This window comes from Actinia tenebrosa, unplaced genomic scaffold, assembly GCF_029948245.1.
Source record: "Actinia tenebrosa isolate PJP-AT-01 unplaced genomic scaffold, QUT_ActTen_1.0 PGA_scaffold2__45_contigs__length_23673736, whole genome shotgun sequence".
Taxonomy (NCBI): Eukaryota; Metazoa; Cnidaria; class Anthozoa; order Actiniaria; family Actiniidae; genus Actinia; species Actinia tenebrosa.
In genome coordinates, this window is record NW_028292579.1 from 23355801 (window position 1) to 23464149 (window position 108349).

The following is a 108349-nucleotide window of genomic DNA, read 5'->3' on the forward strand; positions in this document are numbered from 1 at the left end:
TTCAAGAGAAGACATCACTAGAATAAGTTTTTAATTTTACAGTAACCTCGTGAGAATGTCATTCTTAAATTCTTTAGGGACAAACGCCACGCCATGTATTTTTACCAATCTTTGCAAAGCGACATTAGACTTATGATATATATATCTGCAACTTGTTACCTCCCCTCCCCTTAACCTATCACCTATCATTGTAGTTATACTTATTTACTTCGTAATTATTAATTTTCCATCAATCAGTGGAAAAAAAATTGAACTGGAACTGGAATACGATTTGAAACTAAAAATTTACAATCACAGTTTGGAATGTAAAAGCTTTCAGATAAATTGAAAACGAACTCCATTTAGTTAATTAGACAATATTACTGTCTTTTTCTAGATAACTCACCTAATTTAATGTACCTTGGGCACTAGAGAAAAACGTTTGCGCGTGCGTGCAATATATTCAGCACATTTTCTAAGAATTTTGAAGAGTTTGAGTGATAAAATAAATGTTTGTTTTCTCAAAGTATACAAAAAAGTTCGAGGAGTATACTTTTGTCAAATCAATATACAGTCTTAACAAAACAATATGAAAGAATTAGCCTTAATTTTCAAGCATGGACACATGTATACTGTATTAGACTTTTTATGTATAGGACATTTGTCTCATGTCTGGTTTTGACCCACTTAAGTCATCTATTGTTATGCATACACGCGCCGCAGTAGAACGATTTTACTGAATCCCCTGAACATTCATGCACAGAAAGTGAAAAGACAAACAAGCACGAAAGAAAACTATGGAATTAGTGTCTTCTGAAGGTTTATTTTCCCAAGCGACAAAAAATACCAATAATAAAAATATTATGGTTTTCTTGTGCACTTTCACGATTTTGTTGTTTAGCTGTTCGTATAGTTATTATGTTCTAATACATGTCATGATCAATTGCATTATGCTAAGGTTTCTCAGTTTAAAGTTCCAAGGGATCAAGGCAGCTCCCGTTGGCGGATAAACGCTCCAGTTAGCAAATTATATCATGGATAATAAAATTATCATCGATGATAGTGTGCACGCACTAAACCCGTGAACAATAAATAGTGCTAATTAGTACTAATTCATACCGAATATTTTGTTTTCTTTTGTTTAAACATAGTTTTATATTGTTTAAAGTTAGTATTTGTTTCACGGGTTTAGTGCGTGAACTCTAATGTTAGAAATAAATAGTGAGGAAAATAGGAACACTTAAAATGACATTACGCCAGGCTAACAAAGAGAACAGAAAAACTTTATTGTGAACAATAACACGTCAATATATAGTGTCATCCAACTCGCTAATCAGAGTCAGAGAGCGACAACCCTTGCCACTTTGAAACGGCTTTTTCATGTGCCTTTGCCGCCTTGGTTACAGCCTCCGTCATTGTAGGCATCATTGCCATAAGCTCATCTAGTTGATCTTTCTTCTTTTTCTTCTTTTCCTTCTTCTCTGTTCCCTTTCCAGCTGTAAGAATAGGGACAAGAATACACCACGTTTAAATGAATAACACCGCGTGCGATGAATGCGGGTTGGGTCGTTGTATTGGGGCTACAAATTAAATATTGGATATGCTCGTAAAAAGCTTCAAAACTCTACTACTCAGGAAATCTACTCAGCACATAGAAAATGATTTCGGGAGAATGTTAACCCATAGGAAATACAAACATAAAAATTGCAAAATGGCTGTTAAATTGTGCGTTTGATGATGAGTCAGTTATAGCGGCTAAACTAATTTTAAAGTGCAAAAAAGGGATATCGATAAGAGTCTTACTTCGATACCCTAAAAGATACCAGGAAACGCCGAAAAACTCCAGTTTGTACACCCGAAAAGATACCCGACGAGTGTTACGTGCGAACTAGCCATTACCCGAAATTATTATAACCCCGAAGTTTCAACTTGTCAACTATGGTATGGATCCAAAATTTATAATTCAGCCTTAAATCTTTTCACTCAGCCTTAGATGATGTAGGCAAGAATATATAAAAAATAACTTTAGTAGGTCTGACCCACAACCCCAACCCGAAAATTACTCAAAAGAGCCGTACTCCCTCGTGCTTATGCTGAAGCCTTACGTAAGAACATAATATCGATGACGGCAATGAAACTGATGGATAGCATCTCACCTTTTTCCTCCTCTGCAATCAATTCATCCTCTTCAAATTCACTAAGAAATCTTGAACGTTCCGTTTTGGTTGTGGTCTCCGTGAACTTTCTGGCATCAGAGGCTTTACTTTTTTCATCTTCCCCAACAAGATAAAGGCCGTCCCTTCCATAGTCTGCTTTTCTTTTCGAGGTACACTTTGCATCGTTTTTGATGTCCATCGGCGAAGATTCTTCGCTACAACTACTCTCGTATACATCCTCCGGGTCTTTTACTGATGGTTTGTCGTTGCTAAAAAAGTAAGGAAAAACCAAGTTCATTAGCTACATTAATATTAAAAGTAATAAGAATTTATAGTCAGAATGATCAATTGGTATATCAAGAAATTACCCCGAGACTTGCCATTCTTTTATTTTTCTTCCTATTCGCCTAAGTGCCGTCTGTTTAGTTGGCCCTGTTCCCTTGCCAATGGTTGTATAGTAGGCCTTTTCGACAGGACCGAGCTGGTCGGCCATAAGCTCAACGTAACTAAGTACTCGTTTGGGAAGACATCCAACTTTGCTCACTGCTTCCCTTACCAGCTGTAGCTCGAGGTTTCTGTTTTTGGATTTTATTTCAGATTTGCTAGACTTGCCTTTATCGCGGTCTGCTTTTCGCTTTTGCCTGGTTTTTGGCGTAAAGAAAATCCTTTCCAGCCTTTCCAACTCTTTGTCTCCTTGGTCTTCTGGATTCACTACAGGCTCTCCCGCAAAAGCAGCTTCGAGAAATATGTTTCTTCCCTCCATGGAGCCAAGAAACTTCAACCACACACATGAACTCCAGGCTGTATTTATACAGAATTAAGTGTGAACATACCTTTGAGCCTCTCAGACTTACACTTGAAAAAAAATGTGTAGTTTCTTTCATATATTGCACAAAACAGAGAAATGCAAAGACAAATCTGCTCAATCATATCCTAAAAGCTGTGTAAACAATTACACCCCCTATTATGGTGTCATTACAAAATATGAACCTCCTTTGACAAAGTCTTACCTGTGTCAGCATCAGATCTTTTTCGCACTATTTCTCGTCCCTTCTTGTGTCATGCATTAAAGCGAGCTTCATGCACGAGGTGACAACTTGTTCAAAAACTACATTATAACCTTTGAACAATATAATGTGCTAATTATTTTTTGCCAAGGTTAAATATCCGAAGCCGAGAAATTACTCGATTGTAGATTCACGCTATTGTCATCAAGCATGATACAATGCTCTTACCTATGCATTTTTGGCACACACGATAGCAGAATTGCATATAATCTCGTGAATACTACGCTGTATCTTCTGAAAAGCTAATTCTCAACAACCGCTCTAAACAAGATGCCGCCTCCGGTTTTGCCAACGTTCTTCATTCTTGCTTACTTTGTTCTCCTCCAATTTTTGAAGCTTCGAGATGCCGGGAATGACTTCCCAGCTTTCCCGTTACATCTTTTCAGTCAAATCTTCTTCGTCTTGATATGTATTATTCGCGTTTTGGACATGTGTAAAACAAATGATGTCATTGATCGACTTGGCCTTACAGGAATCGCAGAACCTAATGGAGGCCGTGACTATTACCATTACATTGCTAGCTTTCCCATTAAATTCTGGTATCTAACTGGCGAGACACTTCAGACATTAGGTGAGGTCGTTGTGGACATGCGAATGTCAATAATATTGCACGACAGGACATGCCGTCGCAACAGAGTCCGTCGCAGGATACGAGTTCAAAGATTGAATATTACAAACAGACTCTTCCTAGTGTTTATTTGGCTGAGAAGATATCTTAGAATGCAAACCCTGGCCATGATATTCAAAGTGGACATTACATATGTAAGCAAAACAATACAAGAAATAGTTTCTCTTCTACTTGAGAAATATTCGCGACAAGTCGTTTGGCCAGCTTTAGCAGAGTGGAGAGGTTGGCTGGGGCACTGGAAAAAATTTCCGTCCTGTGTTGGGATAATTGATGCAACGACTCATCCAATATGGCGACCATCTCAACGACAGGCAATGTTTTATAGAGGCGACAAAAAGAAACACTTCATGTCAAGCCACATCCTCGTTACTCCAGATGGGATGATAGTTCATTGTTCGGCTGCGTAAGTACTTACTACTGTTTTATTTTGGTAAACTTGGAAATGATATTTATTGCTGAAATATCATAAAAGTGAACGATTAAAAATTCGTCCGGTGGGTGTGAAGCCAGCCTATGCGTCCAGGTTTTGCTTTAGATTTATTACTGAGTTTTATATTCCCTACATTTTTAGATTCCCCGGACATCTCAACGACACTAATGGATTTAACATGATGCCAAGGATTGGTCCGCAGTGTGCTCTAGATCTACCTGCTGGCTGCCATATTATTTCTGACAACGGCTATCCTCCCCATCCTGCTCTGATTAAACCTAAAAGAAGAGCCCAAGTCAATGGAAACCCAAGACTACAGGAGATAAACAGGGAGCTCACTAGCTGTCGGATTAAAGTGGAACACGCCATAGGATTCTTTAAAACGTATCGCTGCATTTCTGAACGTTGGAGGCACCCTCGTGCTTTTCTCCCTATCGTTATACATTGCTGCGCTTCTTTGAGTAATCGGAGATTGCGTTTCTTACAAAATACGTATTAAACAACAGCTTCAATATATTGAAATACCGGTTTCAGTCATAAGTTGTAGTGGGTGAATTTTTGTTTTTTTTTTCTGATTCTCTCACACTGAAACCCTCATTCACAAAGGGAACAATGTTTATGAGTTTGCCACGATAAAAAAGTCAGTTCTGTTTTGCAAATGACCTTCATCATTAATACGCACTAAATATTTTGTAGTTTACGCTGTCTTGTTCTTGAAATAAAGGTTAAAAAAATCCATGAGTCGTCTCCTTTATATGACATAGAGGATATTACATGGGCGCGCGGAGATACAAATTTTATCTTCGAGTGTTGATGGTATCTCTCACGAGTGAGCGCAGCGAACGACTGAGAGATATTCAACACGAGAAGATAAAATTTGTATCTCCAAGTGGTCATGTAATATTCTGTTTATTATATAGATATCGATGAGCGAAATATGAGGACTTATCCGGTGTCCTAAACTTTCGTACATTCTACACAGTGAAGATATCATATCCGTCACATGTGAAGATATCATATCCGTCACATGAGAAGATATCATATCCGTCACATGAGAAGATATCATATCCGTCACATGTGAAGATATCATATCCGTCACATGTGAAGATATCATATCCGTCACATGTGAAGATATCATATCCGTCACATGTGAAGATATCATATCCGTCACATGTGAAGATATCATATCCGTCACATGTGAAGGTATCATATCCGTCACATGTGAAGATGTCATATCCGTCACATGAGAAGATATCATATCCGTCACATGAGAAGATATCATATCCGTCACATGTGAAGATATCATATCCGTCACATGTGAAGATATCATATCCGTCACATGTGAAGATATCATATCCGTCACATGTGAAGATATCATATCCGTCACATGTGAAGATATCATATCCGTCACATGTGAAGATATCATATCCGTCACATGTGAAGATATCATATCCGTCACATGAGAAGATATCATATCCGTCACATGTGAAGATATCATATCCGTCACATGTGAAGATATCATATCCGTCACATGTGAAGATATCATATCCGTCACATGAGAAGATATCATATCCGTCACATGTGAAGATATCATATCCGTCACATGTGAAGATATCATATCCGTCACATGTGAAGATATCATATCCGTCACATGTGAAGATATCATATCCGTCACATGTGAAGATATCATATCCGTCACATGTGAAGATATCATATCCGTCACATGTGAAGATATCATATCCGTCACATGTGAAGATATCATATCCGTCACATGTGAAGATATCATATCCGTCACATGTGAAGGTATCATATCCGTCACATGTGAAGATGTCATATCCGTCACATGTGAAGATATCATATCCGTCACATGTGAAGATATCATATCCGTCACATGTGAAGATATCATATCCGTCACATGTGAAGATATCATATCCGTCACATGTGAAGGTATCATATCCGTCACATGTGAAGATGTCATATCCGTCACATGAGAAGATATCATATCCGTCACATGTGAAGATGTCATATCCGTCACATGAGAAGATATCATATCCGTCACATGTGAAGATATCATATCCGTCACATGTGAAGATATCATATCCGTCACATGTGAAGATATCATATCCGTCACATGTGAAGATATCATATCCGTCACATGTGAAGATATCATATCCGTCACATGTGAAGATATCATATCCGTCACATGTGAAGATATCATATCCGTCACATGTGAAGATATCATATCCGTCACATGTGAAGATATCATATCCGTCACATGTGAAGATATCATATCCGTCACATGAGAAGATATCATATCCGTCACATGTGAAGATGTCATATCCGTCACATGTGAAGATATCATATCCGTCACATGTGAAGATATCATATCCGTCACATGTGAAGATATCATATCCGTCACATGTGAAGATATCATATCCGTCACATGTGAAGATATCATATCCGTCACATGTGAAGATATCATATCCGTCACATGTGAAGATATCATATCCGTCACATGTGAAGATATCATATCCGTCACATGTGAAGATATCATATCCGTCACATGAGAAGATATCATATCCGTCACATGTGAAGATATCATATCCGTCACATGTGAAGATATCATATCCGTCACATGATGAAGATATCATATCCGTCACATGTGAAGATATCATATCCGTCACATGTGAAGATATCATATCCGTCACATGTGAAGATATCATATCCGTCACATGTGAAGATATCATATCCGTCACATGTGAAGATATCATATCCGTCACATGTGAAGATATCATATCCGTCACATGAGAAGATATCATATCCGTCACATGTGAAGATATCATATCCGTCACATGTGAAGATATCATATCCGTCACATGTGAAGATATCATATCCGTCACATGTGAAGATATCATATCCGTCACATGTGAAGATATCATATCCGTCACATGTGAAGATATCATATCCGTCACATGTGAAGATATCATATCCGTCACATGTGAAGATATCATATCCGTCACATGTGAAGATATCATATCCGTCATCACATGTGAAGATATCATATCCGTCACATGAGAAGATATCATATCCGTCACATGTGAAGATATCATATCCGTCACATGTGAAGATATCATATCCGTCACATGAGAAGATATCATATCCGTCACATGTAGAAGATATCATATCCGTCACATGTGAAGATATCATATCCGTCACATGTGAAGATATCATATCCGTCACATGTGAAGATATCATATCCGTCACATGTGAAGATATCATATCCGTCACATGTGAAGATATCATATCCGTCACATGTGAAGATATCATATCCGTCACATGTGAAGATATCATATCCGTCACATGTGAAGATATCATATCCGTCACATGTGAAGATATCATATCCGTCACATGTGAAGATATCATATCCGTCACATGTGAAGATATCATATCCGTCACATGTGAAGATATCATATCCGTCACATGTGAAGATATCATATCCGTCACATGTGAAGATATCATATCCGTCACATGTGAAGATATCATATCCGTCACATGTGAAGATATCATATCCGTCACATGTGAAGATATCATATCCGTCACATGTGAAGATATCATATCCGTCACATGTGAAGATATCATATCCGTCACATGTGAAGATGTCATATCCGTCACATGTGAAGATATCATATCCGTCACATGTGAAGATATCATATCCGTCACATGTGAAGATATCATATCCGTCACATGTGAAGATATCATATCCGTCACATGTGAAGATATCATATCCGTCACATGTGAAGATATCATATCCGTCACATGTGAAGATATCATATCCGTCACATGTGAAGATATCATATCCGTCACATGTGAAGATATCATATCCGTCACATGAGAAGATATCATATCCGTCACATGTGAAGATATCATATCCGTCACATGAGAAGATATCATATCCGTCACATGTGAAGATATCATATCCGTCACATGAGAAGATATCATATCCGTCACATGTGAAGATATCATATCCGTCACATGTGAAGATATCATATCCGTCACATGTGAAGATATCATATCCGTCACATGTGAAGATATCATATCCGTCACATGTGAAGATATCATATCCGTCACATGTGAAGATATCATATCCGTCACATGTGAAGATATATCCGTCACATGTGAATATCATATCCGTCACATGTGAAGATATCATATCCGTCACATGTGAAGATATCATATCCGTCACATGTGAAGATATCATATCCGTCACATGTGAAGATATCATATCCGTCACATGTGAAGATATCATATCCGTCACATGTGAAGATATCATATCCGTCACATGTGAAGATATCATATCCGTCACATGTGAAGATATCATATCCGTCACATGTGAAGATATCATATCCGTCACATGTGAAGATATCATATCCGTCACATGTGAAGATATCATATCCGTCACATGTGAAGATATCATATCCGTCACATGTGAAGATATCATATCCGTCACATGTGAAGATATCATATCCGTCACATGTGAAGATATCATATCCGTCACATGTGAAGATATCATATCCGTCACATGTGAAGATATCATATCCGTCACATGTGAAGGTATCATATCCGTCACATGAGAAGATATCATATCCGTCACATGTGAAGATATCATATCCGTCACATGTGAAGATATCATATCCGTCACACGTGAAGATATCACATCCGTCACATGTGAAGATATCATATCCGTCACATGTGAAGATATCATATCCGTCACATGTGAAGATATCATATCCGTCACATGTGAAGATATCATATCCGTCACATGTGAAGATATCATATCCGTCACATGTGAAGATGTCATATCCGTCACATGAGAAGATATCATATCCGTCACATGTGAAGATATCATATCCGTCACATGTGAAGATATCATATCCGTCACATGTGAAGATATCATATCCGTCACATGTGAAGATATCATATCCGTCACATGTGAAGATATCATATCCGTCACATGTGAAGATATCACTGTTGTCATGACTACCTTCATATTTCATCGATATCTATATAATATATCCTTTGTCTCACTCGGGTAGGCGATAAGAGATAAAGACGTTGATATACCATTATTTAATTTACTCGCCAAACAATGGCTTTTGTTTCCTGAGCTCATTAAATTCTATCACGAACTTCACAAAGTGGGTCAAAACCAGACATGAGACATATGTCTTATACATAAAAGGTCTATTCTCATCGTTTTGGCATTTTTTGAAGTCCAATTTATCAGTCATGTTTGAAGTCAAATTTACTTAAGTTTAATTTGCATACGGATTCAGAGTATGCGCAGACGTTCATATAAGTATGCACTGGGCTCTATGACCAACTGCACAAACTCTACCCTCACGAACCATTTTGGTCTGCCGCTTGTTGCTGCTTCTTCTGCTGCTCCTACTTAACCGCCATTATCAACATCATCATCACTTATTCTTTTGTGACGGCACTATATTTCAAATGCCGCGACAGCGCGAGTTCGTTGAGTTAACGCAAAGGAATGAGAACGGAGAGTAACTTTACAAAACAATTTATTGAATCGCACGACTGAATAATTTTAACTAATACAACTTGAAATCGTAAATATCACACGCTAGGAAAATAAATATCACTAAGTAACCAATACCAATCACACATACTAAGCGATTAAATATAGGATATCACACTTCTAAATTAACTCACTGTTTTGGTTACACTCCACACTCGGTAACAAGAGAAGAGGTGCACTCATACCTTAAAAAGTTGTTGGAAGCGTACCAAGTTGTTGTAGCATTCGGGTTCCCGACTAACACACCAAACTAGCGTGGTAACTCTCCTTTTATAGTCCAAGGATCTTGAAGGACAGCTGCCAGTCTAGCTCAGTTTTATCTTAACAACCAGTATGTCGTGCACCCCCCTTACTTAGCCTAGTTGGTAACTATGCAGTGAGAAATCTTAGTTTTCTTACCCCTTCGTAATGAAGTACATAAAAACGTACATACTCCTAAAAAGACTAACTCTTTGTTTACCATCTTATGAAAAGAAATCAAACTTTAACTCAATTTGGTACGGGAATAACTTGGTTAGAATTTCCGAAATGGTAAACAGAAAATATCGTAAACAAGTCATAAACTAAGCTAAAATATTAAAATGATATTTAAGGACAACCCAGATTTAAGCGTCTGTGGCAACCGCGTATCCAACAAAACTAAACTAATTTCTAAAGAGATCGTAGGTTAATGAAGATTTAGCGCTAATGAGCACATGGTTAAACAATACGCGAACTAACCCGAATATTCCCGTGAGATCGTTACAATCGGAACCGATTTGTTAGCGCATTGTTTCAGCCATGCACAATCTATTGCTGCGGATTAACTCGTTATTCTTTGTAGTAAGAAAAGACTTCCTAAAGTTACTATAACTTTTATCCTGCTATTATGACCAACTGGGCTTGAATTTGACTTATTGACTAAATTGAATTAAATATTGAACGGTTGAGCTAATCATTAACTCGGCTAAAATTCTCTGTCGTCACACTTTCAATCCCTCTTTATTTCAGAGTTCGACTTGTTAAACAGGACTGTGAATAAGAGATGAATTGACCTTTTAAGTGAGGTTAATTAGAATTAAATAACAAAATCTTGAACATTATAGCGATCATACATATTGGGACGTTAAACATACGGTACATTCTGGAACAGGGACATTATAGTAGAGGTACAGATACCTTCAAAACCGAGTCTCCTGTGAATTCGTTTTATTGTTACTCCATGAAACAAGGTATTCGTGACGCCTAGTGGGTGAAACACATTAGTGCAAAGATTAACATTTAGTGCTTACCATGCATTATCGCTAATAGTTAAATAATATCGCTAATAGTTAGTCTTTAAAACGAAACAAAAAACACCTAAACTTATCACAACGAAAAACTAAGGCACAAAACATAATAAAATGCAATACAATATAACACAGAACGACACAAGACACAACATAGCACAACACAACACAAAGGTACAGCACAACAGCACAATGCAATACGGCATATCCGCACAGAACGACACAGGATACAACATAACACAATACAATACAAAAGCACAGCACAACACAACACGACACGGCACGACACAACACGACACAACATGACACGACACGACACAACACAACACGACACGACACGACACGACACGACACAACACAACACAACACGACACAAAGCAATGCAATACAAAATTTGTTAAATTTAAAGCACCCTAACGTTACCATAGGAGTAAAATGCAGTAAAAGTCCCTTAATTACCTTCGAAGTTTGTAGATAATGAACACAACTATTATAATCAAAATGACCAGTACAATGCCCATGATGATGATGACTGACATCGCTTCGGCTGGCATTGAAATGGATTTCTCTGGAAAAAGAAATGCTAGTTTAGTAATGAAAATGTACAACCATGGTTCTGTATCGACGGAATGACATAATCCACTGTCATTAATGATTTAATAGTTAACGATTTATCATCAATAAGGCGCCCTGTGATCTGAAAATGTCGTGTTTCGGTGCGATGAATAAATGTCATTAAAAAACTGAATGAGAGCACATCTTAATCATTTGTTCAAATACATCAAATAAAAGATGGGGGTCACCAATATAAGACTGAAGAGGTTTGCTCGAGTATCTTTCTAATCAAAACATTGGAATGATAATATCCTCATCAGGATAAGGTTGGGCGACCTAAATTCATACGTAGAAAGTATGCGCGCGAACGATTCCCACAAACGCCCTTACAGCCATTCTCGATCACACGCGCCCTCTAGCGATTGTTTCTATCGCGACGAAAAAGCTTTTGGTGGACGTCAATCAAGGCGTTTCCATGACATTCTATAGGCACGTGCCCTTATAGCTTTGTGTTTCCGAAATGTTATGGAAACGCCTTGTGATTGACGTCCACCAAACCTTAACCTTCTTCGTCGCGACAGAAACAATTCTAGAGGGTGCGTGTGATTGAGAATGGCTGTAACTGTTATTCATATTTAGTGACCTTCCCTTACAAACATAATTATTCTGCTAATCAGCTCACCTTTTGCGGGCGTGTCTGTTTTAGTTGCGGTTTCTACTGATATTCGTACTGTAGTCGTTCCACTAAGGGGGGGTTCACCTCTATCCGTTGCCGTCACAACCATCGTGTAGTTACACCCTCTTTTTAGCTCTTGCTTGTTGTGAATGCTTCCATTGGAATCGATTCTGAAGGCGATTCCTTCACACCCCTCAGTGCTGTTCAACAACTCTACAGTGTAATCAAAAAGCGAATTGTTTCCGATATCTTTATCTGTAGCCATTACTGTCACCAACGTCTGATCCTCGTCCACCGACGACGGAAACGGAGGGGGATTATAATCCGATTTTTCGAATATTGGTGGGTTGTCATTAACATCTGTTACTATGACAACGACGTCGACATAAGACGCGAGAGGAGGGGACCCACCGTCTTTGGCTACAATTACTAACCGGAGGGATTCCTCACTAAGAATGTCACGATCAATTTGGTTGGTTAACGTGACCACACCACTAGTCTTATTGATGTCAAACGTCTGGTTAACTAGAGGTGACGAACACGTATAATCAAGTGCGTAGGTTATCTGCGCGTTGGATCCGCTATCTCGATCAGAGGCATGTACTTGAAGCATGTTGTAACCGCTTCGTGTGTTCTCTGGAATACTGGCTTGGTAGCTGGTCTTATTGAATTGTGGGGGGTGGTCGTTGTCGTCTTCTACATTGATGACCACAGAACACACTGCACGAGGCATAAGAGACGGAGAATCTCTATCGTATGCCTCGACTGATAGGTTATATTGAGACACATTCTCTCGGTCTAAGGGCTTTACTAACCTAATAATTCCTGCGTTACTAATAGAGAACACTTCTTTATCACCACTAGTGATATTATAAACTACATTGCTGTGGACTTCTGAGTCTTTATCCTCAGTACGGACAAACAGAATGTCAGTTCCCACTAGAGTTGACTCGGTGATATCAACGCTGTAACTTTTAGAAATAAATACTGGAGGATTGTCATTGCCATCCAGTATCGATACCAATACTAAAGCAGCACCAAAACGAGGCGGTGATCCTTGGTCTGTTGCTAGGACAACGAAACTGAAAGTCTTATTGACTTCGTAGTCAGGACTTTGGAGAAGAATGATTTCACCGGTGGTCTTGTCGACTGAAAAGATCTGTCGCATTTGGACGTCTTGAATGGAATAGATGATTCTTCCATTGTTACCTTCTTCGCTATCACTGGCGTTTACCCGACCCACTGAGGTATTGACCGGTGAATTTTCAGCAATCGCGAAGGAGTAGGTGGAGCGCGAAAATACTGGGTCTATATCGTTAGTATCCGCGACAATAATGGTGACGTAGGTTGAAGTATTTAAAGATGGATTTCCCATATCACGTGCCGATATGGTTAGATCGTAGCGCTTGCGGTGTTCATAATCTAGAGACTTGTTTACAATTATTAAACCTTGTGAATTTATGGCAAATTCACCTCCATTATTACCACTCTCTATGGCGTACTGAATGTTTCCATTGCTACCGCTGTCCTTGTCGCTTGCAGTCACATATACTACTGCTGCTCCAATCCAGGCCCCCTCAGGAACGCTAGTCGAGTAGTTTTGGGAAGTAAAGACTGGATAATTGTCATTGAGATCGAGAATACGAACAGTTACAAGAACAACACTAAACTGGCGAGTGTTAGTATTCGTAGCCATTAAGCTTAGCACGTAGGTATGTCTTAGCTCATAGTCCAAGGGGGAGGTGAAGAAGAGAGTTGTGACGTTAGTGGAGACAGAAGGACTGATCTTGAAGGTATTATTGACGTTTCCTGAAGAAGAGAAAAATAATGAGGTTGTATTTGAAATCAGGGAGCAATCCTAGAAGGACGAATCGAGGGGAGAGGTGCAGGGGGATGAGCTAAATGAGCTGATATATTCTGCATTATTGGGGTTTGAGTTTGTAAGCAAAGGTTGCAAACCCCCCCCGAACGAAAATCCTACATGGTGCACCCCCCCCCCCGTCCTGGGAAAATCCTGGAACCCCCCCCCCCCCCCCCCCTGCCGTAGGAAGCGATGTTTACTTTACCTGCGATGATCGTGAATGATACGTTAGCTCGATCATTGTTAGTGGTCATAGCAGTGGCGTGTAAATCAAGAAGTCTCTGATTCGAAATAATGGTTTCGTTGACTGACACATTAAAATGACTCTGTGAGAAGACGGGACTTGACGCTGTAAAGAAATGGGTTAGAAATGTCAGAGCAAAAGCAGTGTTTTGTTGGTTTCGTCTAATGATTAATAAGTGAGCGCGATTTCAGGGTTGAAAATTTGGCCATACTATTTGGGCTGAACTGGTTCTATCTTCCTTATATCAAGTTTGACAAGTTGACCAAGACCAGCCGGTTGGAACCTACAATCTTCGCATTGTGATTATCACAGTGCTATTGTTATCAATCAGCTGGATGAATCTCATTACAAGCCTTCAGTGAAGAGAAAACACTGCCTTTCATGTGCTATCAACCAGAAAGTGTTCTATTGCTTGGTATAAATCATCTGAATGAATCACATAAATGTAATTACCACCCTGCAGTGAAGGGCAAACACTGCCTGTCATGTGCTATCAACCAGAGAGTATTCTATTGCTTTGTACCAGCTGAATGAATCTCATAAATGTAATTACCAGCCTGCAGTGGAGGGCAAACACTGCCCGTCATGTGCTATCATCCAGAGAGTATTCTATTGCTTTGTACCAGCTGAATGAATCTCATAAATGTAATTACCAGACTGCAGTGGAGGGCAAACACTGCCCGTCATGTGCTATCAACCAGAGAGTATTCTATTGCTTAGTATCAGCTGAATGAATCTCATAAATCTAATTACCAGCCTGCAGTGAAGTGCAAGCACTGCCCGTCATGTGCTATCAACCAGAGAGTATTCTATTGCTTAGTATCAGCTGAATGAATCTCATAAATGTAATTACCAGCCTGCAGTGAAGTGCAAGCACTGCCCGTCATGTGCTATCAACCAGAGAGTATTCTATTGCTTAGTATCAGCTGAATGAATCTCATAAATCTAATTACCAGCCTGCAGTGAAGTGCAAACACTGCCCGTCATGTGCTATCAACCAGAGAGTATTCTATTGCTTAGTATCAGCTAAATGAATCTCATAAATCTAATTACCAGCCTGCAGTGAAGTGCAAACACTGCCAACCCTCACTGTTCAATCATTGAAGCACATCTCTTGCCATTCAGCTCTTAAAACATCCACATGAGACCGGAGAATCACATTTGTTTTATAGTAACCTATAGAGGTTTTGCACCATCACGTGACGGCAGCCATGTTAGATGACAGGAACAATACAATCGTTTCACATGAGAAAGAATTCAATTCCCAAGAGCTAAGGGATTTTATTTTATTTTATTTTTGTTCTGCCATCCAACCACAGGCAGCCCAAGCTGTAGTATGAGCGTTGGCAGGTGATGGTGCAAAACCTCTATTCTTGAAAATATTATTTATAAAAATGGATCATAGCGCGTACCAAACACCTCTACAGTGGAGTATGATGAGGTTAAGCTGATGTAACTCGACTTGGCCACACACACATAACGACCAGCATCGGACAGACGCGCGTTGGAGATAATAACATTTTGGACTGCCTCGTAAAACTGCAAAGAATAACGTGTCAACAAAAATTATATCGAGTGGGGGTGGGGTGGGGGAATTATTGTCGTGCATCTCGTCACAAATTAGATTAATCAATCCAACTATAGATTATGATAGAAAGAGTAGTAATGATGATTTGAAGAGTGTAGAATGACGTACGGGGGTAGTGCCTACCTCAGCTCCTCAAGAGCAATATCTTCGATTCCATCAAATGATAATGACTTTTTCCAATATACCTCTTTAGCTTGAGCGTAATGCTCAATAACCACGTGTCATTCTCTTGAGAATAGGATTCTTTGTTTGAGTTGTATCCATATTCATGTGTCTTCTCATGGGCCACCGTCAAACAAAGAAATTACACTCTAGGGAATGACACGTGGTCTAAAATGCGGTAGACTGCGTCACATCCGGAATGTTCTTCGTAAATACCGTATTTACGAAGAAAATTCCGGATGTGACGCAGGCTAAAATGCGGAACAAACGAAAAAAATCCTAGTCGTATTAATAAAAAAAAAATCAATGGATTCTGGTAGTTGGGCATTAGGTGTAACACGCTAACATGCTCAAAAATAAAGGGGTTAACTAAGAGAGAACCCTGTCCTTTAATATACGAATTGAAACCATCGCTAATGAATAGGATAATGATAATGTAGTGTACCTGACCATTTTTGAGCCACTCATATTGAATGGGTAAATCAGATTGAGCCTCACACAACAAGGTGATAGACTGACAAGCATCGGCGGCGACTCGAACATAAGATACTGGATGAACAGTGATGTAAGGTGCTAGGCTATCATTGAGCTGGGGGTAGTAGCGCTCCTTATCTAAACGAAAGAAAAATCCTTTCAAAAAAAGACTACATCTCCATTGAACGAATATTCAGAAAAAAAGACTTACCAATAAGTGCCACGTAGAAGATGCTATCAGGTAGAATATTCACATTGTCAACAGGCACACCAGTACGTATCATAGGGAAGACCGCTTGCCACTTGTACAGACGGACCGAAGATGCTATGCTAAGAGTAACGGTACGTCTTTCATCTTGGCCTTGAATGACTTGTAATGTTTTAAGGCTGCTGCCGTTGACCAGGCCTCCAATGGAGATTACCATCTCTATGGTACTAAGAAACATTGACCGAAGCGGCAAACAAGCGAACAATCAAACAATCAAACCAGTATGTCAACCACTTAAAAGGGGACAAAAACCTTTTAAGTATGAATTAGGTTTGTAGATAGTTAATTTGATTTTAGAATTTCTAGCTGTAATATTTTAAATTATATATAAATGTAGTTTAGACACACAATGTTAGAAAAACCATCATGATCAATAGACCTATCCTGAATTCGCTTGACTGACCACAAAACAACGGTTTGAAGTCGAGATTGAACTTGATTCTTTTATTCATCAAATTCAACCTCGACTTCAAACCATTGTTTCGTGACCAGTCAAGTGAATTCGGATAGGTCTACTGATTTTTCTTTTACTTGATTATTCTTAATTATACCCCGTATTGTAAATACGTTCTTGCTTTCCCAAGGCCCATGGATAGGACTCGGTAATCTAAGAATTTTGTAATCAAAATTGAAGCAAGTTGTAAATAGTAATAGTAATAATAATAACAATAATAATGATGATGATGATGATGATGATGAAGATAATAAGTATATGTAATAGGACTCCATGCTGTCCAATTAAGAAATAATTGGACAAGGAAAATTCCGAGGACTGACAAAATTGGATGAGGCCGTAGGCAGAGTCCAATTTGGCAGTCAGAGGAATTTTTCGAGTCTAATTATTTCTTGATTGGGGAGCATGAAATCCCATTACCTATTAATTATATAGCTGCGTAATTAATCCCATATCAACAAGACCTGTCCAATTAAGAAAATAATTGGACAGTTGCCTATATGGGTTAATGAGAACCTGTATAATTAATAACTTTATTGACAATGATGATGAAGATAATAATAATAATTATTATAATGCTATAAATAGTGATATTGATAATGATAATAATAGCGATAGTGATAATAATCATAATTATAATAATAATAATAAATAATAATAATAATAATTAAAAATAATCTATAATCTATAATCTGCAATCTATAATCTATAATCTATAATTTATAATATATATATATAAATACTCTTTACCATTTTTTTCCTGCTGGGACCTTAACTGCAACAGACAACGTAACCAGTACAACGTAAATCCCATTTTCATCAACAATGTATCGACCTGAACGTGTCAAGGACAAAGGCGAATCCAATCTTATGTCCTGTTCAATCCAATCTCCCATGTGCCACCAGGTTGGATTCAACGACAAGAAGCTACCAAAAGGTCTCTTGACAGCGAATCCTGGATGAGTTGCGTTTAATGTTAGTAAAGCTAACGAAAGGGTTGCATTGCCTTCAGTCTTCCAAGATGAACTGGAATCTAGAACAAAACAAACAACAGAGATCACAGTAGATATCAATGCTTGCCATATTCATATATATGGAAGATGGTTGGAAGACTGGTGCTGATAAACACCAAAACGAGGCTAGTTATCCTTTTCTGAGCTGCGCATGCAATACATTTGTATTTATCTTTTAGTCGCGCAAAATTCATGCACTGAGAGATACAGGTAAACGAAGTAATCCATACTCAAGAGAATGTCACGTGGTCCGAAATGGAAAAACATTACATCCAAACTCAATCAACTCTTACCTGAATGCACCGTAATATCTAATGAGTTCTTGGCTGATAAACGAATAAGACTCGTCAATCCAAATGATATTGGCTGATTAGCTTGAGCCCACGATACTCCATGGAGACCTTGTACGACTTTAGATACCCCTTCCGCATCTAAGTTAACAGAAACCTTAAGAACAGCATCCGTATTAGAACGAAGCACGATATTGATTGCAATTATGTACAGCCCTTGTGCGACGTCTAAGTTCTTAACACTAAGACCAGTGTCTGATAACCAACTGCTTAACGTTTTTAACCCACTCGAAGTGAACTCAACCGAAGAATGTCTGAAAAATAGCGAGGTGTTTGCGGTGGCTTGAGGGAGAAGCTGTGCAGACCGGGTGACCGCTAGAGATTTGTGTCTGACGCAGGTGTAGATACTTTGTTGTGACGTTAATCTAACAGCACCAGACAAGGACAGCCCTCCTTGATGTATAGATGACTCCAGATAGCATTGACTGCATAGTTGTTCTCCAATACACATAGATACTGGAGCAGAAGGAATGTCAGTTATTGACAAGGACGAAGTGAACAAATAGGTTCCCTGTGAAGCAATCACGCTTTCTTGCGCATACGGGTTTACTATATTTGATCTGTACAACGAACTTTCAGCCCTTGTCTTCCAATCAGAGACGACAGTCCAGCCACTTGATGATACGTCTGCTACAGATGCTACGCCAGTCTGGTGTAAACCAGGGTTCATGTCACGTGGTACAATCTTAACAATTGAGAATCCAGAATGAAATTTTTTCATTTTGTATAATAGGTCTCCCTGATGACACACATAGATATTCCTACCTTTCGTCAAATAAACCACGGCAAAGGCAGTAAAACCAAACTTGCTACGTTCTGTCGGCCCTTCGTTACTCTTGGTAGCTAACATAGTGAACGGTACCATGGTATTATCGCCAACTAAATAGCACAGAGCGATTCTATACTCGGGGTCACCAGAAGCGAGATCATGCAGTTCAAACGTCACTGCCAAACCAACATAGTACAAACCTGAGTCAAGAACAGTAATGTATATTACAGAGTATGAACCTGTCGCTGACAGATCGATAAGATTTATTTTTTCGTTATATCGGCTGCCGTAGTCATAGGTATCGTATGGATATGTCAAGGACCTGAACGTTTTTACGTTCCTGTCATCAATTTTGATAACAGAATTGTATCCAGCGCGATGAGGGTTGGATATTGGAGAAATTAGTCCAATAGAAATACTGCTGTTGCCCAACACACTCCAAGAACCACCCCTTGTGGACTTCACAAACACCGATACATAATGCAAAGGCGAAAGCTTGACCGAGCAGGAGGCGGTGAAGCTGAACTTAAAATTAGTACTCGAAGCACTGTAGTAGTTTTGGCAGCTAGAAAACTGGTCGTTTTTACCATCTCCTGCTACCATGACATGGAAGCTGCTTACGATGGAGTAAGAGATGATGAGGTTGACTGAAATGTAGTAGAGACCTTCTTCAACGGGAGTGTATCTACTCTTTACTGCGTCCCATCTGTCCTGTGATTGATGGGTGATGTCACGTGATTCCCAACCCATTATTTCTTCCCATGTATCGACTGTCGTGTAGTCTGCCTTCTGGGGTTTAACTGGAATAAATTTTAAAAACTGGTCTTCACTTGCAATGCAATACAATCAAGGGTGGTGTAGCAGAAGTGCAATTGCTCTTCACCTCGCCTGGGGTCTCAAATTCATTTACTGACTCAGAATCGCTAGACTTTTTTTTAAATCCGAACCTAAGCGTGGTTAACCGTGGCGAACTTATATTCATTTTCAGTTGACAGGATGAGAAAGACGTTTCTGCACCTGAATAAAGCTTGAAGGGAAAGGGGCTGCTGAGCGAAAGAATTTCCATCTCAAATTGCTTTGACGCCGATAATTTAGAAAATAAAAAGTCTCGGAGCCGTTTCAAACTTGAGAATGATAACAAAGCAGTGCGACATTCCGTGAGGCATTGATGCGACGTCTACAACCAATCAGAAGAGGCGTAAAAACGAGAGGAAGCAGTATCCATTCAGTAGCTGAGAATGCAGCCCGCAGAGGGTCCAAAATAATAAATTCTGTTGCCTGTAGTTATGCATTTCGCAGACGGACTTAACCAGGGTTTAGTTCGGATGCCACGCATGCGAAGAATCATATGCGAGTAGAGTTTTTTAGGTCTCTTCATTGCTTCGAGGGTTTTGCATCTGGTTCTACATCCGATTTTTCACCCTCCGCAAAAACCTAACAAGCAAATTAAAATGCTATGCCCTGACTTAGATTAGCTAAAAGGTTGTGTCAGTGTATGTTCTGTGAGCTAGCCATGCCTTGACTTAGTAGATCAGCCAAGAGGTTGTTTCAGGTTTTGATCTGTGAGTTAGCCATGCCCTGACTTTGATCAGCTAGAGCCGGTTGTTTCAGGGTTTGATTTGTGAGTTAGCCATGCCCTGACTTTGACCAGCGCAGAGATTTCTGGATATCGATAAAAATAAAGGTGATTGAAGGTTTCACTTAGTACTTATTTACCTCCAATAAATCCATGTTCATCTGGTTTTCCCGCCCCATTCAAAGCAACAGAAAAAAAACTAGTTTCATTTACTGTCCACGTGGTACCAGAGTCAATACTGATAAACACAGAAAGGTGTTGCCCTGGTGACAGCCGTATTAACCCCGAAGTGCTGAGCGTGATATAATCTTTGAAGGGCTTTTGATATGCGTACAGTCCAGTTGTTGTGTCAACCTTTCCGTCCACTGCAATCATCATTTCCAGCGGAGACCTAGCAGTACCGTACAGTATAACAGTACTGGATACAATGTAAGTCCCTTCTATTGGAGTCATGTATCGTCCAGTTGTAGTATCAAAGGCACAGTCAAAAGAAAAAGGTCCCTCCGTTAAGTCACCGATCTTCCAATTTTCGATTTTATTCCAACCCGCGTTCGTGATGATTTGATTATTTTTTAAGGTAGCTGATACACCTGGCCAGTCTTTGGGAACCATAGTAACCGAGAAAAGGGTATTCGTCGTTAAGGATACTGAGCTATCACCATCCTTGTAGACGCAGAGTGTTATCGTTTGTCCTTTCTTTAGATAAAGAATTCCAGTTAAGGCTAACGAGTTAACAGAAGATATGGTTTCCTTAGTAACGATAGATGCCGCTGACTGCACGGAAGACGACTTATAATTCACAATAACCAACAGTTGAAGATTTTCTGCTCGACTCCATGACGAGGCCCTTGTGTTGACTTGGGCGTTTATTAAATACTGTCCTTCGATCTGTACTTGGTACGTCGTACCATTTACGAGTACTACTGAAGTTGATTCAAAGAAAGGACTAGGGTTCGCAGACCATGGGCCTATAGTATATAGACCAGCGGAGGTCATTACTGGGACAGGCGCACTGAGCTTATAAGATGCAGCGTGTAAGAGCTTTGCGCATGCGTCAGTAGCAAGGAACAAAGCCGAGAAGCCACTGCGTTCTTGTATTTTGTACGTCCCTTGTAGAGAGCGAGCTTTAAGGGCAAGGCAATCTCCTTTCTTCAGTTTAAAAATGCCGCCCGGACTTGTCGTCGCGTATTTCTCATCAAACAAATAGTTTTGAGTCAGTAGGTTTTGGTCGTTCAAGAACAGTGCCACAGAACCGTTTATTGGCTGTACAAGATCAAGTAAAATGTTCCCATGTACTTGATAGATGCCGTCAAAACTCGTGCAGTAAGTCCCTAACGCCTGAGAAAATCCCAAAAGAAACTGGAAGTTACTTGATGACAGAGCATTCCAATTGTCAAGACGACGCCAGGTTGAGGTCGAAATGGTAATATCACGTGACAAACTAGCTTGAAAAGCTGGGTGATTTGTCATTGAGCGAACCAGTTGAACAAAAAAGGTACTTCTAGATAACACCGTCCAGTGAGATCCATTCTCACACTCGACATACACCGACACTGTATCGCCAATAAAAAGTTGCACAAGACCCGAGACTGTTACACTCTTATTGTGAGACTGAAAACCGGTTAAACCTGTTTTGTACTTAAGATTATGGTTAACAACTAACGTTATTTTGAATGGTGTGTTTTCACGTCGTTCGATCAAAAGTATGGTAGATACATAGTAGATTCCTCGCAAAGGCGCCGTAAAATTGCTATCAAAAGTAGCTCCTTTGTTTACAGCGTTATGAGAGCCTAGTCCTTTACTCCCTGTGTCCTTCCAGCCTGATATTTCTGTTGAGTGGTTAAAAGACTGTGTCGTTTCGAGCCTACTATACACACCCACCTCAATAAATCCTGCAAAAGAGAAAATAAGAGATAAGGTCAATACAATGGGCATCTTACGCCATCTCTTGGAGTGATATCCTGGATTTTATCCTCAAATATCTCCAAAAAGACCAAACGTCAAATGGCAGTACTAAGGGACTATTTATTGTATTGTGCTAAAGGACCATTCATCGTATCGTACTAAGGGACTATTTATTGTATTGTGCTAAAGGACCATTCATTGTATCGTACTAAGGGACTATTTATTGTATTGTGCTAAAGGACCATTCATTGTATCGTACTAAGGGACTATTTATTGTATTGTGCTAAAGGACCATTCATTGTATCGTACTAAGGGACTATTTATTGTATTGTGCTAAAGGACCATTCATTGTATCGTACTAAGGGACTATTTATTGTATTGTGCTAAAGGACCATTCATTGTATCGTACTAAGGGACTATTTATTGTATTGTGCTAAGGGACCATTCATTGTATTGTACTAAAGGACCATTCATTGTACTGTACTAAGGGACCACTCATTGTACTTTACTAAGGGACCATTCATTGTACTGTACTAAGGGTCCAATCATTGTACTGTTCTAAGGGGCCATTTACTGTACTGTACTAAGGGACCATTCATTGTACTGTACTAAGGGACCATTCCTCATACTGTACTAAGAGACCATTCCTCATACTGTACTAAGGGACCATTCATTGTACTGTACTAAGGGTCCATTCATTGTACTGTTCTAAGGGACCATTTATTGTACTGTACTAAGGGACCATTCATTGTACTGTACTAAGGGACCATTCATTGTACTGTACTAAGGGACCATTCATTGTACTGTATTAATTAAGGGACCATTCATTGTACTGTACTAAGGGACCATTCCTCATACCGTACTAAGAGACCATTCCTCATACTGTACTAAGGGACCATTTATTGTACTGTACTAAGGGACCATTTATTGTACCGTACTAAGGGACCATTCCTCATACTGTACTAAGGGACCATTTATTGTACTGTACTAAGGGACCATTTATTGTACTGTACTAAGGGACCATTCCTCATACTGTACCAAGGGACCATTTATTGTACTGTACTAAGGGACCATTCCTCATACTGTACTAAGGGACCATTTATTGTACTGTTCTAAGGGACTATTCCTCATACTGTACTAAGGGACTGGTTAGAAATTGGCAGGGGGAGACTGGGGGAGGAGATTTGAAATTGACCATCAAAAATGATGTGACTCTCCCTGTAATAGCAATAGGAATGAAATTTCCTGAACCTCCCCTTGGGCTTGTCTAAAAATATCATGACCCCCCCCCCCCCCCCCCAGACATACCTCTCAAACAAAAATATCCAGAAACCCTAAATATTTATAAACCTAGGAAATGATATATAAGTGTATGAAAAAGCATCTTTCTTTGATATCAAGCAACATCTGCCTTTAACCATGAATGAGAATGGCGACAGTGATGATCTCAATAGCAGTGTTACTGTGATGCCGCTAAAAGCCAGAGCATCCAGGGAGGTTTGGGATGCTCCCCTGAGAAATTTTGAAATCAAGCCTCTTAGAAATGTGCTTTCCAGTGTTTTGAGGGGCATCTGCAAGAACATAAATTTATGTGACCCTCCATTTTTTTGCTGCCTGTTTTTTCATGACCCTCCCTTTTTCAGGGGCTCAAAAAGTTATGACCCTCCCCCTTTTTCCACCCCTTCTACCCCCTGCTAATTTCTGACCAGCCACTAAGGGACCATTCATTGTACTTTACTAAGGGACCATTCATTGTACTGCACTAAGGGACCATTCATTGTACTGTACTAAGGGACCATTCATTGTACTGTACTAAGGGACCATTCATTGTACTGTATTAATTAAGGGACCATTCATTGCCAGTACTGTATTGAGTATTAAGGAACCATTCATTGTACTATACTAAGTAAGGGACCATTCACTGTACTGAACTAATTAAGGGGCAATTCATTTTACTGAACTAATTAAGATACCATTCATTGTATTTTACTAAGAACATTCAACTGAGAGAAAGAGGGGTGCTTTATTTAAGGAACATAAAACAAGCGTGTTTTCTCCGTACTATGATATAAACAAGCTGGAAGCTGTAGAGCACGAGACAAACACGCTTAGGAACACAAGGCATAGCCAAGTCGTTCTCTTGCTTTTGAAGTGCTCTGTAGCTCCTAAAGTTTTTACATCACAATACAGAGACATTAGCAGCCGTTTTATATTTGTTTTTATGAAATATTTTTCAACAACTTTGGGCAAGCATGTCTCTGTCCTCTGATACAAACTGGGTAGTCAGGCAATCAGAGCATGCTTTATATCTCAAGTATTTTATAATTTATTAATAAATTAATTTTTAATGTTAATTAATTTTTTAAAAAACACATTATCACGTCTCCTATCCAAAACAAAAAGTTATAGACCCCTGTATTATATTACATAGGTAATGAATGGTCCCATCAAATATACCTTTTTTAACACCTTGTGTTCATTTAGGGAATGTTCATAAAGTAAAGGGAGGATAAAAAAGGGGGTGGGTCACAAAATTTTGAACTTCTTAAAAGGGGTGGGGTCACTCGTCTATAAAACTGTACATTAGAGAGGGTTGGCCACACTTTTTTTAGACATGTATATGTATGTACACATGCAATCACCTGTATATTTCATTATTCATTACTGCAATTTTCATAAACATGTGAACTCTGTGTCTCTGAGTTGCACACTGAAATTTGGTTTTCGCTGTCGCTGCCAGTCAAAAATATGAAAGGTACTGACTGATTAGGTTTGATTGATGGCAGCGAAAAACCAAATTTCAGTGTGCAGGTAGCAGACACAGAGTTCGCATGTTTATGAAAATTGCAGTAAATTGATGCCTAGGATGATGGAAATTGCATTTCTGAGAAATGAGGTTGATGAAATGCTGCAATAAATTGCTGTTTTAGAAATGGGGTGTTATAACCTTACATGTAAAAATTTTGAAATCAATCATTTATTGTACTTCATACAATGTAGCTAGCAGCTCAAACTAGTTTATTTGATAGTTTTGTTTAAATTGTATTTGATCTATTTTTATAGTTTGATCTCAATATGGAATGAATAGATATTTTCTCTATTTATGAGACTAAACTTATGGATTAAAGTGCCTCCCACTACAATGAAATTTAAATGTCTCAATTTTTTACTATTTAAACACATGTTAAAATACTTTACAAAAGAAGAAAATTGGTGTTTTTCATTTCTTGTTAGCATTTTTGGGTCAAGAGATATTCAACTTTTAAGTTATGCTAAGTAGGAGGATGATGACATAAACTCAACTCAAATTTTCCTTCAACATAGACCTTAGATTTCAGTAAATCTCTGAGTGTTTGATGAATGCCATTCAAACTTTGCAATATACTTGTATTCAAAATATGAAACATGAAAATGCACAAACTGTGGTTGCTATGGCAACTCACTGGTTTCCAGGTGCCTAAAAGCGGTTTTAGCCTTTCAGCGAATGCTTTGTTATTTTTCAACTTGAGCAAAAATTTGTTGACTTAATGTTGTGTCTATGACCATAACAGATATTTTAACCTTAGCCTTATTCGACATCATCTCTTGTAAAGGTAGAAATTTCAAAAACCTGAATTTTAGGTTGGGGTGGCCTGGAAATGAGGCTGTTGCTATGGCAACTTATTTTATATAGTTAATTTTGAAGAACCTAGAGATCATAGAAACAAGAATTATGCCATGATGTCACGTAAAAAATGCAAAATTCGTAATTCAGAAGTGTTTCAAGAATTCTTCATAAAATATATGAAAATAAGTTAAGGATTCCTTAAATAACTGTTTTTTGTACATAATTCTGGAAATAAATACACATATCTTTTGAAACGAATATCTTTTGAAACACATATCTTTTGAAGTGAAATTTCACTTCACTATCAAGGGTATTTCATGATCCAGACAAAAAAAAGCAAGTCAGAATTTTGATCGTAGTGGCACTTTAAATATAGAAGGAATGCGTTGTACCACTTATTTTAATACAGTGCATGTCCAAACATATTGACTTAGATTACATGATGTGGAAAAAATAGCTGAATTTCCTTGATATCCCAATTCGACCGAAGTCAGAGTAACAAACGTATATCTTTTACTGTTTATATGTTCTACAAGAAGGATTAAAGATACCGTATTACACTGTAACTTCAACCTTTCCAACGTCTATAAAACGATCAATGGTACAGATAAACAAATACATGAACAGTCATCTAGAACCACCGGGCCTAACGTCATATCCTCGAGTTTGGAGAGATTTAGTTTTGGGAAATAATAACGTCTTCTGAAGATTCACTTAGGGATATTTAATACGCTGAAACAATTCGAATGACTTCAGTTTCAGTTTTGTTAAAGCTTGGCCTAAAAAAGTGACAGTGAATGTCAATAACCTCAGAAGTAGTAGAACTTTTAAAATAGCGACACACTAACTTTCAGTTTAATCACTGCATTCTTCTCGTGCCGAAGCCCATGGATTATTTGTTGAATACTTTTAAGTGAGTTAGCCTTGGCTTTATACTTTTACTAACCTTGAACACGGAGAAACATCAGGGCCAAGCTAGAAACAAGAGACAAGGTAACAAGAACAGTCATTGTAACAATTCCAAAGATAGAACCAGGGTTAGAGGTTATTGTTTGAATTTTTCGAAGTCACGTGTCATTGACCGGCATATCGAATTCACGGAATCAACGGAATCAACGGAATCAACGGAATCTCTTTGAAACATATGGAAGTCAAACATCATTAAAATAAAGACAAATCAAATTAAAAGAAAAAGTTAAGAACTTCGTGCTCGGTCGTCCTCTAAGAAAAAAATTATATAAAACAACTCGATCGGAAACCCTATTATTAATATTATTATGATTTATCTACATAGAATGATTACCCAGGAAACAATGACATGTCAAAAACATAACTTTAGTCCAAATCATAGCTAACCTTGAAAGAATCTGTTCATGGATCCAGCAAAACATTGCACATTTTTCCATCGTTTTATGACAAGTTGGACGCCATTTTGTAAGCACAGGTAGCCCAATTTTCAAACACAGGAAGCCCATAGACATAAAGAAGAAGAGATAGGAATGCAGAAGTAAAGAAATATGTTGGAAATGAATTAGGGAAATTAACTAAATTTAATAATGATATCGTTTATTGTTTACGTTTTGCATAATGCAAGGTTAGCTATGATTTGGACTAAAGTTATGTTTTTGACATGTCATTGTTTCCTGGGTGATCATTCTATGTAGATAAATCATAATAATATTAATAATAGGGTTTCCGATCGAGTTGTTTTATATAATTTTTTTCTTAGAGGACGACCGAGCACGAAGTTCTTAACTTTTTCTTTTAATTTGATTTGTCTTTATTTTAATGATGTTTGACTTCCATATGTTTCAAAGAGATTCCGTTGATTCCGTTGATTCCGTTGATTCCGTGAATTCGATGTGCCGTACCTAGGCAACCCAGGTCAATCGTCAAAGACCACGAGGAAGACTCAAAGAAAAGAAATGTATATAACCACTTCAGTGAACTTTGTAAACGAGTGCAGTCTCTCAAAACTTTGGCCAAATGGAAATTAAACGTTCTGGAAGACAGATTAGACTGAAAAAGATCAAAGAATCTTTGTTACTTCCAGAACTCGAAATAGTAATCGACGACAGCCTTGGGTTTACTATAAGTGTATATGGTTTTTACCTACCTGACGATCACGAACTTTATATGAAATACCTGAGGTCTTTCATCAATATCACCGTGTCAGATCTAGTCAAGGACATAGAAACTCATGTAATTTGTCGAGGAGTAAATCCTGCAATCACAGCAGATGTGGTACATCATCTTATCCCAAAATCAGTAGATCACTTGAGAAATGAAGGCACAGTTCATTCATTCCCACACGAAGAATATTGGCGTGTTAAAGAATGTGAAATTCTGTGTAATGACTACCAGCAGTGTTTGTCTTGCAGTAAATTTGTGCAGGCAGAGGATAAAAAAACAATGGTAAAGAAGAAAAGGCTACAGGAACCTGCTCATATCAATTCTCCAGTTTCTCAAACACCACCAGAGAGACTGAAACTGACACTTCAAATGCAACGAATAAAGTGCAGTGAGCTTGAACAACAGCTGAAATTAATGAAAGAGGAAATCAATAAATCCAGTGTTGAGATTGATCATGAACTAAGTAAAGACTTTATCAGCATTATTGGTAAAACTGAGCATGAAATAATGCCATTCATGAACTTGTTTTGGCAGCAGCAACAAAAAATGGTTGCAGGTAATTCAATGGGAGTGCGATATCACCCCATGATAATTCGCTACTGTTTATCACTGGCTGCTAAGTCACCCTCTTGCTATGAGGAAATGAGGAATAGCGGTATCCTCGTGCTGCCAAGTCAGAGAACCCTAAGAGACTACAGGAACCACATCAGACTCCAAAGAGGATTTCAGGAAAGCGTTATAGGAGAGCTAAAGAATATTACAGACATATACTTCGACGTACAAAGATATGTTGTACTACTTTTTGACGAGATGAAGATCCTGTCAAATCTCGTTTTTGACAAGGTCACAGGAGAACTGATCGGCTATGTTGACTTAGGTGACCCTGATATTAACTTTGCTACTCTTGATAAAGCTGATGAGATTGCAACTCATGCTTTAGTATTCCTAATCAGAGGTGTTTGCACTCAGTTAAAGTTCAGCCTGGCCTACTTCTCAACAAATGGAGTCACTTCAGTCCAGCTGATACCTATCTTTTGGGAAGCTGTCTGTATTCTCGAATCAAGCTGTAACCTGTGGGTCATTGCAGCCACGTCAGATGGAGCATCGCCTAATCGCAGTTTCTATAGAATGCACAAGGGCCTTGATGGAGATGCAGGAAAAGAAGTGTGCTACCGCACAATTAATCTCTATGCCCCACATAGATATATCTACTTCTTCTCAGATGCACCACATCTGATCAAGACCACACGAAATTGCCTATACCATTCTGGATCAGGATCATGTACCAGGTATGTTTGATTGAAATAAAAAGACAATAACCAGTAACATATTGATATTGATTTATCAACATATTGCTTTGTTCTTGCTATTATCCTGCTACTGTAAATCCATGACAGCCTCCAGATGTGAACTAAAAAAGTATTAATTATTATTATTCATTATTTATTTATTTATTCTTCATTTCTTTGTTTATTTATCTATTCATTTGCTAACATGTATCTAGATATTTATCATTCATTAATGCGATATATTTACACATTTCTATAATTTATGCATACATTGTAGGTTTTATGATTCTATTTCCAAGCTATTAATGGATGGATGGATGGATTGATTTTGTAATTCCTTTCAATTTTCACTATATAAGGAAATTATTATTATGAATTATCAGAGCTCCACTATTAGGTAATACCTAATTTTTATATTATTATTATCATTGTTACTAAAGGATCTTTAGTAATTATATTAATAGATGAAAAGTAATGATAGTTTTTCGTTTCTAGGTACATGTGGAATGATGGGCACTACTTGTTATGGCAGCACATAGTCCAGCTATACCATCAGGATGTGGAAAGTGGCCTGAAGCTTGTACCGAGAATCACATTTGAGCATATCCAACTCAATTCATACTCTACTAATACTCTATAGGTATTGAGTGCATCTGTGGCAGCTGTTCTGAAGTCATTTGGAACCCCTGATACAGCAGGAACTGCAAAGCTATGTGAAATGGTGGACTCATTTTTTGATTGCTTGAATGTACGGAGTACACATGAACATGAAAGGAAGAGGAAACCATTTGTAGCTCCTTTTACTTCTACTGAAGATCCAAGATTTACCTGGCTGGCTGGAGAATTTCTCACATACCTCAAGGAGTGGAAGCAGAGTACACTCAATAGACCTGGTAACTTCACCATGAATGCCAGAAATCGAATGTTTCTGTCATGGCAGACCTACGAGGGGTTTCAAATAACTACCCACTCAGTTATTGAAGCAACCAAGTTCCTGCTACATGAAGGTATGGAGTATGTATTAACAGAGAGATTCTGCCAAGATCCCATCGAGGAGTACTTTGGCAATCAAAGAAAAATTGGCAGAAGTGACAACCCAGATCTTAAGATGTTTGGCTATAATGACAACAACATTCGTATCCAAAGAAGTGTTTCATGTCAGTCTGGGAATACACGAGGAAGAAAAGACAAAAAGAAAGCATGGGTAGAAGTTACCGATGAACCATTACCAAAACAGAAAAAGAGGGAATAGAGACTACTGGTAGCACAATTGAAGGGAATCTTACAAAAATGGCTTAGCCTTCAATAATTTAATGTTGTAGTTAGTGGTTCTCAGAAACCTGTGAAACACAGTGTAATAACTAAGGTGTGAAAAGTGTGATACATTGAAAACACAAAAGAAAATGTAGACAGTAAAGTGTATTAAAAGGGTATTGTGCTAAGTGTATTACGCTAAAGTTTATTTTACAGGTTTTTGAAAACCACTCTATAATTAACTGTTCTGAAAGTGAAATTTATAGTGTGATGATGCTTGAGATGTCATAAAAGCTTTACTGAATTTCAATAAACAATATTTTATTAGAACTTAGAATAACAACATTCATATTATGAGACTAATGGTGGGGCCTATCTCAGATACTGGCCATGAGCCATATTCCAAAAGATAATATTATTTATTTGTTATGATTTGTTACCACTACATACATGGTAAATGAGAATGAAGCATGGTGGTTGAAATGTCTGAACTAGGTTCACAAATGTAAATATAACAACAGTAGAAAACGTTCTGTTAAAAAACTGCTAGTGAAGTACAATAAATAACATTAACATTTCAATAATTTTAGTATTCACTACAATCCATAATACAGTAGTAATTTGTTTTGTTGTGAAAAACGATCAAAGAAAAACCCTCCATATTATGAAATCAATAAAATTTTGGTAACATACTCCATTGCTATCAATTTTCTTTTTGCTTGATAGATGCAGGGAAAGAATCAAGATTCTAATTCTGTCTAGGCTCATAGTCTTTGGTTGCCCTGCTGATCTGTTTTCGAAGTGCCTTATCCTTCACTAGTTTTGTCTGCAATTTATACTTCTGAACAGCATCTTTAGCAAACAAAAAAGATCGAACTCTAATGTACAAGTGAATTATATTCTGTAGCACATCCTTGGCTATCGTATCATCTATTTTGAGTTCTGAGTTTGCCTTCATGCAGTTAAAAGCTGTTAGCACTTCACTATCACTAGATGATTTGGACCTTATTTCACTAATGTCAATCCTTGTTAAAGGATAGTCAGATGTATAAAGAATCTGAAGTATTTTTCAGTCCTAGTAAATATTGTTTGTGCTGGTTTTGTGATGCCCCACAGTCCTCCACGGTTAAGTGATGAGGTAAGCTTATGATTTTCTGTCATGATCTGCTGTTTCTCTTTGCCAGCTTTCAGTATAGCAATTGACTGCTGGCTAGCAATAGATTCACACAATTTTGATTTGCTGTGTTTGTCGTGTAGCTTGTGCAGGACATACCCTCCAACATACTGCAATCCAGCCATTTCTTTATCAGTTAGTTCAATCTTAAAGTTCTTGACAGTGGTAACAGATTTGTCTTTACTGTAGGCTAACATGACATCAGCTAATTTAGTAGATAGAAGTGTGGCAGCATTTCTAGACAATCCAGTGAAATATCTTGTTGAATTCAATGGCACTGTGGAATAGAACATTGTATAGAACTTCTCTTGGTTTTTATTTTTCATCAATTGTTGATTGTTGAATTCCGCCGACTCTTCTGCTATGATTGTGACCTTCCAAGCGCTAAGCTCATCTATAATACTCTTTGAGAAGACCTTGTTGTTGATTAAACGGTGTTTGACTTCGTCGACCATCTTTGCAAGTATTTCTGCAGTAAATTTGAATTGTTCGCCTTCATCAATCTTTGTTTCATTATCTTCTAGATCATCTTGATGCTTACAAGACATATGTCTTTTCAAACCACTCAAACTTTTGCATTTCTTTGAGCAGAATCTACACAAGATGTCTTCCTTTTGAACCTACACAACGAAATAGCTTCGTTAGTTATACTGATATCACAGCGTCAGCACCCCATTCCTTAAATATATTAAGAGTTCATAGAACACCAGTTTGTTTAGGTCGTTTACAATTTGCAACTGGTATATTTTTCACAACTTTGATTGGTAAAGGTAAACAAAAATTTGAGTTTTCCGCGGTACCTAGCTAGGTTGTAGCTAGTGCTCGTTGATCGATTCGACCACAAAACTCAGTAAACTTTGCTGGATAATACGAAGAATCGTGGATTCTTTTGACTCACCTCAGTCACGGCTTCATCGAAGTATTCATGAACATTGTCATCGGCCTCCAAAGCTTCAAGAATTGCTTCCAAATCATCTCCAAACAGAAAAAGATCGTTGTCTTGCGCCATATTGTTTTGGAATGCTCCTCGAGTGATTGCACGGTCATTGACACGTGACCGCCTGTCTCGAAAAAGCTAAACAATAACCTATCCCTTTGAAGTGTGCCGGCCTTCCTAACCATTCCCCTCTATTAACTATGCTTGAATCGCTAATAAAGGCCCTGATTATATATTCTGTCTTTTTTGAAACTTTAGAGCATTGTATTTACGGACTGTATAAGAAGACATCATTTAGAGAACATATATATGTCTTCCTTGAAAGACTTGACGTATTTACTCAGCACTGGTCACGCAAGATTTAAGGTTCTGTTAAGGCTCGTTTAAACTAACAAATTTGCAATCTCGCGCCTCCATGTTTACGAAACAGAGCAAACTTCCGCCCGAGTGGGGAGGAGAGAGAAGATTTTGGTACTTTCAGTGAAAAATTTGCCGCTATAATTTCGACCACGTTCGAATTCGCTGCGATTATCGCGCCAGAATCGCCGCCAGAATCGCCGCCAGAATCGCCGCCAGAATCGCCGCCAGAATCGCAGGCCGTTTACTGTCATTCCTGAGGTTAAATGGTCTTCTTGTGGTAAAAATGCGACTGGGATTCCTTTGCCCACAAAATTTACCCCTGAGACGCCCCTTCAAAAAAACCCTGGATCCGCCCTTGGATATCCTTATTTAGGGTGCTTAACTTTTTGGATGAATAAATTTGCATAAAAGATGGTCACGTGACCTTAAAAGAGGGAAAATGCTAAATTAAAAACTAGGTGATGGTTTTAGATTATTTGTGAGATTTCTTTAGCTTGTTTGAAAGTAGCAACAAAGATACAGATATTTACGTTTGGAATGGTCGACCAAAATGTTTACGAAAGGAGAAAAATGGGCATAAAGGATATTTTGACAGGTCACGTGACCTGTCTTGTAAAATATCTCCTTAACACAAAACTTTAGCCAACCATTCTCAACGTCAATTGAACGACTTCAGGAAAAGAAATAAATTGAGGTTGAAAACGTTCAGCAAAGACTTAAATTGAGCACCTACTATTAAAATGAATTTTTATGTACATTTTATGTAAATTTCGTGGTCACGTGACCTAAATTTTTCCCATTTATTGGAATCAATTTGTAAATAACCACGATCTAAGAAAGTTAGAGAAAGCTGGTTATACTTTAAGCAGAAACACCAGAGAAATGATTTTTTAATGGTTTGATAGAGAATTGGTTCATAACCCAGGCCTTAACATGCTTGAGAATCGCACTGCAAAATTTGCTAGTGTAAACGGGCCTTTACACGTTGGAAATTTTAGCGGAAACTCGCTTGCAACGCCGTTGCAAGCAAGTTTCAGCTAAAATTTTCAACGTGTAACAGGGCTTTTATGTAAAGAGACCCCACAAACAAAAGGGACTGGATGAGGATGGGGTGTGGGTCTAAATAGGTTTTTAAAAAATTGGCTGAACTCCCCCTTTTTTCCATTCCTTCGATTCTCAACAGAAAATACCTCATTATAGAATCGAATATTTCTTTACTAATCCCATCATAATTTTTAACATAATTTAACTGTGCATTCTGATAAGAAACATTTTAAAAAAGCTTATCATCATTGTCAAGCCTGTTGAGTATACCATAGTTAACTATTAACTATGAATAAACGTAACTAATTTTAATACTATCAAACGTTTTACTACATAAATCCTTTAAGACATTAACAACTCTAAGACTTACTCTATTAACAACTAAAAAATAAATTTAATTCTTACGAAACTCAAGTTTTCTCGCTAACCTACTACTCTTCCCAGTAGACCGAGGTAGTTGTGATTTTTTAATCGCCTTCGTAGCGTCTGTTATGTTATTCGCAAGTATATTTCAAATCGACCACGTGATGCCAATGTTGTACCACGAGGACAAGTTTTTTACACCACGTGATCAAAATTCAGTCAAGTTTCAACTACCTCGGTCTACTGGGAAGAGTAGTACAGTAAGTTGTTTCAAGTTCCGTTCTACACGATATTTTACATTTTTTTCATCAGTGCTAATAGTTGTATTAAATCTCAAATCGTTTGTTATACTTGTTTATTTTGTATTTTTACGCTAAACCAATGATGAAAGGGTCCTGAAAATTGAACTGATGAGAAATGGAATTTGGTTACAACCTCAATCATGTCCTTTTTGTAATCACTACCAAATCCTGCAATCTGATTAGTTCAAAGGAGTGCGATTAATTCCCAAATCGCATACTTGGGCGCAAAATAACAGCAAAACGAATTAAATCACGATAAAAAAAATGGTTATTTAGACGGCGAAAGATGATAACAGACAAATGTTGTACTAGATCCCGAACGAAAGAAAATTTCGCCTAAATTCCTATCATTCTTGCCCATGTAAACAAGCTGTGACGTCATAATGTTATAGGTCAATTGAACTCCGTGCATGTCGTGCAATTTTGGACCAAAATCCTACTTTTAATTTACAAATTGGACTCCCGCTATGCGGTCGTGCAATTTCGTAATCATTCATATGATTTTGGTTTAAATTGCACTCCACTCAGTTCAATTACCATCATTGAGCTAGAATTATTCAGCGTAGTGGGAATGAAAGTTTTACGTCATTCAAGAAATATAGGTCATGCCATAAATGATCCCAAAATAAGGCGAAAATACAAAAGAAATCACACCTTTTCTGAATGGCATTTTTGCCATTTCATTCGTATTTTCCTGTTACCCTCCAAAAACATTCTAAAGGGGTCTATGGATAGTGCAATAAATTATATTGGAATGAGCAGCATTTTTTCCTGACGTAATGACCACAAAAAGTCCTTGATTGCTACTGAAAATCTAAGAAAATATTAAATTGAAAAATTATCCAAATCATTGGCATAGAGCGTGGTTTTTATGACTGGTTTGCGGCTGATTCTTTGAATCTAGGATTTCAGATACAGGATTTTAGTTTAGGCGGGAAAAGGGGAGAGGGAAATCACCCCTCCCCTTCCCCCTCTGGATTCTAGGCGATCCTGCATGAATATGTGACTTCGTAATGAAGGGAGACAGTAAGCATTGTCTTTATGAATGAATGAGTCAGTTCTTAATGAATGATGGGTGAATTAAGAGAGGACATTTCTTGTTCAGGAGACGACAGCTTGTTGGATGCTTGTTTATTGTGGTATTTTCTCTCGATGTGGATCCCGGAGTCGTCACTTTTGCTGCTGAATGGCTAAAGAAGGAAAAAAGCTCGAGACTAAATCGTTGGATATGTAATAGTAAGCGGAAAAAAACAAACATCGAATACACCAGTTTAACATTCAATGCATACCGCTGTTTTTGAAGACCACAGACGCATTTGCACAGCTAGCCTCGTTTATAAGTCAGCTATTCACAGATACCATTAAAGTCCGTGGGATTTCAAAACATTGGTATTGTTCAAGCCGCACATTCTTTACATTAAAGTTGACATTTGCAAATGATTTCAAGTACTCTTAAGCGAGGCTAAGCCTGCGGAGATGAGTCTTCAGTCTTAAAACACAGCGGTATTTACGGAATGAGAAAAGGGACTATTGTGATTTCGAAAAATATATAACGGTCTAGCTACCTTTTATCCTGTCGACACCTTACAAATAATCTACCAAAACCCTTAACGTTCATGGGCATTGTTCGCACGCATCCTTTCAACCCATGTATTTAGTGAACGCGAGCTCATCGTGATGACGTCATTCCAATGTTTTGATAAGCAAAATATCATAAAAACGTTTTAAATCTGTTATAGCTGTAAGACAAAGTCGGGGAAGGTCTTTTTTATTTTCTTCTTTTGAAAGTAATTGGTAATGCCCAACTTTAGAGGAAAAAATCAAAAAATCTGACGATCAAATCTAAATAAAATATTTTGTCCATCCCAACCGGCTTACAGTGCCTCATCTATTTTGTTTATTGGAATAGAATCTCACGTTCACGCTTGTAGCCCCATAAAATTATATATTTCTAATTTCTGACACAAATTTCAAGTTATAACTAAATATTTGGTTATTTTCTAAAGTGTTGTGGAAAATGGGGACGATCAATCTAATTTTTCAGTACAAATATGACTTATTTTTGACAGCTTTCCGGTGCTTACGTTGTTCGCGCGTTTTAACCGTAAAAAGAGTGAACTACCACGCATTCTGATGGATAAACGAAGTAGGGTACGTTTAGTAAGATGTTCTTTCATCATGCAAAATTTGAAAAAATCTGACGATAAATTTTTTTGCCCATGAACGTCCTTAATATTGCAAATAAGGCACTAGCAACCTAGATTAGACAGAAGGAAGGCTTCTCGCTAATATTCATTATATTTTTTTCTATCTCAGCCCCTCATCTCCTCCCCACTCCCCACTTCTTTTCTTTTGCATACTTTTCTCTTACATTCTTCAATCTTAGCCTACCCCGCCACACTCCCCGCCATCTTAGACCGGCTGCCACACAGCCCTTGCCAGAGTCCACCTTACGCTGTACACCTATACTACCAACACTTCACAATTTCATAATTTCATAATTCTTCTCATTGTAAATATCGTTTACGATTAATCCATTGTTCCAATTAAGTCGGTAAAGCAATCGGACTAACTTACCTGGACAGAAATGACACGGGTGGTTCTTGGCATCAAACTCATAGACAACCGAGCTGTGGAATCAAGAGATGATTCATCGCAAAAGTCAGGTTACTCTAAGTAATAGGGGCTGAAAACATTTTCATTAGCATTCGATTACGCCTTTGCCGGTCATTACTTTATCCCTCCCCCTCGACCAATTTTTTTCCTTACCGTGCTCCCCCTTAACGTCCACGTATATATATAAATGGCAGAGGATGCATGGAGATTGATTTCAACGGGGTGTCTGTTACTTTAAAAGCGGAGCGAATGGCGATCCACTCTCCCCCTCTTCTTCTTGCCTGTTTTGACCCATTGTGTGCAGAGAGACATTTCGTTGCCTCAAATTTTACTTACCTTTGAGTCTGGCAATGGCGTTGTTGTTACTATTTGAGGATCGAGAGATGTTTTTGTTCTTGTGTTTAGATTCGTAGCTTTGGCTGTCATTCTGTTAAAATTATATCATTTAAAGTCACTACCGGATTAGTATTCAAAATCAGAGAAAACCTTAATTTGTGGCTACTCACGGTTGCACTGTACGATGCGTTGTAGTCCGATGCAGACTCTCTTGATAGCTGCCATTTCTCCCAGTGTCTTTTAAAAGCCGTACGCACCTAAAACAACAAAGAATGTCTTACAGTCGGGAATCTATTGTCAGCGGTATCTCTGTACGAATATATATGAGATCACTCGACCATGACATTACTCTTGGAGACAACTACCGGCCGTTCAACATCTCCTGAAATCTGTGCTTGCAAGTCTTCAATGTCGAGCGTGAAGTTCCAACGCCCGTTTTGCCTGAAAGTTAACTTTAGGAAGGCCAAGAACCACTAGAGCAACCAAATATAGAGCCACAAGTTTTACCATTAGATTGGAAATACACCATGAGTTTCGCATTCTCTGCATACCGCTGTTTTTGAAGACCACAGACTCATTTGTACAAGCTTAGCCTCGTCCATAAGTCAGCTATTCACAGATACCATTAAAAGTCCGTGGGATTTCAAAACATTAGTACTGTTCAACTTGCACATTCTTTACATTACAGCTGACTTTCATGTGCAAATGATTTGCTCTTAAGCGAGGCTAAGCCTGTACAAATGAGTCTGTAGTCATAAAACACAACGATATTTACCGAACGAGAAAAGGGACTATTGCGACAAAGATGTTTCCAACCGCCGGCCGCCGCGGGCTCAGGCAAGCTAACAAATTGCACCTCTTCAACTTCCAGCCCTCGAGGTAGCTTGTGTTCATTGTCATTTTTATACTGCCTCGGACTTGTCAATTCTTTCGTAGGACTTATGTTTGGTTGTTTGCTATGTTTTTTTCTCGCTTGACTTCACTACTATAACTTTTTTTTATGGAAACTAGTTTTATTTTGCAAGTATGCTTTTGGTATTTTGTCGTAGTTCGGGAAAAGTATCGGGTATACTCGTCGCATCTTTTTGGTTTAAAAATCAACGATTTGGTATCTTTTAGGGTGTTAAAATTGAAATTGAGAATTTCGGCATTACTGAGCCTCTAAAATACACTTAAGTTCCTCACCTCGTTGTTGAACACCATGTGTGACAGAAAAATCCAAAATCCCTGCAAGAATAGCGATCAATATAAGGTGACTTTTTACACATCCATATATGAAGGAAGTCGGGTTTTTACTTTTCTCAACTTGCGCGCAGATAATTAAGGAAGCGCTACTTGGTATAAGTGAATATTCCATTATTAAAGAAGGTGAAGCAAGCAAGCAAGCGAGCAAATGAAGCAAGCAAGCAAGCAAGCAAGCAAGCAAGCAAGCAAGCAAGCAAGCAAGCAAGCAAGCAAGCAAGCAAGCAAGCAAACAAACAAACAAGCAAACAAGCAAGCAAGCAAGCAAGCAAGCAAACAAGCAAGCAAGCAAGCAAGCAAGCAAGCAAATGAAGCAAGCAAGCAAGCAAGCAAACAAGCAAACAAGCAAACAAGCAAGCAAGCAAACAAGCAAACAAGCAAACAAGCAAACAAGCAAACAAGCAAACAAGCAAACAAGCAAGCAAGCAAACAAGCAAGCAAACAAACAAACAAGCAAACAAGCAAACAAGCAAACAAGCAAACAAGCAAACAAGCAAACAAGCAAACAAGCAAACAAGAAAACAAGCAAAGAAACAAACAATGAAGCAAAGAAGTAAGACGTTTACCAACTAAACCTTACTTGGAGAGAGTTAGTGATGGCGAAGAGATACTGGAACACAATAGTATCCCTGTTAACGGCCAAAAGACCAAATACCCACGTAACTCCCATCAATGGCATCAGCACTATGGCACTTTTAATACCAGCCCTAAAGGTAAAAGGTCAAAAGTAAAGCTATTTTTTTAATTCGACGAAAATGTGGGGAGCGGTTTCTCCTGAGCCAGCACTGTAAAAACTGACTGGTAGAAACAACCAATCGTTTAAACACACACACAAAAAATTGGTTATTAATACTAATATCGGTTTTTATCGGGTCGATCGAAGGCCGTGAACAATTATAGCCAACAAAGCTGCTGGCGGGAAGAAATTTTAAACTAAATTGAATTTTAATTTAAAAATGAAAAATATTTTAAGTACACGTTCTTAATATCCATAGCAGAATAATATACAACTACAATGATATCTCAATATAAGCGGTTAACCTTCACAAATTAACAGCTAGATGAATGTAATACACAAATAGCTGTCCGTTCAATGAATGGTGTCCGCTAAATAGAGATTTTTTGTGCAGTAAATAAATTTCGGGACCTTAATAGCTCTCCGCCTTTAATGAATGGTGTTTGAACGATGGGTACACCTTATCAGCTTATTAAATCAGATAACAAATTTTGGTTCAAGGCCCTTGTTTAAGATTAATCTTCAAATTTTAGCTTTTAAGTCTATTCTATAGAGATTAATATTTGAATGATTAACATACTTTATGTGGGCGTATTCCGAAGACGGTATGGCTGATGCAGACGACATGACAGTCTTGATGACAATTCCTAGGATGAACGAGTTTATCTGAAAAACATTGAGAAAAAGAATTAATGGAAATATTACATATTATATAATATAAGTGGACGTAGTCTTGTGAATACGTCGTGATCCATCCAACCATTCATCCATCCATCCCTCCCTCCCTTCCTTCCTCCCTCCCTACATACCTCCCTCCATCCCTCCCTCCCTCCCTCCCTCCCTCCCTCCCCCCCTCCCTCCATCCATCCATCCATCCATCCATCCATCCATCCATCCATCCATCCATCCGTCCGTCCGTCCGTCCATTCATCCATCCATCCATCACAACCTTGATAGAAACTTACTGCTATTATTGCCAGTACTGGAGCGATAAAAGCCCATACGAATCCATCTTCAAGAGACAACCAGCAGCTACAACGAAAAATGCATGCCATAAATTGGAATAAACTCGACTGTCGTATTAAGAGCAGTTATGCAGATGATAAAAATTCTACAAAGCGAAAATGGAAATGAAGTATATTGATCGCAACCTAAGAAGGCTTGTCGTCCGAAAATGGTCGTCATCAACATTTATGATAGAACAGACGCTCATAGTGATGGATTTATTTTGCGTATTGATTCAAACTTACAGATTTTTGGTGCCATAGCTTCCTGGTTTGAGGACGGCTGGAATAAGAATGATCAAAACTGGTATACCTGAAATTCAAGCCAGTAAACCTTTTTAGCTTGGGAGTATTCCCTTCCCGCTTCCACCACTCCCCACACAAACACACACATTTCACACCAGATTGACCGATTTGATTTGTCATTGAGAGCGACAATTACTGGATTTGTTTTAACTATCTTCAGCACTGTACTTCAGGGTTTTTTTATCTACAACATAACCCCAGTAATCACACTATCGCTGACCCCACGCATGCGTGATAGTGATTTATATTACCCCATCCAATGATGCAGTAGTATCTTATCTTGACATTCTCGACTCCAAAGACTCTGACAACTTTGAGATAGAGATGGACACCTTCAAGGAGCATCCAAATAAACGATGCCAAGAACAGATAATGTAATGTGCCTGCGATGAACTGACAGAGTAACTGCAATAATAATAATAATAATAATAATAATAATAATAATAATAATAATATAATAAGTTTCGATGATAATAATAATGATGATGATGATGATGAGAATGATAACTATAATAGTGGTAGTGAATGATCACGATGATGAGGATGTAGTACTTATCAATATATATTATACAAATAGATGATATAAAAGACATTAGTACCTTTATTTCTGTGGCTTTTACTCCAGACAGGAACACAACCTGAGCCAACATCAGTGCGATTACCAGATTGAGGTGGATTCGATGTCTTTCTGAAGACAAAGATCTGCAGCAAAACAAAAGATCACTTTTATCACCATCACCATCACCACTACCGTCACCGCTACCACTACCGCTACCGCTACCACTACCGCTACCACTACCGCTACCACTACCGCTACCACTACCGCTACCACTACCGCTACCACTGTTATTACCAGGATGATAAATTTATTATCATTTTTATTATTCAGTGAGATCACTATTACTATTTAGGTTTGGGGGGGGGTTATTATACTTACTTCATGAAGATTAAACAGAGAAGTGTAATCAGAAATCCAAAGCAGGAAAGTGAGCATCCAATGTATGTTATCAGAGAGAGGGACAGCTCCTCCAATTCAGTCACCTGTTTGATAACAAATTGTTGCGAAACAATCGTTATATAAACTAGAATCGTGCAGCAAGACTGCGAGACAAATTTTTGGTATGTAACAAAATTTACATCACCGTAACACCAACATATACATTTGTAAAATGCCTTTGATTATTTAAAAAATGCGTTTTATGAAACAAGAATCATTTTTACCGTTGTCGGTGTGAACTGCATAAGAACTGCAAAACTTGTTAAGTGTGTTGTAGAGCAGACTGTATTGGAGGTGTTGGTCCAATGAGTTGAAAGCCCATCGCTGTCCCACGAACTGTATGAAAGCCAGATAAATCCGTGACCTTAATTTTGGCTTTTGAATCGAAAAAAATGCCCTTGTCTGCAAATTTGAATAATCCTTTTAAAATGCCTTTAGACCCGACTGCATACTTGGTGTGTAAACTGTGAACTGATGTTAGTATGCAAGGTGGTGAAATGTAACAGAAACAACTTAAATCACGCTAGATACGGAATCAGTGGAATTAGGGATAGTGTAGTGGTGGTGCACACTCGCCTCTCGCCTCTTGGGTGTGGGTTTTGATATTTTCTCATGTGAAACGAGTTTGTTAGGTTTATTCGATCCGGTTTTTCTCCTGGTTTTAACTTCCAATTCGATTTGTGAGTTGGCCGTGCCCTTACTTTGATGAGCTCAGAGGTCGTCTCGGGGTAACGTAACGAAAACCTTTTCATTACCAATAAAAAGAAAAGAAAGTCTACTCACTCGCTGGTCGTGTTCCAGAATGAGCACTTGATATTCGTCCCTTGCTGAAATGTCGCAGTTACAAATAAAATAGTTAAAGCATTATTAAGCAGTTCACTGTCAGAATATAAAATTGAATCATTTAAAAAATCCTAAAAAATTTTCGCTTCACATCTTCTTTGCAATTCCTTTAAAACTAATTACCGCTGTGACCTTTGACTACGGACTCATTTGTTCAGGATCAACCTTCTTATTTCATTGGCAAAATATTCTCAAATACAAAAAGTAAATTATAATGTATATAATTCCAACAATACATACAAATTTCACGGAGTTTCAATGAAACATATGGATGTTCTACATGAAGAGAATTTGAAAATGGGGCTAAGTTTGTGATTTAAAGAATATTAATAAATGTCCTCGGAGTCACCAAGTAAGAGAGTAGGTTGTGGAATGGGTCCACAAATAAACTAAAAATTAATCATGGTTAACAGTTAACTGATGTTTCATTATTTTGGTAGCCTGCAAAGCAGACGTTCTTGTGAGTTTGGGGAGAACTTTGCAACGAGCGAGAATTGAGGCCCCATTTTTCTCGCGGGCCCTTGGTCGAAACAGGAACCCCAGAACCCCGATGCTTCCTCAAACCCATCAAAAGAACGCCTGCTCTGCAGGCTATTATTTTGGTTGATATTATGGTCAGCGCTTGTAAGATTGTTAACAGTCAACTGACAATTGGCCTAAACATCAGCATTTAACTGACAATTGGATCTGATCCCCGTCCACACCCAAGACACGGGCTTGTCGACCCCCTATTGGCCCTTGACCAGTAGGAATGACACATGAATGATGTGAAAGCTAGCTTATTAGTAGAGTAGTATCTACTTTCTGTTTTTTGAGAATGTTATCGTATTCTACATTAGAGAAAAACGTTTGCGCGTGCGTGCAATATATTCAGCACGTTTTCTAAGAATTTTAAAGAGTTTGAGTGAGAAAATAAATGTTTGTCTTCTCCAAGTATATAAAAAAGTTCGAGAGCATACTTTTAACAAACACAATATGAAAGAATTAGCCTTAAGTTTCAAGCATGGACACTAAGTTTTGGCATTTTGTAAAGTCCAATTTATCAGGCATGTTTGAAAGCCAAATTTACATATGTTTTAACTAATTTGCATACGGATTCAGAGCATGCGCAGACGTTTTTCACTCGTGTCACCGTATTCTACCTTATACAGCCTGAAGTGTAAGAGCGCAGGTGATCTCAGATTTTTTATATTACGTCCATTGGAAAAGAGACTGTAAGATGTCAGAAGTGTTACAACTTTATAAGGATCAGTCCTGAAACCACAAGATAAAATAAGCTATAAAAATTTCCTTAGCTTCGTGTGCTTTTATTAATGAAGAAGTAGAAAACGAGTGTACGTACTGTATGCAGTTTCATAAAATATTTGAAATACAACGTGCACGCTGATTGGTTGGCTACCATATTTATACCAGAGGACAGAGACACGCTTGCGCAAAATCGTTCAAAAATATTTTATAAAAGCAATATTGAACGGCTGCTTATTTCTCTGTACCGAGATATAAACACTCTGGAAGCTCTAGAGCACTCGAGAAGCAAGAGAAACACTCGACTACGCTTTGTGTTCCTAAGCTCGTTTTTCTTGTGCTCCACATCCCAGCGTATCTATATCGCAGTACAGAGACATGCAAGATTTTTATTTCTCTCATAAGATACGAAATAGAATAGCCGTTATTTTGGATACAAAAAGTTCGTTTTACCTGTTGTCTTTATTTGACTCAGGTAACCCATCTTGAATGTTTTTAAAAATTAAAACAATAGCCTTAAAATTTCCTGCAAAATCAAGGAATACACGAAGATTAGTTCAAAGAAAACATATTGAGTTTCTTGATTCAGGATGGTGTATAATTGTGCAATTGCCTCTGGTCTCCGGCCGGTCTAGTTTTTTTAAAATCCCTCACGTCATTTTTGAGGCAAAATGGACCCATCTAACAATTATCTTGGGTGCGAAATGAGAAGAGAAATGCCACAAATTCTATCAAGAAAAAGTTTGATTTCTTTTCACGTTAGCCTCGCATTCAAGGTAATTTTGAAATGGGTCCATTACTTGGGACTAGTTCTCACCTTGATTCTAGAGGTTCTAACATTCTGCGCAACGATGCGAAGGTTTCTCCTTAATTATACTTTGTAGAACTGTTGCCGGCAACGTTGCGCGTTGTCTGTCTGTCTGTCTGTCTGTCTGTCTGTCTGTCTGTCTGTCTGTCTGTCTGTCTGTCTGTCTGTCTGTCTGTCTACTTAACTTACTTGGTGATTCGGGAAGTGCTTTACTTGGCACATTAACAAACGCTTCTTCAGTTGAAATAAAATCTTTTGGTAGCTTTGAATGGACAGGAAGAATATAGTTTGTTGGTCCGGCTTCTAGTGAAATGGATTGGAAAGCTATAAAGAGAAATATATGCTTCCTTTTACATGTATTCAAGATCTGGACCCCCTTTAATATTATGTTCCATTTATTCAGTATCTAAACCCCCTTTGACCTCATGTTCAATTAATTCAAAATGTGGATCCCCTTTGACCTCATGTTCAGTTCATTCAGTATGTGACCCCCTTTGACCTCATGTTCAATTCATTCAGTATTTGGACCCCCTTTGACCTCATGTTCAATTCATTCAGTATATGGATCCCCTTTTGACCTCATGTTCAATTCATTCAGTACCTGGACCCCTTTTGACCTCATGTTCAATTCATCCAGTATGTGGATCCCCTTTGACCTCATGTTCAATTCATTCAGTATGTGACCCCCTTTGACCTCATGTTCAATTCATTCAGTATGTGGATCCCCTTTGACTTCATGTTCAATTCATTCAGTATACCTTTTGGCCTCATGTTCAATTCATTCAGTATGTGGACCCCCTTTGACCTCATGTTCAATTCATTCAGTACCTGGACCCCTTTTGACCTCATGTTCAATTCATTCAGTATGTGGATCCCCTTTGACCTCATGTTCAATTCATTCAGTATACCTTTTGGCCTCATGTTCAATTCATTCAGTATGTGGACCCCCTTTGACCTCATGTTCAATTCATTCAGTATGTGGATCCCCTTTGACCTCATGTTCCATTCATTCAGTATGTTAACCCTCCTTGGCTAATCAAGCCTACCTATCAAGCTTGTGTTGTAGTGGTGCTCAGTCGTGTGGTTAGCAATACTCTCTCCCATCTCTTCCAATGTTGTTACAAAGGTCGGTAGCTAAATGAATATCAAAGACATTCGTCAATAATGGGAAAATAAGATTTCCTCGGCTGACTAAAGCATTGAATGCGAGTTAATATTTTCAGCTGAAATTGTTTTTTTTCTAAACTTCTAAAATCTGATTATTTTTTATTCTTCAAAAAACATGATATCATTTGTTTCTTCACAAAAAATTTAATTCGCCTTAGTGATATGTGGCAATTCTTCAGTGGCTTCATGAAAAATATTATACGATTAAGGTTTCAGCAAAAAAAAAAAAGTTAAGCTAATTGCATAATATTTCGACGATGGATGTGTCAAAAAAGGATTCCATTAAACTTTCTATAAAATAAAATTCACTACCTTTCTTGTTGTTTTCCAGTTCTGTTGGTTACGAGAGGATATAATAAATGTTGCAACTTTTAAAAGAGCACCAAAGGCTTCCTGTTTGTAGATAGAATAAAATTTTAGCGACAATAGACAAGGCAAGTTGTTGTTACACGCAACACTTTTATGTTCAGCTTGTCTCATCAAACTACTTTTACAGGTTGCAAGAAACTTTGCCTAACGCGTCATGCCCGACCCGTTGCAAATATATTGTCCCACTCAGAAAGTTTATACAAGTTTCAAAAAGTAGAAAGTATTTCCACTTTGCAAAAGCTGCATGCATGATTCATGTTGCGGAAAAGTAATTGACCTGTAAAAAAGCTTTTTGCAAGTTACAGCAATGTTTTTGCGAGACAATTCGGATGAGAAATGGGCATATGCAACGGGCAGCAAATTCCTGCGACTTGTCACGCAATATGAAGATATCGGGTTGCAATCAACATGCACTCACGTAATTTATTTTTGCCGGTACGGTATTCTTAAAATCGAGAGTTCTGATTGGCTGAGTGAGTGGAGGGTATTTTTTATCTTTTTTTATCTCTGGCCGCGTTCCTATATCCTAATATAACGGGCTAACGTCTTTCGCGCGCAAGCATGGGATAACGGATTGTTAATAATAAACAGCAAAGCAAATTGCAAAACAAGTGGAAAATTACATGGAAAAAAGTTATTTACATTCCTAAAGTCTGTAGGACATGGAAAAACTGTGCCCTCGGCCTTGAAACGGTCGGTACATTCAAGAACTTGGTCACAGTTTTTCCCTTTCCTAATCGTGGCCGGTAAATTACAGATATATCTTCCCGTGCGCAACAACTTTTCTTTGTTGTGACGTTGCGATTAGAAGGGGAATTTACTTGATCATGATGAAAAATGTATAGGGGCTCAAGACAGCTAATACGAGCAACATTTGTTTTACGTTTCAAAGTACAACCAATTTGCGTGACAATGTTCCACGGTTTTGCTGCCAGTATTACCGCACCTTTAACTATTTTTCAGCATAGTGAACAGTGTATTTACCTTCGCCCTCTCAAGAAGTCGAGGAGTTGTGATATTGAGAATATCCTTAAAACGCTCAAATATTTTCAAGACTTTTAAGAGATAAGGTTCCGTGAGAATGTTCTGGCTCGTAATGTTTTCCAGCTGCTTCAGAAGAGCGAATATGTCAGAGATGTTGCTGAAGTTTTCTTCAAATTCCGCCTAGGGTTTGAAAATAAATTTTTAGTTGGTTAACTTAAAGCTAAGCAGGGCTTCTCGTACGAAGGCGTTTTGAAGAATTTTAATATTGATCACTGAAAATATACCGAGGAAAAATTCTCGGCTCTAACTGCGGAAATCAAAAATCTGGGAAAACTTGGGTTGTTATGATAGAACTGGCATGAAGAGATAAATGTATGTGCTTGGATTAAGGATGAACGTGACTGTGTGGTTACGTGATCATACGATACCTTTACAGTGCCCAACTGCTCAAGTACACTGACCAGCTGCTCGTCTATCGACGGTAGAGTTTCTTAATGAAATTTAAAAAAATTGAAAGTCATTAGGCAGGAATAATGGACGATTGTTACTAACAGTTCACTGAAACTAACTGACAACTGAGGAAACTGAAACTGATCAGAGTCACTCACTGACAGAGGCGGACCATGACTGAATGACCGAACCAGCTACTGTCGGACTGTTGGACTGTCCGACCGACCGATTACTGACTGACCAAGCGACTGACCGATAAGCAGATATATTGTGGTTGCTTTTGCTTACCTGGCCATCCATAAAACGGTATGAAGTCTTTACATTCTTTGGTTTTGTTTATCTCTGATGGGTCTGCATAAAATAAAATATAGGCATGTACTGCTTAAAAGCGGAGCTCCCAGTGCAATATATAATATTTAATAGGCGACCGAAGCACCATACATAAGGTAGTACCGGATCTTCGAAATTCTTCTATGAATTTTTTTAAAAATTCTGTCATTTGAAGTTCATTGTTAGTGTATTCAAATAATGAAAAAAGATAAGGGGGTCACCGTATTGGTTATCAAGAAGGCATCAAGAAGGAGGGATTTTTCAGTTTTCCGCGCGTTTTTGCCGAAAATCTGCCTCCTCTAATAAATTCGAATTACTCGAATCGATTTAACAAAGAAAAACAGAAAACTGTTTTAAACTATAGGTGTTGAGACTAGAAAACATATCTAGATAAAAAAATCCATCCAACCTTTTGCAAGTAGTGTGAAAAGTTAATACTAGAAGCGAAATTGCTTGTAATTCGGCGCAGTTATATGCGTGTGTAGTTGTAAAAATGTTGAAAATTCATGACAATTTTAACTATGAATTTTTTCTTTCCGCACTAAATCCAAAGAATATGATTCGTTCGGCCCTGCTCGCTCAAAGCCGTACGGCCCTGCTCACGTCATTTTCTCGAAGGTTTTTCTAAGAGCGCGCGCCCGGGCAGATACGGGTCATATGATAAATGGCGAATATTTTACGTAATATGTATTTCTTTTGAAATTACTTTCAGCATTAGAGTAAATTATCCAAACTATTGAAACTTCGTTGATTTGTGCCCATCGGAACTGGCGAAAGAGACTGTTTTTTCTAGAAAGCAAAAATATACGAGATTTCCCTTAAACACCTGAATTCTTTAAGATTATTTTCTGACATATCTTTTTACTATATAAAAAAATAAAAAGGTTTATTGCTGTTGTTTTTGGTCTTAAATTTGCCCTGTCCTAGAGCATAGTTTTCTGTGCATTGCGAGTTTTGCTTTGAAATTAAGCGGGAAAGCCCCATTGGAAACAGAAAAGAAAATCAGTCATGTCCAATACTGTTGAACGGATACGAATTGTCATTGATATTCATAAAATATGCATATCATCTGTCACCTTCTGTGTAAAATGGTTATGGTCACCCTGTAGTTGTTCCAATGATCCCATACCTGGGGTCTCACACCATTAGCACGATCCGTACGGATCGTACCATCCGTACGTCTAATTATCCATTCGTACGATTCGTGATCTCACATCAAAATCACCATCAAATCCTCTATGAATTATGCCCTTATCAAAAGTCAATGCATCGTAATAAACCACCTTTGAAAATCACTTCAAAATTACAATCAAGTCCTTTATGAATGCTAAAAGCATTGTGCATCATTCGTTCCTTTTGCTGACGTCTGCGACCTTTTCATTTACGAGTACGAAACAAAAGCAAATCTTCTCAAAGATCAAACATACCAAAACATACCTTTCATGAATACAAAGCATCCTGGAGATGAGGATCTAGGGAAACGACACCCATATGTACTTCCTGCTTTGAGTGACAAGTTATACAACTGCGCTTGTGATGCATTGACTTGGATAACACCTCCACCTCCTCCACCGTTACCTGCATCTCCACCTTTTTGAAGTGTGTAATTGCTCCCATTACTACCATCAACGTTTAGAGATGCCTTTCTTGTCATTTCCACCTTAAATAAGATAAATAACAGGGCTTTATTCCCAACTGATTAACACCTGATAATGGGATGATAATGTACTGGAGATTAGCCAGGTTGTCTTTCAGGATGCAAGCACCAGCAAAACAATCATTGTTGTGAAATCGGCGCATTTTTTATTTATCCTATATCATTGAAAATACAGCCAATCAGAATACAGGAAAATCGTTGCATATTAGGTGGTATTCTAGCGTTTCATTCCATTAGGTATTGCGGTGTTTTTGACTAAATGCCTAGATATTTTCAATGGTGTGGGTTAAAACAGTTCTACAATGCTTTCTCGTCGCACACCTTGGAATATCCCACTCGTAACTTTAATTTCTTGGTAGTTGATAAACTGGGTTTATGAGCTATCCCAAGGTATACCACTCAAAAACGTAGTGTAACTGATATGATATACGTACTCGTACAACTTACCTTGACGGCCTTGAGTCGGATGAGTCCCCCAGAGCTTCCGCTAAATTTTTGTAAAGTTGTGTTTCCCATAACTCTAGCCCTTGCATCGATCATTGCATCTATGAAAGAGAAGATATTGAGGAAATCTAGCTAAGGAACACTGCATGGAGAACTACGAAAAACACCAACGAGGGAAGGTAAGAAGATAAAACATACCTATAAAGATAATTCCTTTTACTGCCTTAATTTCTATGGCTCCGCCTCCAGATAAATACGTTTTTTTGGAATCAGTGTTACCTGGAAGAAATTCGTTTCATATATGATTATTTAAGGCGTTTCTGTCCTATTTTTCTATTGCCATACCAAACTTTTTTGATTGGCTTTTTTTAACAATTCATTCATTCATTCGTTTTTTTTTTGTCTCGCTCCATTCCCCTACGGTTCACTTCTCTTCTCAGGGGAGAGAAGTGGACCGTTGGGGATTGGAGCGAGACTAAAATGGTTGCGAGGGAGAGTAATACATGTTTTGATCTTTAACAGCCCAAAACCCTGAAATTTTTCCAAAAGGGTAAATAAAAAAGAAACTTCTAACAACGTTAAAAAAATGACATGAGAGCCAGGTTTTACTCATCGTTAAGTGTACAGTTTTTTGCACTCGTTTCAAGGCGAACATTGTCAATTAAGGCACAAGACGATCGAATACAAATTAATTTTCACCTTATTTCTCAACAATTTTCCAAATCTTTTCACTTATATTCGTAAGTAAAAGATGTATAATTTAGTATTACTGAAAAAATAAAGATAATATAATTATAACCAGACGTGTGAGTTTTTCTCATGGGGAGTTTTTATCGATTCTTTTTTTCTCAAAAGTTGTTGATACTCGACCTCGGGAAACTCTTCTTTTTACTTTCCAGATTTGAAATAATCATCATCTTACTAGGGTTCATAGAATCGTGATTCAAAAACTTGTTTTATGGACTTTTACTATAGTAGGCAGCTTCTTAAATACTTGACATACCTGCGCTTCCACCAATAACATATTTGAAATCCGTTTTTCCATATGATTGCCCTATGTTATGCTCTTTGTGTGAAATATCAATTTGCCCGAAACCACCGTGGCCAGCACCGCCATTACATTTAGATCTTATTACACTATCTTGTGTACACCATGAATTTTTGTTTCCTCCCGGGCCGAGACCTGTTAAGAAAACAAATATAATAACAAACAAAATCACACACACACACACACACACACACACAAAAACAAAAAAACAAAAAACAAAAAAAAAAAAAAAAAAAAAAAAAAAGAAAAAAAAGAAAGAAAAAAAAAACCCCGACAAAATAAATAAATAAATAAAATAAAATAAAATAAGATAAGATAAGATAAGATAAGATAAGATAAGATAAGATAAGATAAGATAAGATAAGATAAGATAAGATAAGATAAGATAAGATAAGATAAGATAAGATAAGATAAGATAAGATAAGATAAGATAAGATAAGATAAGATAAGATAAGATAAGATAAGATAAGATAAGATAAGATAAGATAGATAAGATAAGATAAGATAAGATAAGATAAGATAAGATAAGATAAGATAAGATAAGATAAGATAAGATAAGATAAGATAAGATAAGATAAGATAAGATAAGATAAGATAAGATAAGATAAGATAAGATAAGATTTTAAGGAATTTAATTTAAAGGAAAGAAAAATCTTAGCTTTACTATGTTTTTCCATTTCAGACCACTCGTCATTTTCTTGAGAATAAGAGGCTTCATTTGATCTGCATCCATATTTTCATGTCACTTCTCATATTGACACAACCCTTATACAGTAAGAAATGATAAGTTATAAGTAATGATACTCTAAGGAATGACACATGGCCTGAAATGGGAAAACGTTATACCATAGCTTTAAGATTCCATTTGAAAACGCCTGCCGTCATCCGTAAATTCCTACCTCTAAAAATGTTTTTACAATCTTTGGGTTTTGTGTAGTTGAGCATGTACCCTCCTAGACATGTATCACCCGCATAAGGCTTTTCCTTACACGTCACTGATAAGTTAGTTGCTATGGTGATGTTACCATAGCTACTTTGGATGGATAAGGGTTGCGTGCCTTCAATGATTATTTCAGAATTCTTGTGGAAAGTAATATTTCCCATGTACTTCAGCTCTACCACATGGTTTCGATATTCAACACCATCGAAGACTGCTATGCCTGTACGATTACCAAGAACAATACTTTTACCCTCTAGAGTGGCAGTAAGTGAGGTAGTGTTTATCATTAACTTTGTTCCACTGCGAACATCCAAAGAACCCTCTAAAATGAAAGATTTAAATGTTATCTTTTATCTAATTTACAGCTCTAATTCACTGACGTATTTACAACGAAGAAATGGAAAACATGCATATACGTGTTGCGTGCAGTTATGGACCCTTTTATTAAATCATCCCACAATACTTTATTTTTCGCGTTTGAAGCCAAATTTATTTTTTTGAATTTTTAAAAATTGAATAGAATAATAGAAGAATAATTTTGACATCAAACGTGGAAAATAAAGCATTGTGGAATTTATTAAAAAGTCCTATAAAGCACACGGGGGTTGGCAGAACAAGAGAGAAGCGTCACGAGAACCACACATTCTCATCATTTTTTGAGTGTTCTGGCAATTCCCAAGTGCTTTATTAATGCACACAGCACAGCACAGCAATCAAAATTTAATTTATTTCTTTTATGAAATAGAAATTATAATATCTTATTGCTGCAGGCGAAGAATGATTAGAACCGGAAATACGTCGCAAAAAGGGGTCTATGCTCATTGTTAATCTTGGGTTCCCTGTGGATGAGTCGCTGTATTTATAGCTTGTCAGCAATCGGTCAACAAAGCAAAACATCAAAAGTAAATGCACGATGAATATTCGTCGCGAAAAAAAGTTTTGTTTTGAACTGAATACCACAAAGTTGACTTCATAGTATTCAGCAGTGGTCCATGTAATTATTTCAATTCACATTTTAGGTAAAAGACTGAAAAAAGTGCCTTCAAACCACTACTGAGTGTTCATGATCAAGTGAGCTTCAAGTCAATATATTTTTATGGTAAGAATTATTTTCTAGGCTTATCCTTACATTCACACAACTAACTTCTAATTCCGAAGTTTCGTATGCTTTTTGCATACTCTATATAAACATTAGTACAATGCAAAATTTGATATTTCTGTTATTTCTTTCTGTAGATAAATTTTATTCTCTGCTCTTTCAGTCAGCTCTTCCTTGACAAAGGTGCCACTCTCAAACCTTTCTGATAATATTATTCTTACATTAACTCAGCCAACTTCTAATTTCAATTCGAAGTTATATATATTTTTTGCATAGTTTATATAAACATTAGTCAATGCAAAATTATTTCTGTGTTTTTTTTTTTACTTTCCTGTAGATGAATTGTCTTCTCTGTTTTTTTCATGAGCTCTTTGAGAAAGCAGACAAAGGTGCCACTCTCAAACCACAGGGAGCCCATTAGAGAAAAAAGCATAAGACAAAACTAAAATGAGGAAAAAATTCCCTTGATTGATTTTTTTTTTTTTTGTAGTTTAGGCCAAGAAAGTGTGCTATATTATACAAGAGAATGGGAATAAGCAAAAATACAGCACAATATCGTTTCTAGCGCTTTTGTCTTATGTACTGTATAGTGGATTTTACCTGCATCTTGAATTCACACGATTGAATTCCTTGTGTACAACAAATATAACCATTAAAATTCATTTATTTTTCCCGAGTTCTTATTTTTTCGACGAGTCGAATCATCAGTGGCGGAATCAAAACTGAAATAATTCCAGTAACAAATATAATTACAAACAAATTTGTAACTAAAGATTTGTTTTAAAAACTTTTCTTTTTCTTTTTTTGAGTCATTAAAACTAACACTCTTTTTTTAAAGGGAAAAACAAAGCACAAATCTATCGCTTTTTTCCGTTCTCTTGGGTCGAGAAAATATTGAGTTTCGGTGCCATAAATAAAGGTCATAGTTTTTTTTTAAAAAAAACAACAAAAGAATGCACATCTTTAATATCCCTATGATATATGAAAAAAATGTCATCACCGGCGTTCATTTTGAAGAGATATAAGCGGTTCGAAGAAGCGAAAACATTTTCTTGGTATTTGTCTAATCAACGTTGCGGGAGCAGGAAGATACTTCTTCATAACGCTGCGTGCAAAAAAATAATTTCCATGTTTCCAAGCAATGTTGTTAATGACATGATGTTCTTAGCCAAAACAACTATGAGATATTTGGTCTACAACTCGCAAGAAAATGAGTAGAAAAATAAAAAAACAAAACAAAAAACATATATAAAATAATAAAATATAAAATATAAATTTAGATTTAAAAAAATCTATATCTAATATCTATTTTTATGTATTAATTAGATATATTATATATATATTATTAGAATTAATAATATGAAATATATAAATAATGAAGATAATTAATTAAAAAAATTAATGTTACGTTACGCAAAAATCTTACGTTTTCTGATTTGGTCATTCCTTCTAAATTTATGTGACTGTAATAAACACGTGCGACAATGAAATTGCTCTATATTGCGTGGAGCACTTCGTCAAATTTGCAGAAGCAGAGAGAATCAAGGGTAGTATCTTTCCTCTGGGCCGAAGCTGTGAATTTCTGGGCTGATCACAGTCAGGCCACGGCTACTACTCATAGATCGAACCCTGAAACAACCTCTGGGCTGATCAAACTCACGACACGGCTAAATCACAGATGGAAATTAAAATTTAGCTTTGTTAGGTTTGTTGAAGGAGAAAAACCGGAGAACCCGAAGAGAAAACCCCCCCGGGGGGGGGGGGGGGTACTCTTGCCCGTTTAGGGTAGGGATGTGCCGCTGAGCCTACTGAGCTCAGTCTGACCCTGTTCCAGAGTAAAATCGCTGAAATTCATACCCTGTTCCAGAGCAAGATCGCTGAAAATCATAACCTATTCCGGTATTGCGAAAATGGATACTCTGTTCCAGAGAGGAGAGAGCGTCATTTCATATACCCTCCTGTTCCAGAGTAGAATCGCTGAAAACCATACCCTGTTTGGCGGCACGTACCCCATATCAAACTTATTCCATACATTTATGAACATTTGCTCTTTTTAGCGCCTAGGCCTACGCGGACACATTTTAATGTACTGCGCATGCGAATCAATCCCATATATGGATTTTCAAAATGGCGGATACGACTCGTGTAAAACGTGGGTCAAAATTTCCAGCGAGGTATATGCAGGAATTTTCCTCGGATTTTGCTTCAAAGCAAAGAAAATCGTCAAAGAAAGACAATAATCTTTATGACGTGGTAGTAACTGAGGTAGATAAGTCAAAGAAGCGAATAAAAATCCACTATGTTGGGTATAGTACAAAGTATGACGAGTGGAAATCTTTTGGAGATGGAGCAAGCTTTCCCTCTGTTCGTCATGAAAAGCTGAATATACCTTCCGCAGATTCAATTGGAGATAGACAAGAAATATTCCATGAACAATTATATCGGGAAATCAAGAGAAAATTGTTTTCTGGTCGAAGGGATGATCCAGCTGTACGCATAGAGCTTAGGGTTGAGCCAGATTTGTTTGAAGGAGGACTTGCCACAGTAGTAAGAGGTATTAAAGAAAGACAAAAGACTATTTACAGGCTACCATCCAACAGACTCATTGACAATTTCCTTGGTAAAAAGTGGGATGAGCGCATTTTTAATGGTAATGGAGACTTTGCCTTTGTAATTAAAGGAACAGTTCGCTACTGGCTTTCAAAATCTAATCCTAGAATATAAGTTAATTGGAGATCAACATGTGAAGTCTGAGATTGAAGAAAGAAATTTTATTGTATTTACATTTGTTCGTGGTGATGGAAATCGTTACAATTACAGTACATTTAGTTCATAATACTAGAAATGACTTGAGAAAAAATATTTGATGAAACATAATTACATAATTATAGATAAGAATTAACAACAATGGAGTAAGTAAAAATACATTTCTTTGCCAATAATTAATAATTTTGGTATAAGATTATACTTAATATATACATATTTTTTTAGAAGTAATATAATAGTCTGAAGAAGCAATATTTTTTACTGTTGTTTTGATTGCAATATAGCTCTACATTGATGTTTTGATTTATATTAATGAAGATTCAGAACATCATTTTTGATACAAGGTATGTTTAAATATCTAGCACATTAACTGTTGTGTTAGAATGTTGATCATCACAGTGAATACCCTATACCCAGTGAATAACCTATTAAAAACTTTATTGTGCAATTAGGCATTTTTTTGTCCATACATTATTTACTCTCTCAAGATGTGCACAACAAGTTTGAAAGCCACAGTTTGCACATTTCTCAGTGCAAGTCTTAATATTATGGCAGCTTTTTGAGCAGTTTTTACATTGATATGTGGCTTTAACTCTCTCACAGCCTTCTGCTTCAAGGAAGTGAATTCTGTTTTTCTTTAAAAAGAGTTGTTTCAGAGCAGAAATACCTCTATGATTGGTAGATCTAAAATAATTTTTTGAAGCAGTGTCATTAAATTTTTCCATCCCTTGTTGTGTAAAATATGCGAGATTCTTGTACGGTGATAAGAACTCGGGAACATGGGCATACAGCGCATGCATATAGGGTGTCACATCTTTTGCCTGATATAAAGAGAGAAATAAGGAGAAGAAATTTCTGATTTTGCATTTCAAATTGATAATGCTCTCCTCAGATGAAAATGTAAGTTTGAGGTCCCCTATGATTTCTATGAAATCAATCCAGAGTTTTTCAAGATCATTACATTTGTCATAAAATGGAAGAAGTGTAGAAAAATTAATATGCTGAAATAAAATAAGTTTTTCAGGGCCAGTTAGATCTCTATATTCTAATTTTTTAGTATCTTTTTTGATTTTCCATGAAAATGATATTCCAATGTTGTTTAGAAAGGTTTCATAGCCTGTCATGTGCTTGTACTTATCCCTTTGAAATCCATTTGGAATTTTTTTAGCTTGTCAACTGCATCCTGCCTTCTGAGTTCTCTAATCAGTAGCTCAATTAAATTATCTGATATTCTTAAGAATAAATGTAAGTTATCAATAATTACATGATCAATAGGAATAAAAGGGAAGAGAGGAACAGCTTTACAATTAAATTTTTTAGACTTGGCATGATTAGATATTTCATCAAGGGATCTTGCTCCTTGCTTTGAATCACTAATTGACCATGTTTTAGTAGTATCATGCCTTTCCATTCTTGGGCACTTGCACCATATGCATGCATGATCTTGGTTTGCCTTTCCCAACCCACAAACTAAAGCTAAAAATTTCCAATCCCCACCCAGAAAATATTCTATGTTATATGTTATATTATTGACAGTAATTTCTTTTAATTTAGACATTTCATTCGTAAGATCAGAAAGGGATATTCTTAAGTTATCATAATCTTCTTGTATTTTTATGACTGCTAGTATATAATTACCTTTCTCTCCCATAGCAATATCTTTTTCGTTTAAAATCGTATAAGTAATGTTTTCAAGTTTTAAAGTCCTTCCAACATTAGTCCCATCACCACTGATTTTGACCTGTATGGTATTTCCTTCCAGCAGTTCTCCCTGTTTCTGTAGCCTTTTTATTTGCTCTTCTAAACTCTTAGCAAATTCAATCTGAATACCTTCAGCATCACCAGGCGTTGGCCTCACTTCCCATTGACTATTCAATGCTTGCATCCTCTTTACCATTTTATATTGACATGGAATTTCCTTGGATTTTTGAGCAAGTTCATTCCATGCTTCATTGGAAAGATTGAATTTGTCTTTGATATATAACCAGGTATTCAGTTCATTGATGTCATCACTAGTCAATTCTTTTGTTGGGGCGTTAGTAAAATCTATATCTTGTTCGTTAGCTAGCTCAAAAGTCTCAAACATTCCCGTATCAGGATTAAAAACTTCAACTTTCGTAGCCATAAAATTATAAAGGCCAAGAAAGGATAGTGTTGTCTTGCATTGTTCTTTCAAACTAGATCTTATTCTTGTCCTTTGCTGTGGGGAGTATTCATTAAAAGTTTTATTTTTTTCTGGACCTCTCACTTTGTTTTGTTTTCTGGCAACTTTTAGCGCTATTGCTCTGAATTGTTTCTTATAATAGTTCCTTTGTTTTTCTGTTCTTTTTAAGGCGTCCGTGAGTTTTTCTTCAACGTGTAGTTTTTTAACCTTTTCTTGGACTAATGATTCTTCAAGTTTTCTTTTTGTTTTCCTTAATTCTCCATTTTCCTCTTTAAGTTTTCCAACATCTAACTCGTTGTAATATATTTTGAACCGATAGGTCTTTCCATTTTTCCACGAGTCTAAAATTTTCTTTGCCAACCTGCCACCGCCTTTTAACCGTGCTGCTTTAACTTTTGCTTGTAAATTGTAAATTTGAGTTTTGATCGCACCGATAATTCTGTTGTTGACTGGTGATCCCTTTAAGACCCGATTCGTCCAGAACCTTTTCAACAATAGTCTTCAATGCCGACTCATAGCTTTCTCCACCATCGCGTTGTATTTTAGGAAACATATAATTAAAACTATAGTATTCCCGCGCATTTCCAGAAATCAATTTCAACGCTACTTACTTATTGATTTCGTGGAAAAAATGAGGAAATTCTGCTCCTTTCGAACCTCCTTCGGAAGATTGCTCTCCAAGTGCTTCGACAGCAGGGGCAGCGAAGAGAATCAGTACGAGAGAGGCAAGAAGTATAACATTCGAATTCATTTTGACCGCGTAAAATCCTTACGAATGTGGGTCTGTTTTACATCAAAATGCGGGTTTTTCCATATACTAATCAATTCAGCTGCTACCTTTTTGATTGGTTGATTTTGGAGCTATTTATAGGGGTTTTTGTGCATGTACGTGTGCTGAAATATGAGGAAAGCCATACAAACATTGACCTCACCGTTGATCAAAAATTCCAAATTGACCGGGGTAAAAAATAATCTACGAGATCCAGAAAACTAAAAACATTGAAAGGAGATGTTATTCTATCGTTTTCCGTTGCTACCTTTTTCATATTGTTAGAAGAGATGAATATATCCAACAAGATGTGCAAAAAAATGTTCAAAATTGCGTGTTTGACCGTGATTTAGGAGGGGGCGTGAGCGTCAGTTTCCTTTTGTTGACCTTTTGTTAAGCGTAAGTTTCATATGCGTATAGCGAATATAGGGGAGTACCCCCCCCCCCCCCCCGGAAGAAAACCTCGAATTGAGGATCCAGCAAGCTTTCTCTTATATGCCCCTTATCATGTTTTTTTAATTTCCGCTATAGGTTCCTATCAATAGAAGAAATAGTGTTTCTCTTTACTGAAGACTGGTAGTGAGATTTATGAAAATTCATTCAGCTAATTGATGCCAAGCAATTGAACTACGATTGATTTGTACATGGGTTAACAAAAGGTGGGTCGATCATTTTATTATTACTATATTTAACAAAATTGCTCCAAGCAATAACAGACATTTTTGGAAATTGTTGCATTGGTGGCTGTAAGCTGCGTAGCGGCCCAAAATGGTTTGGGAAGGAGGATGGAGAGGGGGGTGGGGGGATGGGGGATGGCTGTGGGGAAGGGGACGTCCTAGGTGGTTGTGTTCCAACGGTCCCGGGAATACACGATACATACCTCTGTTTTTAAATATCACAGACTCATTTGCACAGGTTAAGCCTCGTTTATAAGTCAGTTATTCACAGATACCATTAAAAGTTCGTGGAGTTTCAAAACATTGGTATTATTTAACTTGCATATCCTTTACATTTAAGTTGACTTTTTGCAAATGATTTGCTCTCAAACAAGGCTAAACCTGTCCAAATGAGATTTTAGTCAAAAAGGGGGGATTTGCCCATTGAGAAAATGGTAGTTCAATTTATTATTCAAAGCTCAATCTTGCATTGCCGATATAATATTTTGTTTGACCAATGAACCGATGTATAAAAATTAGGATTAATCAAACTGGATTCTTTTCAACAATCCAAACGCCATTAAGGGATTTGGGTCCCCCAATGGATCTCGTTTGACAACGATTCTGGACGCCTTAGTGTGGGCGTTTTCACTGCATATTATTTACGATATTATTGCCCCATAAAAGCTTTCAGGATGTTTATGCCGAAGAGTCAATATTTTAACCATACTGTCATTGTAGATGGCTTTTTAAAATCTAATGCATATATGCTGTGAATTTATTTCGCTCTGGTTCTGTTACTTTCAAAGAATATTCTAGCGATTCGATCCTACCGTGCGTCTATGGTATTACACGCACGCCATTTCCTAATATAGACACTCATTTCAGCCAATCACAGAGAGTCTAGGACTGTTCTCTAATATAGACACTCATTTCAGCCAATCACAGAGTCTAGGACTGTTCTCTAATATAGACTCTCATTTCAGCTAATCAGAGGGTGTGTGTGACTGTTTTTTATTTTTAAAATGTTGGCTGTTCTCTATGACGCTCATGTCATTTCAGCTAATCAGGAAGTGATTTTTATTGAGTTTATTATTTAACAAAATCCCTTCGTCTTGTTTTCATCGTAAAGTTTAAAGTCCATTAACAAACCCTCATTTATTGCAAACTTTGCATCTAAACTGTGAATTAGAATTACATCCCTATTTTGATTAAACGTAACTTTATCTGTTCTGTCTAGAAAGCTTTAAAAAAATTGTCATGGGATAAGTGGGAGTCTTGTCTCGATCTTGACAGGCCGAATTAAGAACATTTTGCGCACTTTTTAATGCAATATTGATAAACATTAGCCATTTGCTTAAGGCTAGAGTTTCAAGGACGAAGCTGACTGAAAAAAAGTAGATGTTTTTGCGGAAAATGAGAAAATTAATATCTCAGTAAAAATATGCCATTTGCATGAGGAATTTATTAGTAAACCTGGTACCTATGTTGTATTGAACTCTCTAAATACGATAATGTTTGGGAGCCTTCAAAATCTCGAATGTTAGATTTAAGACAGCTCTTCGTTTTTTACTTAGAGTTCCAAGAATTGTTTTGTTTATTAGGTATTTTCCCTGTCTCTGGCTCTTTCAGAGATATATAGCTCTTATTAACATAAAGAAGTGGAAAAAACCGAGGATCCATAACTTACGGTACGGACCGAGCAAACGAGGTTAATAAAATGTTTATTATATGGCAAGGCATTGAGATTAAAGTTAGGCGAAGCAACAAAAAGTAAAGTTCACAGTGCATGTCAAACGAGAACTCGTTGGAAGGGCTTCTTGTACGTGCCACAAGTCCATGTAGTGTTTGAGTCACTCAGACTAAGAGAAGTTTTAGTTTACTTTGAATGAATTTAGCTATAGGTTAGTTTTCTGAAATACTAATAAACAAAAGTGAGGCTTTCTTTTGCAAAACATGTAAATGGAAAGCAAAAAAGGCAACAAAAGAAGATCTCAAGAACTCAACATGAGTTGATCATGAGAAGAAACTGTTGTACTTCAAACTTCCTTTACATTTCAAGATATTCACAACCAAGATGAAAAATACTACAGCCTTTCATATGTTTTCCTGCCTTTTATTGTGAAAAAACTCAAAATCTCTCCAGAAATTAATGAGAAGCTTTGGAAAATTACAGCTCGCTGAACATGGATAGTTTTCGACAATTTTCAACGTTTTGACTGTTTGAAGCAGGCCGCCATATGCACAATGGCTGAAGTCATAAAGACGGCACACTTTCGACTCAATTAAAAAAGATACTGCCAACTCTGCTGTTCACAAATGCATTCAAATTCGTCAAGTGTAGATGAAGTATTACCGAAATACGGAAATATACTTCAAGAGCGGATGAGCCTAGAAAACTGCTTAAAACGTTAACGAAAGAAACTACTGGCTTCTTCACACGATCGATTAATATAAATTCAAACTTGACGTTGTAAGCTTACTGAAATAACAAATTTACGTAAATTCTTCTTGTAAAACTATCTTTATTTCATTTACTGAATTAGCCGCTATTCACTACCCTCTAGTTCGTAGTTTGACCTAGTATTAGTTTAGTTTTAGCATAGTTAGTTTTTTTAGTTTTTCTAGTCGTACAAAATCGCTCAACTAGTGCCGTATAGAGCCTTGATCGAAAGAGTTGTCGCTTGTGTGATAAGTTTTACATTAAATGCCAGTGCTTTCAGCCAGTATCTTTAATAATTTATTAAGTTTTTTCGGTTTCAGTTATTTTTATCCATAAATATTTTTTATAGCGAAGATTTTAATGTTTTAAAAGATCATTCATAGTCAGTACACTCAGTGAACCATTTCATTTTTTGGTCCGTACCGTAAGTTATGGACCCCAATAAATTGACCAACTAAAGCGCATGAAATTACCTTGCTATATATAATAATGAGTCTTAATTTTTTCGTAAGTGCGTAAAATATATATATGTATATATACACAAAACAAAAGAAGAAAAGATAAACAAAAATGAAGACAGGAAGCTGAAGGAAAACAGGCAAAATCAATGTCCACTTTTTTTGCTGGATTCTTCGCTTCACATATTCGTCAAAGAAACAAAAAACGTACTTGACTGGCCGGCCGTTTTATGTGTTTACCAGCTGTCACCTTTAATGTGACAGGAACATCTGTGCGCAACTCATAATGATCATCATGCACCCGCTAAGTAAGTAATGACATATAAGAACTACTCTACCAAGCGTGTGGTTTGTACTTCCTTTGACAATGCCCAGATTATTGTTTCAATTATTTGCTAGTCCAAAGTTCATGATGTGAAAAAATGGTATTAACCACGCATATGACGACGAAGACAAAAACAACAACTCCTAGATACTACCACTATAACTATACTACTAGAGTGATGTTATCAAACCCGTGAAAGAAAAAATTACTACCACTACCACTACCACTACCACTACCACTACCACTACCACTACCACTACCACTACCACTACCACTACCACTACCACTACCACTACCACTACCACTACCACTACCACTACCACTACCACTACCACTACCACTACCAATATAAATAAAATTTATAGCTGTGCAGACTTAATAGTTTTTTTTTTTCAACTTATTTAACCTTTCTTTAGGCTCCCGAACTTCAAAATTACACTTAAATCATACTTTTTCATGCTCCATTTAGATAAAACTTTCTCTACTCTCTCGCTATCTCATCTCTCTCGCTATCTCTGTATCGCTCTCTCTTTCTAGCTATTTCTCTCTCTCTGTCTCTGTCTTAGACTTTCGCAAAGTCCGCCGCGAACCCCAAATAAAAAATTTCAACGATTTTGGAGCTCTAGCTACCTGTGCATGTAGATAGGTTTCTGCATTTGTGCAGGATGGAAGAGGATTATGGCAGATTAGAATGTGGTTTGAAGACCATCCACAGCCATCTTGTTGAACACAGGCCTACCCCCTAGGGATGTGTGAAAAATACTAGATAGCAGTGCTGCAGCTGGATATTTCTCGTTGAATATTTTGAGAAAAATTCAACCACCTCTACCTATTTCAGTGACCTAAAACGGACTTCTGTAAAGAAAGCTTCCTATGTTTAGGGGGAAGAGTGTCGAATGATCTTTATTTTGAAGTAAGAGCAGATAAAAAAACTACATCGACGAGCATTAAAAAAGCCCCCGTTAACTTACTAATTAGTTCATAATTTCTTCTTTAATATGAAATATTGTAACTTGTAATTAGTTTTGAAAATGTGACCTGCTATTATATTATATTTTTATTTTTATATGTAAATTATTTGAATATTTATATATACATATATACATATATATGTGTATATCAGTTTCTATTTGTAAATTTTACTCCTTCAAGCTCACCTTTCATGAAAAGCAGTTGTTTTTGTAAAGATTGCTAAAATATTGAGTACAATAAGGGTTATCTATTCTTCATTCATTCATTCATTTATTCATTCTCTATCTTTCCCTCTGTAATACGTAGACACGCACTAGTATAAAGATTGTTACAATTATTAATTTGCCTGCCTTGGTTCTCTCTTATTCTACTTTATTTTAAGTACAAATGAACTGGATGTCAGACAAAAGTAGAGTGATCAGCTCTTTTTAAAAAGAGCAGGATTTCGAAAGGTCGAAATGTTATTTTTAGCATTTTAACTGGAAAAGACCGACTGAAGGTCGAAATGTTATTTTTTGTATTTTAACTGGAAAAGACCGACTGAAGGTTGAAATGTTATTTTTAGCATTTTAACTGGAAAAAACCGACTGAAGGTCGAAATGTTTAATATAAACACGCTAGGAGTTGTAGAGCAATAACATATGGATATATGGATATATATATATATATATATATATCTGAACGTGCGAGCGCGTGTATCTTGTTATCCTTATATCCGTGTTCGATCGATATATTTCATTGCGCGTCACTTACTGCTCAAGTGTTTTATGAAGGTGCACTGGTTTTCTGTTTATATCAGTTGTATGTTTTTCTAATGGATTGTCAATTTTATCGGCGACTATTTGAAACCTTTATCTTTTCCTGGCTTTATCAGCATCAAGACCGAAACGTAATGAAAACAGCTATCGTATTCATCACATCGTCACCTTGCCCGCTTTCTCTTTCTCTCTCACTCTCCGTTTCTCGTTGGAAATTTTCCGTTTTTATTAGTTTTATAAAAAAATGTAGAACAGGATGAAAACCAGTAGTACTTGAAGAACCAAAGATTCTATATTTTAATAAATTGCAAAATTTGAGTAGATTTAACCCTGAGTCTTCAAAACGACAGGTTTTAATCATACTAAAATTTGTGTTTCCGACACGTCAGAATAAAATTTTTAGATATAGTTTATTTAATTATTTTAACTTTTTTTGTCACACGAGCAGTATTAATTCATATTTTCTATTTTATAGTTTAAATAGCGAATGGTAAATTTGTGATATTTTATATACGGAACAAAGTCATTTTTATCGCTCGCGCAAATCAAGATATTTTTTAGTCATTTATTTTTACTGGATAGCGAATGATAACTGTATAGAACCGAACGTTTGTTCGATGAACGATTATCGATGGAACAAAGCCATTTTTATCGCTCGTGCAAATCAAGACATATTTTAGTAAGATAAAGCTAGTGAACTAAGCTATCCGGCTCTCTTAATTATATTTTAATTCACATTGGTTAAAGTGCTACTACGACGAAAATCGCTCAAACTTGGATTCAGCTGAAACTTCCTAAGAATACTCTTTAAAGGTCCAATAATCACTGTATGAAGTGTTTTCTCGATATTCAGGACGAAAGTATGATATTTTTACGATTATTTTTTGGAGTCTGTGACGCCATACACTCAACATCGAACATCGCTCCATACATTTCTTTGTAGTTTATGATCAAAATATCAGTAGTAAAGGGAGAAAGAAATACCCAAACACCCCAAAATATAAATCATAGTCACAAGTAATGTGAAATAAGCACATTAGCCACCCTTTGGGCTTCATAGGAATAAAATAAATTAAGGATTTATATACAAAGAAATATATGTAGCAATGTTTGATGTTGAGTGTATGACGTCACAGACTCCAAAAAATAATCGTAAAAATATCATACTTTCGTCCTGAATATCGAGAAAACACTTCATACAGTGAATATTGGACCTTAAAAGAGTATTTTTAGGAAGTTTCAGCTGAATCCAAGTTTGAGCGATTTTCGTCGTAGTAGCACTTTAAGGTTGTAACTTTGAGTTATTTTTGTTTTAAGTGAATAACTTTGACGGCTTTAATCGTGAACAGTGTCAAAATTAAAACGCAAAATGTGCTATAATTAAAAGGATAAGTTTTAAGCTTACCATTAAATTTTGATTTTTTTCCCTGAAAGAAAAAAAGAAAAGAAAAGAATAAGAAGTGGGGAAAAAGAATCATATTTTGGACTGAAAACAGCACATAATAAATGTAAGGTGATCTTTTAGAAGTTTAATCATTGCTTTCCAAACTACGGTATATTAATTGTTGTCAATGAAAAACTAGACATTTTCAAAACATACATTCCATTTTATTAGAAATTCTTTTTTGAGTGCAATTAAAATAATCAATGCAAACTAAATGTAAAAAATATATAATAAAAATAAAAATAATAGATAAATATATATAAAAAATATGTGGAATTGAAACTTTCGTAAAACGAGCAATATAAACTAACCTTGGTTATCTGTAGGACGACTATCGAGACCAAAAGAGCCAGCCCTTTAATTTTGGTGACCATCATGAGTTCTTGTGATGCAACTTTTCCTCTTGGTTAAGTCTAGAGCTAATCTCCCAGATGCACCTGGAAAGATGAGCAATAAAAAATAATCCATCCTGACTCGTCTCCAGGTTCCTAAAACTGAATATGATAAATAAAATTCACCTGCTGCTTCATGAGCTTGACTTGGTTAATGCTAAAACTATCCGTGTAAATACTGTCAAAAGTGGATTCTTGAATTTTAAATAATAAATTGCCTAACCGAATGAGTTTGAGTAAATATATAATTCTAAAAGAAAATAAGAATGACTTAAGTTATATCAATGGACTGGTTTCTCTGGGTGACAAACTAAGGGATGAACATTTCATACAACGTGCATGGATATCTCTAATATTTTTTATTAAGTTATGATTAATTTATTAGAAATGTACTTCCAGTTCGTGTGTACGTAACGTAGGCACAAAACTACTAATTTTGGCCTGAAAAAAATAATATTTGCTTTTACTTTGTCACCAAGTCGATGCTGCATATCAAACTCAATCCTGATTGGCTAAAACTTTCTCATATCCTACTCGCAAAACAAATATATTCATTTCTACCCATCGAAAGCTATTTTCGCAATCAGACGTTAAACTAGCAGCCGCTTGTCGAAAAGAGGCCCATGGCATGACATCTTGAATTTCATTACCTGCTACACAGCATTTTACCCCACCAAATTGTTATTTACCACAAGTGCATGCGGAATACCTGTTCAAAGAAACTCCTATCTAAAATCCATAGTTTTGAACACGAGAGTCATCGAAGAAGTATAAAAAACTTAAAAAGTATTCGGTTGGAAAATGATGTTTCGACGACTGACATTCAACAATGAAAACTTATTTTTTAAAACTTCGTTTAAATTTAGGAAAAAAGAAGTGTAAAAGCCTATTGTTTTGTTTTCATTAGTCTAAATAATAGAATGGACTTCATTTCACAGACTTAAATTTGTAAAATTCACGATATAACTCTTTACTTGTTGTTTATCTTTCCTGTCAAGAAAAAAGTCTAGTTTAAAAAATCTCCTTTTTTCGTTTGAAAGGAAGTTCACGATATAACTCTTTACTTGTTGTTTATCTGTCCTGTCAAGAAAAAAGTCTAGTTTAAAAATCTCCTTTTTTTCGTTTGAAAGGAAGTTCACGATATAACTCTTTACTTGTTGTTGTTTATCTTTCCTGTCAAGAGAAAAGTCTAGTTTCGAAAATCTCTTTTTTTCCGTTTGAAAGGATGTTTTGAATACTGAAAAGACTTTAATTTGCGTTTGCGAAAATGTTTGGGCTCAAACGCCTATGATGCCTTAAAGGGCTCTACTTTCCCTGATATTATGACAGTCCTAAAATCAACAAATAATACCAATAAGAACTGACGTATTGACTGTGTTATGCTCAGCCTTATTAATCTGCTCTCAGCATGAAATGAAAAAAATTAGGATCCTCTTTCAGACTGATCAAAGCTTACGACAGCTGCTCAAGGTTTTTTAATTAAAATCTTAAATAAATACGAATGACAAAACTGGTGAGGTTGTCTTTGTTAGCTATGATCTAAAACGGCTTACTAATTAACGGGTACATTCGCTGACACCAATAATGTAGTATTAATCTATGAATACCCAAAGGCGCTAAATATCTAGAATATCTAGAAGAAAGTGCCTATGTATATATATATACACTGCGGTTTGCATAAACTTTGCCCCTTTTGTGCATATATATATACAAGTACATCAAAAGTATATCAAAAATAATGGGGTATGATCCCTAATTTTTTTTTTCGAGTTATGTAATCATTAGTGTTTTCTGAAAAAAATATTAGGGAGGATATCCCATAATTTTTTATATACTTTTTATATACTTGTATATATATCAAATGGGCCAAAGTTTATGCAAACCGCAGTGTATATATATATATATATATATACACACACTTGATTGCAGATAGGTTTTATTATACATTTATACATATATCTAATATGAGATGCAAGACATCAAATGAGATGCAGAATTTAAAACATGCGTATATATATACACACACAAGGTTTAATGCAATGTTTTTGTTAAAATCATACAATCATAGTTTACTGTGAGCACTGATACTAGCTATTTGGCTAAAGTTTGGTTGAACATCTCTGTATTTAAAAAATTGAGAAATAGTTCATATATTGATATTTTGATGTATGAGCTCTGCAAAACTTTTGCAAACTGCATAATGTATACGCACCAGTACACATATACCTATTTATGAAGCTAAAGACTTAGAAAGTTGATCTATATGAGATATCAAAAATCATATGAAGATTCAAATGAGAAATCAAAATCATATTCAAAGAAGAGGGCTTTTTGATCCAAATTGTAGATACAAGATGTTCACAGGAGGAGAAACTGTGAATGGTAAAATATCTCAAGTCTATCAATAGTAATCAAGCGATAGAAACATATAAAATATATCAACCCAGCTGTAGATTTTCAGGTGACTAAACGTTTTTAAAGACTGACAATATGACAATAGTACAAGTACAGAAAAATCCAAAAATTTAAAGTTTGTGTTCATCATTCATTGTAATAACTATTAATAATGATGACGTTGATAGTGTTGTTGATGAATGTTTTACATTGTATGATTAAAGAATACAAACTAACATTGATGTTTACACGACTTTATAACTAGCATAGTAAACAGGAAGTATTTTATCATCATTTTGACCCCTTTGTAAGGTATCACTTCATATCAAATATAAGGTTAATAATGACCAGAAATTTAGTACAATAGTTAAGTTCGGGTTTTATTCTATTGAAAATATTTGAGATTTGAACAGACCTTTCAAGCTTAGGCTCAATTGCTTTTCCATTTCAGACCACATGATTTTCGCTTGAGAATAAGATTCTTTGTTTTAGTTGCATCCCTATTAATGTTTCTTTTTATGTGCAACCGTTAAAACAAAAAGAATGATGGTCTAGGGAATGAGAAGTGGTTTGCAATGGAAAAACATTAGATGTCTAATCCTTTTATTATCTTCAATATTATTATTTTGGTTACACAACACTAAATAAATATGTTATGAACTGTAGGCAAGTACGCAATATTTTTTTGAGAATCGATGGCTGCTAAGCAACCACTAGATCCCCCCCTCCCCCCTTACTTATGTGAAGTGCATGAGGAAGATATTTTTGATTATTATTTTTATTCATAGATATAAAAACATTAAAAAACGATTTAAGATAGACTAGCCCGTCAGTACTACATTAAAATTAAAATATTAGAAAAATATCGACACTAGTAGATAACTTTCTTTTATTTGAAGGATATTTTCAGGCGAAATATATCCAGTTTCCGTCACCTGTAGAAGTTCATTCAATCATTTAGTTTTGATGTGTCTGATTGCCATAGAGATCTTGGGTCATTTTTTTCAATTACTTTTTTTGTCATTGTTCTTCCCATTTCCTTTTTTTTTTTCCAAGTTTTATTTCTGTTTTCATTTGTTGTGGTTTTTACTGAGGATTTTCTTATGACGCAATTTCTTGTTTCAAGAAGGTACAAATTAGAACAGGCGAATGATTGTAGGAGAACCACACTTGAAAATCAGACACTTTCGTAAGCCATTAGTTACATATAACTCCAGTATTATGTGAAGTAGCTCATGTTTTGTATCATGTACCGGTAAAATGTTTTAGGACTGTTCCGGAAGTAACTGGTCGAAATAGAGAAGTGACTTACTGACACTCATTTATAAAAGCAAGGTTTTTTGTGTGTTGATTTTCTCTCTGTCTGTCTCTCTCACACACATCGACACTTTTTATTTTTTCCCTTTACCCTAAGAGACACAAGGGACGCTAAGACGCTCCCCTTTAGACTCTCGTTCATTCCCTGTTATAAAACTTTGCAAACAGTATTTATTGTTATATTATGCAAGCAATTTTTTTTTCTAAAAACTATTTTACAAAAATATGACCTTAAGCCTATTGTTTTCCCAAAGAGACACGCACGAGACACTAAGACGCTCTCTATAATGCCATTATGACAGTTAGCTCACATCGCGACTTCTAATAAAAGCACTATGCATATTATTACCATAGCATTTGTATTAAAAGCTGAGTAAATTGATTTTTGTTTATGACGATTGTCACTACTTAACGATAAAAAAGAGTAATCGTATTAGGATTAACGCACGATCAACGCACGTACACGTCTCATACTTCCTCATGTTTTGCTTTCATGTTTCCCGTTTCATTTCCTTGCGTTTTTCGGTTCTGTTTCCTTTGCTTTTACTTCCTTTTGCCGTTTCATTGCTTTGTTTGATTTCTATGCATTAATTTATTATTTTACATTCGATTTATCACGGTTTCTTTTTAATAAAATAGTACACGTCTGTTCTGATTGGCTTTAAATTGTAATGTAAGTGTTCATATAAAATATAGGTTGATTTAAATGAATTCTCTTCTCTTCTCTTCTCTTCTCTTCTCTTCTCTTCTCTTCTCTTCTCTTCTCTTCTCTTCTCTTCTCTTCTATATCCAATACACCAGTTTTGCATTTGATGCATACCACTGTTTTGAAGACCACACAGTCATTTGCACAAGCTTAGCCTCGTTTATAAGTCAGCTATTCACAGATACCAGTCTGTAGTCATAGAACACAGCGGTAACACGGAATGAGAAAATTATATTCGACTATTGCTTACTTTTTTACATTTCACTTTTGTGTTCCCTTACAGAATATCTAGCCCGCTAAAATATTTTTTCTTCTTTTCTCACTTCCATTTTTTACCTCCACATCATAATACATTATATCTGACTATTCTTGGTTCATAATCCCTATCACGACCTCGATTATTCAGTGTTAGTGGGAGACAAGGAAACAGCCTGGATAATCGACACCGAATAATTAAAAACCGGACATGTTACGATAATTTTCATAGATGCACTTTTTCTATGCTCACTGATCAAGTTATTACAGGCCAGGACGTATGGTTATTTTTAATGCAGATGAATTAGCCTGAGTCGTTCACTCGGTTTTTGACCTTTTTTTTTCATTTTTTAATTGTATTTTTGTATTTTTCTTCTTCTTTACTTGTTTGTTCTTGTCTAACTTTTCCTCTATCCGTTTCTTTGTTTCTTTGTTTCTTTGATTCTTTTCTTACTGCGACTTGAATCTCATTCTCAAGAAAATATGAAAATACGTGGTTTGAAATTGGAAGCAAATTCGAAATAGCCCAAAAGGTTTAGGGTGCACTTAGTTAGCAAGAAATACAAATGCCTCTTGCTGTATCTTTCAATAGGATCAGCTTTGATGTATGTAAGTCATTCATACAGAATGTTTAAACATTAAAAGTAACTATAGCACCTAAAGAATCCCATGTGCTTTGACTAGTTATTAAGTTGAAGGAACTTGTGGATCTTTTTCTCACCGGTCGCAGCTTGCGCAACTACGCGTCCTAGATAAATCTAATTTATCCAGTATATCTCATCAACTTACCTTTATTTAACTGAATTTCTTTCACATATAATTCGACATATTCGTATGATATTTATTATATTTTTTCCATTAACTTCTTGATTGTCACCATTACATCATCCATCATCAACTTCTTGATAGTCATCATTACATCATAAATCATCAACTTCTTGATTGTCACCATTACATCATCCTTCATCTACTTCTTGGTTGTCACCATTACATCATCCATCATCAACTTCATGAAAGTCATCATTACATTATCCATCATCGACCTCTTGATTGTCACCATTACATCATCCTTCATCTACTTCTTGGTTGTCACCATTAAATCATCCATTCTTGGCTGTCACCATTACATCATCCATCATCGACTTCTAGATTATCACCATTACATCATCCATCATCAACTTCTTGAAAGTCATCATTACATTATCCATCATCGACTTCTTGATTGTCACCATTAAATCATCCATCATCAACTTCTTGGTTGTCACCATTACATAATCCATCATCATCAACGTCTTGATTGTAACCATTACATCATCCATGCATCATCAACTTCGTGGTTGTCACCATTACATCATCCATCATCGACTACTAGATTGTCACCATAACATCATCCTTCATCAACTTCTTGGTTGTCACCATTACAATATCCATCATCAACTTTTTGATGGTCACCATTAAATCATCCTTCATCTACTTCTTGGTTGTCACCATTACATCATCCATCATCAACTTCATGAAAGTCATCATTACATCCATCATCGACTTCTTGATTGTCGCCATTAAATCATCCATCATTAACTTCTTGGTTGTCATCATTACATCATCCATCATCATCAACGTCTTGATTGTAACCATTACATCATCCATCATCAACTTCTTCGTTGTCACCATTACATCATCCTTCATCAACTTCTTGGTTGTTACCATTACAATATCCATCATCAACTTTTTGATTGTCACCATTAAATCATCCTTCACCTACTTCTTGGTTGTCACCATTACATTATCCATCATCGACTTCTAGATTGTCACCATTACATCATCCTTCATCAACTTCTTGGTTGTTACCATTAAATCATCCATGCATCATCAACTACTTGATTGTAACCATTAAATCATCCTTCATCAACTTCTTGGTTGTCACCATTACATCATCCATCATCAACTTCTTGAAAGTCACCATTAAATTATCCATGCATCATCAACTACTTGATTGTCACCATTAAATTATCCTTCATCACCTTCGTGGTTGTCACCATTACATCATCCATCATCAACTTATTGATTGTCACCATTAAATCATCCTTCATCAAATTCTTGATTGTTGCCATTACGCCATCTTTTACTAACTTCATAAATACGTTTTTCAGGGGAAAAAAGCGAAAGTAAGGAGTGCTGTTATAGAATATATAATTCTAGTTGTTTGTCTGTACTGTACCTTCCGTTGTGTCAGTCTAGACGCTTTTATCAAGCAAATGCATCAAAATGTTTGAATTTCTATACGGTACCTTTTAAATCGAATAGAAAGGAAAAAAACTCACACAAATACGCTCTACTGACTTCCAAGTTAACGGCCTATTCCCTTACTTTCAATGTCTTTTAATTTCTCTCGTACCTTCTTTAATCAAATTGGAAGGGAAAATTTCGCACAGATAATTTCAACAAATGTCCCCACTACAAAACTACTGAAAAATTTTTTGTACCTTCTCAAGTTAAGTCTCAAATGGTAAAATGCTGAACTAACAATTCAATCCTGATATTAATTTGTTTACACTCTACCTTGACGTTTGTCAGCCTCTTGGCTTTGCCTTTTCAGTTATCGCCTCAAACCTTTTCTATTGCAGCAAATGTAAAGATGTGAGATAATGTCCTCAATTCATTACATTTTTTTGTCTTTCTCAATTCAATTCCAGATTCATTTTTCATGCAGTAATATTCACTTAGATAACTTCATAAAAGCATCCTGCCATCTAGAGTGAAAATAAATTTCTAAGTATAGTCAGCAACAGCTTTGATATCTTTATGACGTCACGACTCTACCATTAGCGAGGTTTAATGAAATTTGGCTTAACTGAAATTTGGTTTAGTTTGATTCTTAAAAGGTAACCAAACATGGCTTGTTGACTCTAAACCTGACATAAAACCATTTTTATAGCAGGAGGGTTATGGTAAAAATTAATGTTTCGACTGTTTATTACTGCTAGGCTATTCATCAACTTCTAAACTTTTTTTTTTAAGTCGTAGTATTAGCATTTGTGTTAGCTTAATGCTGAGGCGCACATTAAAGTGAAACGGTATGTAATCCTATTCCTTTTTTACATAAAGGTAAAAGATAAACATGAAAAGCTGTCGGTTTTAGCAAACAATGTGTTTCTAAGTGGGATTTATTACATTTTCGTTTGTCTTTCAAATTTTTTTTTTTTTTCGTAATTTTTACTTGTTTTTATCTCCCTTTCCTTTCCTTTCCTTTCCTTTCCTTTCCTTTCCTTTCCTTTCCTTTCCTTTCCTTTCCTTTCCTTTCCTTTCCTTTTCTTTCCTTTTCTTTTCTTTCCTTTTATATTCTCTCCTTTTTTGATCCTTTCCATTTTTCTTTTGCTTTACTTTACTTTCTTTCTCAATCCTTTTCCTCCCATCCCATCCTTTTCGAATTCGTTTCTTTGTATCCTTTCAATTTTTGTCTATTTTTAGATACATATTTGTAATTATCAAATACCTATCATAGATTAATCTCGCTTTCTGATTGGTTGAGAGAGCACATAGCACGCTGGCGCACTTCCTGTTTTGGCATCGTGTTCAAAAAAATGGCTATTCTAATTTGTATTTTATAAAAAAGTAAAAACATTTTTTACTGTGCTGTGTGCAGTGGGTTTATGAAAGGGTGGGTTAACTGTTAAATGTTTGAAACATGATCGTAAATTTCAGTTAGCACACGCAGACAGGTGGGCTTATTTTAGAAGGAGGGAGGGCACTTATAACCCGGGGGGGTTGATAACCGTTGTTCTACCGTGTTCATTCGAAACGAAAAAAGCCTCAGATAATTATAAGATCAAGACAGTTAATGTGATAAAATATCTCTTAAAATATTAATTCTTGGTTACTTATGTATTACTGTACCACGATACTTTATGCTTTACCATGACAATAGTGGTGATGGTATGTAAACATATTTTTTTCATTTTTTCAGTATACCAAGTTATCAAAGCCAATGAGAAAGCAAAGCAATACATACAGAAACAGCCGAAAATACCAGTGGTTGCCAAGTAACACATGATGAAGAAACACTGGGTCAAAATGTTATGTAAATGTTGGGTCAAATGTGGCAAGGGCGGATTCATTGGAATTGAGTGACTAGTCACTCCCCTTTGGAGTTAGAAATAAATGACGATAAAGGTAAGACCTAAAAAGGACAAAATGTAATGCCTTCCTATAGGTAACAGTCATCGCCATTTAATTGTTGGGTCAATTGCTGGGAAATGTTGGCTAAAGTTGGGTCAAATGTTAAGTCAAATGTTAAGTCAAGAGTTTTGGCTAAATTTTGGGTCAAAATGCTGTGTCAAATGTTCGGTCAAATCGTTGGGTGAAATAATGGATAAATGTTGTCAAAATGTACCGCCCTTTCTATATGTATAAAAACAAAGGCGCTTTACAATGAGTTGCGAATGTCAGATTGCTTTTTTAGTGCAATTTACAATCATGAGAGATAGTTATTATGAGGTGTACACACTGATGATGGTCACTGCCGGGGTTTCTTTACGTCCTCAGTTTTTCTTTTACGTCCCTGCGATATTGGTTAGTTATGATGAAATGTGGAGAGACGGGACCGCCATTTAAAATGATCATCCGAGCCATTTAAATGTCTAACCATTTGTAGATGTGGTAACAAAGGCAGCACTTTCTCCTCAGTTATTTTAAGGCCCTGAGTGGTGGTCCGGCCGGGACTCGAACAACCGACCTCCCGCACGAAAGTCAGATGCTCGAACCAACTGAGCCATCCGGGTGGCGGATAAGAGAGATGATCCATGACGTGATAATTTTATAAAATAACAAGCACACAAATTATGAAAATAATCTTGTATTTGTATTTTTCCTATATGAATGTTCAAATTCATAGAGTGCGGAAAAAGAAATGACTCATGACTCAAGCATTTCAGATACTTCCATCTAAAATATCCTTTCGACCAATCAAAACGAGCTTTGAAATACAATGTTTTTTTTATATTAAGTAATTTCTTAAAATATGAAAGAGGTCACGTGGTACATTTTCTAAGGACGGATATCAGACGGTAAAACCCTACCGAATTTATTTTTGTCCAGTAAGGGGAAAAAACAACAATAACAGAAACATAATGCATTGAAAACAAATAATTTCTGCTTCTACAAACGAATGAGAGTGAAATAAAATGATTGGTTGAGGAAGCTACGCCAGCAAACACAAAAATATGAACAGTCTTTTAACAGTTAGTGGAACCCGTTCACTAACTAGTGCGGTCGTTGTATTGGTTGAAAAGGTTATGAAACAAACCTGCCCCTGCTGACTCGCTGAGATATCGGTAGATAATGTCCTTGAAGTATTTTTATTTTCTTTAACTCTTTTTTCGGATTATTACACATCCTCTGTTATTGCCAGCCGATATCCCAGCCGCTGGATTATCGTTTTCTTTAACAAATTATTTTTCCAATAGCCTTATTGCAATAATATATTTCACAAAATTTTATCAAAACTGACAATCAAAATCACTAATAACCATGCAAATCTAGAAGCACATAGTCTACATACTTATCATAAATCAACTAATAACCAATATATATTAGTCTGTTCCTATATTCTTGATTAAATACCATCGTCAATACAACCATATATCAATTAAGCAATCACCCAACCACCTAACCTTAGCTTTGACGTCGATTGCCTCCATTAGAAAAATAATGGTATTGAAGAAAATTCTATAGCTATCAAGAAATTCTCCTTTGCGAGTCTCAAATTAAGGACTAATAATAGACAGGTCTATGACTTAGGTAAATAACAATTAAGCCGTTCCCTTTATCGAACTGTCAACGTGAACCAACTTCATAATCTCCTGGGAAAAAAGAAAAAAAAGAAAAAAAAGACATTTAATTGCAGGAAAAAAGGAGGACAACGTTTTGATATTTCATATTTGCATTCCCATTACTTTTTAGATGTTTCGCGACCACATGTCGTTTCATAAAAGCGCGCGATTTTATCACATCAACGTTGGATAAATGAGTCATTTATGCACCTTTTTCAGCCTTTTTTCATAAAGGTTTTACTTGATGAGATTGGCGTTTATCTATTTTCAAAATTTCAGGGGATGTTAGATGAATTTGAATTGTTGAAATTTTGAATCAATAACTAGCCGGTCATACATGTGACATGACATTGCTCCGATATTTTCGTTTCAAAATGAGGCTTACAGAATAATAAGATTATTGTCTAGTTTGCATTACTAGGCCTACCATACCGAGATCTAATTTAAGTGGCCTTTCAACTCGTAGACCCCCAGATCTCTTTTCTATTGCCTCTTCAAAAGACAGGTGGTTGTCGCCTAAGTCAGATATGCTACAAGCACCGTCTATGATATTGAAATCCAACATGGAACCATAAGACAACTGTGTTGTAATCTGCACCACAAAAGTTATGTATGAAGTCTTTTGCATGGTTGTTTTTCTTTCTGCTGTAAGTAAACCATTCATTTGTTGGTATTTTTTTGAACTCTAGTGTCTCAGTCTTTTCTCTTGTCTATTTTTGTAGGTTAACCAAGTGCAAAGCGGCAATAAAGGTAAGATTAACATTCTGTAGTGTCCTTCCTTTCAATATATATATATAACAAAAACAAAAACAACGTTTCATTGTACCTAGAATTCCATATATCATCCTGTTTGTCACTAGGAATAGGGACCAAACATTTTAACTTGGAAATCAGAATTCATACATTAGGAATATCTCGTATATGAATGCAATATTATCCAAGCGATATTTATATCCGTTGACATTGTATGGAATTTTATTGACGGTTTTTTAATCTTTGGCATATTTGATCTTCGATTTAGGAAACTTGAAAGAAATAAAAAATGAGCTCTAGATTCGTTGATCAATTTTACTCGGCTCTTTATGAAGTTAGATTTAAAGTCAAGTCATAACACCGAACCTTTATAAGTTTTTTGTGTGGAGTTTTAATTGTTTTTCATAGAAATTGAAGTGTGCTTTACTTTAAAACTCTTTTTCCAAAGATCAAGTCTAAATTCCAAGTCATAATTCCGAATGCTTTATGAGAATTTTTTGTGTGTGAATTTTGTATTGCTTTTCAAAGAAATTGAAGTGCTTTACTTTAAAACTCTTGTTCCAAAGATCAAGTCTAAATTTCTTTGTTTATTCTTGTACCATCTCTTGGTTTTCCCAGTAAAGGAATATTCCTATTTTTAGTTTTTTTTGTCGGTATTTTACAAGGTTAAAATAATTATTGCTGTACCGATCGCTTCTTTAATATGCAAGTAATTCATTTCTCTCGTCTTATGATCTTTTTTTCTAGAATTTACCAGCCTTTGACCTATAAAAAACATTATCTCAAAAATACACAATTTATTGGCTTATTCCTTTTATTGCGATTTTTTATTATATCCTTCAGACCAAACGACGGCGATAAACTATTCGTGTGCTACTTTTAATTTCTCAAAAAGAATGACCTTTTTATTTAATACGGCTAGTAAAGATTGAAACCCTTTAACAAAAGGATTAATAATTACGAGAAATTAAAATGGAAACTGGAAACATCTGTGGTTTGCAAGTGTCTCATCTTCTTTTTTTAATCTTTTGAACCCCCTGCACTATATTTTTATGTCCATTTTCTTTCACAGTTATCAAAAATAGAGCTACTATTTTGAGTTCTTCACACATGTATTTCCTTCGTTTTTCCTTCGTTTTTCCTTCCTTCCTTCCTCGATCCCTTTCCTTAGTTGTTTCGTTCGTTCATTATTTTGTTCATTTTCCTTCCTTCCTTCCTGTCGTTTGTTCGTTCTTTCTTGCGTCCTCCTCCTATATTTTATATTTTATTTTAAAATGTCGTTCAATATTTTGCTTTTATTATTATCCATCGGGATATTTTAACAGTTTTGTTTTCTAAATTAAATTTCTAAGTCTTTTTCGTGATATCGCATGAACAATTAGCTATCACGTAAATCAGTATAATACATAAATAAGCATTAATAGATCCTAGCAATCTATTATATTTTTCACGGTTTATATAAAACGATTTTTGAATGACTTTTCAAAGTTCAGATGGGGTTTCAAGAGTTACTATGATTAAACCTTTTTTTAGCTTAAAGTGATCGTCCTTGGCGGTTTGTAAAGCTTTGTATTAATTGCTAATGTCTCAACAGAAACACCTTTATGACAGCTTGCTATGATAATAGCATGTGCTGACAAGACAAAGTGTCGGACACTTTTCATTTACCTAGGCCTACTGCTGAGCAAGATATTGGCGGTTTTTCTATCAAAAGTAAAAATTTTAATTTGTTATGTGTAACCATAGTATCTTCACTTGTCTTCACTTGTTGTAATACCGCCATCATTGCCTGATATTGTTATTCAGCATACTTCTCAGCTTTCTAACGAAAATCGAAGGAACCTTCGACATTCTCGTTCCCAGACCCTACTCATTACCCAAATCGTAAGCTCTGCGAAACCCTAAGGCCCCGTCCACAGGTATCCGGAAATTTTTGTGTCCGCAAATTATTTTTTGCGGATACGAAAATGTTTGCGTCCACACAGCAGCGTATTCGAATCGTTTTCACCGTCCACACGTATCCGTTTTCGTAGCATTTGCGGATATGGACACAAAAATTTGCGGACACGTGTGGACGCAACACCCGTATTCGCAAAAAAAAATTTGCGGATACGTGTGGACGGGGCCTATTTTGCAGATACAAAAATTTGCGGATACGTGTGGACGGGGCCTATTTTGCGGATACAAAAATTTGCGGATACGTGTGGAGGGGGCCTATTTTGCGGATACAAAAATTTGCGGATACATGTGGAGGGGGCCTATTTTGCGGATACAAAAATTTGCGGATACATGTGGAGGGGGCCTAATTTGCGGATACAAAAATTTCCGGATACGTGTGGATGGGGCCTTAGAGCCTAATGTCAGTCTTAAATACAATTATCGACGACCCACAAAATGTTGTCGACTGCCGCCCCTGTCTTGAGTTGGGCATGCTGTCTTTAACTTGTGGGAGACTTTTTTAACTCACTGCGCATGGCAGTGACGTACAAATCTCACTGCGTACGACATTGATGTACAAACGTCTATCAAATAAAAGTCCATATTCGCGACATGTATGGTCGCTCTAATTCAACCAAAGGTTTATGTATTGTACCTAGGTTTTTGAAGTAGCTCAATAGACTATGAGATCGTGTTTTCGAATCGAAAACCACGAGGCGTATTTTAAACCCGATAAAACAATCCTGCTCGTTTATTAAACAGTACATAAATTCGAGCCGTATGCTGAGGCGAAAGTTTCCATACCGTAAACAACACGGCCACTCCGATCGTAAATATTACTTAACAAAAGTCTAGGTTATTTCTTTTGTTTTAAAATATGGCTAAAGAGTGAATCGTCCGTTAATTAAAATTGCATTTGATGTTTTTGACAAATCCCATGAAAAAAAAGATATATTTTTATTAATTGGATATTTTACTGCGATAACAAATATTGAGAACTAATTAAAGCAAATACCTCGTCTTTTTTGTTCATGTTTGAGTGAATCCTTATTTAATTGACAACTAAATGTTTTTAAACGCTACGTAGCTAGTATTTGTTTCACGTTCATATAGCATGCACTCTATTTATTGTTTTACAGATTTGTTGCTCGGCTCTGGTGATATTCTAAGAATCAACACAACAGTTCCTGAAGCGAAACTGATCAAGGTCCAACAAGGTGTCCTTTCGAAGCAAATCACTCCCTTGGATGTTACACTCAAGGACGGAATGGCAACACAGTGGCCGTATAAATATGCAGAGCTTGTGTTTAGTGGGAACGTAGTCTTTGAGCAAGGGTCCGTTGTGAATGTGTCTGGTAAATATGGATTGTCTATCCAGTCTCTTACTGGGGACATCACTATTAGAAGTAACATCAGTATGACATGTGCTGTTAATGCTTCTGCGATGGACATGTGCCTTGGTGGATATTCTCGTAGGATCATAGAATGCGTGGCCCAATTCGTAGCGGTTATAGTGGCAGGTAAATATAGAAAGATAAAAGCAAAGATTTGAAAAAAGATGCGCATTGCGAAATAACATAAAAGGAACTGCATGTGCTCAAAATAATACTCATTTTGCTTATTTTTCTTACCTATCTTACGTCTTCCGATATAGTTTAAGGAACAGGCATCACTCCTACTACGAATACTTCTTACTATGGTGACTCTGCTTTCTCCGTTGCTGCCCCAATATTATGGAACTCTTTATCAGAAGAAGTGAAAAACTCTGAAACTTTAGAAACCTTTAAAAAATCCGTAAAAACATATCTTTTTGCAAATACATACTGTTGACATTTAGTTCTACATTAATTTTTATATTGTTAATATATCTTAAATCTTACATCATTTTTAGTTTTATCTACATAACATTTATATATGTATATATATTTTTTATATCATATGCATAAATTAGTTTATTGTAAAGCGCCTCGAGTTTTATTAGGATGCGCTATATAAGAACTTATATATTATTATTATTGTTGTTTAACGTTAAGTAACTAAGTGCCATTAAATAGAGTATCTGCTGTCCACGCAAAAGGCGCTGTAGAGCTGAACTTTTGCGCAGTAGACTTACATGCACTGTTTATCATTTTACTTTTATAGGAGCAGGTCCCGGTTATGTATCAGATGAGAGTTGTGATGTAAACGCACATTATCTGTCATCACAAGGTGCGGTAGGACATGGAGGCAAGGGGGCAGGTGCACAAAAAGCGGGCTCTGACTTTTATGGCTGGTTCTATGAAAGGGAAAATATAAAGACAATGATTGGAGGAAGTTCAGGTATGCACATATAGTATTAAATATTTGTACCAAATAGGGTATATATGTACACATAGTAAATGAACTAAGAGAAGGAATCTGGTATTCATGCTTGCCCCAATTATAGGCACCGTTTTATGTTATTTTAAGAATCACGTCTGTCATCGTTTTTTTTTTTTTTTTTTTTTTTTTTGCGCGCGCGCTCTACGCTGTTTTCTCACGTCGTCTTGAAAAACACGAGAAAACACCCTTACTCATCAGTGCAGTCACCCAACGCCACCACTATTCTCATTATTATCATCATTACCAACACTATCATCATTAACATCATCACTGCCATAATCTTTATATTCACTAACATCGTCAACATATTAACCTCATCATCATAAGCTTACAACTATCACTTTTATTTTCATTATCACAATCAACTTCCAACTCACACTCAACGCCAATACCGTCAACATTGATACTAGTACTATAACCACTAGCAAATAAAAAATGCTGATTCCTTTGTTCTTTTTCCAGGGTGGCACTTTAAAGACAGCTATAAGATGCCCAGGTCTGGGGGTGGAGCTGTAGAAATTCAAGCTGATAATGGAACCATAAGCTTGTGTAAGTAGTCTTTTGTGTTGAAACCGCAGACGCTACAACAACAACAACGACAACAACAACGAAATGGATAAAAGTTTTAGTTATTTCCAATTCATTTTTAAGGCACTAAGTACTTTACATTAATGCTTTGACAGATAAACTATCATCCAATCCCCCCTTGCTTGAGACATAATCCATTATAACATTGTGTTTCAAAATTCATGTTTGTGTATGTTATATAGACCCCTTGCAGCACGTCGGAATGCAGCTCAATCTGGAAGACATATCAATAGGTTTCCAATAGTCCCCTTCACAGTTCCCTGCGCCATCTTGAAAGGTAGCCGTGCCTTTGCATTGAAGCGAGACGAACGGTGAGCTTGCAATGATAGAGGCATGTGAATAATTGTCCAAGGTGTTAAAAAAGGCCTTTATCATTGCAAACTCACCGTTCATCTCGCTTCATTGCAAAGGCACGGCTATCTTTCTGAATTCTGAATTCTTTTGTTTTGTTCTACAAATTGAGCTACTTTGACATCACATGCAAGGGACCTATTGAGTGATATTGAATTTTTTTCGCTTTTGATATAGCTTCCAAAATATCGGCCAACGCGCAGCATGTTTCCTCAACAAGTGAAACACACAGTGGAAGCTCAGGAGGAACAATTCGTCTCAAGGCACGAAAGGTATATTGGAAGTTATTGTTTTTCAAACAAAGAGAAAGATTGCTATACAACTATAATATAATAGGCTGTCAGAGTCAAACTCTGGTGAAAGTCTTGGGCTTATATACATTTGTCATTTGTGAAGGATTTTGGTGAGCTCATTACTCGGAGGTGATTACAAGATATCAAATTTAATTATGATTGTGCATAAATATTTAAAGTCTGTTATTGGTTAATATAGATCATGAGACATTTGTTATTTTACCACTTGCTATGCCGTAAAGATTTGGTTTACTGTGACCTTGACCGTGCCACGTTCGACGAATTCGATTGGTTATGCTACTCGCACTATGAGGGGAGGGGGGGAGGGGGCGTGTGATAGATTAGTACGCTATCAGGGTCAAGCGGTATAGTGGGATTCCTGATTACTTGATGCTACAAAAGAATGAAATTGTGCTTGCTGGTGAGTCTTAGTGTGGCCCCTAAATCAATTTCCATTTGGCCAGACTTCATCTTTACTTTACTATTAATTGACATAACACACACAGCATGTCTTCAGTTAAAGCCATCTCTTTCTTTTCGATTGATCTTAACGGACAGGTGATTCTTCAACCTAACAGTCGCCTAGAAGTAGACGGTTCACCTGGAGGATTAGCCAGTGCTATCAATACGGTATCAGATCGGTTTCTGCGTGCTGGCGGGGCAGGTGGAGTTGTTCAGATCGTAGCAGCTTCGGGTAATATAGAACAACCAGAGGCCATCTCGATGAAACCTGGCAGCAGTATTGGAACAAACTTAAGATCTGATCCTGGATTCCTCTTGATTAGAGGTACGTTCCATGATCGTTGTTGCAAATAAAACTTTTTGTTCTTTGTGGATAGACCGTTATACCTATGGAATATCACCTAGTCGCCCAATAAAATTGAGATTGGTTCTAAGGGAAAGTTCATTTTAGGAGTGGAGAAGAAAAGTTCTTGTTTACTGAAGCACACTGAATGAATTTTTTTTAAAGTGTGGGTTCATTGATATTTTCTTAAAATTGATATAACGTAGATCTTAAGGATAATGAACGTTTAAAAGCAGCCGGTCGCCTTAATTTACATGAGTGTGGTAGTAATGTTTCCTAATTACAGTCCGTGTTGATGTTCCAGTTCCCCTGCATCTTCTAAGATGTAGTATTTCTCAAACGAGAGATAAGTCATACATGCACAAGTCATACATGTATACGGCAAACGAGTCTGCTGTGATGGTTTGTGACAAGAAAAACGGGGTTTTAAGCACGCGAGTGATTTGCTGACGTAATTTATCGGCATGTCCTCCTATTTCCCCCGGATCTAGACCAATTAGAAACTGAGAAAATTCACAATAGTGGTAAAAACATCTGTTTTATGTGTTCTAGATTATTCTGGCAAGTTCTACAAGACTTGGAATTCAAGTTCGTCATTTCCAAATGTTGCCTATTCGTGGGGTGAAGCAACGTCACATGCTGTTAAATGTTAGTATAGACTTAAGGCGTCAGTTGCAGGGCTGAGTGCATATATATATATAGAGAGAGCTGCACTTCATAAGAATCGCTCACATATTATCATCACTATCAACACTACATGTACCATCATCCACTTTTACGATTCTTTCATGCTTAGCAGCCTCCCGCGTGCATGTACCCAAAACTCAATTAAAGCACGCTATTCAGTAACCAAACCTTTAATCTTGGCATTTTAATAGACTGCCTGCCCAATAGCCTGGGAACCCATCGAACACTGGCACTTGACCAAGATCCAATAAATAAACAAATTCGACAGATACAGCTACGAAGTTCCTGCTTAAAGGTACGAAATATGCCTAAAGAATGATACATAGTAATATTATAATAACTTTGTCCTGAAACTTTGCATGGACATTAATTAGATAATCTATACTATTAGATCCATCAAAGTCATTGGAACCCCTGATCCAACACTCGCTCTCGTTTATGAAATACTACGTGAAAAATGCAAATATGTGCGTCTCTACGAACGCCCAAAAATTGCACATGTCAACTATTCCCATCAAAATATTTCAAAATCGATCCAATAAACTTCCCTTCATATTTCATATATCCTTCAAACTACTGTTCATACATCCAAAAGCTATATTGTGTTTGACCATAGTTAGAAAGACTACAAGATACCTTGTATCTCAAAGATATCTATCAAAATGTAGTGATCCCTCGAAGATTTGTAGTAAATTTCTTAGCAAATTATTCGAAGCTCGACCCGATAGTCTCGTTTTGATGCTACGTTCATCACGATACTGCTGGTTTGTTGGGGTGGCGTGCTCAACTACGATAAGAACTATTCCTCTAGGTACTCAAAAAAAAAAAAGAGAGAGAGAGAAAATTGGTTTTAAACATGTTTCTTATTTAGTTTCCGAAAGAAATATGCCTAAGCTTTGTTAGTTCCATGCTTTTAGCTGCATGCGCAGAAAAATGCGCAGTGCAAAACAAGGGAATATATTACCTTAATGTGGCCGCAGAATTATGGTTCACGCATTCATTCAGTCCAGTAGTACATTAAGGTGATATTATACAAATCAAATGAACATTTTATTGAAAAAGCATGACAACGAACACTTTATTGCATGTTATAGAGAAGACCACACTGACAAAAAAATATCATGGTGGACCAAATATTTTCATAGTCAATAATTAACCCGAACCCGAAGGAGAAAAAAGTGGTGGTTATTGTAAACCAAATAACACATTAACTACTGAAAAAAGAAATACACAATTTGTTATAAATTATTTCTAAATAGTTTTTTAGGACTCAATATCCAACAAAAGATGAGTTTTTCTCACTATTGTAGATTTAATTTTGGTAATAAGTAAAACATATCACAAAAAATCTACAAGTTAGAGAAATTAATTTTTATTTTTTGTATCTCTTAAATTTTCTAGTTTTGTTTGCCACTCCTAGAACCATACATTGTTAGATTTCTTTGTTGATTTCGTGGCATTTGTCTAAAAGACAAGAAAAATATCATGTCTGAAATATTTACCATGTAGCCATTTCGGCAAATTGAAAAATCAACTGTATGATAAAGAAGTGATTTTAAAAAGATTACAATTAAAGATGTTTTGAATTTTGACAATTTGCTTCAAAATGCTCCCTTTTTTTGGTGTAATACCACCTTAACATACATTCTACATATTTTGACAGAACCAATCTGGTTTAATCAATCCCTTGGAGCTTGCAAACTACTTTGCAGGCTTGGTCACAGACATTTATTACGTGGTCATCAACCAATCACTTACCAGAATCCAGCTCGATGGATGTGTTGAAGCGCTGACTGAACTGAAGGATACCTACATGATCCTGGCCAATACGTCACAAGTAATCTCTCTCGGTGATAATTGGGTATGTCAGAGTTTGTTCTCCTTCTTAAAGTGCATATAAACTCCAATTTAGTACTTTTGGTATTGATTTTACAGGAAGTGAATAGTTGAATATCTTGTTAAACAGCAACACTATAACGCGCGCTCTGATTGGCTGGATATCTATTAAAAAGAAATGCATTGGACAAGTTCGCTCATTAAAAATCTATCTGTTTATATTTATATTTTATATTTTGTTATTGTTAATTTCTGATGGAAAAAACAAAAACAATATTTTAAAAGCATCATTAATTAAGTTACCGTTTACATAAAAATTTAAAACTATTTTATATATAGCTTTTTTATATAACAAGAAAATAAATTCTGAAAGCTTTGTAGGGGTATTTTTTCCAAGATTAAAATCCCTCATTTATTTGGATGCCCCGACACCCTTCCCCTCCCCCAAGAAAGAAATTATCATTTATTCCATGGTATTTTTTCCCTTAGGATTTCTGGGATTTGTTTAACAATGTTTCGCGGATAGTTGATGAGATTATTGATCCACGCAATAAACAAATATGGAACGATTCAAAACTGGTAAGAAACGTTTTTGCAAAATATGAGGGAGGAAGGAATATGAAGGGAGGCAGGATGGGAACGAAGGAGGGAGACGCAGATGCATTAGATAGATTTAAGATGAAATAAAGTATAGAGGAGAATACCTATCATTTTATGTTCCTAAAGAAGTCCTGTGTCATCAGTTAGGCTAGGAGGAAGGTAGGAAGGGAAGGATCGAAGGAATGGAGAGAAAATAAGTAGGGAGGGAGGGGGAGGGGGGGGGGGGGGGGGGGGGAGGAGGGAGCGAGAAAGATCGAGAGAAGGAAAAAGAGAGAGTTCCTCCAATTTTAAAAATACCGAGGTGTGGCTAGAAAAATGATGTTTTGTTAGTTCAAAGATGAAATAAAATAGACAACTACCTATATGATAATTTCATTTTCTTAAGGACATCTTATGTCATCAATCTTTAGATTACTATGCTTGATCTCATGGACGAAATAAGCGAAATAGCAGCAGGAAAAATATTACAATCCTCGCCGGGTATCGTTGCCAGACTCGGTTATCTAGGCACAAATATGGGTAGGTGGACATAACATTCATATAGTATTTATAGCTAGTATTGGGTAGTCTATTCGATATGTTAGTCTTTTGCAACTTAATGCTACTAAGATAAGAATTCACCGTTAACGTTGAATTATAAAATAAATGGCTACTTTCTAGGAACAGAAAATATTTTTTGCCTGCGGAGGGGCTCTGATAGCCTAACTTTTTGCAGTAATAAATAATATATATATATATATATATATATATATATATATATATATTTGAATAATTTGTTTGTTGGTTTCAGCTATTCAGATCGTAAAATATGCCCAAGCAGATTTCCAAGGCTTCTACTCAACCATAAGCACAAGACAAGTTACAGACACAACCATTCAAGACTCTGTTATCCTACGTCGTGAAACTATCGCAACACATGTTACCAATACAGGTATTATGCTTACCAGGATACAAGGTGATCATCGTTTTATGATCAAGGTTAAAACAATAAGCCTGAAGCGAGATGACGTTTTACCCCCGACTCTATAACATAATAGTTTTTAAAACTCTTTCATATTAAATTTTTTGATTCCTTAGAGAATACAGGAACAATAGTCATAATTAAAGAACAAAAACAGTGTGAAAAGGATTATGGTCTAGAGACGGGGGTAAAACGTCATCTCGCTTCAGGCTTATTGGTCACTAACTCTAACCCAATTAGCCAGGAGGGGTGGGAGTACCCCGTACCAGCCCCCTCTAAGAGTGTTTAAGGAAAGAGTCAAGGATAGTGTATTGGTAGTGCACTCGCCTCTGACCTCTGGGAATTCGGAATTGGTTCCTTTCCTGGACGCGACATCAGAAGTGAGTAAAGTTTTATAGGTCTCTCCCATGATTCGATGGTTTTCTTCGTGTCCATTTGCTAGTTTTCCTTCCTCGGCAAAAACCTAACAAGCTAAATTCCAATTTGAGTTAGCTTTGCCCTGACTTTGATCGGCCAGAGGTTGTTTCAGGGTAGCGATAACTTTGGAAGGTGTTACCTCACATATTTTTATTGAGCAATCAAACTGACGTGCCATACAAAGTTTAGGATAAAGTTTAAAAATCCATGTGTCTTTTGCTATGCCTTTGCAATTGTTTTCCTAGATAAAGTGTCAGTCGTGATAAAAGTCTACAAAGACGTTGAGGGCCTTTTTCCAAGAGATGTTGACAGCTCCATAAGGTACGAGAAAATCGAAGATCATTTATTATTTATTTTTACCTAGGGTGGGTTCCATTTAGGAAGAGTTGAATTAGGGGTAACCTTGCATGAAAGTGAAAATCTACAAAGAGTTACATTCTTTATTTGAGACGTTCCCATAAGATACGGTACTAATGATCATGAGGGAGCATTGTCAATCGAAGATGTTTATTTAGATGTGGTTGCATTTAGTGAGTGTAGATTCAGAGGTTATTCTCAACCGGCACCAGCGCGAAGAAGCGCCGTTACCTAAAAAAAGAGGAGCTTCACTGTAGATATTTTTCAATGACAGTATATTTTTTTTTACTAGTGAAGACCATATTACACAGAATATGTCTCATCTGGTAGCAATAACAATACTGATCAATAACAAGAACATTAGGATTCTATCTGCTCCAATACTTATAAACTTTGCCCTCCAGGTGAGCTAAATACATGTCTGCACTCTTAGGGTAGCTTGGTGACTGGTAACGCTTCGCCTTTCACCACTGTGGTTCCAAAGGTTCGGGTCACTGGTTTGAGCCATGCAGGCACCCCATATTTGAATTGAGTTTGTTTAATTTGGTGTTATCTCCTATGCTACGAGGGGTTTCTCCGGTTTCCTCCCGTAAAAATCAACACGTGAGTTGAGCGTTTTGTGCATAGAACATTAAATGTAGCGATAGTGTATGAGAGTGAAAAGTGTCCCCAATTAGTGCGAAAGCGCTAGAATGACTAGACACTTAAATAAAAATGTTTTTATTTTTACTACTTATGATTGATCGTCAACAATAAAGACTTATTTGTATCTCTGGTAATCTTCCTTTCCATTCCATTCCTTTCCTTTCCTTTCCTTTCCTTTCCCTTTTATCATTTCCCCCGTTTTTCCATTATTTCTTTCTTGTCCATGTCATTTATTTGCTTATCTTCTTCTTCTTTATTTTTCTTCTCCTTTCATTCTCTTCTTCTTCACATTACAAAAGAAGTCAGTATTAGCTTTTCTGGATTTCCACGACGCTGTATTGACATAAGGGGGGTATTCTATTTCGTGGTCCAAATTCACACATTTTATTTTCAGAATACCGCATTAAGAGAAAGCACTCCGCATTGTGTATACTGGAACAAGTCATCAAAGTAAGAACAAAATTTATATTTATACTGAAAATAAGTAACTAACACGGCAAAGTACACTGAGTGCTTTTGGAAACACGTAGTTAGGCTGCGTTAATAATGTATGGCAGAGGTGGGGCAGGTGAAATTTAGGGGAGATCGGAAAAAATTTTACCAGTAAAATGCGAGGGGGGGGGGGGGGGGGGGGGGGGAGGGAGGGAGGGGGATAGTTATTTTTTGGGGAACTTCAAAGGGGAAGGAGGGTCTTAAGAATATTTTGCCATTTAAAGATTTCACGAAAATTTATTTAACAACTCTGCTTTGTGGTGTATTTTTCTTTTTAGTGCTTGGAAAAAAGACGGCGTAGAGTTTATTTCATCCAATAACACGCATATTCAGTGTTCCACCATTCACCTTACGACCTTTGCTGTCCTCTTCTCAACTACCAACGTCAAGGTAAGCCCGTCATGTAGAACTTAATGCATAACTTAATGCGTAATGCGTAGTCAAGATCTCCTTTCTAATGTTTAACAGTGGGCTTGTTGCAATCAAAAGAACAGACTTTTAAGTTTTTTATATGTTTTGTGGAGCCAATTTGAGCGCTGACCATGATATTAACCATTAACAAAAATAATGAAACATCAGTTAACTGTTTTTAAAACTACTAATTTTAGCAAGGTTATTTGTCAGTTAACTACCTTATGTTAATTGTCAAGTATTTGTTAAACCCCATCCACACCTTCAAATGTTGCTCGCCTTTCTTAAATTATGTAACCAAGATGGCGTGTCAGTTTTTTTTAGTATTAACCGATATATAAGTATTAGTCCTATGTAATAAAGTAATAATGTGACTATGCTTCAGTTTCCAGACCACCACGCCTTTGCCCTCGACCTATTGACTTACATATGTTGTGGTCTATCTATTGCTGCACTGTCTATTACCTTGATTATATTTTACTCAATCGAGTAAGTTACAGTTATATTTTAAAATGATAGGCAAGGTAGTGACAGTGGATGAAGTATAATTTGATATATTGCACTTCTTTCTTTCTTTCTTTCTTTCTTTCTTTCTTTCTTTCTTTCTTTGATTCCTTCTTTCCTTATTCACTTCCCTTCCCTTCCCTTCCATCCCTCCCTACGCTACTCCCTTTCTATCCTCTCCACTCTTTTCCCCTCTTTTTGCCATTCCGTCTCGTTCTTTTATTGTCTTCCTCTTTTTTTATTTCTGCTCCCTTTCTTCCTTCCTCTCTTCTATCAGAAGATACATATATCTTAACAGACTTTGACTTACCAAAATTAATACGTCGCAAATGACCTTTATTTAGCAGACAGAATACAAGGTTGCTTAAAACAGGTATCACTTCATACCAAATATTTATCGCATGTATCCCTTATATTGTTTTCAGAGCACTCTCGTCTGATCGCCATCGCATCCATATGCACCTCTCTTTATCCATCTTGTTATCACAGCTTCTCTTCCTGATCGGTATAGATGCCACGACACACAAGGTGAGTATGAAGAGATTAGTCATCCAACAGCTAGGATAAATACGGTCCAATAAGATGACTTTAAGGCTTGTGATTTAGATTTGTTAAGGCTTATTATTTTGAATATGACCCTGGCTACGTTGTAAGACACTAGTAGTGGGCACTGAGCTATGCCCAACCTCTCTCTATCATTTCTATCTGGCTCGACTTTCATATGGTTTTCTTCCATCTCCCCCGGATTCTCTGCTAGTTGTACTCCCTCTGCAATGCACAGCGTCTGAATTTCTCTCATATCGAGCTTCGAATGCTTAGACTTGGAATAGTAATGATGAAAAGGTAAATTATACACCGTGAAAAGATGGAAAAACTTACTTAAGTAAGTTTTTTCATCTTTTCACGGTGTATAATTTACCTTTTCATCATTACTGTTTCATTAGAAACACCGACGCAGTTCACACTAGTTTTTAGCTAGTTATATCTTTTTAGACTTGGAATAAATCAGTCTATGCGCATTCGAACAAAAACTAAATGACATTTTTGGATTTGGTACGTAGTTTCAAACGATGGTAAAAAATTACGACAAAGCAAGCCCGTAGGAAACACACAAAGCTACGTCAAGAGTAGCGTAGCAGGTAGTGCACTTGCCTCTGACCTCTGGGGCCTTCAGGTTCGATTTCTGGATTAATTCGGCATTGTGCGATTTTTTCAGCATGAGCAGCACAGATACATTGCTTGGGCTGCCTGTGGTTAGGTCTTTTCCTTGATTCCAGAGCCTCAGTTTTCAGTTTCACCGTGCTTTTCGGTGTTAATATAATTTACTTCCTCGGCAAAACCTCAAAAAGTAAAATTGAAAGATTTGTTTATTTTTATATTTACTTAACGACAATAACCATCCATTTGGATAGGTTCTGTGCGGCATCGTAGCTGGGATCCTGCACTACTTGTTCCTAGCCTCATTCTCCTGGATGTGTGTTGAAGGCTTTCATTTGTACATGAAGATCGTCAGGGTCTATGGAACTGAGAGCATGAGAATGATGTATTACTATATCTTTGGATGGGGTGAGTAAATGCATGCCGGTCTTTTTTTAATTTTCGAACTGTGTATTTTACTTGTCCATTTATTCATTCATTTTTTCATTCCTTGCTTCCTTGCTTCCTTGCTTCCTTGCTTCCTTGCTTCCTTGCTTCCTTGCTTCCTTGCTTCCTTGCTTCCTTGCTTCCTTGCTTCCTTGCTTCCTTGCTTCCTTGCTTCCTTGCTTCCTTGCTTCCTTGCTTCCTTGCTTCCTTGCTTCCTTGCTTCCTTGCTTCCTTGCTTCCTTGCTTCCTTGCTTCCTTGCTTCCTTGCTTCCTTGCTTCCTTGCTTCCTTGCTTCGCTTCCTTGCTTCCTTGCTTCCTTGCTTCCTTGCTTCCTTCCTTCCTTTCCTCCATACAACTCGATTTACAGCTAATAGTTGTCTAAGCTCGTAATTATGAAAATGATATGATAAATAAATAAATGATCTAATGCTCCCAACTGTATTTAGGTTTCCCATTGATTTACGTTGGAGGCGCTGCTTCAATAAACTCATTTGGATATGGGACAAATTTAGCGTGAGCATGATTTCTCATTACATGTTATAAAGCCATGACCATTTATCATGATAATGTTTGTTTTATTCAACTAACACTCACTTTTCTCTAAGAGAAAGACCCCAATTTGAAATTGTATTAAGAATTGAAATGGTAGAAAAACATTCGAAATTTTCTTTAGACTTAATATTTCAAGTGGTGCTTTTAATGTCCTTATTTAAGTTTCTTTATCTTGCTAACACGTGAAGCGTAGTGGTGAGAGCGCTCGCCTCTCTCTGATACGGGACGGGTTCGACTCCCGGACTTAGTTGGACTTGGTGTCATATGAGAGTAGTTTTTCTGATTATACCTATTTTGGTTTGGACAGTTTTTCTCCGGGATCCCCGAATTTTCCCTCCTCAAAAATCGATTCCTCTTAAAAATAAGGATGATTTTTGAATGTTCTAAAAAGCATTAAAATAATATATCATGTTGTTCCTAATTTATTCGAGGGGTATGGGAATGTAAGATCAGAATTATGATCTTCTATTCATACTGTGTATTAATCTAATTGTGTCTTTGAAGGTTATCTCAGACTAATGGATCGACATTTTCTTGCAGGTGTTGGTTGTCACTTAAAAATAGTTTTATCTGGGTGTTCATTGGACCAGTGGTTATCGTTGCATTGGTATGGTTCATTTGAAAAACAAAAAAGTTACGAGAACCCTCACACAGCAATCTTGACACAGCAAGGAATGCGTACATGCATGCCAGGGCTGAGTTTGAGTTGACCTTAAGAAGGAATTCAAGGTTAACCAATCAGAATTGAAGATTAAATATAATATTTTGATAAGGATCTCCCATGATTCTGGCAAGAAAACCTATGAAATATGATTTTTTGTGATTTATCGTAAATGCTACTGGTGGAATACAAGTTTATTCACCACGAAAAATCTAAATTGTACTCAGCCCCGCTAGGAAAAGGCTAACCAAAACAAATTGAAGCCCTGTCGAGGAACGCAGACAACTCCGCTGGTGCTAAACCTTAGAAAGCACACCTTAACAATAATACACCACACCACTTAAAACCATTTTACCAATTCAACCCAACCCAACCCAACCCAACCCAACCCAACCCAACCCAACCCAACCCAACCCAACCCAACCCAACCCAACCCAACCCAACCCAGCCCAACCCAGCCCAACCCAGCCCAACCCAGCCCAACCCAGCCCAACCCAGCCCAACCCAGCCCAACCCAGCCCAACCCAGCCCAACCCAGCCCAACCCAGCCCAGACACGACAATATTATAGTAGCTAGCTCGCAGATTGAAATATATTTAAGCTTGTTAGGATTAACAGAGGGAAGAGAAACCGTCGAATCAGAGGGGAGAACCAACAAACTCTATCCATATGCAACTGACATGTTACTCACAAATAATCTTTATTTTAATTGTCCAGATTAACCTGATCATCTTGGTGATGGTCATCAAGGTTGTGGTTACCTCAGCTGATATGCAGAAGTCCCAACGTGCTAGGATAATGTAGGTATTGTGACTATTTATAACTACTGGATGCATTCTTAAGATATAATTGACGCCACCACATTGGTTGACAAAAAAATAGGTTGTGTTTATTTCATTTGGATATTTCTTTTGTCCTTTTAGTATCATGGGAAGGGGCGTGTTCCACCTATTCTTGGTGCTGCAGTGAGGTGATGGTGTTGAGGGGGAGGGGGGAGGGAAAGAGGGGAGTGGGCACATAACATTGAAAATGATATCAAGTCTATTCTGCTACAGAGCCTATGTTTGATACAGGTTGTGTTTGTGGCGTGTGTATGAGGTGATAGAGGAGGAGACGGGCATATAGTTTATAAAGATGATGTATAATATAATATCTGATTGCCTTATGTTGCAAGTAGTTCCTACCTTTATTAACACACCATGGAAGGATTTAGGGGTAAGCCCAAGGTGCCGCGACCCCCTTTTATTCTGGTTAGCGATAGAGTTACTTCTAACGCAGAAATTTTTTCCGCCCCTCCCACTTTGCTGCAGTTCCTGGATTTTCCCCTGCACATATTTTCCCAGTGGTGTAAAGGAGAAAGGGGGTTTGCACACTTTATTTGTGGTGTATTTGTGTTTTATTATGTACGATCGTCATATATAATTACATGTCAATCAATGCAAATCTAACATTTCCTCCCTTCTTAGTTATGAATCACTGTGATAGAAAAAATAACTCAATAATAATGTCTCTGAATGTTCATATCTATTATGACTGTCCTAATATTGTTCATACATATAACGTTTTGGTGGGCTTCTGTGCCTTGTTGGGTATCGATGTCCTTTGCCTTGTCCTTCTTGCGTCATGTTGCTCTTAGCGGGGGTAACTTTCTTGCTTGTCTGGGTTGTGCTGACTGATGGCTGTTCTACTGCTGATGGGCAGACATCTTCTGCTGGTCTTGGTTGAGGGTCGCTTTGATTTTCATCATGCTTCCTTTCTTGGATTTGGTCTGTGTGCCTTCTCCAATAACTTCCAGCTTCTGTTTTGACTTCATACATCAATGGTCCTAGTTGTGTGTTGATGGTTCCATTAACCCACTTGTCTTGTCCTCTGTAGTCTCGAACTGTCACTGGCTGTCCATCATCAAACAAGCGTATAGGTGTTTTCTTCTCAAGTGCTTTCTTCATTTGTTTCTTCTGCACTGTGCTTTTTATATCTGGCTTCATCAAATCCAGACGTGAACGTATGTTTCGACCAAGGAACATTTTGGCTGGTGTTTCGTTAGTGGTAGCATGAGGTGTGTTGCGGTACATCAGTAGGAAATTTGCTATCTTCTTGTTTAAAGAGGCTGATTCTGATTTCATTGCCTTCATACTCTGTTTGAAGGTTTGCACGAATCTTTCTGCTTGTCCATTCGTTGCAGGATGGAACGGTGCTGATCTAAAATGGTGAATCCCATTGCTCTTCATGAATGTTTGAAATTCCTCTGACGTGAATTGCGGTCCGTTGTCAGAAACGAGCTGCTGTGGTACGCCGTTTCTTGCGAATACTGAGCGTAGTACCTCAATAGTGCTTGTTGCTGTGATCGTGTTCATTGGAAACACCTCTGGCCATTTAGAGTGTGCGTCGACTATAATCAAAAACTGTTTGTTCATAAATGGTCCAGCAAAATCGATATGGATGCGTTCCCAAGGTGAACTTGGCCATTCCCAGGGGTGGATGGGTACCTTTGTTGGGTTGTTTCGTACTTTGTTACAACCAGAGCAGGTTTTGGTTATCTGTTCAATTTCGGAGTCGATTCCTGGCCACCAGATGTGACTTCTAGCGAGGGCTTTCATTTTCACTACGCCTAGGTGAGTTGAATGGATGACCTCCAATACTTGTTTCCTTAGGGTGTCTGGAATGATTACTCGTATTCCCCACATGAGACATCCCTGGTACGTTGTGATTTCATCTCGACGATTGTAGTACGCCAGTAGTAACTTGTCGTCTGGCTTAGTTGACCATCCAGACATGGTCTGTTCATAGACTCTACTTAAGATCTTGTCCCTTGTTGTCTCTCGCCTGATTGTTGCGCTTGTCACTGGTAACTGTTCAAACTGACTTAAGTGAAAAATGTCAACAGCTTCTTCCTTTTGATCCTCTGGGGTTACTTCGAACGGTAGTCTTGAAAGGGCGTCAGCGTTAGTGTGTCGCTTAGTGTTCCTATACTCTATGTCGTAAGTATAGCCTGATAGAAACATAGCGTATCGCTGTAGTCTTGTAGCTGTGGTCACTGGTATGCCTTTGGTTGGGCTGAAGATGGTTACTAGTGGTTGATGATCCGTAACCAACGTAAACTGTCTTCCGTAAAGGTAGGTGTGGAATCGTTTGATTCCAAAGATGATTGCTAATGCTTCTTTGTCAATTTGAGAGTAGTTTTTCTCTGCTTTCGTTAAGGTGCGAGAAGCGAATGCTATGGGTCTTTCTTGTCCATCGATGATATGGGACAGAACTGCGCCGACTCCATATGGTGACGCGTCGCATGCTAAGCGGATAGGCTTCTTGGAATCATGATGACACAATGCCAAATCTGACGTGACCATCTCTTTTACCTTCTCGAAGGCTTTGTCACATGCTTTCGTCCACTGCCATGCTTTACCTTGTTCCAGTAGCTGGTGGAGTGGTCTCATTACCGAGGCTAGGTCTGGTAGAAATCTGTGGTAATAATTTACGAGGCCAATGAATGCGCGAAGCTGAGTGACATTCTTTGGTGCTGGAGTATCACGCACTGCTTTAATCTTCTCCTCTGTCTTGTGTATGCCGTGCTTGTCTATCTTGTGTCCACAGTATTCGATCTTATCTTGGAAGAACTGGCATTTGTCTAGGTTGACCTTGAGTTGGTACTGTTGCAGACGGCTCAACACACTATCCAGATTGTTAAAATGTTCGGTATTGTCCTTACCAGTTATTATCATGTCATCTAGGATGCATTGGACTGATGGTATTCCTTGCAGAATCTGTTCCATAGTCCTCTGCCATATTGCTGGTCCAGACGCGATTCCAAACAACATCCGGTTGAACTGATATAGACCCTTGTGCGTATTCACAGTTAAATACTTCTTTGAGTTTTCTTCCATCTCCATGTGTAGGTAGGCTTGTCTCAAATCGATCTTTGTGAACTTTTCTCCATCTGCTAACGATGCGAACACATCTTCTATCCTGGGTAACGGGTACTGGTCCACTGCAAGCTGGGGATTAACTGTGAGCTTAAAGTCTCCGCAGATTCTTACTCTTCCGTTTTTCTTGAGTACGGGAACTATGGGTGTGGCCCATTCGCTTGTTTCCACTTTGGATATTATTCCCATTTTCTCTAGCTCGTCTAATTCTTGCTCCACCTTTGGTCTCAAGGCATATGGTAGTTGTCTGGCTTTCAGAAATACTGGTTGCGGTTCCTCTTTGAACTTTAATGTCGCCTTGATGTCCTTCACTTTTCCAATTCCTTCTTCAAAGACTGTTGGATATTTGTTTAAGATATTGTCTAGTGCGTTGTTGGTACTTGCAGGTTCCTTATTCAGTGTTAACACGTTGTTTATCTCTTTCCATTCTAACTGTATCGCTGCTAACCAATCTCGGCCAAACAGTGCTGCTGTGCCTCTCTCGACTAGATATAATTCGAGGTTTTTCTCTTGATTTTTGTACTTTACCTTGACGCGTGTGATTCCTAACGGATGAATTTTCTCTCCTGAGTAGGTTTTTAAAACAACTTTTGTGGGCTCAATTTTAGCCTTGCCGACTTGCTTCTCAAATTCATCTTTAGACATAACTGAAACTGCTGATCCTGTGTCAAGCTCCATTGATACTTTCTTTCCATTAATATTTAATGGTAGTTGAATAGGCTTAGTTTTCTTCTCTTTTATCGAATTAATGTCTAAGCTTCCTACGGGAAGTTCATTGTCGCTGTCCGACTCGTCTTCGCTATCGGCATTGTTATCGAGGGCGTGTACATTCCGGCGTGTATGGCGGCGTGTTTGTTGTCTGCGTTTAGCTAAACATGCTTTCTCGATATGTCCTTTCTTCTTGCAAAAATAACATGTAGCTTCTTTATGTTTACATGAATTAGATGAATGACCTGGTTTATCACATCTAAAACACGTATTATCTCTTGGTTTAAGCTGATTTTCGGTTGGTTTTCTAGGCTTTGCTTTAGCTATCTTGTTTACACCAACTTCTTTGTGCTTACCTTGTAATTCAATGGCGTCTTTCGCGGCCATTTCCATTGCTACGGATATTGCGATAGCTTTTTCCAATGGTAACGTAGATTCTGAAAGTAATCTTTTCTGTATTCCGGTATTACGGATTCCACATACTAATCTATCTCTGAGTGTGTCGTTCAGGTTATCGAAGTTGCAGTGAATCGCCAACTTCCTTAGTTGTGCTACATAGTCGTTTATAGTTTCTCCTTCGTCTTGCATTCTTGTATGAAATCGGAAACGTTGAGTGATTACAGACGGTTTAGGCGATAGTTGTCTCTCCAAAAGGTGTACGATGGTATTATACTCAAGCTCAGAAGGCTTTTCTGGAGCTGCTAAATTTCGTAAGAGATTATAAGTTTTACTTCCAAGTAGCGTAAGAAGCGCGGGAACTTTCTTCTCTGTTTTGATCTCGTTGACTGTAAAATATTGTTCCAAACGCTCGATGTACGCACTCCATGTTTCTGTAGCTTCGTCGAATGGTTCTATTCTTCCAATAAAGGCCATTTTTGTTTGTGAAAACCAAGGAAATCTCACATTATTTCAAGAAGAAGTCCTCCGAATTTTTACAATGTGGCCATCCTCGTCGCCAGTAATTGTGGTGTATTTGTGTTTTATTATGTACGATCGTCATATATAATTACATGTCAATCAATGCAAATCTAACATTATTGCTATCAAATTGGTTTAAATAGACATATTCACTCTCCCATTTCATTCTACATGTCATTCTCTTGAAGTTAATCTAGATTAATCCTTTAAATTTCATTAATATCAATGTATCAAGCATTACTAAAGCAACTTAAAGTAATACTCAAGGGAATGAACCGTATTCTGATACTAGTCGGATGCTCTAACTAATAAACTTATGGATACTTTATGCCGGCGAGCAAGGGTGATCCGTGAGCACCAAACTAGTGTATGGAGAGGGTTGTGGATTGGATTATTGGGCTCAGAATTTTTCTGAGTTCCCTATGTTATTTCATCATTTCATTATTTCAATTTTATTTGCTCTGTTCAGGTCAGGTGTGAAAGGTGTGTCAGTGTTGTTACCGTTGCTAGGGGTAACATGGGTGTTCGGTCTGCTGATCGTACAAGACAACTCGATTGTCTTTAAGTACATTTTCACGGTGACAAACTCACTCCAGGTACGTACTCATCAAACCTTATGGTTAGTTTTATAGTTTCTGTTATTATGGCATTTTGTACGATTATATATGTTTATTGACTATTAAACTTGCCACTAGCCAAATTTAGTACAAAACCAATGTCTCCTGTCTTCTCTTTCGCAAACTAGTGCGTCGCGATGCAAGGCCTTGACGTTAGTTAAACCTTAGTGTAAATAAACTTACAGAATGCTTCGACATAAATGACTTTATCATTGATGATGTTTCTAGTCAGTCATTGGTTTTTCAGTTGTGAATAACTTTAATGAATTACTTTTTCTTGTGTCTTTATTGTGACATGACAGGGGTTTGCCGGAACAACCAAAACTCAAATACCATATAAATTCTGGGTTTTTTCTACTTTGTTATAGGGTTTTTTCATCTTTTCATTTCACTGTGTTGGTAACAGCGAGGTCAGTATAAGTTGTGTATCACTGCTGAATAGTTTTTTTTTTAATCCCTCAATTTTCCATTTCAGTTACTTTTATTCTTTTTTCTTATTCATTTCTGAAATTTTCATTTTTGTTCCCTCTTCTTCTCCCTCTTATAATATATCTACTTTCTTTCATCTTTTCACTTCTTCCTACTTTCTTCATTCAACTGTCCATCTTTTCATTCCATCTTCTTTTCTTCATTATTTCTCTCTCTAAATTTTTTGTTTTCTCATTCTTAATTTTCCTACTTTTTTAAAAATCACTTCATTCCTTAATTCCTACGTTTGTTCGTTGCTTTCATTCCAAACTTTAATTTTTCACTTTCCAATTCATAATAATGAACTGTACCATCCCGTACCAGTACACCCAGAACTTGGTAATGCAAACTAAAACAGCTTAAAGTTCGTTATGACTTCATGGTTTCAATTACAATATATTTGTTCTACTTATCAGGTTTTACAGGTTTCATGGGTGGCGTTCGCGACTAACGCGTCGTCTTTCACCGCTGTGAGTCCATAGGGTAGGGTCGCTGTTTCGAGCCCTGCAGTCGCCAAATGTGAATTGAGTTTGTTTAATTGGGGTTCTCTCTTATGCTACGAGGGTTTTCTCCGGGTTCTCCAGTTTCCTCCCTCCGTATGTAAAAATCAACATGTGAGTTGAGCGTCGTGTGCATAGAATATTAAATGTAGTGGTAGTGCGTGTTAGCGAAAGGTTTCCCCAATTAGTGCGAAAGCGCTAGAACGACTAGACACTAAAATAAAGAGAGTTATTTAATTTAATTCATTTTTATTACATCTTGTATGTCAAATCTATAGGTGAGAGCAGCGCTAAAGAGATTTCGCGCGAGAACGTTTGATTTCAATAGTGCGGTTTTCTTGCCCTCAGTAAGTACACAAGTGTATTATATCATGTTGTCAGTACTAGTGTGAATCTTGCTCAGAGTAAGTTTCTTTGAAGACGTGAAAGTTATAACTGACCCTTTCCCAATGATGGTTTTTAAAACAGCTTGTCGCCTGCGCGCATAATAGAGTAAGGTCAGTTGAAGGGATTCATAAAACAAACATGTTTTATTGAATGTATCTGTCAAAGATTGAGGGGTCTAACATGATAAACAAGATCCGCTTTGTCTTTATTTTGAACCTAAATGTTATCATTGATTTTAAGAATGGTGACGCAGTGAGTTCTATAACAAGGAAAAGCCAAAAATACAGAACATCTAAAGGTATGTATTTGTTAGATTATAAAGGTGTTGCACGTGTGGGTTATTCTGTGATACACCACACATATCAGTACAAAATATAATGTAATTCATACAAATATTGCGTACGTGGGTTATTCTGTGATATACGCCACAAATATCGGTAACAGATACTCTTTGGGTGATTATATAAATCATACAAGTATTGCGCACATGGGTTATTCTGTGATACACCACACATATCAGTACCAGATATAATGTAATTCATTCAAATATTGCGTACGTGGGTTATTCTGTGATATACGCCACAAATATCAGTACCAGATACCCTTAGGATGATTATATAAATCATACAAGTATTTCGCACGTGGGTCATTCTGTGATATACCACACACATCAGTACCGGATACCAGGTGGTTATGATCTAGCTATGATTTTAAACCTTTTTAGAGAAAGTGGAGAAAACCAGAGTCCATCCATTAAAGGTAAGATTTCTTTGTTCTGATTTTGTGTTACGATTGTCTAAGGTTTGCGCTCGGTTGCACATGAGAAAACACATGAATATGGATACGATTCAAACAAAAAATATTATTCTGGGAATGGGAATGACACGTGGTCTGAAATGGGACAGCATTACGCTCGAGCGCTCCAGAGCCGAGGAGGTCTATAAGGCAGTCTTCCTTTACGTTGTTAGGTTAGGCGCATGATTGTGATTCTTAAACTCGGAAAGAGCTTTTAAACAGAAGCGCACGTTCGAGAAAACTTTAAATTTATTTTGCATTGCTGTCTGCTTGCTTATCCAAAAGCAAAACAGAACATTATGGGCTAGCTTAAAAAGTTATGGACAGAAGAGGAGGCGGGGTTATTGGAGAAGGGGGGAAATTGTAGAAAATGACGAAAGAGAGGCAGAGTGGCAAACAGAAAGATGGGCACAGACAGGAAGAATAAGTAGCAGTAGTGCACTCTATTTACTGGAGTCTCGGCTTCGATTCCCATCACATGTGAGTAGCTAGAGTAAGTCAGTTCTCTCCATTTAATTCGAAGTTTTTCTTCGGATTCTCTGGCTTACCTATCTCCGAAAAACCTAACAGCTACATTCCAGTTCGATTTGTGCGTTAGCCGGCCGAGCCCTGACTTAATTTGGTCAGCCGAAGTTTCAGGGTATCGATAAAATTTGAAGGTTTAAACTTGTAGAGAGAGAGAGAAAAACAATTGATGGCAAAAAGCGGAGCGCACTAAATATTTATTTCTTTGATTTTTTAATAGTTTACTTTATTGACGTTTCTGTAACTTTGTGTGTCATATCACAGAATACTTCAAACCAAAAATGAGCAAAAAAGCCTTTCATTTGTCCAAATGAAGATGAAAAGGCAAGTTCGAAATGAAACAAAAAGGCAAGAGTGGCGGCGTCACACAGATGAACCGGAGACGTCTTCGAAAGTAGAAAGTTAAGATAAGTAATAGATGATGATCTGCATGGATGGTAATAACAATAATCACCAAGGTACTGAACTAAACAACAACATCTACGGCTATTTCAAAAAAGGTTGACTGACCGACTGAGAGACCGACTGACCGATCGACCAAACGGTCAGACCATTACGAACGTTAGACTCACAATCATGATCAAACATGCCAAAGTGAACGTGCGCCTTTGCTAAATATTATCTATATAAAGATTAAATAGCTTAGGTTTGCTAAGCATTTTTACAGATACATTAAACAGTACTTAAAATCGTTTAAAGGATAAAGTGAAGTCCCGATTTTATTTGCCTACTATAAGCTAAATTTGTGATTGTAATCAGGTAAATAGGATTGTATTATGTAATGTTTAATAAACGAGCAGGAGTGTTTTATCGGGTATAAAACACGAGGCGCAGCCGAGTGGTTTTAGACCCGATAAACCACGATCTGCGAGATTATTGAACGGCTTAGAAAACTTATGATGTTTGTTCTCATTGTGTACCGATTTTTTTACGAAATGAACCAAGTTTGATAGAGAAAATCCAAGTTAAAGTTCATGCAAATGAAGACGAATCTTTATCCGATATAAAACCTCCTTCATGGTCATGATTTCTATTGTGTTTTCCTCATGAATTATTAATGAGTTTTCTAAGAATATAAAGACACCTATCTGGAAATAACTACAAATGGTGAAATCTTATGTTAAACTTATGACTCCTAAAATAATGAAAGAAATAACAGTAATAATATATATATAAACTACCCGATACCCTGAAATTGGCTAATATTTAATTTTTGCATCATTTGCTACTTTATCATACAGTTGTAAAACCAATAAAAATTCTTAAAATGAAATAAATAAGTCTGATTTTTATTAGTTATGGCCTTGAATTAACCAATACTGAACTATAAATTGAAAAACTTTGCTAGTATTTAAAAACAAAAACTGAATCGGCTTATCCGCAGCAAATATAATGGGCGTAATGTTTTTAGACCACGTTTCATCCTCTTGAGAATAAGATTCTGTTTGAGTCGTAGCCATATTAGAAAGGCTGCTTTAGGGAATGACGCGTGGTCTGAAATAGGAAAACATTATGCTCATGCTAAAAAAGCTTGTCTTAAGACGCGCATCGTGTACTATATCAAACTGTTCGAAGTTGATGCTGATCAATGGTGGTTTTATTAGAGACCTTATAGCACGACGTTCTTGCTAGGTACCACAAACTTCAAACTACAGTTCGACGTCAGGTGTTTTCCCTTTTTACGTCAAACGTTCAACATTTAGTAAGGCGTCGTGACGAACTTGTTATACTGGAAGAGCCGCCATATTGAAATCCATTGATGCTGAGTTTTCCTCTGTGTTTGCGGGCTTGTTTAAAGGCCTGGTCCATAGCAGTTAGCGGTTAGTGGAAACCTGATGCTAAAGGTATCTATTCTCAAAAGTATTTATACAGACGACGAATAGAATGTAATTTCACAATTTCTCGCTTAAATTAACCTAGATCAGCGCGGGGTGAGTTATAATGCAATAGTAATCACGTGCTGTTTAATTCACTGAGAGCAAATGAACCTTGATTCCCATGGGTCAAATATGTGGTGAAATATACTGGTGAGCAAACAAAATTTCTACGACCTGCTTCGAGAGATCGTAATTAAACTACATTTCGTAACATATTGGTTACACATCGTTTCATTCAGTTCTTTACAAATAGCTAAAAAGAATCACCAATTTAAAATAAAATAAGAAAATTTGCTTACCAGTACAGACACGTGACCGTTAATTGCAAAGGCCCTATTCTAGTTTTTCATTCCCTATGAAGGGCCGTGTTTGATTGATCGAGATGTGAGCCACACAACGACGAACACCCATGATCAAATCAAGGTAATTACCATTGATAGTCCAGATTATTTTGGAGACTAGAGAGTGTCCTCGAGGTTATCAGCTTGGGACTCATCAAATCTTCCCTTCATTCTGGAATGCAAAACAGAATATCCTATATCATACACAATAAATCTCTATCGATAGTTACACCTAGTAACTTGACATCATCTGCAAGACTGACCACCTCACTACCAATGGAAAAACAAGGTGTGTTTATGCCCTTGCTCTTGCCTAGCCACATGGTAGTACATTTATCAGGATTCATCATGAGGCCGTTGGAGCAGAACCACGAATGAGCAGTGAGAAGATCAGACTGCAGATGCCTATGTAGTAGAGAAACATCATTACTAACATCAAAGATCTGGGTATCATCAGCATATGAACTAACCTTAGACTGAAGCTCAGATAATAACAAATCATTGAGGAAAATATTGAAGAGGAGAGGGCCTAATACAGACCCTTGAGGAATTCCTCTGATAAGTGGGCTCCAATCAGAAAACTGGTCACCCAATTTAACTCTCTGAAAACGATCCGTAAGATAATTCCCTATAAGTGAACAACTATTAAAGGATAAACCATAAGCAGCAAGTTTAGCTAGAAGTAAGTCATGTGGCAAGCTGTCAAATGCCTTGGACAAATCAATACCAATAATAGATGCAAAATGCTGCTTGTCCAGACCACTCCTAAACTCTTCTAATAAATTAAGCAAAGTAGTCTCGCAGCTATAATGCTTACGATAAGCTGACAAAAACTGGGACAGCTTGTCACAAAAGAAATTATTTAACTGACCTGCAATGACTCGTTCAAAGATATTACCAAAGGCAGCTAAGGTAGTAATGGGTCGATAGTTACCCTTCGAATATTCAATGCCCTTTTTATATATAGGTGTGACCTGACCCAACTTCCAACAAGTAGGGAAAGTACATGTCATAATAGCATAATTAAATAAATTAGAGATAACTCGAGAAATAACAGGAATACTATCTTTAACTAGGCGAATAGGAATGTTATCATAACCTGACGACTTTGATGAAGAAAGAGAAAGCACTATATCAGTAATAGTAGAAGCACAAGTGGTATGAAAGCTAAACTGATTATTCTGATTATTAACTCCTAACATACAATTATTTATAGTGCAGATACTGGGATGGTTTGAAAAACCCGTACCATATACTTCATTGCTAGGCAAAGGGAAATTCTCACAAATACTAGTGAAATAATCATTAAATAATTTTGCAATAGTAGACTTATCAGTGATAAAGTCATTATTTTCTTGTAGAACAATGTCATTAGCTTGTCCTTTCTTAGAATGGAAAAGAGAACCAAAGAATTTCCAAAAATCTTTAGGCTTAGAAGAACATCGATCTGCTTTCAGATGAAAATAACTTGCAATTGACTTCCGTCTAAGTGAAGTGCACAAATTTCTTTGCTTCTTGTACAGATTCCAGTTAGTAGGGCTGGGATCACGTCTATATTTACGCCATAATCGGTTTCTGTGTCGAATAGCTTTTCGCCACTGAGGAGTCAGGTAAGGTACATGGCCACCCCTGAGATGGAACTGCTTAATTGGAGCATGAGTATCTATGACATCAGTAAATAATTTACTAAAGGCCCAGGCCTGGTCAGACACATCATCAAATACAGAGATAACATGAAAGGGTGTTAAGGCAAGGTCTTCTAAGAGTTCATCTTTATTATAAACTTTGAAGTTCCTATAAGTAACTTTCCTTGATCTATGATAATTGGAAAATGTTCTCATAATGGTGTAAACCAATGAATGGTCACTGAGATGTGGTTCAAAAACTCCAGACGATAGAAACCTTCTCCTGTTACTAGTGAGGATTACATCAATGAGAGTTTGTGATGATTGACTAATCCGTGTGGGTTTGTCAATCAAACAGTCCAGATTAAATATATCACATAAGTCCACAAGGTCACGGCCACTGACATCTGGATCCATTAAATTACAATTTAGGTCACCAAGTAGAATGAGGTCATCACACATTGATGAAGCAGAGTCTAATATTATCTGTTCTATTGTTCTATTTAGATTATTGTTCTATTGTATGGCATCATTGCGGGAGAGGTAATTCAACCAAATTAGAAAAACTTAATGAACGCGCTTTGCGTTTTATTTATAATGATCATAAAAGCACATATGAGGAATTATTGTTGCGTATTAATCATCCTACTTTGTATAATAGGAGAATGCACAATATTTTAATATTAGTATTTAAGGCTCTGCACGGACTGGTTCCTGAATATATTTCTAAGTTATTTACACTACGTAATTGTAGCATTAATTTACGGGGTGATAACATTCTTATAGTACCTAGAGTAAACACCACTAGTTATGGTCTTCATTCCTTGGCTTATCAGGGTAGTAAGTTATGGAATTCTCTTCCAAACAACATGAGATTGTTGCACGAATTAAGTAAATTTAAATCGGAAATTTCCAAAGTCAAATTTGATATTGACTGTTGTACCTTTTGTAGAGGATAATTCTATTTTAATTTTATTTTACATATATACATATATTTATTTCATTGTTTACATCCATATTTTTATATTAGCATCATGTAATTTTAATTTTTAGTTTAGGTCATTTATAACTTGGAGATATTAGCATGTACTTGCTATCTTGTAATTCAAGTATAAATAAAGTTAT

At 36.9% G+C, this 108349-nt stretch overlaps 6 protein-coding genes and 1 pseudogene across 13 annotated transcripts in view; 2 read left to right on the forward strand and 5 right to left on the reverse strand.

The window, feature by feature from the left end:
* Positions 1-1241: 1241 nt before the first annotated feature.
* LOC116298561 (uncharacterized) lies at positions 1242-3956 on the reverse strand. Its single transcript, XM_031707071.2, has 3 exons — positions 2504-3956; positions 2136-2404; positions 1242-1475 (listed from the first exon to the last, which is right to left on the reverse strand). Exons 1-3 carry the CDS (start codon positions 2896-2898, stop codon positions 1309-1311), a joined length of 831 nt encoding a protein of 276 aa, XP_031562931.2. The 5' UTR covers positions 2899-3956; the 3' UTR covers positions 1242-1308.
* Positions 3955-4806, forward strand: LOC148909635 (uncharacterized). The gene is made up of 2 exons (XM_089034313.1): positions 3955-4233; positions 4402-4806. Exons 1-2 carry the CDS (start codon positions 4145-4147, stop codon positions 4757-4759), a joined length of 447 nt encoding a protein of 148 aa, XP_088890439.1. The 5' UTR covers positions 3955-4144; the 3' UTR covers positions 4760-4806.
* Positions 4807-9822: 5016 nt separating this feature from the next.
* Positions 9823-27692, reverse strand: LOC116288135 (uncharacterized). 3 transcript variants are annotated; one of them, XM_089034314.1, is made up of 12 exons: positions 27573-27692; positions 21255-23006; positions 18713-20338; positions 18157-18439; positions 16896-17119; positions 16656-16822; positions 15873-15999; positions 14422-14565; positions 12362-14164; positions 11584-11692; positions 11015-11080; positions 9823-10867 (listed from the first exon to the last, which is right to left on the reverse strand). In XM_089034314.1, the coding sequence occupies exons 1-11, from the start codon at positions 27634-27636 to the stop codon at positions 11017-11019; spliced, it is 6363 nt and encodes a 2120-aa protein (XP_088890440.1). In that variant the 5' UTR covers positions 27637-27692; the 3' UTR covers positions 9823-10867; positions 11015-11016. The 3 variants fall into 3 exon arrangements, with proteins under 3 accessions (XP_088890440.1, XP_088890441.1, XP_031550735.2); XM_089034315.1 differs by lacking the exon at positions 11015-11080; XM_031694875.2 differs by lacking the exons at positions 9823-10867; positions 11015-11080; positions 11584-11692 and having other exon boundaries at positions 12362-12568; positions 13171-14164.
* A 3914-nt stretch (positions 27693-31606) lies between these two features.
* On the reverse strand, positions 31607-33534 carry LOC116300437 (uncharacterized; annotated as a pseudogene). The gene is made up of 2 exons (XR_016120490.1): positions 33375-33534; positions 31607-33096 (listed from the first exon to the last, which is right to left on the reverse strand). The product of XR_016120490.1 is annotated as an uncharacterized LOC116300437 (transcript).
* Positions 33535-35110: 1576 nt separating this feature from the next.
* On the reverse strand, positions 35111-74666 carry LOC116300430 (uncharacterized). 3 transcript variants are annotated; one of them, XM_089033848.1, is made up of 30 exons: positions 74482-74666; positions 67170-67295; positions 66820-66841; positions 52964-53326; positions 52020-52199; positions 51215-51295; positions 51020-51117; positions 50353-50575; positions 48874-48936; positions 48564-48625; positions 48136-48315; positions 47095-47175; positions 46662-46749; positions 45805-45939; positions 45261-45333; positions 44705-44816; positions 43503-43546; positions 42944-43055; positions 42660-42763; positions 42322-42424; positions 41974-42127; positions 41663-41729; positions 41378-41444; positions 40993-41078; positions 40257-40383; positions 39620-39661; positions 38605-38691; positions 38435-38525; positions 38060-38112; positions 35111-36672 (listed from the first exon to the last, which is right to left on the reverse strand). In XM_089033848.1, the coding sequence occupies exons 2-30, from the start codon at positions 67233-67235 to the stop codon at positions 36544-36546; spliced, it is 3093 nt and encodes a 1030-aa protein (XP_088889974.1). In that variant the 5' UTR covers positions 67236-67295; positions 74482-74666; the 3' UTR covers positions 35111-36543. The 3 variants fall into 3 exon arrangements, with proteins under 3 accessions (XP_088889974.1, XP_088889975.1, XP_088889976.1); XM_089033849.1 differs by having other exon boundaries at positions 67170-67352; XM_089033850.1 differs by lacking the exon at positions 74482-74666 and adding an exon at positions 67377-67483.
* On the forward strand, positions 60360-104611 carry LOC116300429 (uncharacterized). Of its 3 annotated transcripts, XM_031709306.2 has the most exons (30): positions 60360-60461; positions 75887-76092; positions 78473-78500; positions 81581-81961; positions 82584-82760; positions 83265-83351; positions 83919-84013; positions 84593-84821; positions 85392-85487; positions 85718-85821; positions 87190-87387; positions 87852-87941; positions 88373-88481; positions 88753-88893; positions 89586-89661; positions 89990-90101; positions 90737-90792; positions 91113-91224; positions 91631-91734; positions 92175-92277; positions 93162-93315; positions 93780-93846; positions 94426-94492; positions 95264-95346; positions 100559-100685; positions 101075-101116; positions 101953-102021; positions 102302-102359; positions 102786-102820; positions 103646-104611. In XM_031709306.2, the coding sequence occupies exons 2-30, from the start codon at positions 76081-76083 to the stop codon at positions 103664-103666; spliced, it is 3033 nt and encodes a 1010-aa protein (XP_031565166.1). In that variant the 5' UTR covers positions 60360-60461; positions 75887-76080; the 3' UTR covers positions 103667-104611. The 3 variants fall into 3 exon arrangements, 2 of the variants coding, with proteins under 2 accessions (XP_031565166.1, XP_031565165.1); XM_031709305.2 differs by lacking the exons at positions 60360-60461; positions 75887-76092 and adding an exon at positions 78151-78397; XR_004197602.2 differs by lacking the exons at positions 60360-60461; positions 75887-76092; positions 102302-102359; positions 102786-102820; positions 103646-104611 and adding an exon at positions 78150-78397 and having other exon boundaries at positions 100564-100685; positions 101953-102019.
* Positions 104612-107770: 3159 nt separating this feature from the next.
* The window catches only part of LOC116300432 (uncharacterized), a 3436-nt gene continuing 2857 nt past the window's right edge, over positions 107771-108349 (reverse strand). Inside the window, exon 3 of the mRNA XM_031709311.2 lies at positions 107771-108349. This exon is cut by the window's right edge and continues 604 nt beyond it. The gene's annotated coding sequence lies outside the window, so the exon portion shown is untranslated.

Bases quoted from the DNA above. Each gene is read 5' to 3' on its own strand.
- LOC116298561 (XM_031707071.2), bottom strand. From the start codon at position 2,898: ATGGAGGGAAGAAACATATTTCTCGAAGCTGCTTTTGCGGGAGAGCCT. The intron at 2,405-2,503 runs GTAATTTCTTGA...TTACTTTTTTAG, and splicing joins AAAGAATGGCAAGTCTCGGG to CAACGACAAACCATCAGTAA. The intron at 1,476-2,135 runs GTGAGATGCTAT...CTATTCTTACAG, and splicing joins GATTGCAGAGGAGGAAAAAG to CTGGAAAGGGAACAGAGAAG.
- LOC148909635 (XM_089034313.1), top strand. From the start codon at position 4,145: ATGTTTTATAGAGGCGACAAAAAGAAACACTTCATGTCAAGCCACATC. The intron at 4,234-4,401 runs GTAAGTACTTAC...CTACATTTTTAG, and splicing joins ATAGTTCATTGTTCGGCTGC to ATTCCCCGGACATCTCAACG.
- LOC116288135 (XM_089034314.1), bottom strand. From the start codon at position 27,636: ATGACTGTTCTTGTTACCTTGTCTCTTGTTTCTAGCTTGGCCCTGATG. The intron at 16,823-16,895 runs GTAAGTCTTTTT...TCTTTCGTTTAG, and splicing joins CTTCTACGTGGCACTTATTG to ATAAGGAGCGCTACTACCCC. The intron at 16,000-16,655 runs GTACACTACATT...TATTCTTTGCAG, and splicing joins AGTGGCTCAAAAATGGTCAG to TTTTACGAGGCAGTCCAAAA.
- LOC116300430 (XM_089033848.1), bottom strand. From the start codon at position 67,235: ATGATGGTCACCAAAATTAAAGGGCTGGCTCTTTTGGTCTCGATAGTC. The intron at 42,425-42,659 runs GTAAGTATAATA...GTTTTGCTGCAG, and splicing joins CTCTGTTTAATCTTCATGAA to ATCTTTGTCTTCAGAAAGAC. The intron at 40,384-40,992 runs GTATGTTAATCA...TTTTACCTTTAG, and splicing joins TCGGAATACGCCCACATAAA to GGCTGGTATTAAAAGTGCCA.
- LOC116300429 (XM_031709305.2), top strand. From the start codon at position 78,359: ATGTATGAAGTCTTTTGCATGGTTGTTTTTCTTTCTGCT. The intron at 90,793-91,112 runs GTAAGAACAAAA...TTTTCTTTTTAG, and splicing joins TACTGGAACAAGTCATCAAA to TGCTTGGAAAAAAGACGGCG. The intron at 102,821-103,645 runs GTAAGATTTCTT...GTCATATCACAG, and splicing joins CCAGAGTCCATCCATTAAAG to AATACTTCAAACCAAAAATG.